Source organism: Trachinotus anak, unplaced genomic scaffold, assembly GCF_046630095.1.
Source record: "Trachinotus anak isolate AG129_WGS33_773 ecotype Australia unplaced genomic scaffold, CSIRO_AGI_Tana_v1 ptg000014l, whole genome shotgun sequence".
NCBI lineage: Eukaryota > Metazoa > Chordata > Actinopteri > Carangiformes > Carangidae > Trachinotus > Trachinotus anak.
In genome coordinates this window covers 15,460,875-15,596,599 of record NW_027273865.1, presented here as the reverse complement: position 1 = coordinate 15,596,599, position 135,725 = coordinate 15,460,875, and the positions used below count along the sequence as shown (strand labels likewise).

Genomic DNA, 135,725 nt, shown 5'->3' with positions numbered 1-135,725 from the left:
CAGTAACGATTTAGTTTTACCTAAAGGGGGCAATTATTAATATTATTTAAGGGCAGTAATGTGGGACTTAATGTGGTTGACACTGTTGCGAAATAAACCTCAACTCCTGCAAATTCACACACGTCCACTTCCATTTTTACTGTTAGAAATGAGAAGAATTTCCACCCTTTGATGAGGGACAATTGTGCTTATTTGTGAGGTATTTGGCTTCGACTACAGCCAGGGTGCTAATACTGCATTCCAGTCGCGTGTGTGTGCGTGTTTATGTGCGTGCATACGGGTGGACTTGCGCAAACTTAGCTTAAACAGGTTTGCATTTGACGGGGGGATTTGTGCCACCCAGATAGAGCTTTTCACCAAAACAGCAATTTTTGCCAGTGATCTGAACAAAAGAGTGTGGCCAACTCTTCTGCATCTCATTGGGTTTGTCATATTTTCAATAAATGCAGTAGCATGGATTAACGGTATATTTCCCAACTGGAACACTTTGTTTTTACAGCAGGGATTGAAAACTCCAGATAGAGAAAGGCAATATTTGCAGTGTGGGTTGATCGCCATCACATGCAGCCACACAGTAATACCCCTAATACTCCCTGAATGGCTGTAATATTTTCTTCCATAATGGTTTGCTTGAACAAAGTATTCAAAGGTAATCAGAAAGCCTCCAAAACCAACAAGCTGATGATGTTTCATCTCTACAGCGCTGCAGAATGGGGACAGCCAGCGGGGGAAGCCGAGCTCTGTGATTGATCTGCAGTTGATCTCTCCTCCAGACAGATGCCAGAAGTGTTTGTGTGTGTGTGTGTGTGTGTGTGTGCGCGCGTGCGCTACTTGAGAATGTGAACGGTGTTATTACAAGGATTGCAGGAGCTGAAATCATGCTGCTTTCCAGTCCTCTGATGGTATTTTCATATCTTTGCACCCCTTCTTTTCTTCCCTCGGTTTAACTGTTTGCTTACAGTGTGTTGGGGGAGCAGCCAGTCGCTCAGTGAGCTCCCTGCTGTAGGCTGACTGAAGATATCCCCTTACACATGTGGGGCTTTGGGGCCACAGTAACCCTTCTGGAACACAGGCACACATGGAGGAGAAGAGAGTCAAGAGAGGAGGGAGACGGAAAGTTGGATGACAGTTGAGAGACAAGAAACTAGAGGCAAGGCGAGAGAAGCTTTCATACCCAAAAAACCCCAAAGTGTTTTAGATGAAGATTAAGAGGAGAAATAACAAGAGGTAGGGAGAAGAAATGATGATAACAACACTGGCAGTAATAGTATTAATAGTACTAAAGATAACAGTCATTCATGATTGATTAAATACTACTTATTGCATTAATTTATCAGTATAAATAATCCAATAATATGCCCATAATATAGTATAATACTACAGCACTCACTCACCAGTTTGCTGCATTATGTGTGCTACTTTAGGTACGATTTCATAATAATGACTTTTACTAACAGTGAGTGTTATTTTCAAAGTACTTTTGTGTATTTTCGCATCAGTACCTTCACTTACAGGATCTGTGCAGGATTTGTACAGATGTTAGATGATTTTACTGTTTGATGATGTTACATAATCTCAAGAACACAAATGTTTGGATAGTGTTTAATGATTCCACATTATTTATTACTCAGAGGCAGGGGCACAGTTCAAAGGAAAAAAACATGGCGTAACAACAGAGGGATCAGTTAACCCCTGCATCACACCCCCACACTGGATTCCCCATCTCACACAATCACTTACACTCTGAAAGAATTCCATGGAAATTCCCATAAAGTTAATGACAGAGAGAAAGGGAGGGAAAGAAAGAGCGGGAGAGAATACAGAAGAAAGGTAGAAAGGTTCCTTTGAATTGTAAAAATAAATAAACATGTTTGGGCTCATGGCTCAGAGCATTAAACCCCACAGTGAGGATCATTCCTGGCAGAGTCCCAGCAGGAGATGAAAGACAATCCCCCTTTAAACACAGTTGTAGGAACATATCATTTATCTTTCCCATTATGGCAGGTCAAAGCTGTTTATGATCTAATAGCTGAGGCGGAGCTACCTATCTCCTTTCTAGAAGATATGTATACTCTGAGCATCTGCTGTATGCAGTCATGATAATTACAGAAAAGAAGGAGTCTATCCCATAGTGCCTGTGCGTACACACCAGGCAAACCTCTGCCAAACCTTTTTACAAACATGAATGCATCTGTCTCCCAGAGCCCTCAACATAAATTAAAACCGTAGCCTGTGTACATATTGAGGTGATAAAATGCGGAGCCTCAAGGTAGATGATGCTTGGCCAAGAATCTCCAGCAACTCCGCTTTGATCAGATGGTGCTGAACTAAGTCTTGGTTCTAAGGAAACACATGACTCAAAAACATCTGTTCAGGATTCAGGGAAGAGCTCCTGGGTATTTAATTAATCAAACTCTTGGCCAGCTGGGGTTAAAGTCAGAATTACTGCTAATTCGCGGTGGGGGGGCTTTTAATAAGGTTGCTGGGAGTCATTCAGAGGTGAATTACTAAACACAGCTTCCCGTGAGTAAAGCTGTGGTTACTACACACATGTTGTGCACTGAGTGTACACCTGTGTTGACTGTTTGTGCTGATCCAATGTTACACTATATAGAACTTACTTAAAAGTCAGTGTGACAACCATTGTGCCCAATACAGCTTGAGCAAAATTCAAAATGGCGCATGATTGTGCACTAATAGGAGAGCTGCTCATCAGCCTTGAGTGATCCCACAGTTTTCCAGCAGTGAAGTGTGACGTCCAACACAATCATCACGCCAAAATCACACAAATACTGAGCCAGTATCAGCCAGTATATAATAATAACATGTTTATGCAAAAAAAAAAATGTTTTGGTCCATACAAAAGGTTAAAGAAAAGAGTGACATGTCATGACACAACATGGAGTTGAAAGTGTCATCAAACATAAACTGAGAGAACAATAATGCCCACTGAAACATGAGCATTTGGCTCCTAGCAGTTCACCTCAACTCTACATAGCATTTCAGTGCATCTTCACTGTTTTGGTTCATTCTTACTGCCCACAATATGGCTTTCAATCGTAGCAAGCAGCTGTGAAGCAGTGAAAAAGCTAACTGCACACTGCCTGCTTAGCACCAAATGCCGGAGAGACAAAGTTAGCAACTAGCTGACGTAGTGGAGCATTTAGTGGCTAATGAGCCAGATATTTCCCTCAGGAGTTGGCAGAGACCAAAACAGAGCTACACGGAGAGTCAGCATTGGAATTCGTCAAGTGGCCAAAAACACAACTCCAAATGAACAATAGTGTTGCTCTATGTGCTTTTCATCCACATCAACCAATACTAGAGGTGATAATGTATCAGTGTTGCTTTGTACAGCTTGTTTCTGCTGCCTCCAAGTAGCCAAAAAAAATTGGTTATTGTAAGCTGAACTAACTTCATCTGTCAGGTTTGTGTTGTTGCACACATTCAAAAATGAAAGACTACCAATACACTCATTTCTGAAATAGGAATTTTACTCTTTTACAGGCATTTCAATAAGCAGAGGATATTCTGCCACAGTTTTCCCCACCATTATAAAAATGGAAAACTCAGAAAATCATTATGTTAATAGTGATTAGCATAAACATTACCCTGTGCACTTTAAACCGATTCTGCTCCTGCCCCATGCTATTACACAGTCTGAGATTACAGAGGGTGGACTTTTGGTACTTTCTGCCCGCTTTTTTTTTTTGCAGCCTTACCCCATATGTCCATCTGTCATTAGGCCTGCTTTACTGCAGTAACAGGCCTGCTATTCATACAGATAAGAGGCCAGTGTAATTGCCGTGTGGCCCCACAGCCACAGCATGGCTGCTGATGTTCTGCCAACACACAATCAAGATGCCTGCTCCAGATTATCACGCTGTAAACAACCCTCTGCGAACTGTCAGGCCTCTTTTTATGCACTGGGATTAGCATTTCCAACTGTCAGCTGCCAGACTGGGCTCACTGCTTCTCTCTTCACATACTGAGTAAATATGTGTGGAACAAAAGATTTAGATAAACAAAAACACATGTCCTGGCCAATCAGTGCTCCATGAGAGAATTAACTGATCAACATTTTGGTGATTATCTATCATAATGTGTATTTTATATTAATGCTGTTGATGCTGTTTTTGAATCCACATCATTCATTTCTGGTTTTCTGGTGTTCTGTTTGACTGGTACCACTATTAGTCTAACTGCCTCTCTCAAGAACACCAGTAAACCAGTAAAATGTCTGTTTTTGGAATGACTGTAAGTTGTAAATGAGGGGAAACATTAAGTCTGTGTTTTATGACTCTTAGCCTTTGTTTTTATGTGTGCAGAGTTTAATTAAAATAAAGAAACATAACACTGTAAATGGTAAATATAAAATAATTGCTTCTGTTTCAACACATACAAGATGTTTAAATATGAAGAAATAACCACAGGGACTCTAACTGCAAGACCTTGCACTGTTTTATTGGGAAAATGGAACAAAATGTGTCCCAGTGTTTCACAACAGCCTTGACACCCTGGAAAGCAAATATTTTTCCATGTCCCAGTTTTCCAATTGTTGTTGTTTGTATGCTCCTAATATTTGCTCTAAATCAGATCTCCAATCTGTCCAAATCTGTCCATATATGTGCTCTAGATAAACTATATATATACGTATGTACTGTAAATATAATTTATCTAGAGCATAAAGTGAAGCTTCTTGAATAATGTTGACCAAAAACAACACAGCACAAAGACAAACGGATCATGCAGGCTTAAGTCAAACAACTTTCTGACGACATGCATCATCAGAAGTAGCTCTGTTCTTGATGTAGGAGTCTAGCCTGCATGAGGCAGCTGAGAAAGTAACAATAAGACAAAAGATGCTGATATATTGAGCTGAGATAGCCTCTATATGCACAACTCTTTGGAATTCAGATCTTTCCATATTTACTTTAAGCCAATGTTGACTTTGATAGTTTAACCGATGTGACGTCTAAGAGAACAAAATAAATGGTTTGACGTTGAGACGTGATAATATAATGGATGATGTCATGACTGAATAAAGTGGCAACGACACTGTCTGGACAAAGATGCAAAATACAGTGTATAAGATGATGCCTCAGTCAAATTGCAGCTACATTGTGGAGGTTTTGACCACTGGTAGCAAAGATAGCTGAGAAACATTTTGATGAACATGAGATTGACATGATACACCCTGAATGAAGACGGCAGAATCACACATCAGCTGTTGGCGGTTGACCTTATGTGCCACCATGAATGCAATATGCCAATGAAAGGATGGAAGAACAGGTCAGGAAGCCACTGTAAAAAAAAAAAAAATGCAAGTTTTAAAACATTAAAAAGCCACTTAAACTTTTTATAAGGTATATAAAATGGGTGTACAAAATGAATGCAGGTGTTAAATGGTGATTGTAATCAATGTTTACTTACAATGAAACCTTTAAAGAATGAGACCAGCTCCAATTATCTTAGAATATTAAAGCATTGCAGTAGTTTTGCTAATTTCTTAAAGAGCAGGAAGGCGTCGATTTTTCACTTAAATGAGTTATTTGCTGATGACAGCACTTCACGCAAACATTGAGTTTAAGACCTGTTTTATCAGGATGTTGTGCAGGTGTCCCAGAGCCTCGTGGCAGAGTGTGTGAGGTCTTCCTGCCTTGTAAAAAAGAGTAGCTGTTGAACAGATTGGTGAGTTTTTGGATCGGGTTATTCCGTTAACTAGACCTAAAACATTAAGAGGTGTGTTTTGAAGGAGGAGAGAGCCAGAAGCTAAACTAAAGATACACTGATTTGCAATTCTCTGAGAGACAGAAAAGAAAAATAATTTTGTTTTGGTGCCCAGATTTACACCATTTGACACTGCTCTTTGTTTCCTCTGCCACAGAGTCTTTAACTGCTGACACAAGAATGCAGGACCAGAACCTGAGGTCTACTCTCACTTCTGACCTTTGACCCCTTGCCATTCTTGTCAGGGATGTAACTGTCTTCAGTAAATCTAGCTTGTGTCCTCACAGCTCAGTGGTGAAACAAGGAACTGGACATTCTTGTGAATGTGGGAGTCAGGGGAACAGGACATCCATGATCATTTAACTGCCTCCTCCCACGAGCATGGCTTTGTTTGTGTCATGTGTTTGCTCACATGAAACAGGTCTGGTCTGTGCAGTCGTCTGGTCAGCACAGAAAAAGCCTGTGCAGCTGACTCATTCCCTTGACTGATGATCTGTGGTCTACATAGACTTGGCAGAGAATCCTACAGCTTACACAGTTCATTCAGATGACTGTAAAAACTGCTGGAAAAGCAAGAAGTACATGAAGAACAGATTAATAGACAGTACGGTAATAAAACAGCCAGGTAGTACTACAGACAGAATTTATTCTGCACCACATGCTTTGTATTTTACTCAGTTTCCCATGAAACTAGGCCATGGATCATCCACGCTTCCTGCTGCAAGACTTCAATTTTGGAAAGCCCGTTGACAGCACACACACACACACACACACACACACACACACACACACACACACACACACACACACACATATACACACACTGGCCTCTTACCTTAACCCATGGAAGAGCACATGCTGGGAGGAATTCTCCACAGTGTGATCAGTAGTGAGGAGAAAAAATGGGAGTACAGTAGGAAAGAGAGAAAGACATATTTCCTAGTTATGACCAATGGTCCTAACTGAACTGCTATATCTTTTAATGAGATTTTTGCAGAACACAGATGAGGGTGGAAAGAGCTTTTCAGAGACAGCTCAAAGATGCCTTTTGAATGATAGATTGAACAAGGGAAAAGCTTTGCATGAAGCTCTGTCCATTTCTGTTCCCATTACTGTAAAATGACAGTTTTCAAGTCAAAACAGGCTCACAGCACTGCACAAACATTTACAGGGCAGTAACATTGCAGACACAACTTTCTCTCTCCTCTGTGCTGCTTTGTAGACTGAATGCTTTATCACGTTTGATCAACATTCCTTCATATGTCTTTTTCACATGCATTTCACCTGATAAGCGGCGATATAAACTAGATAGAAAGACTTAAGTTGCATCAAATTACCTTTTAGTCTCTTGCAGCATTGGGATTTGTTAGATCACTATTGGTGATCCATGATTTAAAAGTTTTAGTCAGGCCTCTATTAAGGGTGCATGGATCAGCAAAGTGTTTAATTGTTAATAATTCATTAAATTTAATGCACATATGGCAATTCTGAGTTCAATCTAAATCAAAGTGTAGAAAGCTAAAAAATTGAGAATAAATAAGGGGACATAAGGAAACATGTCAAATAATGAAAAAGAAAGCAGGTATGTGTAGGATTTGAATATTTCCTGCTTTGTCGCCCCTCTGTGTTAGGTTTCAAAGAAAGACCTGGAGGATCTGACCGGGGGACACTGAGATGAATGACTGGAAAGTAAATTCAGTCAGCAGGACTGGATACATTTTCTACAAACATAATTAAGGTATTGAAATAATTTGAAAAATAGTATAATCACATAACAATCCTGCACATAGAGGCTTCTCAGCCTGTGAAAACAACTGAATAGTTGAATAGAAAGTCAAATTCATAGGATATCTTGGCCTCTGCTTCAATTTGGATCTCTGGAGTACCCCTGTAACCAGGTGATAGCCCAGGAACATCAAAGAACACAGAGTTTCTTTGGGACATGGCTTGTTGTTGTCATTGCACAGCCACTGTTTCTACTATAAGCCAATGGAAATGACAGTACAGTGTCACTATGTGCCACTAGTAACTGGCCTGTCCAAGAACACAATGTGAAGAATAAAATAATATAATAAAATAATGATACTTGTTTAAAAGTCTGAAAGCTCAGAAAATTACCAGAAAACTTAAGTGTTGCCATGTTGTCAAAAAATAAATGATAAAGAACCTTTCCTACTCTCATTGATCATCTAAAATTTCACTATTCTATGTAGGAAACACAATCATAGATAAACATTTCTGAAAATTGATCTTTGCACTCATGTTAATAACTGCTAGTATGTTTACTGTAAATCAGTGTGATTAGATACCAAGGCCCAGATGAAATGTCAGTGCAAAGCTGCCGCACCTTTTGTTATATGCAGAGGTCCGATTTTGTGCAAGCCTATAGTGAATGAAAAATTAAACACTTGTTCGTTTAACCATCAAGGTGCCTTTGTAATAGATACAGTATTCACTACTTTCACATTAACAAACCAGCTCATTGAAGTATTGTGGTAGTTGAACATGATGTGACACCCAGCCTTGAGGCAAAGAGAATGACTAAAGGGTTTTAGAGATCATTTACTTTAATTAAAGTTGGACTCATGAAAACATCTAACAGTATAATGAGTGACAAGTTCGCAGTCTGGGTGGATGCTCAGTTAAATTAATCACTTGATGGTGTAACTGAAATAAGTGTTGGAGGCACTGAAAAGAAAATCTGCACCATGAACCATGTTTTCAGTCGCTTACAGAAAAGATACAAATTAAGAATTTGAACAAACCTGTGGCACTTAATTTCCACAAACAAGCAAAACAGTGAGCGAGAAAATAAAATATAATATGTAGTGCACATTGTCTCAACTTGTCAGTAAGAAACTCCTTTCATTTCTATAGCAGTGCTTTAATCAGTGGCCATACAGCGCAGTGCCTCGCAGTATCCTTTTATGATAAGAGAGCGTGTTGTTTAATCAGAGCATTCCTCTCTGTTAATGTAAACACACTCTGTCACGCCATGTGGGGAAGGTGATGGGTAATTCACTTTCTCTCATCTCAATATCAATGTGAAGATAACATGTGGTCTACTGTTTTCTTTTTTTTATTATTGCTTTAAGACCATCATCTCACAAGTAGGATTGCAGTGGTATGCACACAATTGATCACATTAATCCAAAGGAAGCCCTCAGACCATTGATGCGAATAAATTGTGAGATTTAGTTAGCAAAGCTAAAAACTAGGGGAGTCAAACAGAAGATTATCAATTCCCCTACTTGATTTTTGAACGTGCAGAAAAAAACCTAAACAAAAAGATGCAGTTTAAATAATGCCTTTGGTGATTCATACTGTGCATTATTCTGTTATTAATATGATTTCTTCAGAGCTATGTGGGTGGTATTTGATGAGTGTGAGTTGAGGCCAGCAGGTGAGGCAATAACTGCTTCGGAGTAATTGGCAACTTGTTGCCAAAAAACACAGTAATAAAAACACTGGAGGAAAACCACCTAGATCTGATATGGCTTAAAAGGAAACTGTGGAGAAAGAGAGGGGCGTGGTGCAGGCTGAGATAAGTGGCACCTTTGGGTGGTACATAACTGGATAACCACTCATATTTCAACACATGTTGACTGTATTCTAGCCCTCAAGTCCAAAATGGGGCAATAAAATATATTTCAATTAGGATGATGGGCTAAGAATCCATGCACAACTGGCATATCTGCACAACAATTTTGGGCATGACAATGATGCAGCTATACGCAGGGGGTCAAAAGCATCAGTCTGTTTTCATACAGGAGAAAAGTTTGAATGTCATGTGAAAAAGAAATATGTCAGTTTTTTCAGATATAAAGTTTCAGATATGACGTGATGTTGATGACATCCACTTTACCCATATAAACACATCTTCCATTGACATGAAGCATTAACTTGCTTAAAATTAAGCATTGTTGTTATGTTTTTAACATTCGAATGTTCAGCAGTAGGTGGGCAGATAATTCTGCACTGAGTAAGAGAAGAAGCTGATCTGCTGAGAACAGATGATGCTTGCATTTACATGTTTGACTTCACAGTAGCTGAGAAAATATGTTTTAATGAACTGAATCCAATAATCGTAAGTGAAATGTTTCCACAGTGAACAAAATAAGCTCTTGCTGTGGTGTGTTATGGTGTCTGTGCTTTAGCTTTTTCTGGATATTATTACACAGTCTTCATCATAGTTTCCATTCATTGCTTGTAATGGAGATGGATCTGTTGACAAGCAAGCTCAGTAGCTGTGATGTGCTTTTCAAAATGGATAAAAAATCCTGAAAAGTCCTGTGAATAAAAGCATAACAGCCTATGAGCTTGCATGGAAACAGATCCACCTCCACTGCAACTGAACAAAACTGCTGATGAACGCTGTTTGTTTTGTAAAACTGATGTTTTCCAGTCAGGACAAGTCACATGGAGATATGTTATTGTATTATAATCACTATATTTCAACAGATTTTTTCACTGTTTGTGAGCGTGCTTCACTTTATTTTTAACTTTTCATCATTTCATCATTAGTTTTAAAATCTATTTGTATTACACAAAGTGACTCGACCCACTGTGGATGGATACGTTTCCTCTCTGAGATAGACGACACTCTGACATCTGTGTTGTCTAAACTTTATATATAATGACTCACAGAGTGTGACAGAGGAACAGGCATACAAAGCACAGTTTTACATGTATTGTTAGATTAAAACTTTTTTACAGAATAAATTGTGTAACACCTTGAACAATAAAGGGCCCTATGCGGCTTGTATTTTTATTAAAAAGTGTTGAACTTAAAGATAATAGACCTAAAATTGTGATTAATGAACTGCTCCTTGTGCGTGAACAAAAAAAGTAAAGGTGCAAAGCTGCATTATTCTTTGGAAAACATTGTGTGCACCATGTCAATCAGAAATTTATTGCTACACTGAGGTGAAAACATCCCACTTTGGTGCATTTTATTTTTCTACTGGAAAAAGGTCTCATCATTTATTGTTTGTGGGAAACATTTTCCTGAACCTTTGCTCCATGAGGCCAATTCTGCAGCCATTGTATATTTTTAGAATGCACAGTAATCAATCTCAAAATAAGGTTTTAAGTTTGTTTTTGAAGAAACTGGTCCTACAAACTCTTGAGGTGCTATTACATTAAAAAAGAGAATAGAGAGAACCACATAAACACCATAAACATGCAGAGAGGTCAGCAGGTCCTTCTCTGTTACATCCAGTGCAAAAGTCTAAGTCAAAGTTCAAGATATGCCACCTTGATGCCTAAGTTTAGTTCAGTATGTAGCCAAACAGTCTGTCTCTTTACTCTCTCCCTCCTGCTCCGTCATCTTCAGAGCGCAGCACAGAATGTCTTCACCGAGGCCTCGCTCATGTTTGTTTAAAGTCTTTCCTGAATTTGAGCACAAAAGAAGACCCCTGCAATAAAATAAGAGCTGGAATTAGGCAGATAGACACAGGTGAAGGAGGAAAGTTAAAGCTAGTTTTAAACAAGTCAATGACACAGAGCTGTGCCTAGACCGGCGCAAACCGTCCACCTCAGTTTTCATAGAAAAAAAAAAAAAAACTCTTTCATTGAAGTCGCCATAGAGCTGTGAGTGAGGATTGACCTCCCTCGGTGGAAAGTCAAGACTTACTCTGGCTCTAGTGGTGACTTTGTTTTATTTCTGTGGAAAAGTTCAATATAAAATGACAGAAAGGAGGTTATAGCTTCAATTCATGAGCAGAAAATGTTGTATCTTGTCACTGTAAAAAAAAAAAAAAGGGCAAGATGGTGTTTGAGAGGGAAACAAATGAGCAACATTTTCACCACTTTGTTCTCAGCATCTCAGTGATGGTAACAGCAAAATTAAATTTAGATTAGATAGTCAGTTTTTATAATTGAAAATTGTGCTTACTTAGGTATTTTTTTTAAATTCTTGACTTTTTCATATTAAATTTAACAATTTTCTTGGGATTCCTTTCTTCTTCTCTTCTGACTTTCTTTATTTTTCTTTGCAGGCCATTGATCTTAGGAATTACATGCTTGCAAAGACTTTCAGAACCAATTTAGCTTGAGCCGGTTAAACGGGATCACCCCGTTGGTTTTCCTTTTTGTGAGCTAACTGATGTAAAGAGAATCCAAAGTAATGAAAGTGCTGCACATTCCTAAAGGTCTGGCTTTTGTAGATAGAGTTCAGTATAGAGGAGAGTTGCTGTGGAAAGGCTGGAGAGAGGCAGAGACAGAGAGCACTCGTGACACTAACACTATACAAAAAAAAGCACAACCAAGGAGTCAGTTACTTTTACTTACACAGATACCACTGCACTCACTCACTGCAGAGCTTACTTCTTCTTCCCGCCTAATGACATATTTTCAGTTTTTTTCTTCTGTGCCTCATTGAACAAAAGACACACCTTTATGTTAGCAAGTGGTTTGATGTGTCCACATTTGTGTGTGTGTGTGTGTGTGTGTGTGTGTGTGGGTGTGTGTATGTGTGACCCCACCCATGTGAAACAAATTGCAGAACACTCCAGGTGAAAAGCTTAATGGATTTGTTTACCTTTTTCTCACTGCAGTAAGCATGTATTACTGCCATTGTTACAACTCTTTACGTTCTGATCTCATTTTACTGTAAATGTCCTCACAGGTCAGGCATGTTTGCGACCATAAGGAAGAGTCACTTTTGGCTTTGTTTCTGCATGTGTGTGCAGGCTCAAACGAGTCTCATTCCCAGCCTTGTTCAGCACATCCCCTGAGGTCACAATATGACATTTTCACTCTTTTCACTGTATGACTGTTGACAGAAAAAATATCATAAAAACAATAACATTCTGATATTATAATCATTTTACCACAACCAAGAAATAAGAATTTTGCTTCCTTCATTGTTTATGGTGCTTATGGCATTAAACGTCCAAATTCAAAAGCATGGTCTTTAAGCAAAGTTTTATGGTTTGGGAAATATGCTTTCTGCCAGAGAATTAATAAAAAATGTAATTGTAAAAATGTCAAAGTGAAATTTGCCAGGGGACTATATCTTGGCTGGGACCAGCAACTTCCTGGAGTCTTTCCTGGTTGCTTCAGGCGTCTACGGATAGACAATGAATAAAATTCAATTGACTTGACTTGCCTTCAACTGGCTGAAGCCAAGAAATAGTATAGCATGAATACCCCCCTCCCTAAGACAGCAAACCTTCATTTTTAAACTTCAGTCTTTGTACAGATTAAACAAACAAATCTCTCTTTCCCCCTCTGTCCAGTCTTTATGCTAAGCTAAGATAACTAGTTGCATGTATAGTCATCCCTACCCACTGATAGATAGATAGATAGATAGATAGATAGATAGATAGATAGATAGATAGATAGATAGATAGATAGATAGATAGATAGATAGAATAGGTTCTACCTCTGTCATGGCATCATCAATCTGTTTCAGCTCCTCATAGTGGTCTCGAGAGTCTCTCAAAGGTTGAACCATGATCTCCTCAATCTGAGGGAAAAGCTGTTGGAAAACACCACAGTGTGAACATTATCTGTTAATCAAAGATGGTGCAAACAGAGCCACATGTCAGAAAATAAACAGCTCTACCTTCATGACAGTCTCGAACATTGGGATGAGGACAAACTTGATGAATCCAATTTGAGCAGTGGGTTTAGTGACTTTGTCTCTGTCCATGAAGGGAGCAACTGGGAGACCTTCAGACTTCTCCCTGTCACTCTAGAAAGCACACAAGTGGAAAATTGTCATTTGATCCCATGTGCTGAGCCCTTTCTTTAAGCTGATGACATTAGATTATGGATATACAGGTAAAAGTCAAGGCTTTGTCTGGGGGTCACCTGCATGAAGTACTCCTCCAACAGACAGTCCACCCATGGCTCGGCTACCTCAGTTGGCCTCACCTCGTTGGAAATATCACAGCACTTGATCAAAACCATCTTCAGCTGAAAACACAAACATACACATGTACAAACACATACAATATGCACACACACTGAGGACAAAGAAGCCTATTCATTATTGCAGTGAATAGAGTAGTAGCCTGTTACAGCATCTACTGTATTTCTGTGACTGCTTTCCCAGTTACACTAATACAATCCAGTTGGCTTCTCCTGATTACAGTACACACAGTGAATAAAGGCCAGCTTGTTTTGAGGTCAGATCTTCATCTATGTACAGTACAGTAAACATGTACTGTCAGGTGGAGATGCAGTCTTGTTAAGATATAATGTATACATACACATGTCACATGCTCTTCATTGGTGAAGTCAAAGTTGTCCACTTTTTGCTTGAAGGAGTCTAGTATTTCCCCGTGTCTGGCCATGTCGGTGGCCAGAATGAGGGTGATAATTGCCTGAAAATATAACAACAAAGCTTGTATGAGAAGTTTGAATGACTCATGCCTACATTTTTAGTCATGAAATCAAAATAGTCTTCCGATTCATTGTGATGAAGAGATCCCTAGGAAACCTCTGTTTTTATTTAAGTGCTACGCAGCTCAATAATTAGGGCTTTAACTGTACATTTCACCTGTCGGATCTGTTTGAATGCCTCAGGATCCACATTTGCAAAGATATTGCACTCAGGAAGAGAAAGGATCTGGAAGGCCACAGCACAGTGATGGTTCTCCAGCGGAGATATGTCATTGTAGCGCACTGCCAGCTCTGTGCGGGCATTGATTTGGTACCTGATAGATGGATGACAGATGATGAATGATGGATTGATGGTATTTTCCCATGAAGTTTCCCTTGATAAAAGAGGTCCTTGCCTCGCCTGCCCAAATCTCCAACCAAGAACAACGTGATGATCTGAATCAGGGTGTTTTCATACCAGAACTCTCTCCATGCTGAACTAGTTTCACAGTTCATTGACAACAGTGTTGTGCAGAGGATGTCAAAACATGGTGAGGGTCAATGGGCATCTGCACTGGTCTATCTGTCAACACCCCTACAGACAGGATAGTGAGTCTTACGTGTTGTTGTAGCCGGGGTGGTCCAGGTCATGACACACTGCAGCTGTCATTAAAATGCCCATATCTGTGAGAGTCAATTTCTCCTGGACAACAGTGTAAAGGAATGGTATAATTAGAAAACATCCAGTCTGAAATATTCATTTGTTGGCATTTCAAAGACAGACATGACAGACTAAGAAACGACGTTCAGTCATTCAGAACTTCTGTAACCTGATCTTTCAATTATTTTGTGCCTGGCCTTGACATGCATGAACATATACTGACAAACATGCAGTTTACCTGGAGGTTGCAGAGGTGAATCATGCCATACATCATCTGGCTAACGCAGAAGCAGTGACGAAAGTTGTGGAAGGGGTTGTTACGGTAGTTCTCCTGAATTGCCAACTAGAAGACAGAGATTTATTTATTGAGTGTGCTCGCTGCAGAATCTTCAATCAAAAGCATTTCTAAACATCATAACCTTTGATAATTATTTAAGTAATCTGTGTCAGTGTGACCTTTATTGCTCTAACTTTACCAGCCAGCGTTTGAGTGTGATGGGGTTCATGTTGAATTCCTTCACCAGCCCCAAGTCATGGTACATGTACTCCAGACAACTGAGCATCTGCAACAACAAAGAAAGAAAAAAAGAAAGTCAGATATAAATGACTTGGAAAACATGTAATGGAAAAGGGTGATGGAGTTGAGGGGCAATATCAACAAACCTCATTGTGTTCCCAGTGCCAGACATCAAAGGTTGGCTTCTTCAGCGCCTCAACAGTTTCCTGAGACAATGTGTACTGTATATGCCAAATAAAAAAGGTCATCATAACATCAAAATAAGCTTTAGATAATCAGGACTTAGCTTCGTCTGATAGTGATCTGAAAGGATCTATCAAAGTGGACACACCTTTGGGTAATTGGGGACATCTCGTCTTGGAGTGACCTTCTTCCCGTCGTCTGAGAAGTTGTATTTGCACGGACAGTTTACTCTGAGTTTGGAAAGGTAAAGGTTTGAGGAATTTTATTTGGTTTTAATCGTGTATTTGAAGTTTAGTTTCTATGGATGTGGTATTGACAGGAGTGTAGAGGTCTTATGTTTAACTTTGTTTCACCTGCCACCACCTCTTGAAGTCATCTCGTCGCGTAGCTTCTTCAGATCGTTTTTACACTTCTCAATCTCCACCACTTTCAAGCCCTCCACTGAAACAAAATGACAAGTAATACGTTTCCACTCGAATTATTTCACATCACTGGTTGTAGTGCCTGAGAATAGGATTTCCTGTAAGATCCTTTCAGATATGCTGTATGAAATGTATCACTCACATTCAACTCTCTTCTCCAGCATGGCTAGTCTGTTGGTGACCTCAGTCTTCAACTCATTGATGCGAAAGGCTCTGTGAGAGAAAAGCAAATCATAACAGAATGATATGTAGGCCTACCTCACATGGTTCACTGCTTACAATGACAAAATAAAACTGGAATGGGACCTGGGAAAATAAAGCACAAGAGTGAAAGAACTTGTTGTCGGATTTAACTTGTCTCCATGGGTTGCAGAAGGTATTACCACTGAAATGCACCAGTGCCGGGTATGTGTGTGAGTTATGTGTTAGGGCGGGGAAGGGCAGGCTTCAGCCATAACATAACATAATCAACAGAGCTGTTACCTGCTGAACTGCTCAGCCACCTGGGACAACACGTTCTGAAACATGTCCTCCTTCTCTGCAGACATAAATATAGTCCTGATAAATCATGTGAACAGCACTCCTGTTGTCAGGTTTGGCACATTCAAACTAATCATTACTTTCACAGTGGATGTGCTGTTGATGCATGAATGTAGCCTGTGTGTTAGTGAGCTTGTTGGAGTAAAGGAAAACATAAACAGCTTACCTCCAAGTTGACCAGTAGACAGAGGGACAACTTTGTACAAAGAGCTGTGAGGAAATCAGATGTGCAAGTATTATTCTTAATTACCAACATTGCTGTATAAACGTTGTGATTTTTTGCTAAGATTTACTAAAGGGTCGACCAAACAATCTCATCACACAGTTAACTGAGCAACTGATCTGTAGATATGATTGAAAGCTGCTTGTGGTGAGTCTTTTTTGAGTTTTTTTTAACTTCTTTCATGGTGAAATCTTAATCTTAATCTGCTAAGATTGTTCTATAAAAAAGGCCTCTGGAATGTCCCAGTGATTTGTAAAAAGATGACATTGGATTTCTATACAAATAGAATATGATAGTGCAGGAATGTTACTTGGGAGAGTTGGTGGGCATGGTGGGATCTATGGAGACCAAGGCACCTTCTGGATCCACCATCATGATGGCAGTGTTCCTGCCAATAAAGGTTTTGAAAAGTTATCTTTTCTTCCACGGAGCAAGACATTAGAGTGAAACAGAAATTATCTTGTTTTTATGCTATGAAGGTTATAAATAAAAATGAAAAAAAAAGTTATAGTGTACACATCCTAGTTACTGGGCTAAGTTGTGCATTCACAGTTTCATCTTATTGCTATATCATTTTGTATTTTATATAGACAGTCAGCAGAGATAATTAAATCAAAGTGCCCCAGTGTGTAAAAAGTTTATCTTCCTCAATAATAATAGATGACAACTACGTCTTGCTTCTATCATTAATCATTGTCTGCTAATGGACTGCTAATGACTAATGGAGTTTGCCAGTCTGATAATTACTCACAAGTATTCCTCGTATGGCAGTCTCTGCTTAACCATGTGGAGCTTCTGAACTTGTTTTTGTATCTCTATCCATCATGGTGCATGATAGTCTTGTTGTGTTGTATGATATAATTTTTTGCATCTTTATTTCATAGTCCTTTGTTTTCATGAGAAAACCAATAAAAATGTGGGGTAACAAAACAACAAAACCTAGGAATACCCAAGAAGGGTTAAACAGACGTGGCACTGCCAGCTTCTTCACTTGATGACACAAATCTGTTCAGTTCAGAACTGAAGAAGCCACTTGCATGAGAGGTGAAACATCTTCAAGTGTGTACAGCCGAATCTAGCTGCCCTCGATTCAACCCTTCTTGGACACGCATGACCTGGATGATTAAGAATCTTCACAGACCAACCTGGGAATGTTTGATGAGGAACACAGAAGCTCCTTGATGTCACATGGACTGCAGTGCCGACTGAACACCACCTGTGAGACACAGGCAACTCTTTCAATTCATTGATTCAGGCACAAGCTTGGTTCCCATTTTGTTTTAATTTATATACATATGATGGAAATGATGGTTTTTGGTAATAATATCACATAGTAGTGTTATTAATCACTATCATGTCACATGGATATTCAGGAAACCTCCTTTGTGGCCCACAAATCCAACACAGTACAGTCAGTGTCTATACGGTCTCCAAAAGCACACCTGCAAATGAACAGCTGCTGTGGTTTTGATATAAGGCCCTGGGGTCCTTACAGGGTAGGATGGTTATCAGATTTCATGTGTTTTCTAGACAACCAAGTCACAGGGGAGTGTAAAGCAAGGGTTGGTTTCTTTTATAGCTGAATAAGGTCAAGTCAAGAGAAGGACAGCTGGAGTGTGTGAGTTCATGGAGCTCTTGAAGATAGCAACATTATCCACGCCTGTCATGCGAAAACAAATCAGCCCAGTTTACAAGAGTCATGCACACTACATGATTTGTATGCAGTGCACCAAAAAATGGAGGGTTTGTAGCAAAAGAGTGGGCGAACACACCCTGAACAAAAACTGTGATCTTACATCTAAAAGTGAGCAGGTGTAGCAGACAAACATTCAGTCTCAGGCCGTGGGCTCGGGGCTCTTGAACAGACATGTGTCATTGCCAGCTCTCTACTTGAAGCACTCCACATTCACCAGATCAGCAAGTGTTTCATTTATCTGTATCTCAGTATGTCTGGAATGCTGAAACATAAAACCTGAGCCTGGAACCATTTGTCCCGACTATTTGAATGATCACTAAACCTTTGCTCTGTGTCACTATAATTAAAAAGCTGTAGTGGGTGTTATACTTTCTTTTGCATTTTACATTTCTTCTTTGCTGTATTTCTGACTAGTTGCTTGATTACTGCTTCTGTAAACCAAATTATAAGGAAAGAAAATACATGTAAATCTTTGATTTCACTCATGCCTCAAAGCCGTAAGGCAGCAGAAATGAATTCTGGTCAGTAAGCTACTTACAGGTGTTTGGTTCTGTCAGTAACACCTGTAAAGCAAACTGCTCTGCAACACCGTCTAATTTTAGCCCCTCCTTAAGTGAGTTTAGTCTGCAGGGAATACTTGTTATGAGTTGAGATGGTAAATTAAAAATTGAACTATCTAATTGCCATAGTCAAAGTAGTTCAAATTAAAATCTGAATCATGTATTAAAATAGCAAATATAATTTAGATTAACTAGATGAGTTTCAACAGTGACGATTTTTTTTCAAGAGCTTTAATTGTGATTTTGTCAACAGGTTGACACATAATCTACGTGCAGAGTTCTGATTTATGTAAGAAATAGCCAAAGTGTTTTAAACAAATTTACTGTATATCTGTTTTTACAATAAGTGTTACAGAATACAGTTAATATATTTATAGCCATATCATTGAAACACTGAATTTGTATATGTTACAAGCTGTATATTCAATCTGTTGAATAATTTAATGAACTCATATTTACTAGCACTTTTACTTGAAAAATGCCTTTTTTTCTTTTAAACTTCAAACTTTTTGGTCAAACTAGTTATTTCAGACCTCTTCCATTGAACATAATTTTAACAAAGTAAAAAACAAAAAAAGTGAATTGAAGAGAATTAAAACATTTCTGCTTGAACTGGACCTACCTTTTGCACCTTCCCATCCACATCCAGGTAAATGGTCTTGGGGGCATACGAGGAGGAGCTCGAGCCCATGTTGACCTCTTTCTCCTTTCTTACACACCCGCAGAGATTCTGGCTTGGAGCCCTGACTGACAAACCTGAAGAGCCGACAACCATGTAAACAATGCTAGGTAAACAAATAAGGGGAGAACACATGTTTTTTTTCAGTACATTCATTCAGATACGGTTAGGTGTAATGCTTGAAAATAAAACATGACATAAGAAAATAAGAAAACAGCTGCAAATGAAGCAAAATTAAACTACTTAATTCTCATGATTTTGCTGTCAGCTAAGAAGAAAGAAAAAAAAAGTACACACAGGAGCACAAATGCAAAACATTATCAAGAAAAAGCAAACTCAGGTATAAAACAAGATTAATAAATGAGCCAATTACAAATTTTTAATTTTCCATAATACACAGCTCCATGATGAAATCAAATAGCAAGACATTCACTTTCAATAAAACATAATTATACATATTTATATACATAGTACAGTTAAAAATAACCACAGTCACATTAATATAAGAAAAGCATCAGCACATCTGTTAAACTCACAGTGTCAGCGATGCAGCTTCCCCTGTGGAGACTGGAGGTAAGGTCCCAGGTGCTGAGGATGCAGCTGACTCACATGCAGACAAACTCAGACTCAAACACACATAGTCAAAGGAAAAAAGATGGGGAAGAGAGAGAGGATGTGGGTGATAGAGAAGGTGAGGAAGGGTATGTGTGAGGGAGCCAGAGGGGTATGGAGTACTACAAATATAACTGGCACTCTTACTGGTTGCCAGGGGACTGTTGCTACGGGGAAAAAAGCAACCCTAACATCTTAAGTGGTGCAGAGCTTTTACCTAGAGCTTTGTGCTGGTCAGAGCTGTCTTATCTACATAGACTGATTCATCGTATCTCATAGGGAAAACACATTCAGGTGTTCTGGCTTTGTCACGTATTGAACATAACTTGTTTACTAAACAGCTATCTGATTGAAATCTTGCCATAGACTTATACAATACTTGAGTCCTGTTGAAAACATCAATTATTATTGGCCTGAAAGGCACACAGCGCACAAACAAAACACTGATTAGAGCACTCAACAATACATGGAAAATTATATCTTATCAGGGGGACTCCACTTCTAACCAAGGGGGGCCCTAATTTCAAGAGGTTTTGTTCTTTCTGTCAGCCAGTAATCTGCATGAGTGCTGCATTTGTACATACATGTGTGGAAGTACATTATGTTAATTTGAATGTGTGTTTGTTTTCTATGTGTGTGTGTGTGTGTGTGTGTTTGTGTGTGTGCGTGTGTGAGTGTTTGTCTGTGTATATGTGTGTGTTACCCTCCTCAATGCCCTCATCCACTCCATTATTGTGAACAGGTTTAGCAGATGGTTTGGTCAGATGAGTTCAGCAGAGCTCTTGAGGAGATTTTAGAGTATATTTTATTTTAGCATCAATTTATAATTGCACTAGGACAATAACTAAATATATGTCAAAACACACATTCTAGTAATATGTTGTAATATATTTTAGACATTGTTAAAGACTTAAAGTCTAGATGTATTTCATGCCAAGTTGACTTGGCATATAAAAACATGTAGCCCAAATTTGTAAATTTGTCTCATTGGGCTCATGGCAACCTCAGTCTTTAGACCCTCAATTTGGAGAAGAAAAGCTTCACAAAAATCCTTTAGGGGAAAAAAGGGAGAAACTTTGAGGGGAGTAATGGAAGAGGGATACCTCTTCCACAACTACAGTGGTGGAAGTACCTATTCATATCCTTTATTTAAGTAAGTACCAATACTTTTTACTGTTGGAAGTCCTTCAAAATTCTGCAAAAGTATTAACAGCAAATTACAATCAAAAGAAAAAGTTGGAGAAAGCTGTAACCCGAAAATGGTTGCAGGCCACAACTCCAACAGAGACAGACTGGATTGATATTGTGACTTATATTCAAAATATGGAACGGATGACCTTTCTCGCTAAGTCTACGGATGGATAAGTATTTGCAATACTGGGAAAAATGGATTGTGTTTGTGACCACAAGAGATGCTCACTGAGCCATTACTGTATGAACTGACTTGTAGCACCATCAGTATAATGTCTGTATGAATGTGTAGGTGACCAATTGTTTGTTCTATGTTTTTCTGTATGTTGTTTATGTTCTTTCTATAAAAATAAAGTACAAAAAAAAAGAAAAAAAAAAGAAAAAGTTGGTTATTTATTCTGCAGAAAAATGGTCCCTCTTACTGATGTATTATTATATATTATAATATTCAATCATTAATACTGTGTGTAAGAAGCATTTCACTGCTGCTGCTGGTTGGGGTGGAGCTAGTTTTAATTGCTTTTCATACAGTTAGGTGTTACATTCCAGTGGTTCCTCGCATTTATTTTTGAGTGTTACAAATACTCAAATATTTTATTTATTTATTTATTTTTTGTAAAATATTGTAGTATTTTACCTGTTTGTTTTTAGAGTGGAAATGTCTCTTTGGAACTGCCAGCAACTCATCATCTAAAATATGTTGAAGGGCCCCAAATTAGACAGTGTTTTCTTTTGTATAGTGTCACAAGCCAAAAACATGGGAAACAACTGGTCTAAACTTGAAATAAAATTATTATATGTGTTAATGAAATTTTAATCTAAAAGTAACTTGTAACTACTGCATATCTGTCAAATAAATGCAGATCAGTAAAATGTACAGTGTTTGCCTCTGTAATGTCTTTGAGTAGCATATATACAGTAGCCTACAGTAAAAATACAAGTATCTCAAATTGTACTGAAGTACAGTATTGTGGTATTGACAGGCATGAAACATATGTTCAGACTAGACAGAAGTTGCAGTTGTAGAATTGTAACAAGACTGATTGGAAATGTAAATACAGTAAATATCATATAGGAAATATTAAGTGTTATATGTTTTAAGAATTTCAGGCAAAATTTAACAGGATTTTCAGTAAAGACTGTGGATCAGAGATGGCATCAAGTAACTTCCCTCTGCCACAAAGATCTAGTAGGACATTAGCCACAAAACTCCTCTCTCCCTCTTTTGTTTATCGACCTAAATCAAGACAAAAGCCAGAGCACTACCAGAGAACTACCTGTTATGGTCCTGGCCCAGACACAAAAAAACATAGATGAGAGCTTTCCAATAATAAAGTCACCCTCCTCCAGTGGGAAACTCACATCAACAAGCCGGTGTGAACAAGGGCATTAGTGAGAAGGCTCGACCAGGCAGGAGAAGGAGGTAATTAATTAGACATGGAGAGCATCATGCATCATCTCTATTCAACTCATAGGACACCCACTCCCCACACACTCCCCACACTGTGCAGCTACACATTAACACATACGTATGCACACAGATGTGATGCTGATCCCGGGAGTCTAATTACTGCCTGTGCTTCCAGGCTCCTCTGCCACGCTGGAGGAGAGGTGGAACATGATGAGATAGACTGTAGACTAACAGACGTGAGATCAAAATAGATTAAAAGCAATGTCCAAGCTCAGTAAGAATGACCCACTCTCATTATCTGAGGACATTTCATTTCCCACTTACTGCGAGCCACAAGTGATTATGCACGTTTGTGTGCTTGCTTACTGGAGCTTGTGTGTATCCATAATTTTGTATGTGTATTCATGAGTCTGTGTGCCAAGGAATAAATGATGTTTCAAATAGAACAAAGACCACAAAGCCCAGATCAAAACAGGCGGATCTGATTTGCTTATGCAACCACAAGACTCATAACACCTTCTCTAACGGAAGATACATTTCAGGATAAAAGCAATTAATGAAATCGTGCAGATTTTCATGACAAAAGATGTCCAGCTGGTCATCTGAGGGGAACACATTATCCTGATAATAGTGATAGACCAGGGCAGGTTGTGTGTGCATTTGCGTGCATTACCCTCTTTCACAACCTTGCACCTCACAACTGAATACAGTTCAGGACATCCTTTAATCTTTAATCTTTTTGGTCTTTTTATTCCATGCTGTCTGTCAGTGTTTTTGTGCAGTGAAAAAAAACCCAGCATGCAATATAGGAAGGATAAAACAAGCCCCCCCATGTCAAGTATTGCTCTTATGCAGTTGCCATATTGTTGGGTGTGGTTTGTCAATAAATAATCAAGAGGAATGGAAAATCATATGGAGGCTGCATGATTAAATTGAATTGCTTGCATTAACTCAGAAGTGACTATAAAAATAAACTCTATGAATGCACATAACAGCCTCCTCTTGACATTCATTTGCTCACATTTCCTATGTTTAGAATTCTTTTCAATTGATGATAAGAGTAAAAATGCAGGTTTGAGCTCAGCTTGATCTTCACTGACCTGCTAATGTCAAGTAATTGAAGAGTAAGAGGCACTTCCAAAGCATAGAACATAACATTGGACAATATACTCCAAAATGCTATATATTAACAGCTACACTTTGTGGATACATTGTATAGTAAAGGTAAATATACATTTACAAGTAAATCTAACTCTGACAAGTGTACATTGAAATAGAGCATTTAAATTATGTGGGTGACACCTAATGGACTAGACAGGAATTACACCCAAAGTCAGAAAAAAAGGCAAAAGAAAGTGAAAAGAAGGTTTGTGGCAACATGACTTTGTCGCATGGTGTGCAAAACAATGACAACAACTTAATAATAATGCAGAAACAAAACAGGTTAAAAAAAATGTGTTTGTGATTGTAACAAAATTGAAACAAACTTCAAACTATTTAAATTGTTTTATTACCTTAGGTTACACAATGACCTAATGTAGAATAAGAATAAATTCTGTGGTTTAAATCTTTAAAGAAAAAAAGAAAAGGAAACAAAACAAAACAAAACACCCAACCCCCTGAAACAATTAACTTACATATGTACAGGCACTTATCAAAAGTTTCCAGTAAAATTCATAATGCAACAAGAAGCAAAATATATACCAGAGCTGGAAATTCTTAAGTGTCTCAGCATAATATACATGATATACTACATGTTGGTGAACAGAACATATTTTTTCATGTCACAGGATACCATCAAAAAACTACAGACTTAATGTGCATAGCCATAAATATTGGAACATGAAGACAAAGTTAGCTTAAAGGGAACTGATCTCTTATCCTAGTGCACCCAATCCATTATCCTTGTTATCCTCAGGATGCGACAGAAGACCAACAAACTATACGTGTACTTTACATATCACAGAATGAAACCATACATCCCAGGAATGTTGAGAAATGTGCAGTCGTCACTGTGGGGTTGCACAGCGTGTCTGGTCGCTGGGATCTGGATGCTCTGCCTCTACAGGCAGGTGGCTGGTTGGGATACCCAGTGGAGGACGGACCTTTCTTATTGGGCTGAAACTGCGTGGAGATGTGCCAGGAGAGTGAGCAGGTGAGCGGACAGGGCGTAGTGGAGGACCTAGAGGGGGCTGTGGGAGAGGTTGTGCCAGTGGAGAGGGGCTGCGGGTGTATCTGCGTGGGGTAGTCCAGATGGGCTGCTCAGTTCTGTTAGGGGAGGGGTGAAAGATTGGAGCATAGGTAGCAGGGATATTCATTTCTGATTGGCTGACAGCATTGCCAGAACATTCTTCCAAACGCTCCAGAGTCTCCTGAAACAAGAAGATACACATTACAGTCGTCATCTGTGGTGTTTTATCTATGATTCTCATTTTTATGAAGCCATAATTTGTACCAAAACATCAATGCAGGCATGGTTTTAGCCTGTATGGCTCTATGGATGTCCGTGTTGGTCTGAAGTTGACCTTGGTTTTTTTAGGGAAATGTTTTGACAACTTATGGATGGAATAGCACACAAGTTTATTTTTTCTCCAGACATCCACTGTCCCCCGAGGATGAACCCTAATGACCTTAGTGATCCCCTGACTTCTCCTCTGGCACCACCATAAGGGTCACATTTGCATCTTTTAGTGAAATGTCTCAACAACCATTGGATAGATTGCATGAAATTTGGTAAAGACATTCATGTCACCCTTCTATAGACTTAAAGAACTTTGGTGGTTGCACATCATCATGAGGTCAGAAAGTTTTTTTTTTTTTTTTTTTTTTTTTGCCATACTCTAGTTTACAACTAATTTTACACCATTGCTTTCTCATTAGCCTCAGCTGTACTGTGTGTTTAGTGCTAGTTGTTAGAAATGTTGTTAGATGCTAACATGCAAAACTAAGATGGTAAACATTAACATCAGAATGTTTGCATTCTCAATGTGATCATTTTATGCTGACGTTAGCTTTCAGCACAAAGCTATAAACTGCTAGCATAGCTGTAGATGCTTCATCTTGTTTCATTGTAAAAAAAGAAAAAAGAGTAACTTACATCTTCATTCAAAACATAAAGAGGCATGGGACTCCTTCGACCAAGTGTAGTTGGTTTGGGTACAACATCAACTGCAAATAGATATACATTCTTAATTTTAGAAATGGTTGACATTCTGCTGACTAGCTAACGTAATGTGTAAAATAGTGTTTTGGCTCAATGGTTAACAACAATATAGTAAAAAGTGTAAAAGCATATGAGCATCATCTAGGAACCACTGTAACTGTTGCTCACCATCATGGCCATTTTCACTCTGCTCTACATAGACGGGAGCTCTTTGGGGGACAGGTCGATGCTTCTTTCTACAGCAAAAAAAAAAAAAAAAAAAAAAAAAAAACACAACCTTGGGACACATCCAAACCTTGTTCCAAAACCGTGGGTTATATAAGCTACAGGTTGTTCAATAATTTTCCACTAAATGTCCAGACTAGTAGAGTATGGTGACACTGTTGAGCTACTTGAGATTCTAGTCACATCCTCAAGTGCAATATCAAAGCCAATGAGACACAGAGAGGGAGAGAGAGGCAGGAATAAAGAGAGAGAGAGAGAGAGAGAGAGAGAGAGAGAGAGAGAGAGAGAGAGAGAGAGAGAGAGGGAGAACAGGGAAAAGAAGAAAAAGTAGCTCTCACTTTGAAGGTTTCCAACAGGCACAGACTGTCACCAGGGTGATTAGGAGGAATATGCCCCCGGTGGACAGGATGATGTATAGCGAGCTCCGTCCTGAACCAGAGTGATACAGAGAGGTAGACGTGACACAAAGAAAGAAAGAAAGAAAGAAAGAAAGAGAGGTTTGTGTCAATAACAGCAGGGCAATGCAATTTCCGCAAAGTCTGCAGGATTAGATGAAGCTGTATCTTCAATAAATTTGTTATTTTTCTTTGTTTTGTTTTGTTTTTTTTCCTACAGACTATGAGCTTATAATGAAACATGACCAGGATATGGAGCATGCAGAACATTTGATTTTTTTCCCCAACTGCTTGCCAGGTCTTTTGAGTGTGCTGGCTTGAATAAGGTGCAGTGAAGTAGCACATTAGGGTAGTCACTTTGAGATTTTGTGCCGTGCTGCTACCCATGCCGAGGGAACAGAGAGCAGTTTGAGGGCCTGTAGCTGTCTCTTCATGCAGCACATCAGAGTACAGCAATAATGAAGTCAGGATTACTGAGGTCCACTGAGGCACAGCGTTCCCTCCACCTGCCTTCTTTTTCTGCTCCCTCCTCATAAATAACTGTCCATTCATTGGATTAGACTACCTCTCCCTCTCTCACAGCCTGACATGTGGCTCTATAGTGGCGCCTGGTAACAGCCACTCTGAGCCAACTCTGCTGCACTCACTGCCTGGATTTGCACTTGTTGTAAACAACATTGTGAGAGAGGCACGAGATGATAATTGCTTCTGCTAGCTACTGAAAATGGAGGGTTGTTGAACGAGATAAAACATAAATAGTTTTCATAATCAGATACTTGAAAAAAAAAAAAAATTCTGATTGGTTGCTACTGTTGGAGGAAATAATTAAAACTAGAAACCGTTAGTGGAATGTAACTGAATGCATGTACTCAAGTACTGTACTCAAGTACAATTTTGAGCTACTTGCATGCGAGTATTTATGCTACTTTATACTTTTACTTCACAACATTTCAGAGGAAATAATGTAATGTTCTACTCTGCTGAATACATTTTTACAAATAACACAATGCGACAGTTAATTCACAAAGGTGACAAAGATCATGCTGCCTAATGAGTATTGAAGTACAATTTGAGTATTTTGACACTGTGGTATTACTTTTACTTAAGCATCTGAATACGTCTTCCATCTCGGCTGGTAACCCATCTGTTTGATGTTATTATACCATCATCTCCTCCTCCTTAATGTAAACTTGTATAACTTGAGATCCTACCGGTGTAACATGCCACCTACTGTAGACAGTGAGCCGGACAGGTATGCTCTTCATGCTGCTGATGGGGTTTTCCACTGTGCAGGTGTAAATGTCATCGTCTGACATTAGAACGCGTGAGATGGTCAGGACCTTTTGGTCATGTGAAAGCAGCAGGCGTGAGTCATTGGTCAGCACCTTGCCTCCCTTCAGCCAACTGTAGATGGGCTTTGTGCCGTTATCGTGGGAACAGTGCAGGTTGAAATGCTCATTGTACTCCAGGACAGACGACGCCATCATCTGGATGTAAGGTTTGGACACAGGAACTGAGGATGACAGGGCAGAGGCACAGGGGTCTTGAGATTGAAATTTACAGACATGAGAGGGTGGTTGACCTCTAGTTATATAAGAACAACTGATAAGTGGAATCCTGTTTAGTGTCTTAAGATGAGCACCACCAACACTGTGAATCACTCTACATCGTGCTCTGGAAAAGTAAACTGAAGTACTATAATACTCTTAGACAAGATAACGCATTTTCAACTTGTATTGATTTTGTTTTAGCTTGCAACTCCTCTTCAGTGTCCTGCTCTGACCGCTCATGTATTTTGAAACATGAGAGAAACCTGATCTTGAAAAGGAAGGTAATTCTCCATACCATCCACGGTGAGCTCAATGTAGTGCTCTCCAGTGAAGCTGTCATCTGTGATGGAGATCTCCACTTCGTACGCCCCTTCGTCTGACAGCTTCAGGTTGTGAAGCAGCAGCGACCCATTCTCAAACACAAGGATACGGTTGCGGTACTCTGGCCTCAGGTTCCCTATGATGTCTGTTCCAATGGACTGCACCACGGTGATAGGTTTCTCTTTGTTCTTCTTCAGCTGCCACTTAATCACAGGTTTGTCGGAGCTGCTGCTGGAGTAGGTTACTGACAGCAGGGCCTCTTTGCCCACTGTGCCCCTCACCACCTGGGTTTGGCTGGTCACATTCACCGCTGACACCTCACCTGGATGAAAGACAAAGCGACGGAGCGGTGAAGTCTCAAACTGAGGAGCAGACAGAGAGGAATACAAGGATAGTACGGTGGTTGTTTGGGGACAGTCAGTGTGCTGCCTTTGATGCTCTGCCAGTGAGCAGAGATCAGAGGAATCAACTATTCGCACACAGTGGAACAACAGAGGGGAAAACACACAAATTACAGCTACATTAATTACTCCTACCACTACAAACAGAAGGGAAAAGTCAGAGCATTAAAGAGGAGTTAATGCAATGGCCTGATACAGCAGAGGCAGAAAATAACAAACCACATTTAAGCATGTAGAGTGCAAATGCAGCATCAGTGTCCTGTCATTGTACTGTACAATTATGAGGAATTGTTTTTGAAAATATTTACTTGTTACCATACTTCATTTATTTGATTTTTGAGTCACTTCTACCTGAAAAAAAACAAAACAAAAACTGTATAATGAGCCCCAGATATGTTAGACTTTGATCTCCCCAACATGCTGGTTTAATTGTTTTAAATGATCAAGTGACCAAAACTATTAAAAACACCAACATTGCTATTAATGTAAAAAAAGAACAAAAAAAACTTTAACTAAAATGTATTTTATTGTAATTAGTATTGTAATTAAACACTTAAAACAATTCAGACTCCTTTTACTTAAAAAGATACTCAACTTCATTTTTTATGCCTTGATGCTGTGAGAAAGGGCCTTCAAAATGTTGGCCTTTGTCCATGATTTTTTTTTTTTTTTTTTTGGTTGCAGATTTAATGAACAGAAATTCTTTTTTCTGCATTAGTCAGCTTATATTATGCAGACAAATAAACTTGCATGCACACATGTTGCTTTGCTTTTACCCTGGCCCACGATGCTTGGTCATGTCTTGATCACGAATCTGTTTCTCAGAAACTCCCTCCAGAAATTCCTCACGACCCCTCATGGTGAACAAGTAATGACTAATTTTGATTTGTGCTCCCAATTATCCTCCATCTCCCACAGGGACACAGGGATAAGGTTTTACAATGTGAGCTACATTTCATCCTTTATATAGTAGCCTTGTCTTGGAAACCAAACACAGCAAAGCTATTATGTTCACAGTGGAGGTTCCTATAACTCTGCTGTAGCTGGACACATGGAGGTCTAAACATTGACTGCAGGCCTGTGAGGGGCATCCTACTGTTAGGCCTCAGTGATCGAAAAATTGACCTTGGAGAGAGAGAGAGAGAGAGAGAGAGAGACTCTGCACTGTTCACTATTCTTTGCAGTGAGGCAGTTAGCAGGGCATCGCCTCATTGCCGTGGAAACCATTTGGTCCGCCTGACAGGGGTTGCCAAGGCAATAAGACAAAGGGCATGATTGTTGGAACTAGTTTTCTCCACTGAAAAGAGTGAGAGAGCGTTAGAGAGGGAGAGACAGAGCGAGGGAGAGAGGAACTCTTTGTCACTGGTGAAGTTGGAGATAGACACAGGATCCAGTGATTCGACCAGAACTGGCCTGGTTGGGTAAACTGGACCCTTGGTACGGCCATGAAATCAAATCACATATTTTAAAACCAAAATCACCACATGGTAAACTTTTGACATAACTTTTTTACTTGCATGAAATCGCCTAAAGCCTCCCACACACAAAGAGCCGGCCCTGCCCTCTTCAACAGCTCTCTGAATAACCTGATATCGTCACACTTAACCTACACATCCCCTCCTTACACACCTACAATGGCCACTCCAGGCTCCTTTGAGCATTTGATGTAGAGATCCAATATAGAGAACCACCCATGAGCGAATCCATTGTGCTGGACGAAGGACAAGAAAAAACATCTTCGACTAACTTAACCTGGATTAACTTTACTTCTAAAAGACTAGGGATTTAGATTTAGATCTGTTTTTATGTCACACAAAGAGAGTAAATAAAAGAAGACAGTCCTTTTAAAAGATCTTACTTTTTTTTTCTCTTTGCTTGTTATTGAACTGTCAGAATTTCACAACTGAAGAAAAATCCACTTGTCTGGTCATCAACTGAAACATACAGCAGCAGTCTCCAGGAAATTCTTCATCCTCTAATGTCTGGATAGCCCAACAACTGTTTGGACTTACCTGTGAAGAGAAGGAGGAGGAGGCCACAGAGCGTCAGTAGCACAGGAATGTCAGTGAAACTGTCTCTTGTAGAGGAGGTCTTCCTCTCTACCTTCATCTTGTGTCCTGGGCAGAGTCTTTCTCCCACTTTGTGAGCATGGTTTATCCACCCGGGGCACGTCTCTGTGGCTCAACACTCTCTCTGCTGCCTGTCTGCAACACTGGCCTCTGCCTGGTCACACTGAGCCCCACTCTCCTCACAGCACCCCACTCACAGCCAACAACAGCCAACTGTGTGTGTGTGTGTGTGTGTGTGTGACAGAGACATAGTGTAGATGAGCTTCCCTCTTCCACTCCACACTGCCCTTTCAGGAAGGAAATGAAAGAATATAGTGTTTGCTTTTTTAGCTGGTTATTTATCTAAAAGTGCCTTATTTTTCAAAGCTTCCTGAAAAAGTCTTATTTTTATTTTTCCACTCAGTACTTAGTTGAACTACTTTGCAAGAATTCCTACAGGAACTACTGTACTTCAGCCAAAGCTGTGGCTCTAAGAGGAGCCCACTTAAAGCTCTGAAATGTGAGTTTGAAAAGCAAGTCACTTCCCCCTTCTTTGGCCCACTTTGTGCAAACTTTTCTCTGGACTGGAGCCTCACAATAAACTCACAATTTGTTACTTGGCAACCAGCCCTGCTGCTGACCCACACACAAACGCACACAGCCTCAAAGCATTTTGTTGCTATGGTACCTGTCAGTTGTATGACCCATGGTACTGCATACCTGGCTGAGAGCTACACCATCGCAAATATAAGAAATAAGAGGAAACAAATAAAAAGAATGACTTGTACCTGTTTTGCCCTCTGGGTGGTGTAGAAGCTACACTGAGGCTGCTTGCTCTTTCTGTGTCTATCCAGTGTGCACATGAAAAACAAAAAAAGGAGTGTAACACATGGGTCAAAAGGTGTAAATAAAACTAAAGGAAAATATCAAGTGCTCTTCAGCAAAAAATAAACAACAACAAACAATAGAAGCAAGTTTGAATGAAAGATTTTAGCGCTTTAGATCTTTCTCCTGACTGCCCACCTAACACAGAGCTCTAACTTCCTGTAAGATGTCACTTTTTATGAAGTGTAAAGTTTCCATATGTTACATCAGTGGTTTTTTTCACTGTGTTTTTGGAGATTAAGGCACTACTTTCTATGCACTGATGAGTCATTTGCTTTACATGTCATCTCTCCCAGTTCAGGAAAAAAGTCTTTTGTTGAGTTTTTAGAGCATTTTGTTTTACAACAAAGAGAAGTTTTATGCAGAGGAGGAGGCACGGCTGATAGAAAGCAGCAGGACTGCGGGAACAGCTGCTATTCGCCACCACTCTCCCAGGACTCAAACTCCTGTGTAGTCAGCCATCAAAGCTGAACCTCTTCCCCTCCACCTCTGCCCTCACTAAAAGCCGCACCTCCCTCTTCCTCTCATCTTCTAACACGCTCTAAATCAAGGGAGACACTTTCCAGTCAATAGAGTAGGAGAGACAGGACACAGACGGGGCCTGTGTGCCTCAGTCAGTTTGGGTGCGTGTGTTATGGCAGAAAACATTGTCACATGTAGTTCACAGCGAGATTCATGCCATCCTGTGTGAGTCAGACATACAGATGTGATATCACCATCATCTTTTGAGCTGGACTCCTCTGTGTTACAGTGACAGATGGTGATCTATCAGGTGTTGTTTATGCAGCTGCGGCAGTGAGGCCCACTCATTTATATCCTCCTACTACTGTTAAGCATATAAAAAATTGTCGCCATCTCCTAAGATGGTGAGGCCACAAACACAACTGGAAAGCAGATCATTTCGCCCCCTGCTGTTTGGCCTGGCTTATTCATCTCTAATTATCGCCCAGGAGACCACAGAGATCTTTTCTCACTGACAAGCTGTCTGAGAAAGAGAACGAACCAGCGAAGCAGATCTTTCATATGATCTACTCCTGAAATAGTTCACTTAACAAGTTGTAAAAGGGGAAGGGAGGGACAGAACTGTTATTCTATGGTAGGTTTAAGGATACCATGTGCTTTACAAACTCGCTCACATGACTCACACGAGGATCCAGTAAGCACCTCACTAAAATGATTTTCAGGCTCATTTTTTTTGAAAACATGTCTTTCCCCTCACTCTCAGAATTCAATCTACAGCACCAAGTGGGTGTTGTGCTATGTTTGGAGGTGTGCAGGATATTGATTGTTCACCCACAGTCATTAAAGAGACAGGAGAACATGGCCATGGCACCTCTGGGACTGAGTAGGAGAAAAGAGAGAATAGGTCCATATAAAACCCATAGAGGATGTTTATGAGAGCGTGGTGGAGGAGGAATGTCAGCCTGAGAAGGAAGTGCTCTGCACTCTGGCTTTGCAAAACAACTGAGAGCAAGACTCATGTTGGCTGTCCTACCTCTACAGCTGGTGACACAACCAAGAACTCGTGTGTGTGTGTGTGTGTGTGTGTGTGTGTGTGTGTGCATGATAGTGAGAATGAGTGACTTCAGTGGGATCTGTGTATGGGTTGTGTTTTTCCTGTGTGAGAATGCATGTGCAGTTTGAGTTTGTGCAGTGTGCTGTATGGCTCAGATGTGCGTGGGTGGGCTGAGTGGGAGCATTGGGAGACTGAAGATGCTCTAGCCCTGTTTCTCATAAAGCGAACAAGACTGCCTGGGCAAACGAAGCAAAAAATTGTGTTATTCTTTTGTGACATGAACAGCCTTATTGCAATAACGGTAGGCCATGTATTGCTAAATATTCGACAGGTACATACATGGCTCTGTGGTGTAGGTGTTTATATAATGCACTTGTTGATAGGATGACATTTTATAACTAATATAGAAACTACTAGAGAGGCTTTAACTGTGTAGAATCTAATTATCTAAATTGCCCTATCTAATAGGCATTATTAGTAATTTAAACGCAAATAATATATCCAGTATAATTGGAATTTGTAAATATTAGAAATGCACAATATTATGTTATGAATTAATCATGAGATTTCTCGGGTAAGAAGACCACTAGGGAGACAAAACATTGTTCCAGCTTCATGGAAACCTGCTCTCTCCAATTACCAGCCCTGCTTATGTTGCAGTGACACACACACACACACACAAAGAAAGAGCAGTTTTGGCTGCTGTAGTGTTATACAAAAATCTCAACTTTACCACCAGAGACGGAGGTGCCAGATGACATGAAGGGAACTGTTTGAAACAAACAGAGCCTTAACTTGTATTAATAAAGTTTAAAACAGACAGACATTTCAGCATATATTTAAGGTGGATTTATTAGTGTAATGCCATGACTCTACAGCAAAGTTTAACAAGATACTATTCAATTAGTTTTAAAGCATGAAAACTCTGCAAACTCTGACAACGGATTTTCACACACCTTATTTAACATAAGTCAAACAAGTTAAACCCACCAATACAACAACAGAGCATATTGAACCAGTGTCTCATAAGGTAAAGCTGTAAAATGCATCTGGAAAAAAAAAGAGTAATTACTGCATGCTTACTGTTCTGGAAGATCAGATTTATAGAAAATGCTCGAACAGGTGAAAAGAGAACTTACTTGTGATCAAAAAGATAATCAAGGCAATTGCAATCAGTAACTTAGAATAAATAGAACATACATGGCTACTTTTCTTTTGATATTTTTGATGTTTTAATCATTTTTGTAAGCAAGTCAAGTAGATAAATAATAGTCAAGATAAAAGCACATCAGAAAATAATGCAAAATAAATCATTTAAGCCACCACTTATGCAAAGTCTAATGCTGATGCATACAAGGTTTATACACAGATGGTAAGAACTGATCCATCCAAAATAAGCCCTGTTTAGCATTTAGAGGACATTCATTTTCACATTCACAGATCATCATCTAAAAACTAGCACACTACCAGAAGTTTCACAAGTACATGCAGTGAGTTGCAAATTCTGGGTCAAAGACATCCGTACTGATGAGACTGCTGGAGAAGCAGAGAAGGAGTGTTAAAGTTCACAAAATTCACATAACACACCCTCTAAACTGTTCATTTCCTACTGCTAATTTGTGTTGAAAAAGAAAATGACTCCTGGGGTAAAAAGGTGTGTCTGAAAGCCAGCCCAGCCAGCTTATGCCAGCCATCTCCCGCTACCTTCCTCCCCCTCTGTCTCTTCATCCAGGTCAGGACAGGGGTGTCACTGCTCTGGCACAGATGTGTCGTCTCTCTCTACTGCCCCCGATCCTCCTGCCTCTAAAAACAGAAATAGGCAAGGCATAGTTAAGCACTGCAGAGTCTTTACAAACAGTTTCTGTGCACACTCTTGTGGTCAAGGTTAAAAACTGTGATACATAGTCACAAACTGTAATGTTACTTGTGGGTGGATCTTTCATGAAGGCTAAAAACTTTATATTGAGCTCCTACTTAAGGAGGATACACTTTCAAGGAATCTTTCTATACTGCAAATATACTTAAGTACAATTTACATTTGAAGTTTTAAAGTATTGCACGATGCTGATAACTTTATTTCTGGTGATGCCTGACATATCTGATGAGCTCAAAAACCCACTTCTGTTGTGAAAAGGGGGTCTCCTCCAATGGGAGGTGCTCGGGATGCTCAGTTCCCGTCTGACAGCTACATTAATTCTGCTGTCCCTCTGAAACATATACTGTACCTAAAGCACCTGGAGCTATAAATACATCTCCTACATAAGCATGCAAGGCAGCCAGCAACTGGGTTAGGGAGAATCATTGACATAGATCCCTTGTGCCAGCCACATCCCCAAAGAAAATGCTGCTTTGTCTTAAACGGAAAAGGTGAAATTTCAAGGGCTGGGCACCTAAAGCCTTCTCTTACTTCTAAAAGAACTGCTCTAACTCGCACATTCCTGATGAGTTTTATTTTGTACTATTGTTGTTTGCAGAAATCTTTGGTTTTGGTTTGGATAAGCATAAAAACAAATCTAAATGCAACCTTGGCCTGTGCTGAAATACTAGACATGCTCAGGGGAACACAGAAACTGGACTAATTGAGTTCTGAAACCATTTCCTCCTCCACAGTTGTATAAAATAACAATTGGAAAATAACAATTGTGAAAATGTAACTTGACATTTTCCAGGTGAAACAACCCTTTGTGAACGTGTTTTCTTTCTCATCATTTAATAGCACATCTCGAAGCAGATTCATTAATCGTTTAAAAGCACATCTCGAAGCAGATTCATTAATGACCCTTTAACAGAAGAATTAATTGAAGGATTCGATCATCTGTTGCTGGAGACCTCATGGGATAATTAAATGAGTCACTCGGTTATGTATTGCATTAATTACACTTGGTGTAACCCATAAGGGGTTCTAATATGTGAATTTAATTATGTATAGATGTAAATGGTTTCTTTACCTCGTGTGTAAAATGATAAATCATTTTGTGTTCCTGCATTGTGTTTAAGTGTTAGGCTCTGAGAAAACATTACGGTTTCCTGCTTTCAGTTTAAAAAAGGGGTACCTGTAAAACCAAAGAAGACTAAAGCTCTAGCAACAACATGGAGATCATCCTTAAAATGTCAAACTAAATAGCAATACCCTAAAATACTACATGTATTTGCCTTATGCCAAACATTTACCTGCTTATTGTGTATAGAGTATCGAACTGTTTTATCTCAAAGTATCACAAGACTCCGGTCATGGTCTAATAAGCAACTTATGCTCTCCATGACTTACCTTATGTCACCTGCTGTAGTCACAGCGCGTGATGGGAGCCTCTGTTATCATCCTTATAGTCACTAGCCATAATGCCCTCTTTAATGGCATTATGTGACCTAGTCTTATCCCTTGGTTCTACACCACTGACCTGTGTCCCCCTGGCTGCCGTTGAGCACATCCCCAGTGCTGCTCACCTCCTCCCCTTCTGCTTTGTCCTCCGGCTTCATCTTCTTACGGGTCATGTGGCCACGGAAGCCAGCCTGGATCTTGGCAGCAGCCCTGTTGGCCTCGGGGTCATCCAGGGGGATGTCCATGATGTCCTCCTCCTCTTGGGGCCGGCTGCAGTCCTCCTGCTGTTAGGACCACAAAGTAGTGGTTTTTCACAGTAGGACAGCATATTACGTGAGCATATGAGGATTCACTGGTGGGACGATCTCATCCTTAACAGACTGTGTACGTATTTTGTAAAATGAATTGTATGTGCTACAACACTGTCTTTTTGCCACAAAGGGATGTGTGCTTGTTGCAGAAGAAGTTCACCTTTATTACATGACTTCAGTGGGCCTCTCAAGAGATCATTAACCTACATTAATCTGCCTTATTTGTGCTTTCTTTCTCCTGTTGTCAAATAATGTATAATACACTGCTGGAGAAAACATGTCTGAGTCAGACTATTTTGTGAAAAATTACCATGGTCTGCTGTGTTGTTTTTTGTAATGGATTGATTATGGATTGTTGTTATGGATTCCCAAACTTAGCAACAGACAATGATTATGAGATCACTGATTATTGTTCATTACACAAAATAAATCTGCTTATTCGGATTTCAACTAAACAGGACTTATGGTTAAAAAAGGGTTAGGTATAAAATCCTCTTTCAGGGAAAGAAATAATGGCTGAAAAGGATGACCCAGCGAAAATGCTACTGCAATCAAGACCAGCAGCTCATTCAGTGACTGAAAGTACAGCATCCACTGTCCCATAGGAAACATGGGGTGGGCGGAAGAGAAATTCTGGCTTGTCATAAAGTGTCAGTGGAATAGCGCCAAGGCTTTCGATGGGTTATGTAAACACCAATTCAAATTGTGTGGCGAACACATATCAGCTACACCCCGTGCCTTGCTTATAGAAACAGATTGACATTTCATACAAAGGCAGCCCACAGAACAAGCCCACTGTCATCCCACTACCTTGGTGAAGCAGTGCATCATGTCTCCAGTGAAACCCCTCCAGTGTAGGAGTGTGACCACCCACCTGTTCAGCCAGCATTCATTAGCCTCTGTGTCTGACTGCTCACTGAGCTGCCAGAATCCAGCTTTTTTGCAGAGATACAGGGCTGCTACACTGGATTTTGCTGGCCACACACCTTCTCAGGGGTCTTATTGTTTTTATTGCCTCGGACTGTTTTTATTGCCTTAGACTTAATTCATGACTTAATCCAGATTTAGTATTAAGATCTCAGGTACCATAATATTGTCCACTTATGATGAAAATAGCATAAAAGCTATATTATATATATATGTGTGTATATATATAGCAAATTTATGTAGTCACTTCGCTGTGAGTCATAAATACACAAATGGTTAACATACAATTTACTCTAAGGATAAAGGCACAAAAACATCAACAACACACATGGCAGTATGCAGTTTGAGGACAACTAAGCACTAGTGAACACCGTTCATGACTAATAAATGGTTAAAAATAAAAAATAAAATCTATTAAAAAAGTTTAATCTGAAGCTGTTACTTACATTGTGACAGTCCATGTCTTACTCTCAGAGATGACTTCAGTCTTCAGGTGAGCTGACCTAATATGACTCGTATGCCTCAATTTCTATGTGGACCAAGCAAAGCTCTCTTTAAGCGAGTCTCCGGTATAATACAGATGCCTCACTGGCTCTTACTAACAATCACTGTATGTTCAGTAACACCCGCTCACACAGAGTGAGAGAGAGAGACATACAGTCAGTGAGAGAGGAAGAGAGAAGGAGGGAGGGAGGGAAAGAGAGACCTCCTACAAACATGACAGCATGTGTTCCATCTTTTCAGTCCCATTAAGGTTGCTGACCTACTGTGTTCACATTACTGTTGCAGACCTTTAACAGAAAAGCAACATTAACCAAGCACAACGTACAGACTTAGGAAGACTAACTGAAACAGGCTGAATATGAACACAATTTCAGCAATTTAAAGTTTGACAGTTTTGAAACAAGTTAAAATGATGGAATTATTTAGGGTGGATATTAATTAAGAACACACTGAGTCACTACCACATGGACCATGCATCATAAAAACTTCTCAAGTTGCAATGTTACAATATTAAACTCCACAAATAAAAATAAATGACCAACATAGAAATACTATGTAAAAGCCAGATGGTCATAAAAAATTATTGCTGACTTTCAAATTGTACTAATAGCGTGGAAATAAAAAAGTGTAAGCATCTTGGACTGTTTTTACACTAGGAGGTGTTATAAATTTATTAGAGGCAGAGTGAGCTAACAGCCCTCTCCATCCCTCTGATCCCAGCTGGTATGGCCGCCCACACTCCTCTGCCAGCCTCAGAGACAAGACGGAGAGGGAGAGAAACAGAAAACATCCATTTATCTGAGTTATATCTCTGACTTTAACGCTCTCCTGCTGGTTTGCTAATCATTCAAACAATATGTTAAGTTATCCTCACGCCTAATTTAACTAAGCTGACTCACTTAATCAATTCACTTTGCTAATTTGTAGGAATGATAACCACTGTGTAATTAAATTTACTGTAATCAATCATAATAGTAGTTATTCTGCTCATAGTAGCCTAATCATCAGTGTATTTAACACAGTATTTTTCCACCTAAAATTATTACAGCATAGGAACATCATTGTGGGCACTTGTGAACAGCAAGGTAAAGGCAAAAAAGTTTAAATAAAAATGTGAGACAAGCCATTTAAAATACTGCAGCCAAGACACTGTTAGAATAGATGGCCTATATACTGTGCAGTTTTGTGATAGTTTCATTTCAGCTGCTTGCTCTAAGCAAGAGCATACAAAATAATACTGTACACAGGAATACAAAAAGGGCTATTTTACTGTTTAATCAGTCAGTTAGAAACTGCTATTAAAGGTAGATTACTGATACAGATGGTGCTTAGCAACTCTCAGCATCACCATCTCCTATTAATTCCATGACGACACTAAGAGAGAGCAGGATGGTGAGGGGTTACCATGGTAACAACTTCGTGCCCCTTCCTACACTCCCTCCCTGCATGTTTAGAGCCCTGTTGGTCCAGACAAATCAGACGGGACTAACTGTGACAGCAGTAAAAATGTTAAAGGCCTAATTCACAAGACAAATTGTCCAGTCTGTCTTTTATGATGATAGATTATTGAATCAAGTTTCATTCTGCGGAGGCTGTGGTGGCTCCCAAGAGGAGAACGGATCTGGCACTAACAAAGCAAGTGTATTACAGTTTTATGAGCATGCGGCAGAGTAAAGGCCTCAAACAGCATCTTCGAACACATGTGTATATGAACAAAGACACAGATTATGATGAATTTTGAAACTGAAACTACAATTTCTGTACATTTCAGTTTAGACGATTTTGATTATGACCCTCTCAATGACGTTTAAAGTTTATCAGAGCAACTACCATACGACTCGTCCTTAAAAAGTTCATTTATATAGGCTACGTGAGACAGGAATTGGAGCAGAGCAGAGTGCAACCTAGCTAAAGACACCTGTGTCAGAAAGTGTATGAATTTTTATCCTCAGCCAGCTGATAAAAGTGGAGGAGATGTGGTGAGTTGCAATAGCCTCTATTAAATTCAAACTTATGGCAACAAATGGTAAAAAAAAATCAGGGCTATTTTTATCAGTGCAAAAATGTTCATCTGTAATGTTAAGGTATATAAAAATGTGTGTGTGTGTGTGTGAAACCCTTTACCTCGTCACTACTCTCGCCTCCAGGGTGTGTGGTACCATTTTCAGACCCAAGTGGCCTTTCTTCTTCTTGCTGGTCAGCAGCTGTCTTATCTGCACTATGGGTGCGGCTGATGCTCTCTTTACACATTGCATCACTCTTTTCTTGGACCTCAGAATCAGTCTTTCCTTCTTCTTTGACTTCCTCTGCTTCCTTTAATGTAACCTCTTTTTCTTCCACTATATACTCTGGCTGTGACTCTACAAGTGCTTTCTGACTCTCTTCTGGTAAATGTTGTGAACTTGCCTCTAAAGTTTCACTCTCTGCCTCCATTGCAGTTGCTGGTGTATTTGACTGGGTTACTTGAGATGAAAGTTTTTCTACACCGCCATCATTAATGTCGTCATTCTCCATCTCACTATAATCTTCTGTATGTATGTCCTCTTTGTCTCCGCCAACTGTGTCTGTCCTCTCATCATCTTTAAAGTCAGGGTTGTATGACTTTGTCTGTTTCTCAGAATCCTCATTCTGGTTAAGTACGCCTTCTCTTTTCTTCTCGTTATCTTCATTTGTATGATCAATTTCATCCTCTGGGTTCTCTTTGTCTGCCTCGGTGGTGGGCTGATGTGATGAGCTCACACCTTCTTCCCTCTCATCATCATCATCATCATCATCACTGTCATTAAAATTAGAGTAATTTGTGTCCACCTTCTCCTTCATTATGTCAGATGTCCTGTGCCGACTTTCCACTTCCTCCCCTTCAGAGTTAAATTCTTTTTTAACTCCCTCCATTTCGGGTTCCTTGTGTTGTTGTGGACCAGATATGTTTTGGTCTGTTGCCATTGCAGTAACATAATTAGACTCTCCCTCCTGTTGCATTTCTAATATCTTGGTCTGCAAGACCTCTACTGATCCCTCTTCCTCTGGCTGTTTCTCCCTGACCGCAGTAATCTGCTGAGCCTCTGGAACATCTTCAAAGCTAATTTCAACCAAAGAATCCTCATTTGGTGTAGCATTACTATCTAAACCACCCTCAATATGAGCTAAACTTGCATGTGTTTCCCCATAGGAAGCTTCAGTCTCTGTTCCTTCTTCCTCTTTTGTTTTTTCCGCCTGATCTTCTGTTTCTTGTTGATTGCCCTCGGTGGTTACAAATTGAGACAGTGATGGTGGTACAAGAGTTTCCTCAGATTGGGGTTTCAAGCTTTCCTCTTCGACTACATGTATATCATTTTCAACAGTGGCTTTTTCTGTTGTTCTCTCAGTTCCACCAAGTTCTGTAGCACAAATGTCCACATCAGCCAGCCCAGAATATGGAAAGACCTCCACTGGTTCTTTAACGTCAGTATTTTCCTCTCCTTCTGAGGCTGCAATCTCATTATCTACAACTGCAGAGTCTTGTTTATCACCCTCCTCATCTCCTGCCATTCCTAACTCCTGAGCACATACATCTACGTTAGAAACCCCACTGAACAATAACAAGTTAGTGGACTCTAACTCAGATTGACATATTTCTTGGGCTGGAACAGAGCTGCTACCATTTTCATTAGCTGTCCTATTAACTTTATCAAGTGTATTTATTGTTGGGTCTTCCTCTTCCTCTGTCCCACTCAGTTCATCTGCAGCTGGGTGTCTGCTGACGGATTCCCCTTCTGAAAGTCCCTTTTCCACTGAAATAATGTGTTTCTCTGTAATATCTTCTTCTTTTGTGCTTTGAGTAAAATCAACCTCTTCAGATATGTTAGGTTGTGTGGTGGAAAGATTCGAGGCTTCTGCTGAATGACTTGATTCATCTTCAGTTTGGGAGTCATATGATTTTTCTCTAAAAAGTACCAATCACAATGAAAGACTTAAGGTGAGAAATGTTTAAATTTGATGCTTCTCTAAAACCATGCAATGTCATAATGCCTGTATCACACTCATCTGGATCCTGTCATTGTGTTGCTGCAGCTGGTGGTCTCTTGTCAATCAGTCCTGCTCTCTCTGTTCTCACCTTCAACACTGCAAAACTAGAGCTTTCAAAACTGACATGATGCTCTGTGCTGGTTCTGGGCCTCTACCCACAATGTATTTTTGCTTTACAGGTTTTTTACATGGACCTCTCAGAAAAGTTTATGCGTAAGATTCAGCCATACCATCCATACTAAACAAATTACTAAATAGATAAAATTAAAAAAAATACTATTTACTACTGCATTTGCTTATAAAATCTGAACACACAGTTTTAACAAATGTGCAGTGATTATTTTCTGGCACTTAAAAACTGTACCTTCCATTGTTGGGACAATGCATGTATGTCCAAACCTCAGAGCAGATATAGCTATGGTGTGATTATGCAGTGATAACTTCAGATTTGCAGATGACTTTGTTTGATTTTGGTCCTAATTCTGTTTTCTAATTTCCCTAATCAGGACTACAGAAAACTTCACACCAAGTGACTCCTGATTCAAATCTTTTAGTTGTAACTTTTGCCACTATCCTTTCCCTCATGTTCATCCTCTCCCTCTCCTGTCGATCCTCTTGGCTGTTCATAGCACATAAGGTGAGACTCACTTAGAGATGTCGATCTCTGTTGCAGGCTCTTTTTCAGGACTAGCCTGTTGGGGTGAAAACAAACAAAAACAAAGTTGTAATGGTAAATAGAGACTCACTGAAAAAGAGAGGGAAGATTTATATGTATGCTGAGAATAGTTGGCTTGAGTACTGTAGGTTGATTTAGTAGCCTACCCCAATGGCCTTGAATGCATGGTTGTTGTAAAATCTATCTTCCAGTTTAGCAGCCCACTCTGCAGAGTCCATGCCACTCTCTACAAAAAAAGAAAACAATAATCATTTTTGACAGCCGATGATGGCATTTGTCTCATATTACCACATAGAAGGTTGGCGTTACCTTCTCTTTCTTTGAGAAGAGCATCGAAATACTGTGCAGCATATTTAGGGATGTCTTCAGGCTGGTCTCGTAGGACTTCTCTGGCCAGTCCCTCCAGGATTGTACCAAATCCTCTCGGGATCCGCAGGTGAGTGTTAGAGAAAGGCACTGACATGTCGAGGATAAACTTGGACGGTAACTAGGGATATCTGACCAGGGGAAGTTTTTCCTCAGCAGTTTATTTCCTTTCTTCCCGATGTGTAGCGCGGAAGGGGAGAAGAGCTAACGTTAGCTGTGAACTTTCTGAACAACATAACACTGACTTAACGTTCATAGTTCAGCATATGAGCTACACACCACTTAAACTGCTTATAATATATATATATGTATTCAGTAAAAATTTTGAAAATGTCGAAACACAAGTAATTAGTCACACCTGTTACCTGAAATGCCTTGCAATTCGCATCCACCTTTACTTTTAAATGCTATGGCTAGCAACAGTGGGCTTTTTGTTGATAACTGTTTCTAGGCAACGACTCTGACTACGGAAACTGACAAGGCTCAAACTTCAGTAAACTCACAAGAAGTAATGTTAATGTTCTTTATTGGATATAATTACAAGTTCATGGCACTCTTGAAGCAAACAATGTAACAAAATCACATAAAATAGCATTATTTACACATGACGTTATTGGCACGGTCTGACGTGTGTCCCATGTCTCTCTTCAGGCATATGTGATGACTGCATATTCCGAGTTGGTGCTCATTTTGCGGCTGACCTCTCTGGGCAGGGGGACATGCAGCCTATCAGCTGATCGTGAGGCCTGCAGGTAAGACCTTGATTCATCTCCCCACCACTGGAGGGGAAGCAGAGAAAAACTCATGTAGCATGTTGGGAATAGAAAGACTGGCTCAAGACTTTTTACAAGCCCTCTCCTATTGCTCCTTATAATATTAACAGTTCCACTAAAAGATAAAAGTCTTTGTATTATGTGGTTTGTTCAAAAGTGACAGTAACACGTTTGCGGTTAACCACAATTTGTTTCCTTCTTAACAGACAAAAATAAAATCTATACCGCTGTAGTCAATCCTACCTTCATGAAAGCTATGTTGAGGTTTTATGTAACAGATTTAAAGACATGGTATATTATATTATAACACTGTGAGCTGTTCCTAGAGTTTAGTCCAACCTAGTTGATGTAAATACCTAAAATAAATAAACTTGTAGCTGACAGTATGTCAATTTATAATTATGAAATATGTACACGTTGTATAATCAAGTAAGAATAATATAAGAGGTGTTAACATTATGATATAAAATTAACAGAATCCACATTTCTAGAGTCCTTTGTCTGGCAACCCCAAAGTGACTGACGCTCTCTACATATAGTGGCTCCTTTATTCACTCTAGCCTTGAGCTGGCAATAAAGCATAGCCAAGTAACTGCTCATTTATTTAAGATATAATCTGGGTCTTTGATGTGCCTCCTTGTACACCAACAGCAGTCAAGTGATCATCATAACACAGGCAGTCACCAATTTTAGATTTGTGATTGTGATCTATGGTTGCAGAGGCGTGCTCAGAACAGAGCAGTGGAAGTCTTGTCTCTCACCTCCTTTTGATCTCCAGGTGTCAAGTAGCAAACCTGAGTGAGCTCTGGCGTACTGACACCTCGGGCAGCGATCATTATGTCAGCATATGGAACCTCAGTGTCACTCTCATTATCTAAAAAAAAAATATATATATATATATATATATATGTATATATATCAGTAATTATCAGTCTTTTAATTGTGTTTAATTGTATTATTGTGTGTATTATGTTTGTATTGTACTTTGTATCGTAACCAATGATGCCGTGTCACTTAGAAGAGGTGTGTGGTGTGACTCTTCCAGAGGTTGTCTTACCAGGTGTTGGAATCCTCAAAGTCACTCTTTCACTTTGTGTTGACAGTGATCCTGGTGAATATGACAGGCAAGAATGATAGAACTGCATTTGGAGGCCAGAAGGCCTTGCATTTTATATTTCATATTTTTAACACTACTTAATTTACCCTTCACTGGTGAGAAGACAGCATGGGATGGTTTTGGTGAGCTGAAACAGAAAATAAAGAAATTAACCAATAAAACAATTAGCAAAGTCATGGATTTATTTTAGGTTTATTGAACACACAAGTTGGCTCAAAAATCATTTGTAAATTGCACTCACCTTGACCTGGATAGAACAGGCTCCCCTGGGATGTGAGACATCGTTAATAAAATTGTGTGTAATTTCTCATTCTGAAATTATTACTTTTTACAGAAAATATATGTTCATAATGTAATATTCTGTAATCACCTTTACCATTCCAGCTCTGTCTGTTCCAGTGCAGACACAGATATGCAGCCAATGCTGCAAGCACCATGGCCACAGCAACGGTAACTGTTGCTAAAACCTTAATTCCTGTAAATTCGCCTGTTAACATTGACACAACAGAACAAACTTAGATTGTATTGGATCAAAAGGGCAACTTTTCCTTGTCAGTTCCACATATAGATGCACATAATTATACAAAATTCATATATAGTCATTATATATATTAATAAACTTTATATTCTGCACTGTTTTAAAGTCCCTTCTCACCTCCACTTGAATCTTTGGGCTTAGCAGGAAGAGATGCTGAGAAATGTAGAACAGCCTAAATTAATAAAAGTAATGTGATCATGCAATATTTTACATCAGCTTAAGAAACATAAAAGGTTCTCACCATTTTTAGTTTCAGTCTTTGAGGTAACTGTGCAGTTTGGGGCATTTGTTTGAGCTGAGAACAAACAAGCAGAAAACACTGACATCAGACAAGATATATCTTATAATGATTTTCACATAATAATGTTTATTTACCTTCAAGTTGCAGTAAAACAATACGCTTTGTTTTTTGTGGAAGCTGAGGGTCATCTGTGTGCTCTATGTAGCAGGTGTAGCTCTTTTTAAGATCTTCAGCAGACACATTTGAAAGATGAAGAGATGTTGTGCAAAAGGTGCTCGTGCTGGTTGTCCCCTGACAGCCAGAGTTGCCTGGTGCTTTACTCCAACAGCCCCGAACAAATCCGCTGGAGCAGTTGTAGGTGCAGTTTAACGTTAGAGAGTCCCCTAACACTACAGTCAAGAAATCAGTGGGTATCTTTATATGAACACAGCTCACAAAATCTGTAAAGAGATGAAATTTGGCCTTCTTTAAAAATAAACATTACTTTACATCAAATAATGAGCATGATACTAAATAACAGGCATGACTTGTCTAGTTGAGAGCATTATTGAATGCATGCACATGTATAGAAACACTTATTGCTTAAATCCAGAACAATGATGAAGAGTATACAAATCTTACCTTGCGTCACCCACAAAAAGAGCAATGTGAAGTGGACTGAGATCAGCATTATTGCCCCTGTTTTTCTGATTCCTGCTACCTTGAAAAACCAGCAATCAAATATATCATGCACTTGGAGTTTAGTGATGCTTGCACCTGCAGAAAAATACTGAAATACCCACACATACGTGCCAACTTTTGGGGAGGAGTACAGGAAGTGGTCTACAACAGGATTTAGAGCTATGTAAAAATAATTCATAAGTTTCCATCTCTTGTACTTGACTTCCTGGAAAATGATTTCTTTTGTAAAGGACAAAATCATACACTCAAAAAAAAAAAAAAATACACCAATGACCCACTAACATTTAAATTACCAAAATTTAAGTATACATTAATACGCGGCATGTATTTTGCACCTGTCGTGAAGAAAAGATACGGAACATGACAATGTGGTTTGCACGTATGCCTGCAGATGCATCACTGCAGCTCACTCTCTGCTCGCGCAGAGGATATATCTTACATTCATTTTCCACTGTAATTAAATCATTTATTTTTAAAGCCTCAGCCTCTGAAGACAAAGGGGATCTTTTGTGATGAAGCATTCCTCATTTGCCTAATATATAACCCTGTTCCCAAAAAAGTTGGGACACTGTGTAAAAATGTAAATAAAAACAGAATGTGATGATGTGCAAATTATGTAAACCCATATTTAATTAGAAATAGAACAAAGGCAACATATCAAATATTGATATTTTATTGTTTATGAGAAATATATGTGCAATTTGAATTCGAAGCCAGCAACATGTTTCAAAAAAGTTGGGACAGTGGTTTGTTTACCACTGTGTTGCATCACCTCTTCTTTTAACAGCACTCTGTAAACGTTTGGGAGCTGAAGAGATCAGTTGCTGGACTTTTGAAAGTGAAATGTTGTCCCATTCTTGCCTGATACAGGATTTCAACTGCTCAAAAGTTCGGGTCTCCTTTGTTGTATTTTTCGTTTCATGGTGATGCCAAATGTTTTCAATGGGTGACAGTTGTCCCAACTTTTTTGGAAACAGGTTTGTGTATGATTCCAGAAATCTTTCTGATTTTTTATTATTTTTTTTAATCTTTCCCATATTTTATTTTATATTCATTATAACCTCTAAACTAATTACATAAGTGTTCATAAATAAGTTCATAAATAATTTAACAGATCTACTTACAGAGACAATATCTAGGTTAGCTTTAGCACATACTCATACATTATGAAGGTGGAAGGTACAGTTACAGAACACCATGGCACGCCATTATCAGCTAGAGCAGTCACCTGGGAGTCACGTTTCGTGCTCTTGTTTCACTTTCGCTGACTGCGTGCCTCTCACTTTCAGGCCTTTAAACTATCAGTCATGTTGGCTCAGACTAATCAGCTTTGAATGAAAATATACAAATAACTGAAACAGACTACACTTGATTGGAGATTCAGTGATAATGTGCTCAGGGAAAGTAATGTATGTGTTTTGTTCTTCAGTGTCATGGTTTTTTCTGCTGCTGACTCAATCTGGACTTGCCTCAGGTAAGAACAATGACTGTTAAAGGGTATGTTGTTGGTTTTGGTTGGTTGGTTGATTTTTACAGTTTTTTTTTTTTTTTTTTTCCGTTTTTTTTTTAAAAATTTTATTTTTTAACAAATTAAGCTTATTTAAAAAGAAACAAAACCACCTGAAAGGCTTCTACCCAGAAGAACTTCTGTTCCTTACATGAATTTATTTTTGTTAGAATCATCTGAAGCGAGTACAGACCTCCTCGTCAGCAGAGAGACAGACCTTGATCACTGCCCAGGAGGAACATACTTCTCCCACCGACTTTGTTTAGAGTGTCCCCCTGGCCATTTGTAAGTCATCAAAAATCTATAAATCAGAAATTTCTCTTTAGAAATTACTAAAAAATACATAAATTAGACTTTAGTTTTTGTTCCTTTGAGGAATCACATGTAAGAATTTGAAATGTGACATGAAATGTCACATTTCGTGTCACATTTAACTGTAATATAATATTTTTCTTATAAAATATGTTTCTTTCGTATAGCTGTCCTGGCAATGTATCCGCACCTCATAGATGTCCAGCAGGAACATTCAACCTCTACACAGGAAAAAGCAGGATCAGTGACTGCAAGGTAGTAGACCTGCAAAAAAAAAAAAAAAAAAAAAACACTTCATCATACAGCTCAGTGCCTCCTAAACCTGTTCTGTAATTGCTTCCTTTGAAAACCAAAGAAATTGCATCTTTTTCTTGTCTTCCTAGCAGCTGAATAGACCTTTTTCACAGCAGACATTTTGACGTGTCAGAATGTGGACACCAGTAATTACTGCAAAGCAATGCAGCAGTTAAGAATCAATTGTTTGAGAAGTCAGAATGTCTGCAGTGAAAAAGGTCTGTTCACCTTTAGTTTCTTCTCTCATCATGTGCGTCTGTGCCTGAAATACCTCAAACATTGTGCTTGACGCTGTATGCCAGGTAGTATTGTTGTCATTATTCTGTCTTCACTCATTTCATTTCTCTATGTTGCAGCCTTGTTTTCCAGGTCTGATCAGTTCAGAGGACAGAGTGGACTGTAGGCTGTGTCCTGCAGGTTTTTCATGTGACCCAGCCAATGGGACGCTCTCATTATGCCCACCAGGACAACATTCTCCTGACGGGGTCCTCCAGTGTCTGACTTGCCCTGTAGACTCTATCTGCACCTCTGGATTCCCTCAGAAGGTATCAATGGCAGCAAACTTTGTCAGTTCCAGATCCTCTTTGTTTTGTTCTCTATGTTTTGTACATGAGAAAGAAGAACTTTGACAGTAGTATGGTTGGTGAAATGTGAAATGTGAAATTGGAATTATGAAAAGTCATTGCTCTGTTATTGATTTCTTATTATGTGCCTTATAGTGTGGGCCTGGCAAGGAGCCCAGCCTAGATCACACTGTATGTAATGACTGTGCCCCGGGCTCCTATTCCACTGTGTGCACTATCCAGTGTCTACAGTGTCCAGCAGGTAATGCAGAAAGACCATTTGAATTTGGATTTAATTAACAAATGTGTTAATTTGTGATTATTAAGATCCCCAACAATTACAAAATGTGTCCTCTTTCTGCCATAGGAAGTTACTGTCCAGATAAGGGGATGTCTCAGCCTCTTCCCTGTCCTCCTGGTTGGTCCTCCACACCTGGAGAGACTTACTGCCATAGCTGTAGTGATACATCCCCACTGTGTGGGAGAGCCGTGGCCTACAGTTGGAGCCAGCCACTGCAAAGATCTAGTCAACCCATCACCTGTCGTCCAGGAACATACAAAGACACAAGGGAGGGGTTCATATGTATAGTCTGTCCAGTAGGTTAGTGTTGACACTGCTTACTGTCATTCGTATTACAGTTTTCCTTCTTCCTGAAAGAAGCCTAATGTGTATCTGGGCATGCTTTTCTTCACCCCAGGTCATTACTGTGTAGGAGGTGTAGCTGTACCTTGTCCTGCAGGGACTTATGGCACTAAAGAAGGTCTGCAGAGGCTGAGAGACTGCACAATCTGTCCCGCAGGTAGACGGGCAAACCTTCTATGTTATCGTACTTATAGTTTCACACTCAAAGTTATCATTTATTCATAAAATCATATCACTTTAACCATAGATGTACCCACTCAGTTACGGTGTCTCTAGTCTTCACCATATATGATATCCCGTAAAAAATGTTCTTATGACCTTACCTATAAATACTTTTCCCTAGGGTTTTACTGTCTGGAAGGCAGCTCATGGAGACCCACCTCCCAGTTCCTCTGCCCACAGGGCTATTACTGTGAAGAAGGCACTGCCACCCCTCATGGGTCACCTTGCCCTGCTGGTACAGCGGGGGAACAACTGGGTCAGACAAGTAGGGCAGCCTGTAAGAGATGTGGAGAAGGACGCTTCTGTCCTGCAGGTAAGTCTTAGCACTAATAATGGAGCAACAAATATTGAAATGCTGAAACAAAATTGTGTAACAGTCAGTCACTACGGCTATACTTGAAGAAAGAACATGAAATGAAGATCGAATTTAGAGCTAAAATGTTACTGCAGGATGCACTGTGCCCACTGTCCCATTTAATATGTTAAGCATGTGTCTGTGTGTGTGTGTGTGTGTGTGTGTGTGTGTGTGTGAGACAGGCTCATCGGGTCCTGGCTTGCCCTGTGCTCGAGGGAGATATTGCCCTGCTGGAACCTTGGAAGAAGTGATATGTCCTCGAGGCACCTTCACCCCTCATCAAGGCGCTATAAGTGAGTTTATATACCACTCATCACGTATATTTTCCCTTTGCCAGCAAACAGCTCCCTATTTGGAAACAGCTCCCTCAAAAGCTCAGCTAAACCGATTATGGTGCTATAGCAGTCTATCTTAGCAAAAACTCAGTGATAGTATAAATATGTAAGTGTTGTTTAGTTACCGTGATGAACTGGATTATGTGGATGAGAAACTGCAACAGATGGATGCCGAGAGGGCATAGGGAGATGCGTCAATAAAAAAAACACAACTGCTGATCGCAAGCTGCAGCTGTGAGTCCACTATAGAAGAGATGATGAAGGGAAACCTGACTGTGCTGAGCAGTGAGTAAAGAGCAGGGGTAGATCACAAAAATGATGCTTTTAAATATGATTCTTAACATCCGAATAAAGTAGGCCCACAGTGTATTCTGAACCTGCATTCGTCTCAGCATGACAACAAGATGTTTGTAACTGTTTCCTCCAGGTGTGAAGGATTGTCTCAAATGCCCTGCTGGCTTTTATTGTCCTGAGGGGACAAGCGACCCTGTACCCTGTCCACCAGGCTCCTTCAACCCCCTAGAGGGTCAGGATGAGCTGGCTGATTGCAGAGAATGCTATGCAGGGAAGGCGTGCACACAGGTAGCTCTGAGAGCCCCCGATGTAGACTGCATGCAAGGGTAAGTAAGCTCTTCAGATGGAAGAAAAGGTTTTATATCAAGCACGCTTCAGTGATACTGCAAACTTCTTGCCTAAAATATAACCTATCCTATGATCCTGATCAGTTTGCCTGAATCCTATAGGTTTGTGTGTCCTCCTGGTTCCTCCAAACCCAACGACCCAGCTAATGCTTGCTCACCGGGGACACTGAGCAACCGCACTGACCTCACTGACCGCTCACAGTGCCAGCAGTGCCCAGCGCGATATGCTTGTCTTCGAGGTGCCATTTATCTTTCACACAAATATGTGTTCGGTTGGAATTTAAAAGCACTGTTTGATATTTCATAGCATTACATGAAATGAATGTATTTGCTTTTGCCTAATAAATAATGATTAATGATGAATGTCTCTAGCAATTTGATCACTATATCCACATTAACTGTCACTGAATTTCCAAAGATTTTCTTGTGTTAACATATTTTAAAAGCTATATTAACAATTTCCAAAATATTGTCAGTATATCACCATCAAGGTATTTGGTCAAATATATATTGATACCTATATCATTTATACTTTATCAGGAACTGGTGGTATCCAGAGACCACCACTCTCCTGCTTTGCGGGGCATTATTGTCCCCCTGGAACTATGTTCCCCACCCAGTACAAGTGTCCTGTAGGCACGTGGAATGGTCACAGTGGATTGGAAGCTGAAAGTGAGTGTCGGCCGTGCCCACAGGGATGGTACTGTTTGGCTGGGTCTGGAGCTCCGTCAGGTCGATGCAGTTCTGGACATTACTGTCCTGAAGGTATGCAGGAGCACGACTGGTAATATAGGTAGTATATACAGTATATTAACTTAATACATCTGTTTACTGCTGTAATTCAAAAGTGAAACATGCTAAATGTTTATAGTAATTAAATGTTTTACCTTGTAAACTGGTAAAGACTAAATACAGTTTTACATACATTTATTTTGTTTTCTGTTACAGACCTGTAATCATGACTCATTCATGTGCATATAACTGTGTCGATGTTTCTTCACCAGGGACTGCATATGGCACCCAGTTTCCTTGCCCTGCAGGGACGTACAGCATGCGAATGGGTAACAGGCACAGAGAAGACTGTCTGATTTGTCCTGAAGGCTCCTTCTGTCAGCAGGGCACCTCCAAACCTTCACCGTGCCCACCGTAAGGAGTAATTGTGTGTGTGATGATGAAGAGGGTGATGATATGGAAAGAATTTGCTATAAAACGGATGAAATTAAGGATTAAGCTGGTGTAATGCATATGATTTAGTACATCCGCTCTGTGCTGTCTTTCTCCAGCTCCACATTTCTCCGTCTGAAAGGAGGTCGCAGACTGGAGGACTGCTCTGCTTGTCCTGCTGGCTATTTTTGTCCCCACTCAGCCACTGTCAACCCCAGAGTGTGTGGAGCTGGCAGCTACTCTGTGAGGCCCCATCTTTAACACAGTCCACAGTGACTGGTCAACTGACAGAAGCAGTGGAAACTAGCGCTTGTGGTTTCGTCTTGTCCTTCCATAAGCCATTCTGATTGTCCTATTTTTAGATTAGCATTTTCCACCCACAGCAATATCGTCTTACATTACTCACCATGTATGTACATCTGTAAATGTCAGGGTGGTTAAATTTTATTATAGTTCATTTTTTGCTCTCAGCATTGAAGCAATATCAGTGTTATTCCTGCATCTTCTAAGTCATATCCTTTTCTCCCTTGCGTTTTCACTCTGTGTTTTTCTGTGTCCCTCCCCCAAACAAGTTGATATCTTTAACTTCAACTCTCTGAATCTTCCTTCACATTCTCTTGTGTGTAGGACGAGGCCTCTGTGCAGTGCTCTCCCTGCCTGCAGGGTCACTACTGCAGTAATGAGACCACTAGTGAGGAAGCCATGTTAAGCGTCATGGTGTGCCCCCCAGGCTTTCTCTGCTCTCAGGGTTTGGCCCGAGACCCCCAGCGTTCAGCCACCCTCTGTCCGCAAGGCTTCTACTGCCCTGGAGGAGACATCGTGAGTCAAAGAACGATACATACAGCTATGGAAGAATTTAGTTTAATTGACCTGGTTTGCTTTTTTATATGTTTGAAGCACTTTTGGAGCATTAAACTACCTCCAAATGTGATTTCCCTCATAGGATCCCAACCCCATTCCTTGCCCCAATGGTAGCTACAGTGAATTTCCAGGTCTCCGTGACGTGAGCGAGTGTGCCCAGTGTCCTGAGGGGAAGTACTGTTACACTGAGCAGCCTCAAGAGCAGCCTATTACCAGCCCTGTAAGTTACCAAATAAATGAGATGTACAGTGTTTGAGGAACAAATATCTCTGACCCATTTTCAATCTAGTAATTATAAATGGTTGTATAATCATATGTGTGTATTATGTTTTTTTTTTTTTTTTTAGATTTTTGATAGCATCAGTTCTAAGTGAACAATGTATTCAAAAAATAAATGATACAATTATCTTCTGCTCTGTAATGTTTCAGACAGGGGTGTGTCCTGATGGGCATTATTGCCCCCTAGGGACTGGCTACCCCTATACCTACCCTTGCCAGGCTGGCCAATACAGGAACAACACATTTGGTCACAGTGGAGAGGCGTGTGTTTTATGTCCATCCAGATATTACTGTGGCAGATTGGGAACTCACATGCCCTTAGTCTGCCCTCAGGTAATGTGGGACTCTGTGGCATTTAAAAAAACGTTTGCATGGAGGAGACAGTAACTTCTCCATAGGTGTGCTTTCCACTACATATGTAAGGTCTCAGATAGTAATAATCTGTTTCTTTCTGTCTCTCCTTTTCTGTCTGTCACACTATTTACAGGGCTTTTACTGTCCAGAAGGCACTTCTACTCCAGAACCGTGTCCTGAAGGAACCTACAGCTCACGCTCTGCTCTCAGTGATGAGGCTGAGTGCTCTCCTTGTGGCGGAGGCCAGTATTGCACTGGTGTGGGACTCACAGAGCCCTCTGGAAGCTGCAAAGAGCGCTTCTACTGTAGAGAGGGAGCCAAGTCTGCAGTACGAGAATGCTATTTTAATAATTTATTAAATAAAGGTTGTTAGTCTGTAAATCTTAATCCTTTCTTTATACATTTTGATCTCCTGCAGCTTCCATAAAATGGAAGCTTCCTGGCTTCCTGTGGTCCACAAATAAATTTAGTTAAGTTAATGATAACATCTTCTCTAACTGATTTGTTTTCTCAAGAAGAATTTTAGAGGATCTTTCTATACCAGTGACTCATCACAGGTCACATATGCAAAACCACTCACGTTAAGCCAATTTACAAGCTCTGATATTCAGTGCCATGAAGAAACTCACATTATAACACATTAATTATTATGTATTACTACCCATTACTTGTAATGGGTATTTTAGGAGTGAAATTATTCACTACAGAACATTTTTGCTTCTCTTTACATGCATGCACCGTGAATATGTCCAGACTCCAGTTGATGGTCCAACTGGAGGTTTGTGTCCAGCAGGAAGTTACTGCCCTCCAGCTTCTTCTACCCCTCTCCCCTGTCCCCCCAGCACCTTCAGCAATATCACTGGCCTTGGCAGACCTGAGGAGTGTGTCAGCTGTCCACCAGGGTAATGTAACTCATATTCACTGTCTTCTTTTTTAAAAAAATATGATTATTCTGACATCAGTTGATTTATATAAGAGGGGTATGTGAAACTGAGGCCAATATACTTCTGTCCTTGTCAGGTTCTTTTGCTTAGGTTACAACAACACCACACCTTCAGGTCTTTGTTCTCCTGGTTACTACTGTACGGGTGGCTCAGCTTCGCCAGTTCAGAATGAAGCAGAAAAGGGTCATTTTACCCTGGAGGGGGCATTCAGGGCACAACCATGTCCTCTTGGCACTTTTCAGATGGTAGGAGATCATCCACACAGAATACCAAGTGCTGCTCCTCTGAAATTGTGCTGTTAAAATTGGATAATGACATAATGCCATATTCAAGGTTATTCCCCTGTCTATAAATCCTCCACAGCATCGAGGTGCACAGTCATGTGTAGACTGTAAGGGAGGCAGACTGTGTAACCAGACAGGCTTGTCCCTGGCACCACTGTGTCCCACAGGACACTACTGTCCTCCAGGGTCCTCTGTTGCTCGCCCCTGTCCTCCAGTAAGTGTGTGTGAGAATGTGGGTGTGTCTATTCAACTGCTCATCCCTATTCTTCAGTGTGTTCTTACTCTGTCAAGTTCGCTGAATCTCTTATTCTCTTATTTCATGATGCACTCTAGCATCATGAATTTCGTCTTTCCTCTATTGAACTCACATAGTCAATATTTAAAAATTTAACGATGTGATTATTCAGGGCTCCTACTCTGACCAGCCTGGTGGCGATGCTGTGCAGCACTGTCGGCCATGTGAAGCTGGTTGGTTCTGCAGCAGAGCCAGTCTCTCTAGCCCTCAGGGTCTCTGTGAACCAGGACACTACTGCACCTCTGGAGCCTCCACTGCCTCTCCAGTAAGATGAATAACAGCTATCATAACTTGGCTTATCCAAGAAAGAACTGATGTTTAACTAAAAAGCAGAAAGTATGAAATTGAAAGAGAAACATAATTACACAAAAGCATTTTAAGGTGTGGTCAGTGGCAGTGTCTTTATGTAAGCTCTAGACAGAAAGTGTTTCTGTCCTGGTATCTGAGGTTGTGCACAGATAATGAGATAATTAATTAAATCACTTCATTCTGCAGGCATTTAAAGGAATTTCATTGGCTGCTATGTTTGGATGTCATATTACCAAACTGCTGTTAAAATAAGCTATTTGTTCACTCTATAAACATGTTTCATATGCAGCAATGTAACAAGAAACCAGGCTATAATGGTTTTCAAATTTACCATGCTGGTTTCTGAATGATACACGATGATGATGAAATCTTTGGCTCTTTGTCCGTTTTGTGGTTGTTGATGATTTATGCTTCTAATTTTGTTTTGCTCAAATGAGGTAATGCTGTATTTTGTTAGCATGTACAGCATATAAGCGAGGGAGAAAGAAAAGGAAAAACATGGGGCATTTAAAGAGTTGGAAATATCCTGGTTCTTAAATCAAGAATTTGTGCTTTCTAAGTTGAAGCTGTGTAGTTGATTTGATGGCAGCCGTCAATTTCCCACACACTCAGAAAGTGTTTTTCTCTCATATGATATGAATATGAATTCAGAGGCATGTTTAGTTCAAGTCTGCATTAGTTAAATAAATAAGTGTTTTTCAGAAGAGTGTTTTGGATAAGCTGCAGTGCGTGGGAAATGATTGACAGCTATTAACTCAAACTGCCCACAGCTTAAATGTCTAACTAGAACTGAAAGCCAAAATAATCAAACTTTATCAGTAATATTCAGATGGTTGCTCCAACATTCCCACAGGTAGATGTGACCTCGGGCGGTGTGTGTCCTGCAGGCTACGTTTGCCCACGAGGGACAAAATACCCCCAGCAGCACCCCTGCCCCACAGGGACCTGGAGCAGCATTGTTGGAGCCCATAACCTGTCCTCCTGCTGGCCCTGCCCTCCAAGACTCCACTGCAACAGTACAGGACTAAGCCAGCCTTCAGGAATCTGTGATGCAGGTATGAGAAATAGTTATCTGTTACATTATTGAAAAGCACATTTGATGTTTTAAAACATTAATTTTCATACTTCATTTTATGGAGGGTAAAGATGTCTATCTTTTCTGAAGCCAAAAAGTGAAATGGGAAAAGATTTTGTTCAGAGAGCATCATTACAGTACAGTAGTACAGGTTTAGCAAAGCGGTGAGAGAAGCTAAACGACTGTACTCTGAGAAACTTCAGCTCCAGTTCTCAGCCAATGACTCTGCTTCTGTCTGGAAAGGGCTCAGACAGATCACTAACTACAAACCTAAACCCCCCCACTCCATTAATGACTTCCGTCTGGCCAACGATCTGAATGAGTTCTACTGCCGCTTTGAAAGACAGTGGGACAAGCCTGACACTAACCTCCACATCAGAGCCACATCAGAACCCCCCTCCTCCTCCTCTACCAAAGGAACGTCTCTCTCTATCCTGGAGAGAGATGTCAACAGGCTTTTTAAGAAGCAGAACCCCCGCAAAGCAGCCGGTCCTGACTCTGTCTCTCCATCATCCCTGAAGCACTGTGCTGATCAGCTGTCTCCAGTGTTCACAGACATCTTCAACACCTCACTGGAGACCTGCCACGTGCCAGCCTGCTTCAAATCCTCCACCATCATCCCTGTCCCCAAAAAACCAAGGCCCACAGGACTAAATGACTATAGACCCATTGCCCTGACCTCTGTGGTCATGAAATCATTTGAGCGTCTTGTCCTGTCCCACCTCAAATCCATCACTGACCCACTCCTGGACCCCCTGCAGTTCGCCTACAGAGCCAACAGGTCTGTAGACGACGCCGTCAACATGGCTCTCCACTTCATCCTCCAGCACCTGGACTCCTCAGGGACCTATGCCAGGATCCTGTTTGTGGACTTCAGCTCTGCCTTCAACACCATCATCCCGGCTCTGCTGCAGGACAAGCTCTCCCAGCTGAGCGTGCCTGACTCCACCTGCAGGTGGATCACCGACTTCCTGTCTGACAGGAGGCAGCACGTGAAGCTAGGAAAGCACGTGTCTGACTCCCAGACCATCAGCACTGGATCCCCGCAAGGCTGCGTTCTTTCTCCTCTGCTCTTCTCCCTGTACACCAACACCTGCACCTCCAGCCATCAGTCTGTCAAGCTCCTGAAGTTTGCAGACGACACCACTCTCATTGGACTCATCTCTGATGGCGATGAGTCTGCCTACAGGTGGGAGACTGAGCGTCTGGTGACCTGGTGCAGGCAGAACAACCTAGAGCTAAACGCTCTGAAGACAGTGGAAATGATAGTGGACTTCAGGAAGAGCCCAGCCCCACCCACCCCCATCACCCTGTGTGACTCCCCCGTGGCTACCGTGGAGCATTTTCGCTTCTTGGGAACCACCATCACACAGGATCTCAAATGGGAGCTAAACATCAGCTCCCTCATCAAAAAAGCTCAGCAGAGGATGTATTTCCTGAGGCAATTGAAGAAGTTCAACCTGCCAAGGACTATGATGGTGAACTTCTACACCTCCATCATCGAGTCCATCCTCACCTCCTCCATCACCATCTGGTACGCTGCTGCCACGGAGAGGGACAATAACAGACTGCAGCGTATCATCCACTCTGCTGAGAAGGTGATTGGCTGCAATCTTCCGTCCCTCCAGGACCTGTACGCCTCAAGGACTCTGAGGCGTGCAGGGAAGATTGTAGCTGACTCCTCCCACCCTGGACACAAACTCTTTGAGACACTCCCCTCTGGCAGGAGGCTGCGGTCCTTCAGGACCAAAACCTCTCGCCACAAAAATAGCTTCTTCCCATCTGCTATTAGCCTCATCAACAAGGCTAGAGAGCCCCACTGTTGCTGATCAATTGCACCAATCACCAGAAAAAATTCCTTGTATGTGAAAACATACTTGGCAATAAAACTGATTCTGATTCTGATTCTGATTCTGATTCTGATTACTTCTGTGGCTTACGTCAGTAAATGTTGTATCTACTGATTTATAGGGTATTACTGTTCAGGAGGAGCCGTGTCTCCAATGCCCTCAGGTGGAGTGACAGGGGACATTTGTCCAGTTGGACACTTCTGTCCCATGGGCTCAGCTGCTCCTGTTCTCTGCCCTGATGGAACTTACTCAAACACTACAGGTATAGAAAAAATATTTCATGCACCAGTGTAATAAATGAGGTATGAAATTTTAAAATATAAAAAACAGATGGCTTTTCTTTTATCATTTCTTTCCTTTATTCTGGGATGAAGGGGCCAAAACATGTGATGACTGTCCCTCAGGGACCTACTGTCTATCAGGAGATGGTATTCAGCCCTGTCCAGCTGGACACTACTGTCTTGGTGGTGGTGTTGAAGGCATCCTGCCCTGCCCTCCTGGCACATACAGCCCTCAGTTTGGCCTCAGCCAAGTGGAGCAGTGCCTAATTTGTCCAGCAGGTGAGAGTATTGTCACATATTTGTCTTGAGTGCTCTGTCTGCAAGATACTGGGAAGTCTTCCATAAAATGTTCAGTGAGATTAATCAAATTTGAATGCATTAGATTGTGATTTATTTGCTGGATGTGTTGAAACCAATTGATTTAAACAAAGGCAATAATAGAAGATTATCACATTTAATTAACAAGAGGAGGAATACTTGATGATTAATGATGATTTCCATGCTGTAGTGCCACTGCAATGATGTTCTCCATTTTTGATAACAGGGTTCTACTGTGAGGACTGGGGTCTGTTTGAACCCTCTGGGCCCTGTCAGGCTGGTTATTACTGCATAGCAGGTACACATGTATGATACAAGCCCAGATGTGGACTTTTAACATGTAAACGACATGTCAGCCATGTCAAATAATCCATAAGCAGCTGTACAAATGCCTTTGTATTGCTGAACTGGACTGGACAAGTGAATTTAACTAAAACGTGCAACTTCTCAAGGTGTAAACTTTCAGAACCCAGATGGCAACTTCAGCACAGGAGTAGGAGGAGAATGTCCAAAGGGGAGGTACTGTCCTGAGGGTACCAGTCTCCCTCTGCCCTGTCCCCCAGGGACCTACTCTAACAGGTTGGTAGGCCAAAATATTACACATACATGGTCCTATGCATTTTACCATTTTTGTTTACTATGTAACTGTATATGTTTGTGTGTATGTTTTTGCAGCCTTCATCTAACAGACATCTCTGGCTGTAGTCCATGTCCAGCGGGTCACTTCTGTGGTACTGCAGGTCTCACTCGTCCATCTGGACTGTGTCAGGCAGGATTCTACTGTCCAGGGGGAGACACAAAAGCTACAGGTAGAATTGGAAAAATATTGATATTTATATTTTTCCATAAGAAGTTGATTTAATTTGTGCTTGTTATAATAATAGTAATAATAATAATAATATTAATTCCATTAGTCCTTTCTCCAGGGTAATCTTGGTTTGACCATCTTCAAATATCAACACAATGATTCACCAGTTCATGAATCAGTTATTATTAATGAATGTATTTCTTGCATGAAATGAAATAGTGGAGAGCAGAACTAATACATTATGTGTGAATAAAAAATCTTATGAATAGGCATCAGATAGAAGAGAAACAGATGCTGATAAATGCATGAAATCTGAATGTGTGAGGGTGTTTTGTTGAATGAATGATTACTGAATTAATCAGGGTTTATCACAGGATTCATCACATTAAAGGCTTAGAAATCATAATCTCAGTAATTTACCACATCTAATTGGTTTTTCCTCTCCAGGCTTAGAAAGAGGTCTTTGCCCACCGACTCATTACTGCCCCAAGGGCAGTGCAAGCCCACTTCCCTGCCCAGCTGGAACATATACCAACCTCACAGGCCAGTCACTGTGTTCCCGCTGCCCTGCTGGATACTACTGTCCAGAAAACACTGGCAACTTCACCATGTTCCCCTGTCCCCCCGGATTCTACTGCCCTGATGGTAGACTCACCAAAATCACTGTCAATCATAGTTGTGTTTCTTCATAAATTTACTGAAAACTTTGATCAAAACTTTGATTTGATAAACTATTCCCCTTTTACAATACAGGTAAAACATATATAGCATTTAAAACACCAGCATGGCACATGCCACCTGTTTAAAATCTAATTGTATTATTATATGCTTAGGTACTAGGCATGCCACCCAATTTCCCTGTCCTCGTGGATACTACAACCCAGAACCCATGACTCAGAGTCTGGACAGCTGCCTGCCTTGTCCTCCAGGACACTACTGTGAGAAGGAGAGGCTGACCAAAGTGTCTGGAAAGTGCAAGGCTGGTCAGTAATAGTGTCTTTGTTTATTTCTACCAAAGATACAATCACAGCTATACAGCCTAGTTTCTCAGTGTCAGGACTTTGTCCTCTGTGCGAGCCTATTTGTCTCTAGGGGTCGGCAAGCCAGTCCAAAGCAGTCTGCAAGACTTGGGGGTAGGGGAAAAAAAAGAGTGCACATTAAGCACGAAACATCAGGACTCAACACCAGCTACATCAGTCTTTATTTTACCTTTCCTCTTTATACATGTTTACTGCAATCTTTCAGCAACAACAGCAGCTTTTAAATAATCCCCTCTATAGTATTATTTACGTGCAAAGATACACATAAAAATGCTCCACATATCACATACATAAAATACATTAAAGTCTCCCATAAGCAGATATTTGAGCAGTGGGTACCTGCTTTATTTAGCCTTTTTTTTTCTCATGTATGACTCATCTCCCTCAAATTTGATCTGCACTGCTGTCTGCCTTCTCTGTTGAGCATCTTTCTTTACCCTTTGCTAAGAAAGTTATCATATGATCTCTACAGTGGTGCTACAGACTATTTCAGGAGCAAATGAGTTTGTATATAGAAGAAGTGACAGACACCAGTCAAAACTTCACCTTCAGTGTCTCTTGCTGTGTTTTTTTCCTGTCAGGTTGGTTCTGCGTGTCAGCAGCGTGGAACTCCCAGCCTTTTGACCTAGACAATTACACAAACGCCAACTGTCTATGTCCAGCTACCTCCACAGGGGGGCGCTGCCAGGTGGGTTTTTACTGCCCCTTAGGTAGCTCAGAGCCCCTGCCTTGTCCACCTGGAACCTTCTGCAATATCTCAGGTACTTAGACATTGATAATAAAATACCATACACAGTTGTCACTAGTCCACAGTCAGCATGCCAGTGATCTCTACTGCGGGTTAGCCATGTGCTGTTGGGCCACAAGAGTATTCATGTTTTCATTCAAACCAAAAACGGGCATCTAATGTCACAAATAAGTTCTCGCTTTGAACTTGTAAACAATGAAACAGTTTACACATAGTATTGCCTGTAAAGTAAGGCTTAGAAACAAATGAAGGTATCTGGCACAACTTTACCTTCTTCCAAGGTGCGTGGAGAAAGGAAAAAGTCCATACAGGTTATTTTGTGTTTTGAGTGTTTTTTTTTTTTTTTTTTTTTTTTTTTGAGGTGGATATATACAGTAGGTTTGGATTTCCTTCTGGTCAGTAAAGTTCTTGTTTACTTGTTCTGGCCACTATATATATGCTAGGGTTATGACTTGTACAATGTGTAAAATGTGACTTATGACATGTTATTTTTTTTTAATGAGAGCATGAGGGGTAAATAGATTCCATACACACATACACATTCCATACACACATTCTGATTCCCTTAGGAGTGTATTATTCTGTAGGACCTGGGGTGATCAGGCCTCCCAGTCAACAGCGTTAAGCTCTGGAACAGCCTTCCAGAAATTTTGAGAACCCTGGATTCAGTGGACTCTTTTAAAAAAGCAACTTAAAACCCATCTGTTCGGACAGGCTTTTAGGTAGCATGTGGTATTTTATGTCCTTAACCGGTGTCTTTAATCTCTTTTCCTCTTTTATGTTTGCCTGTATGTCTGTATGTCTAAATCGTTTTTTATTTTTGCTTCTATTTGATGTATTCTGATTTTAATTCTTCCATTTGATTTTATTTTTTGGATTGTGAAGCACTTGTGACTAGTCTCTGTGAAAAGTGCTATATGAATAGGTTTTACAAGATGTCAGTCTCTACTCAACTTATAGGTAATAGTTTTGGGTATATAAAATACAAATAACAAATGTACTTACGTTGCTCAAAAGGTTTGGCTCTTCCAATGGGTCCCTGCTCCCCAGGGTATTACTGTGTAGGAGGAGCCACTGAGGCCAGACCAACAGATGGAGAAACAGGCAGTGTCTGTCCACCTGGGACATACTGTGGTAAGCCCTGCTTTACTGCCTTGGAACGATTGTATCAATAAATTGCCAACACAGTTTTTAAGCCTATTAATATTTGTGTAGTCTGGTCCTTGGTGACATGGACAGTGCATTGGGTCCACAGATGTCTGGTATACTCACTTTAATATTTATAATTGAGTTTAATTGGGGAACAAAATCAAGGGGTGCTGAGAGAAACTGAGACCATCAAATAAGTAAATTATATGAACTGTATATCATAGAGCAACACAACACAGTACAAGAGTCTGATAAGTCCTTTTATATTTTACTTTATATTCAAAGGCAGCTCTTTGGAATTGATTTGAATTGTTTTTTACAGTGAGAGGGGCTCAGCCTTTTCACAGACCAAAGACATGCAAATTAGGTGGGCTGAGACTCTAGAATAGCTATAACTATGACTCAGGTGTATTGGACACCCTAAATTACCCATGGGTATGAATGTGACTCATCCTGTGTCTATTCGTGTTAGTCTGTTGATAAACTGTTCACCTGTGTAGGGTGTCTTAACACTTTCTGTCTAGCATCTCCTGTGTCACCATTCCTGTGTCTGCCCTGTTTATTTTTGAAATTCTGCCTCTGTCTCTTGCCACTCTCCCTCCACCCACAAGATGCTCTCTTGTCTCTCGTTCCCTAATCACCCAGTCATTACTGCCACACCCACCTCACCTGTTTCCCATTCCCTCCTCAGCTCACAGTAAATATACCAGCTGTCTTTCCCCAGTAATTTTCCAGATTGTTGTGTCATTCATGTTCTGCATGTTGTTGTGCTCTTACCTGTTTTGTTCCTGTACCTGCTCTCTGCCTGCCTGGAAGCCTTTACTATCACCATCACCTCTAATAAAATTCCCAGACTGTTCTCGCCTGCCTAGTCTGTGTGTGCCCTTGGGTCCTCCTTGCTGTTGTACACACCGTGACATCCTGGTATAAGCTACAGTGCCTTATAGTCTTGCATAGGCACTGGAGTATGCAAAGGCAATGAATGAACAGATGACTGAATAACAGCCCTCTCCAATTATTTCTCCCTACAGTTGAGAGCTCAGGAGAGCCAGAGTTGTGTCCAGCTGGTACTTTCTCCCCAGTGCCAGGACTAACAAGTGAGGCTGGCTGTCAGCCCTGTACCGCAGGGTTCTACTGTAGTGGAGAAGGTCTCCGGTCACCAACTGGACCCTGCACCCAAGGTCAATCCATACATTGTTTCATAAATCATTAGTGTTAGAAAACTTGTTGTTTCTGCAAGTTGATGAAATAATAATTGATAAAAGTATGGGTCTTTGCTATATTTGTTAAAGCTTCAACCTCCTTTCCATCCTTTTACACTCCACTGTTTTTTGTCTCTTGTCACTTGATAGGCTATTGGTGTCCTCCTGGTCAGGCTGTGGCTACAGCTCTGCCATGTCCTCCTGGCCACTTCTGCCCACAGGGTAGTGCAGCCCCAGAGCGCTGCCCATCAGGAACCTATCAGGACAGAGAGAGACAGGAAGCCTGCACTGTCTGTGGGGCAGGTGGGAGTCATCATCACTCTTTCTTTTACCATCTCAGCAGAAGCATTTAAAAAAGAAAAAAAATTATTTCTAAAGCAATTTATACTTTGCTTGCACAGGCAGTAATGAAAACAGCTCTCAGGCCACCAAGTGCTTTCTGTATTCATGTCCTCAGTACCTTCTCATACTGACATTGGTGATCTAAGAATAAGCATTTATCCTCTTTCAAGGTTCCTACTGTGATTGGAGACTGGGTCCAGCCAATGTCTCCTTGCCGAGGCCATGCCCTAAAGGACATTACTGCCCTGCAGGTACAGCCCTGCCCAACCAACACCCCTGCCCCATAGGCTCCTTCAACCCGAGACAGCGCACAGACAGCCTAGCAGGCTGCATGCCTTGTGCTGCTGGGCAGTACTGTCCCTCTGTGGGACTATCAGAACCAGCAGGTGAGAAAGAGAGATCTCTTCTTTTCCGATGTCTTCCATTTTCCTTTTGTTTTTCACAATTATTTTCAGCAGTTACACTAATTTCAACAAACATGCTACTGCAGTTTTCTGATGTTATTGATTTTTGAGGGTTTATGTAAGTCTCAGAATGAAGTTCCCCTGTGTCCGCTATAAATATTTAAATGTTGCAAATACACATTCTCACTTAATTCTAGTGCAGATAGCTTTGGATTAACTGTATTTGTGAACATTTTGAGATTTATCTCAGAGAAGTACATCTCTAAAGCTAGGCCAAAATATACACAAAACCACTCCAGTTGTTTAAACTCAGAAGTGGTGGTCTGTAGCATGTTGAGCTGCAGATTTATTTACGTTAGCACATACTGATAGTGTATTGTAATATTCTTCTGCCTCTAGGACCATGCCATGCTGGTTATTGGTGCAGAGAGGGAGCATCCTCTCCCAGTCCGCTGGACGGACTCTCAGGTTCCCTGTGTCCACCTGGTCAATACTGCCCCTCAGGTTACTGGCTTGTTCTCCTTTTGATAAGCAATCAGCCACCAGCAGCTGCTTCAGTGCCACAATACTGCTGATGCCTGGAATTTATCAGGCTGCAGAGGGTTACAAAATAATGGTTTTTGTAATCCAGCGCTGATGCAGCTTGTTTTATATAACCAAATTTATACTGCATAATGCTATTAACATTCTACCCAATTATTATTCTAGTGGCTACAATGTTTTATTCATGCTAATTACCATTTGGTGGCCAACAGGAAGTCCTGACAACACTTATCTTGTAACTTTTGAGACTGTTTTCTTCAAATTAATTTGTGCATCTGTTCTGTCTGACTGAGGGCACTGACCCATGCTGTAAAAAAGCTGCTGCAGGGTAAAACCTGCCTTGTTGTGAGCTGCTCAATGCTGCACGCAGCAGTGGTGCTTTATAAGAATGTCTTACTCTTAAATTGCACTTAAATTCTGCTTACAGTGTGTAAAACATTGTCACAGTGTATTGTGTCAGAAAACCCAATAAATGCAACATTCTTGTCATCTTTAGCACATTTCTGCATACTCCTCTGTTTACTGCAGCTGAAATATGAGTTGGTATTTTTTTCATGTTTACAGGCACCACTGCTCCCGTGGCCTGCCCTGAAGGAAGCTGGTCAAACAGCAAAGGCCTGCGCAGCCAGGAGGACTGCAGGCCCTGTCTGGGGGGATTTTACTGTGACTCTTCTGGCCTCACTAAACCTAGTGGACCCTGCAGTGGGGGGTACACCAGACTCTTGAATAAATAAATACTACCTCTATTATTATTTAAGAGAAGAGTAACTCACAAAAAGCCATTTTATCAAGTAGGTTTCAAAACTAGTCATCACTGGTGCATTATATTTTTTGTAGACTTTTCATACTTTGGTGTTTCCTTTGCAGATATTACTGTGTCGAGAAAGCTGTCACACCCACCCCTATGGATGGAATCACAGGGGGACCTTGTCCTGAGGGTTACTTCTGCCCAGAGGGAACCGTTCAGCCTGTTCCCTGTGATCCAGGCACATATGTTGCTGTTACTCATGCTACTCAGTGTGAGCTCTGTGTGCCAGGCTGGTACTGTGTGTCTGGCACTCTGTACCTTTGTTCTGCAGGTTTGTGGTCTACTGTTTTGTAAAATAAATATATAATAAATTATAATTTTATGAGATTGCTGATGCAACACTGATTTAAGCAAAATTTTGGGGTCTTTTATATATATGCTTGTTTTTGTTCTCTGGCCTTCAGGCTTTTACTGTCCTGAAGGGACTGGATTTGACTTGAGAAGCTGTCCAGAGGGAACTTACGGTCCTGACCCAGGATACTGGTCTGTCTCTCAGTGCAGGCAGTGTGACGGCGGCCATTACTGCTCTTCCAGAAATGGCACAGCTGTCACTGGACCATGTCAGGAAGGATATTACTGCTCACATGGAAACATCTCTCCACAACCTCTGTCACAGGCTGCGGGTAAACACACATGCTTACCAGAAATGCACTGCATGTTCAGAAATTTAGGAAATACAGTACAGTATTGTCTGATATAGGCACATTTGCCTGATTGACAGCCTTTGCTCCCTGTGTCTCTCACCAGGAGAAGGAGGGCCATGTCCTGCTGGTTATTATTGCCCCAGGGCCACTGTCCATCCTCTGCCCTGTCCACGTGGAACATTCTCTAACCTCACCAAACTAGTCTCCCGGGTAGCTTTGACTCTATATCACACTCACATATCTCCAATGGGACACTGGGACATTGGGAAAAATGTAATTTTGAAATAAAAACTGGCATAAATGTAAAAATGTTAAAATAACATTTTCATAATAGTGAGTTGGTTAGATATGTTGTCAGCATTTATTATATTAATATTTATTTCATGTCATGTTTGTGTCCATACAGCAAACTAGTTGCTGTATGGACTATGGTCAGTAGCCCTAGTTTCCCTACCCTTTACATTATATACAGTAACTTACATTGTTTTCTTTCTTTCCTTGTGTCAATATCTAATCCCGAATCAATGTTGCAATGAGGTGCATCCTCTTTTTTCATTTTCTAACAGCCTCTCTGTTTTTGTCTCCCCATCTTCTTCTTTGTCTCTTTTGTCTCTCTCATTCACTCTCAGGAGGATTGCCAGCCATGTCTCCCTGGTTATTATTGCGATGCTGTGGGGCTCTCTGTGCCTTCAGGAGAATGCTGGGCAGGTTTCTTCTGCCTGGGGGGTGCAGATCGTCCTGACCCTCTTTTGGGAGACAGCCATGGAGGACCGTGCCCAAAAGGTGATCAGATTGCTCAGAATTTATATATATCTGTAACCCATTTTTCAAAAAATGAGAGAGAGAATTGTCAAGATAGAATGCATAAAGACAGTCAGTAGAAAAAAACAAACAAACCCAGGGATAATGTAATCAGATACCTATTGCTTTGACAGGAAATAGAAACAAAAAGCAATGCTTTGCATGTCATTGTGGGACAACAAAGGAAAATGGAAACTGTAAAAAAAACAAGTAAGTGTAAAATTTACATAAGCCCAGAGCCAACTTAGTGAACAGGTAAACAAAGCCCTCTTTCAAGTTAATAGGACTAAACATAAGCAGCTGCTCTGTTGACACTTGAAATCGAACCCTGTCCCCTGTGGTATGTGCGTTTCTGTGTGTGTTTGTGTGTGTGTGTGTGTGTGCTTGAGTGTGCATCCCTTGCTTGACTCTTGTCTTCACACAACCAGGGTTTTACTGTTCTGAGGGCTCTGTGGCTCCTCAGGAGTGCCCCCTGGGAACCATCAGTACAGAAGATGGCCGAGCCAGCTGCAGCACCTGTCCCCAGGGGTAAACACTTTATCAGCCACACACAGTTGCTCAGCACCAAAAACATATTCACATTTTCTCATATGAAGCTGATGGGAAAGCTCTTAAAAGTACATGTTTTTGAAAGGCATACCTATATATACAGACAGTCACAATTACTGTACATTCAAGCCTTGTTGCCACCCCAGAAGCAACAAACTAAATTCTTACTTTCTTGTCTGTCTGGATAGTTTTTATTGTCCTGGCAGTAGTAATGGCTCTCTGTCGGGCAGTTATGAGTGTCCAAAGGGTCATTACTGTCCGCCCGGGACTTGGTCCAAAAACCAGTACCCATGCCCAGCTGGATTCATCAACCCCTACACTCGGATGGCAAAACCCCAGGACTGCTTGCCTTGCCCTCCAGGTCACACATCATTTACTGCTAATGAATATTAGTTTCCTTAAGCTTAAGTATTTACCCGGGGTTTAGAGTGACCTTGACAGTAAATTGTAATTAATTAATTACACTTCAGAAAACAGCTGTTATTAATAAAAACTGTGATCGAAAGTAGCAAAATTTCAACTGGAATTCAAACAGTGTACTGTGTACTGCTTGCTTTACATTCTCTGTTTTGCGCAGTAATTTGATAAATTTCACTCTTTTCTTCCTCTCAAACCAGGCTCCTTCTGTGTGTCCCCTGGGAAGGGTGTTGCATCAGGCCAGTGTAGCGCTGGGTACTACTGCCTCTCTGGGGCCTGGTCACCCACACCACAGGATGGAGGGACGACAGGTGACAGATGTCCTCTAGGTCATTACTGTCCCCAGGGCTCCTCAGTACCACTGCCCTGTCCAAAAGGACATTATAGCAACAAAACCAGGAACAGTCATCTCTTCCACTGCCTGCCTTGTCCTCCTGGTTGGTACTAATTTATCACATATTGTATGCGTTAGTGTTTGAATATGTGTCTTTTATCATTAGAAGATAAAGATTCCATTACCTAACAAGAGATAATCTTGTCTCACAATGTCTGTGACTGCTTAACAGCGGTGCTTTTGTTTTGTAGGTTTCCTGTGTGTCACCAGAGGGCTCTCTTTCCCTTCTCTTGTCTGTCCAGCTGGCTTCTACTGCCCAGGTAGAGGAAATGCCAGTCAGCAGGCTATACCCTGCTCACCTGGACACATGTGCCCACCTGGATCTGATAAGCAGGTATCCTGCTTGCCAGGGACCTACCAGGCGTTATCAGAGCAGGTGAGGAAGTAGAGTAGTCTACTAATATTCTGATATATCCTGCAGTCCCAAATGCAAGGTGCACCTACCATATAATATATTTATAACTGTCTTATACAGTATTTAGCTTGATAGACTCTCTAAAAAAAATGGAATAAATACTTTAAAAATTATTTACTCTACAACTCTAAAATAGTGCTGCTGATTGTCTGTCTATGACCTATATATGACCTATATGTACACAGTTTATAGTTTAGCCTTTGTCATCTCCAACACAAGCATCTAAAATGGTCTGTTAATATCAGTGAATATCTGTGGTCATAATTTTGTGTTTGTCCTGTGTAGGAAAATGATGTGTGTAATTTGCCCCTCCACAGGCAGAGTGTGTTAAATGTCCAGCAGGATTTTACTGTGCTGGCTCAGTGGATACTGACACTGGGCATGTGTCTGGGACTCACACTCCCATGCTGTGTCCTAAAGGACACTATTGCCCACCAGGTAGGATACAATAGTCCAGCTACTCTAGTACATTAATGGCAAATGTGCAATGTTATCATACCATGTCATCAGATATAAACATATGTAGGACACATTTCATGCTTCGGGCTCAGGAATATTCATTAACTAATAATGTGGTGTATTGCATGCAAAAGGCTGCTGAATATTGCTCTTGTTTTGTGTGTAGTCCCGAATAAGTGGCTATAACAGTAAATGGCTCTCTAATTATGCAAATGGCCATTACAGAGCATAATCAAGATAAGGATGGTCGTCACAAAATGTCCTGTGATGTTTAGTTCAGGACCATCTGTAGATATTATATGCTATTCATCTACAGGAACGCAGTCTGGTGTTGCATTCCCATGCCCAGCTGGTGCCTTCAGCACGCAGATGGGCTTGTCCAATAAGTCGGGCTGTGTGCTCTGTCCTCCGGGGAGATATTGCAGTTCCTCAGGACTGGCTGCCCCCACAGGGGTCTGCTCTCCTGGGTAAACAGAGGCAAAATGAACACATACTTCATCATGTTCACAGACAGACCATGAAAGATATGACATCCTGTTTGTGTTTAATGCTGTATCCCTGTCTATAATTAAACCTCCCTTATGCTCTGTCTCTCTGTCTGTCTTTCTCATCTATCACTTCCTTTATCCCACATCCCCCTCTCAATCACCTCTGTCCTCATCATCTCGCTGCCCCCAGTTACCTCTGTATCCATGGTTCTGTTTCTTCTCAGCCAGAGGAGGGCCCAACAGGAGGCCGCTGCTCTTCAGGGTCCTACTGCCCCCAGGGTACCAGCTATATGGTTCCCTGCCCTGCAGGCACCTTCAGCTCGATAGATGGTGACCTATGACACTTAGTTATTAAACAGACTGTTGTTATTGATGACATTTGAAGTTATTGATGGTGTTAAGTGTACATTTTTGTAATGAAAGAAACCTTCCCATCAAAGAGCCGTTGCTTAAAATAAACCAATTGGATATACTTAACTGTACAGTTATTCATAGCATATTACTTTACAGTTTATCTTCAGATTACATATTTGAGCTGTACTCTTGGTTTATCAGGGGCAGTTTCAATAGAAGCATGTCAGCCCTGTCTGCCTGGTCATTACTGTGCTAAGGTTGGCCTCACCTCCCCATCTGGGCCCTGTGACCCCGGCTTCTACTGCACAGAAGGATCCAGAGTCGGCACACCTTGGGGTAATATCACAGGTAACCGGCTGCTTCTTCTTGCCCTTCATGTAGTATTAATAAATGCATAGCAACCATTTTAGAAATGGTATTTGTACTGAAAAAACCTATGGTAATCTGACACAAGCTTGAAAAATACTGTGCTGTGCACCTTTTTCAATCACTGCACTTCTGTTTTTGTTTAATATCTTTTTGGCCTTTGATACCACAGTGCTGCGGAGGTCTCAACAGAACATTTACCAGTCCCCACCACTTTCTCTTAGTTGTATTTTTCTTCCTCGCATTGCAGAAATTGGCTCTGGCATTTGAGTTCACTCGCTAACTTAATGAGTAATGACATCCAATAAAGGTCTATTGTCTCAGTTGCAGGAGATACCACGTCTCCATCCCCACTTCCTGGCGATTCAAACCTGGGTCAGTTCCATGGTGATGTGTGTCCTGCAGGCCACTATTGTCCTAGGGGGAGTGCAAAGCCAAGCCCCTGTCCTCCAGGTAGAAAAACAACATATCCAGACAGAGCTCTGAAAGAAGTGGAAATTCTGCCTGTTAGTCTGTATCTTGAATGTGTCGTTAAACAGAAGTATATGTACAACTCCCCTGTCATTTCCCTGAAAGAGGTGTGTGTCTGACCTCTCACTTTTTATTACACTTTGTGCAAATGTAGTGTACAATACCATAGAGCCCCCAGAGGTACAGTATAATGACTTAATGTATCCAGAACTTCAGAGGAGGTTGTAAAACCTAATGGTAGTCCAATAAAACTGTCATAATGGTCAGCTAGCCATTTAACCGTGTGAATTATGCCATGCTATCTCTCTCTCTCTCTCTCACTCTCTCTCTCTCACACTCTATCTGTCTGTGTGTGTGTTTCTGTGTGTGTGTGAAGGAGAAAAAGATATGAGTGGTTGACTTTTTTTACTCACATCATAATTTGTCTCCTCCATAAAGGTACTTTCCTGTTGAAGTCTGCAGCTGAGTCTGAGGCTGACTGTGAAGTTTGTTACCCAGGTTTTTACTGCCCCTCATGGGCTCAGATCTCTGTTGACCTCCTCTGCCCCCCAGGGTGGTTCTGTCCACCAGGATCAATGTCTGGACATCAGCCAGGTATAGTACACATCATCAGGGGTTAACCACTGCAGTCTTTGCACTTCTTTTTCTTTTATTACACAGTGTCAGGTCCACATACAATAAGTCTGCTTTCAAATAGTTTTCCAAAATATGCTCACATGATGAAGTCGGTTCAGAAGACCAAACTTTACTTACTCCACCCAATGTAAAAGGTTGTACAGTAAAGCAACTTTTCATGTGAATGATATTGCACATTTTCAGACAAAGAGAACGGACAAAATAGTGTTAAAATGGTTGTTCACTGAAGTAAAGCAAATTGCAGTTGCACATACATTAGCGATTTGGACATGCTCAGTATGACCTTTGTCATTTTCCTGCAAAAACCAAAACGAACAGCACTGTTTTCAAGTTTGGGACAAAGAATTTTCTGATAATTCAATCTAAGAAGTAGAAATTTTTTTCTCAACCCGTAAAAGAACACCTAATCCTTAAATTTGTCTGAATATCTAAAAAAAACAATATTCGAGATACATGGTTTTCATTGGACAGCCTTATCTCTTTTGGTCAGTTTCATCATAACTAAACACATTGGGTAATTTTGCAGTTTAACTACTGGCACGTAAGCCTTTCAGGTTGGAACTGTAATATGCTGCTTTAAGGTCTTTTCCATGAGGTGTTTGGATTATTTTTGTCGTCCCTCTCAATGTGGTTGTTCTGTAACTGGTGTAGTAACTAGTCCTGTGACTGGTGGTGTGAGCGTGAAGCAAAACTCATCCATTACTTGCCTAACCCAACACTGCATGTACCATGGAGGTGATTTTAAGCCTCAGATGAGCTTTCCTCCTCCTCTAACATTACATGCACACCTTGAGTTTCTTTGAAAGGCATCCTCATCCCCTTTTCGCCTTTTATCGAGAAGACATTTTGCTAATTTGAGCATGAAATGACCCAGAACCTATAAATAGTCTCAAGCTCGTTGCTGTCAGAGTCAGGGCACCTGCTGCTGAGCCTGCTTTCTCCTCTCCTTGCCTCCCACAGGATTTCCATACAGGACGAATACCGCTCAGAGTCACTGTCTTCTTCATTGCTTTGTTTCCATGGTACCACACTAGGCATAAACCAGCTATCCATTTCCATGAATAATAGCCACCTTTGGTGCACTTAGGATAAATCATTTTAGTACTTTTTTCTTATAGGTACATTACTTTTGTTTCCATTGTAAACTAGGAGGAACCAGATGAGGGTCTGAACTTTTCTTTGTCTGACTGTGTCACAGGATGTCAGTGCCCACCTGGCCATGCGTGCCCACATGGTAGTGCTCAGCCAGCCATCTGTAGCCCTGGCACTTTTCAGTATTTATCTGGACACTCAACTTGTAACACCTGCCCACCAGGTAATAAAAAAAAACAAAACGCTTGTATCTTCACATTTGTAGACAATAATAAGACAATAATATTTTAATAACGTACGCAAAGAAACAAATGTGACCTGACGGTTCATGTATAATGAGATACAACACCTTGTCCAGGTTTCTACTGTTCAGAGGGTTCATCGGTGCCATCTCCGTGTCCGACGGGCCGTATCAGTCCATCAGCTGGCAGGACGTCCCTCAATGACTGCTCCCCCTGCCCCCCTGGCACCTTCTGTAACAGCAGTGCTCTGATAGAGCCATCTGGACTCTGTATCTCAGGTTTGGACAGTAAAGTAATACACCCTGGGAAACCGTGTCATAATTGAGCTACAGTATAAGGGTTTTCCTCTAAATATTGCAGTGTTCTCAGTGAGATGTCTAACTGTATTCTCTACCATAGGACATTTTTGTTCCCTGGGGTCCACTGAGCCTTCTCCTGTCTCCCAGCTTTATGGAGATGTTTGTCCCATGGGACACTATTGTCCTCAGGGTAGTGGGTCACCAAAACCCTGTCCTGTTGGCAGCTTCCTCTCAGAGCCTGGAGCTTCCTCACCCTCTCACTGTCACCCTTGCCCCTCAGGGAAATACTGCCTCAGTCCTGGAGCCTCACAGCCGACAGGTGAGAGATTTCACCAGGTTTCCATTAGTCAATGAGTCACACTCAATTTGGCAATCTTAAGTATAGGGCCTACTGTGTAAAATCCACAACATTTCATGTTTCAGCTGTAAATGCATGAAAGCACAGATTCAGACCGTTGGATCACTGCCCAAATCTTTGATTTTTGTGTTTATTTATTTCATGGATTCAAATATTAAAGAATATAATGAAACTAAAAGATCTAGATTCATGCTTCCATCGCTTTGATAATCCCTCTCTGTGTTAGGTCTGTGCTTTGCAGGTTTCTTCTGTTCTGGAGGTTCAGATAGCCCCACACCGCGTGCCAACTCTTCTTTGTTCAGCTGTCTTCATGAAATACTGGAGGTTTATGCCATGAAGACAGACACAGCCTTCTGGATGCACAATCTGTCCTGCTTCAGTAACTCCAGTAATTCAGGTAAAACATGGCCTTCTTCAGTTTGTAATAACATAGTAAAAGCTTTCAATGAAAGGGCAGTACATCAGTTTCTTCATACTATTCAACCAGAATACAGTGCCCTATGTGTCATGAGAAGTGTCCTTCAAAGCTGCAGCTTTTCAGTTAGACCGTCCCCCAAAGTATTCTGCAATTAATCATTGCCTTACAGTGTTACATTGTAGAAGGATGTTCCCTTGACATTCAAAACTGTTAAATCAGTATGCTGAAAGAGAAGAGTGGCTCCTCCTTGGTTTCCTGTCTGCCAGACAAAGATATTAACTCAGACATCTTTCATGCTTTTATCTGCCATGTTCTATTATAGGGAGAGATGCTAGGAAGACCGAAGTGGTAACGGCGCCACGGGCTGATTCAGACCATATTGTGACTCACTCACTGCCATGTCTCAAGAGTCCACATTATGCATGTTCCACCTACAGAGGAGATATATGCCCTAGGGGTGGGTAAATCCTCACAGGAAACTTGTGCACTTGATATGATGCTTTGTTTTCCCCCTTAGGCATACACGTGATCTTCCTTGCTCATGACATGGTAGTCCCACTTACTGTAATTGCTGTGACGTATGACTGATTTGATCTGATGTGTGTGTCTCCAGTGTATGTGGCATATTCCAGCTTTGATACCACTTCATCTTGGTTTTGTTAGAAAACACTTTGGTTTGGAGCCTGGTTTCTTTTCTTTCATGGTTATAAACAAGTCAAGCGTTACAGAAAAGGCTTTGTCAATTACACTCCATCATGAAATTATGTTAATGGTTCAGTAACTCAGTGAAGGAAGCAGAAGATAGATGCTAATGGTTATGCAAATGGACTTCCTCTTTGCTGCAGATGGACCTCACCCTTGAATGTTCAAATTCCACTGTTTGAAGACTTGAAAGCCTGAATGCTGGAGTTGGAGATAGTTGTGTGGTGATGTGCATAAAATGGCAACACTGAAATAAAGTTTCTCTCAGACCAGCAGGACAAGGGTTTAAATTCTGTAGAGAAAGTAATTACTGTCCCCTGGAAAAAAAGGAATCTGGTGAGCAAACTTTAAATAGAAGCAGAAAATTATTGTGGGACTGAAAAGTTCTGGGTGCGACAAAATCCTCTATCTCTAGAGGGAGTGTGTGAATAAAATCTATTGGGCTATTGGTTTTTCTGAAGGTGATTTATTTGTGATACTTTTTTTGTGGCTATTTTTCAGGGTTCTATTGTCCCTTGGGCTCTGCCTACCCCCAGCCCTGTGAGGCTGGCTCTTACTGTAACCAGACGGGTTTAGATGCCCCTGGAGGCCCCTGTGCTGCGGGATATTACTGCCCAAAAGGCTCTTTAGACCCCCATGCCACTTCTTGCCCCACAGGACACTACTGCCCTCTTGGAACTCCTCTTCCTCTGCCCTGCCCTCGTGGAACCATAAAAAGTGAGATATTGGTCTTTTGTCATATGGCTATAATTACTAGATTTATCTAATAATCTCATTCACTCTTTGTTTTTTATGAACTTTTTAATCATCTAAGGAAACCATGTAATATATCCTTTGAAAAGTGAGATGGGTCTGTAGTTCCCTGCCTTTTTTCGGTCATGAATTAATGATGAACGTGTAATCAGACACAATGCTAAAATGAGAAATACAACACTTAATCCCCTTTGTTGCACACTTTGTCAGTTTTTCCTGCTAATATCCTGACATGAACTGGTGTCTATCTTTTCAGTTCAGTGATGTGGAGAAACATGAAATTCCATTGAATCCTTTTTCTTTCCCTTTGGGTGCCCATGAATAATTTCAGTGACAAAGTGGTTTAATCGTGTAATTGTATTCTTGTCTCGCGGCGGACAACTAGAATCCTATTAAAATGTGCTGGAGCTCCTTTGTGTGGTTATGAATTAGAAACTGATGGGGGGAATAGGTATATACTTTGCATCAAATTAACATTGTTATCTATTTTAATGCTTCTATTACCTAAACTTACAATGTGTTTTTTTTTCTTATTTGAAAGTCATCAAACACTGTGTGCACATGGATGTGTAGATAAAATGGCAAACAATTCAGAAATTGAATTATGAATTCAGTTCCAACCAATATGCGTACTGTGTGTTACCCATCAGGTTCCCTCTGTGAATCTACAGTTGAGGCTTGCCAGCTGTGTCCTCCAGGTCACTACTGCCACCAGAGAGGCAGAGCTGAGCCGAGTGGCCAGTGCGCAGAAGGCTATTACTGTCCTGGGGGACAGAGCTCTGAGAGACCACAACAACATGTCTGCTCAGTGGGACATTATTGTGAGAAGGTCAGACATCCAGTATTAGTTTTCAAGCTACTGTCAGTCATCGTTGCTGAGTATTATATGTGAAGTCTCTGCATGAGTCCTCCTCCTCAGATGTGTTTTTTTCTGTCATGACAAGTATATTGCTTCATACTACACATCCTAAGTCAATTTATGTTTTCTTCCTATTTTTCTTGACTGTTTCCTCTCCCTATGCTGTGTCTGTCTCCACTGTTGTTGTTGCACCATGATTATTCCTGGTGATGCATATTATTTCTTAGATATAAAGTCTAATACAACTAATTGAATGTTTCCTTCAGGGCAGTGTCAGACAGGAAGCCTGCCTTCCAGGCAGCTACCAGCTCAGACAAGGCCAGGGCAGCTGTGAGACATGCCCTACTGGTTACTATTGTCAAGATCAAGGTAAAGCTAATGGGTGGACAAATTGCTGGATGACTTTAGCAGCATTGAACTTTGCAGCTGGAAATATATATATAATATTTTTAATATTATGTAATATTAAATCATGGTCAGTTTTCTAAGAAATTAAAATTTCTTTTTGAATTCTGTTCCTGCACATCAGGAATGACCCTTCCTCTTCTCTGTGAGAGAGGATTTTATTGTCCCAGTGGATCAGCAAATCACCGTCCCTGTCCAGAGGGGACCTATGGAAACATGTCAGGACTCGCTGAGGAATGGCAGTGCTCACTGTGTGACCCTGGGATGTACTGTAAAGGAACAGGTACAATGCAGACACCTGCAGTTTATTCCAGAAACAAAGTAAATGACTGCACTGTTATAGGGGTAATAAAAAATCTTGCTTGAATGATATATGTTTAAAGGGAGGACTTTCCCCAGTGGGCCTTGTGCCGCAGGGTTCATATGTATTTCGGGAGCCTCTGAACCTTCGCCATCAGATGCTCTGACTGGATTCCCTTGCCCTTCTGGCTTCTACTGCACTGTGGGGACCTCTGTACCAAAGCCATGCCCAAAAGGAACATTCAGGTTCATATCCTGCAATATGTCTATACGCTGTACTATATACACTCACAGAGCACTTTATACTAATACTAGGTAGAGCCTCCCTTTGCTCTCAAAACAGCCTCATAGTTGTCAGTCATGGGTTCAACCAGATATTGGAAACATTTCTCTGAAACTCTGCTTCCTGTTGACATGACTGCATCAATTCATTTCTACAGATCTGTCAGCTGCACATTCATGCAGCCAATCTCCTGTTCTGCCACATCCCAAAGGTGTTCAACTGGATTCAGATCTGGTGACTGAGGAAGTCACTGATGTAGACAGAACTCATTGTTGTGTTAAAATCAGTTTGAGAGACTTGTGCCTTGTGACATGACACATTATCATGCTGGAAGTAGCCATTAGAAGATGGTAAATTGTAAATTGGCTATGAAGGGATGCACATGGTCAGCAACTATACACAGATAGGCTGTGGAATTCAAACCATGGTTGACTGGTATTAGGGGGTCCAAAGTGTGGAAAGAAAACATTCCCTACACCCTTACACCACCGAGACCGGCCTAGCCTGTTGACAGAAGGCAGGCCGAGTCCATGAATTCATATCTCTAAGTACTATGAACCATAATATTTACAGGAGACAGTAGGATTTGAACTCTATGCTGAAAATACAGTACTATAGTGCTTCCTGCCTAAAAATTGTTCTCTATATAACTAGTAGTAATATTTGAAATGTTATGTAATCAAATCCACAGAAATTCTTGAAGGTAAAGATCCGTTTTTAGTTGAATGCTTTGCCAGTGTAAAACATAACAGCTCAATGACACAGCAGATTATGTCCTTTGAAATGATTTAAGGTAGTGGCATGGAGTGCTCTCTGTGATGTAATAATGAGGAATTATTTTCCATATTACATGAAATCACTTGACTACTGCTATGGTTTGCTGTTATTAAAATGTTCACATCTTTTGACAGTGAGCAGAGTGGGCTTGTACATGAGTCTCAGTGTCGTAGCTGCAGTCCCGGCTTTTACTGTTCAGAGACCGGCCTCTCTGTGGTCTCTGGACCCTGCCTGCCAGGTAAGAAATAAAATAATCTAGTTGTGTCAGTATGACACATTATCCTGCTTGATATGATGGAATAGCTTTGCAAGCATTTATCGAAGCGTTTGTCTCCAGGTTTCTACTGTCTAGAGGGATCCCAGACTGCTACTCCAATGTCAAGTGTGTCTGGAAGTGTTTGCCCAGCAGGCCATTACTGTGCAGAGGGCAGCAGTGTACCCACACCCTGCCCAGCTGGCTCTTACCGAAATGAGACCAGAGGAAAAGGCAAAGATGACTGCAAACCATGCCCTCCTGGTAAACAAGAAGTTATACAAAACTGACTTTTCACAACGTCACTGAAGATGTCCTCACTGTTCGAATGTCTTTGCCAGGCTGGTTTCAGGATTTGTCAGGCCAGAAAGAGTGTAATCCCTGTCCTCCTGGGTTCCACTGCCAATTCCTGAGTCCCAGCCCCACCAGGGGGATCTCCACTGGAGTCTCTAGCCCTCTGCCCTGCCCAGCTGGTTACATCTGTCCCAGGGAAAGTCCAGACAGTCAGCCTCTTCCCTGCCCCAAAGGCACCTACAGCCCCAGCGAGGGTCTCACCAACATAGGTAAAAACCCAGAGCCTTTGAGGAAAAAGGAAAAAATGTAATTATCTTGCACTGGACAAGTTCTTGTTTGAAAAAAATACAATTTGAAGGTCAAATAAGAGACTAAATTACTTAAGGCAGATTCTTTGAGTTGTAACTCTTGAGGGCTTCAGTCAACTATTGGTTATTCAAATCTAAGTCGCTCTTACGAAACAAATATTTTCTTTTTTTTTGATATGATCTTCCTTAATTTAGTTTGCTTCAGGACACTGACGTACAGTTGTGTGCCACCGTCTCAGTTGTGTTGATTGATGGCACCTGGCAGGAAGCTGGTTTTGCTTTCAGGACTGAAGTCAAAGCTGTCAGTCTGTGTTTGCAGGGGAGTGCCTAGTGTGTCCAGCCGGTCAGTTCTGTGGGTCTGAAGGTTTGATTGAGCCCTCTGGATCATGTGCCTCTGGGTATCTTTGTCTGAACGGTGCCACGGTGCCAAACCCGACTGACAACAGAACTGGATCTCTTTGTCCACCAGGGATTTTCTGCCAACAGGGGCAGCGAGCAGGTAGATGGAATAAAACACAACAAAAGTCCTCGGATGATGAGATTAATGTTTGTGTGAATGCAATTTCTGCCAATTAGATTAATTGTAAAGATGATGTTTTGCTGTTTCCCTGTTGTGCTCCAGGTGATTGCTGGGCAGGGTTTTATTGCAGCTGGGGCTCTAGCAGAGCAGATCAGATTCTGTGCCCAGCTGGTTTCTTCTGCCCCAGTGGAACACCGGTCCCCATGCCTTGTCCTGCTGGCACATTTAGCTCTGAAACAGGGTGCACACACCAGGACAACTGCACCACCTGTACCGCTGGGTCCTACTGTCAAGGTGGGAAGCATGGATTGTCCTAGAGCAGTGGTCAGAAACTGGCAGCCCGCAGGCAAAAACTGGCCCGCCAGCAATAATATCTAGCCAACCAGATTATTTTGATAATCAGATTTTATTGAGCAAATGCTAAAATATTGAACTGACAGTCTCACATTAATCTATAGCTAAGGTAGAAATAGAGCATCTCCCTCCACCTAAAGATGCTTATTATACTTTTGTCCATGTTAAGAGTGAATGACGGAGGCAAACAGTCACATCAGGCATCTGTGTGCAGTACCTGGTTTGACGATCGATCAACTTCATGCCAGAAACAGTTACCCACTGAATCACTTCCTCTTTAGCAATATTTGTCTTTTCATCTTGTCTACAAAATAAAAGTGCAAGTCCTGCAATTCTTTAGTTCCAACAAGCTTTTAGCTTTTATTGTGAAAGGTTCTGACAGGAAAGTTGTGTCGCTTGCTTGACAGACCTCTGAAATGGCAGACAAGAGATGTGTGATAAGAAAAAATAACACCAGTTCAATAAATCAGTCAAACGTGTAATATGTGACTGTGGGCCACAGAGTCACATGTGAACAGTAATAAAGTAAATTTAAGTTGCATTTTTATCAATGAATTTCTTAAATTAGCCTTTGATTGTTTTCCGGCCTGCCATGTATTGGGTTAGAAGGCATGAAGCCAAACTTACTTGCCAACCCCTGTTCTAGAGTTATCTTCAGCAAGAGTGTTTTTCTACATTCAAGATTCAACATTGATCTGGGAATCCATCACTGGGGACTAGACATTGTAATTCATTAGCAGTTGTCACAATAGATTAGCATGCAGTACAGCCACAGGACATGTTTTTAATGAGTTATTTTCAATAAGGGACACAGTGATCACGGACATGTTGCTAACTAACTACTGAATATTTACAGGCCTTCTCTGTTTAATGAAAGTAGCAAATCCACACCTACTCTGTGGAGATTGTCCAAAGTCAGTCTGGGAAGGTTTTACTAATTGAAGCAGAGCTAATACATCTTGAGGTAAAATGGGGACAGATAGTTGAAGTTCTCTCTTTATCTCTACTAATGTAAGTGAAAACTGATTTTTCAGTGTCAGAGAATCAGTGTCTTTAATCATGCAACTGTATCTTCAAGTCAAAGACACTTGAAAGTTGTAAAAAAAAAAAAAAGCTGTTAATTTTATTGGTTTATCAGATATAACATGTGTTTATTAATTCTTCTTTGTGTGCCTCAGATGAAGGTACTGTACAGCCTGCGTTGTGTCCCTTTGGATACTACTGTCCTCCAGGACTGACTCTAGGACTGGAGTTTCCTTGCCCCCCGGGCACTGTGCAGAGCCAGCTTGGAGCCTCCAGTCCTGAAGCCTGCCTGCCCTGCCCTGCTGGTATGGAAAGAATATGGAAGTGTTTTATTCTACGTCATCATAACCTGAACCCTAATTGAATGCAAAGGAACACTCATGCACAGTCAGGTCAATGTGTTTCAAATATTTATGATGATGGCTTCAATCTGTTGGTGTTTCCTGCAGGGATGTTCTGCTCTCAGTCTGGTCTGTCCCAGCCCACAGGACTCTGTGAAGCAGGATACTACTGTCCTGCTGGATCAACCAGCCCAAACTCTACTGAGTATCAGGTGTTGTTCTCTGTTGCCTCTTAAGCTGCATGACCTGTTCATGTTGGTTAGCTCAACAAGATATCAAAAGTTGGCCACATTTCCAGGATATTTGCTCTGGTTACTGATGGTGCCTTGACGATGAATTGCTTTTCCTCTAGTGCTACCACAAAATTTCCACTTGTAGACAAGAAATATTAGAATATAACTGTCAGTTTACCATTAATTTCTCTTAACACATTTCTGTTCCCCATTTTGTCCTCAATATTCTCTCATGAATATTGCATGAATATTGAAAATGAAAATAAATATTACCAAGTACAAATATCATTCAGTGTCTTTAACATGTCTTTACCTTTTTCCTTGTACTCAGGGCAATTCTAGTGGAAGCCATCTCTGCCCTTCTGGCCATTACTGCCCCTCAGGTACTGGCTATCCACTCCCCTGCCCCAAAGGCTCTCTTTCCATCTCCCTGGGACTGAAGGGAGTTGATGAATGCCCACTCTGCCCCCCTGGACTGTTCTGTGACAAGCCTGCGATAGCAGAGTTCTCAGATGCTCTCCCATGTCATGCTGGGTAAATACTTCTGCTCTTCTGGTTTTGCATTTCAAATCTCCCTATACTCTAAGCATGGATGCGCACACAGTCCTTTGTTTTTTTTGGGGTGGAGTTGGTCCATAATGGGTATCTCTCCTCCTTTCAGTCTCTCCCATATGTCTGATGCAAAGTTTTCTCACCTTTTTCCTCAAAAATATTTTTGGATTTATGCTTGGATTAAAGGGACCTGTCAAATATGTCAGCAAGATGTGTGGCGTGTTCAGAAATCCAACGCAAGGCAGTATGCGTGAAAACTTCAGAATCAGATGGATAACTCACGATAGCAGATGCCTTTTACATGTGTCTGAGTTTCAGCAGGGGAGGGAGCAGGTGTCTTCAGCAGCACAAGATTCACACTTTGCTAAGTGTTGAATTTGGCTGCAAATATTCTCTGCTATAAAACCAATTTTAAAGAGTGCTTCAGTGTGTCTGCCAAAGGACTTTTTTTTCTATTCGGTTTATAAGCTGTAAGTAAGATCTGAGGGGAATTTCACTTGGAGGAAGTAGAATTAAAATTTAGTGCAATTCAAAGACATTTAGCGATAAAACATTAGTTTTATTCTGTCTGACAATTAATTACTGCAAGTTATTAAAACATATTGATCTTTTTTTGGAAACACGATATACTTAGCAGCTGATGGTGATTAATTCTGAATGAGCAGAACTGAATATGTATGATTTATAACCATAAGTGTAAAGCTAACTGCATCAACATTAAATAGTGTGTGGTATTTTTAGCTGAATGGCTAGACTCTCCTGACTTAAACTGTATTACTTTCAGTGTCAGTGTTTTAAATCAGGTTGTGTACATGCAGTCAAATACAGTCCAGTTGTAAACTGGATTGTTACCCACTGAAAATCTGCCTTAAAGTATTTTATGGGGCACATCTGAAGAAGACTGGTTTACTATTGCCTTCACTGGCAACTATTTTCAAGATTTTCACAGCAGTGTTTTTCTGACATGAATTTTCCAAAATGTGGAAATTAAATTCCCTTGCTGAGAGATTGTTGAGACTTGCTAATGAGAGCTTGTGGCAATATTTGTGATGTGAAGTTTGTTTTCCCTGTTTATGCCCACAGGTATGTGTGCTTGGGTGGCAGCTCCAGTCCCACCCCATCAGATGGTTCCCATGGCTACCTCTGCCCCGCTGGCCATAGCTGTCCTGTTGGCTCAGCAAGTGAGGTGCCCTGTGAGCCTGGCACTTACAGTCCTGCCCCTGGAGCAGCCCACTGCATAATATGCCCTAAAGGGACAATGTGTTCCTCCTCAGCCACTCGAGAGCCCTCTATGTGCCCAGCTGGTGAGGATGGTGAAAATAAGCCTTCAGTGTTCAGTATGAATCATATAATTAGCATTTTTACATACAACAGTGCCACAGTCCATTGATGGGATTTGATTTTTGTAGGTCGTTTTTGTCCTGCTGGGACAGCCATGCCTCAACCCTGCCCTTTAGGGACTTTCAACGACCAGAGCGGAGCCCACTCTCTCTCTGCCTGCACCCCCTGTCCCCCTGGAGTGTACTGTAGCTTGTATGGAGCCTCACTGCCACAAGGTGATCAGACACACAGATATGTGGTGACATATTTGTATTCTTTTGGCAAAATGTAGACACCCTTATGCTAGTTTAACAATTTAGTAATAGGTAACCAAACTGATGGTGTTTTGTATTTTTGTTAAGGGTCTTGTTTGCAGGGTTTTTTCTGCCAAGGTGGAGCCATGGGACCAACACCACAGAGCTCTGACAACTTTTCCAGGAATGGCCCTTGCCCTGTGGGCCACTACTGTCCAGCAGGGTGCCTCTCCCCACTTCCGTGCCCTCTTGGCAGTATTCGCAAAACCACTGGTACACCCACTGTTTACACTCATTATGAAATGACATTTTCCTGTGTTAGAGTCACACCATTGTGTGATGAATTTAATGATGTTTTTAATCCACTTCATATCTTTAGTTAGAAGCCTGCATTTGCATTTGAAAGAGGTCCTAATCTGTTGTACCCCTGTTATAGGAGGTGTGTCCATGGAGAGTTGCTCTGCCTGTCCTGCAGGTCACTACTGTTCCACTGAGGGCCTGGCCAACCCCAGTGGCCCCTGTGCTGCTGGTTTCTACTGCCCATTTGACTTCTCTTCAACCACTCCATATGCCTTCCTCTGTCCCAAGGTAAAGGTTTTTCATACACTCTCTTAGTCAGTTTCTCTCTGTATTCCCTCTCTTCCCCTAAATTCCCTTCTCTATCCTTCCCCTAGCCATTGTTCTTATTGTTTTCCTAACACTATCTCCCAGAGAAAAGCTTGTACCACATTGCTTAATATTAATGTCCTGCTGCTTTGGATGCCACCCCTCAGATGGGCTGTTGTCATTTTGATTCTTTTTTTAGGGCCACTACTGTCCAGAAGGCTCTGCCATGGCCTTGCCTTGCCCCACAGGAGAGTACCAGCCGAACCCGGGCTCAGATAGCTGTATCCCCTGCCGACCTGGATTTTTCTGTGAGGAGGCCATAGTGGGGGAGCCACAGCCCTGCCCACCACACTCATTCTGCCCTGCAGGTACACTTAAAGGACATTTTGACTAAAGAGGATGACAACTTTCATTTAAATCTGCCTACCAGCATCTCTACGTCTCAGAAATGAGCTCACTACATCTGTACAAAACAATGTGGTCAGCACAAACGAGATGTGCCGAACTGCTGGCTGTATCTTCATATTTAACGCACTGTACTTTCAGCAAGCAAGTTAATATACTGATTTCCCAAAAGAATTAACTATTCTTTTCATTGGTGTTAAACATGCTGCAGAGATTTAAAATTTAAAGAAAGTAATACTAATATTGTCTCTTGTTCTCAGTTCTACTGCATCATGTTTTTGTTTTTTTTGTTTTTTTCCAGGCACCATGGTGCCTCAGCCCTGCCCCAATGGGACATACACTCATTCAAACCAAGGAGGACTACAGGAAGAGAGAGAGTGCTTACCCTGCCCTTCAGGGAACTTCTGCAGGTACACTGGATGTATCAAACCCCCCCCCCGTGCATGCATGCGGAAGTGCTCAAATGTACCCTTGTCTCACACTCACATGATGTGTACAATAAAGCACATGCACATGCTGTGCTCATGCATACACACACAGACACATGCTCAAAGGCAAACACTCATTTCTAGCGTCATTATGCTCACAATTAGCAGAATGCAGGAGTATATCATGTTCAGGTGTCACGGTTCACTGAGCAGCCAAATTAACACCTTAATATGCATGAATATAATGAATAGAGATATGCGTAAGGGAGGTGACCATGTTAGAAATTATGTAATTATCATTCTGTTTATCTAATGAAGCAGACAGTGAGCTCTAAATGTTCTTGTGTGTCTATGCATTTCTTTGTGTCTGCAGTGAATCTAGTAGTTTTGTGCCTGACCTAACACCCGTGTGTATTTTCTTCAGGGCTGGGAGGATCCAGGGCATGTGTGCTGCAGGATATCTTTGTGTTTCTGGGAGTGCAGATTTCACCCCTCAGGGACCAGTATCTAACTTGACGCAGTGTCAGTGGGGCATGCACTGCGCTGGACCATGTCCACCAGGTGCAATACATGAAAAAAAGCTGATAAGAAAAAAAAATGCTTCTAACAATACTCTGAGTATATGCACATATTTTTATACTTTATTCTGTAATTCTTTGACTTTCTTTGATTGGAAGTATTGGAAGTATTCTTTAAATGCCTCTTTGATCAAGTTTTCACCATCTTATTTGGGTGGTTAATCAGTTTATAGTTTAGCTCTCTTTATTTATGGTCTATGGTTTAGCTATTTTAAAATGAGTTGTTGAGACTGAACACATTATTTCTTCTAGGTTTCTATTGTCCTGAGGGCACAGAGGCAGCTCTGTTGTGTCCTGCAAATACTGTCAGAAGCTCCCCTGGAGGTACCAGCCTGCAGGACTGCTTACCCTGCCCTCCACAGCACTGGTGTAAACCTGGTATGAGCTGATAATGGCCTGTTTTGTTTTTGTAGCTTTTGTTTTGTAATTAAGTTTTCAGGGTAAAATGCAAGATAGAGTTTAAATTATGGAGAAGCCTTTTTTATAATTTGGTTTGAGAAGTTATGAAAAGGAAAAGGTGGGTTTAAAATGTTGAGTCAGACAGTAAAAGCAGGAGGGGTGTTGTAGTGCTGTAGTTTGAGAGCTCTTACAGTAGTAAAATTGACAATTTTTTCTTTGGCCTCTGTGAGCAGTTTTCAGCCCTTACGATTGAGGCACATCATACTGTGTCCTAAACATCAGGACACATTTTTACTTCCCTAAAATTTGACTTTTTTTTTTTGCAGGAGATCCGGTCCTTCACCTGTGTCCTGGTGGTCATTACTGTGATGGTCTGTCTGGCAGTGATTTCAGTAAAGGGGCGGGACCGAGGCCCTGTCCTCTGTACACTTATCAAGCTTCCCCAGGAGCAGGCAGCAAGGGTGACTGCCTGCCCTGCCCTCCTGGTTCGCACTGTAACAGCGCAGGTCTGACACATTGCATCTCACACACCAGACCACAATCTACTAATTACAAAGATTAACTAAAATTATATATACAAATGTAACAAATTCCTTTATTTTCCACTAAAGGTGATTTGATTTTGTGCTTTTTCATTTTGCTATATCCTGTGCCAACTGTATAATGAAATGAATAGGATAGTTGAAAACTAATTGCCTTTCCTTAATTTCAGTATGTACACACTCTATTGTACCTTTGCCTAAGAGTGGAGGTGGTATAATATGACTGAAGGCACTGAATTGAACTGCAGGCTACAGTTATGATTGAATGGTACATGTGTGGTGGGAGTGGAACCTCCATAACAAATGATTAATGTAAATGAAGGCTTTGTATATACTGAGTAATACAGAACTTTACTTGTGTTGGTTTCATTTTGATAAGCTTAATGGTTCTGGTTTTGTTTTTTCTAATTTAAAATCCAACTGAATGTGTGTGTGCAGTGATGCTGCAAATTGCATAGGATTATAGTGTGTGAAGATATGAGTAGGTTTTTCAGCAAACTGTTATTTTCCAGGGCTTACAGACTACTCAAACAGTCCCTGCCCACCTGGTTACTGGTGCAGTGGATCTGGACCCCCCAGCTTCTGCCCTGCAGGCACCAGGAGGCCCCTTCCTGGAGCAGCTACACCCAGACAGTGTGAACCCTGTGCCGGAGGAACCTTCTGCCCAGACCCTCAGGCTACAGGGAAGCCCAATGTGGAGGGGATCCCATGCAGAGCCTCTTATCAATGTCCCATAGGTAGGTTTATCAACACAGTTTATAATGTTAGCATATATTATCTTATGTATATCATGACTTTTAATTTTAATAAATGCCTCTCTCCCTAGAGACAGTAATGAGGTTCTACAGTAATGACTTTTTGGTTGTAATCCAGGTGCAGTCTCAGAGAAGCCGTGCAGAGCTGGCTCATACTGTGGACCACAGACTGCTGAACCTCAAGTCTGTCCTGAAGGTTATTTTTGTCCTGAGGGATCCCATTCCTACAATACTCCCGAACAACTGTGAGTGCATGAAACAGCTAATATCCTAAAACATGGCATGCAAACACATATTTGTAAGCTTGGCATGGAAATGAGGGGCTTTAAATGTTGAAATGATGAAAGCTTAATGGGTTTAAACTGATTGTACTGGGTGTAGGTTAAAGCTTTATAAATAACCCTGTTACCATGCTCCACAGCTGTCTGTTTCCCTACTATTGCCCAGCCAACAGCTCTTCCATGAAGTCCTGCAATGGGGGTTTCATGCCTGTCAATGCCAGTGGGCTCAGGGGATCCAGTCACAGCTGCTGTAGTGTGTGTGATAGGGGCACCTATCGTCCCTATCTCTCCCCCATACTACAATGCCTTCCATGTCCACCAGGATACTTTTGTCCCCCAGGTATTTTACTCACCACCGCACATCATTCCACATCTCAGTTCATTTGTAGAACACATGTTTTCATTGCTTAACTCCAAATAAAGTGTGAATTTATTTTAATTCAACAGGCACTGACGACTACAAGAGTAACCCTTGTCTTCTTGGGTATGTCTGTCCCATGGTATCCACTCAACCAATACCCTGTCCCCCTGGCTCCTTTGGTAACCTCACTCATGCTGAGAAAATGGGGGACTGTCACCCTTGTCCAGCTGGCACCTTCAACCACCTGCCTGCCCAGAAGGCCTGCTTTCCTTGTGGCAGCTCCTCTACCTCACTAGCCGGTTAGACCTTATCAGATGTTCCTAAATAACTCAGGTCATATGAAATTCTCCTATCTGATGCTTTAATGAGTTAAAATATTAAAAACTAATTTGTTTGGTTTTTTTATCAGTCAGGCTCTACATTGTTTGTTTTTTTTTCTTCAGGTTCCTCTTCTTGCACCTGTATTGGCAAGAACCGTGCCTTCCAGCCTTCAGATGGGTCATGTTTGTGTAGAACTGGTTTTATCTTCTACAATGAGCTGGATTTCAAAAGCTCTGCTTCTGACAGTGAATTGGACTGCCAACCTGAAGTTAGTAACAGATTTAAAAGGGATTTTTTTTTAATCTTCTCATCAAATTTCCTCAGTGTTTCCCATATTTGAACAGTTCATACAGACTGACTCTCATCCAAAATTAGTTACTTTTTATGTTTGAATTTGTAATTTCTTCCTTTTAGAAGTTTTCCTGGAAATGCATTCTAAGGTGTGGATTGATTGTCTGCCAGACAGATGTGAAAGCTGTTTTTTAGTCAGCTCAGTTTTCCAGAAGCATAGGAACAACCCCCGCACACCTCAGGGTCAACCACCACAAATAAATTCTTAAAATCTAAGAAACACTGCATTGATTTGACATATTGGCTATGATTTTATGTTGTGATTCCGGAAAACAATATAACAGTGACATGGGGAAATACTTTTGTACTGTAGTTCAGTCATGAGTGATGTAATGGCCAGCAAAGTCGGTGTGTTTGAAGCTCTTTAGATGCCTCTGTGTGTGTGTGTGTGTGTGTGTGTGTGTGTGTGTGTGTGTGTGTGTGTTTCAGGTGAACAGACGGTGTGCCACAGGGCAGGTACGTCTGGCAGCATCCAGAGAGTGTGTGTCACCCTCCCTCCACTCCTGTAATATCACCTGTGGACCGCATGGAGGAACTCTGGATGCAGAGATGGGAATGTGAATCTCTCTTATATATTTTGCAGTTAGTCATTGAACTTTGAAAATGAACCCTGTTTAAACCACTCAAACGAGATGTAGTGAAGAAATGAATAATGATCTCTAAGTGGTAAATAGTCTACTACTCTGTCTTTCTGTCTTTTGTCTCATCTGCCTGATCCTGACACCCCAGCTGCCAGTGTGAGCGATATGTGTCTGCTGAGGAGCTTTGCAATACTTCCTGCCTTTCCCGACTGCCTCAGCTCTCGGCTCAGCTCTCGCCAGATGGACACCTGCTGCTCAGCCTGAAAGAAAGAAACAGCATGGTGTGGGCAAGGGTGAGGGAGAGGAAACACAGCCTTTGAAAAACTGATGGTCAGCTACACCTTGCAAGCACATGCTATTTTTATTTACCCTGTACTTACTGATCAATTACATTAAGTCTATGTATGAGTGAGAGGCAGGATTTTCGGTGGCTGCTACCACCCGATAAGAGAAAGCACAAATACAACATTAGTGTTGTACTGGTGCAACCCAGAGACTTGTCAGACGGTAGGGTTTAGCTAAATTGAATAGTTGGTGGAAAGCTCAGAGTAGCATTTATCAGGGTCTTGTTGGGTCTGAGTTTAAGCAGGACACCTTGAAAAATGTTGCAGCTGCAGATTTTGTGATATCTTTGCATTACCCCCAAGAAAAGGTGACAAATAATGAACTCTTCCCTCCATGCAAGGAAAAAGTGTTCTGTATTTAAAATGATTTTGTATTTGACATTCAGCCATTATCAATCAGTCAAATATGCCACAGTTACTGGTTTTCTAACATTGTGAAAAGTCCTCAACACTAACTATCTCAGACACAAGTTTTAGTGCCATCATACAAACAGATGCCCAGTCAGTTACTTTAGAGAAGGCAACATGCAATTAGTTACTGATGGCTAATTATCAGGAAAAATATAGATTATTTTTATATATGTGTAGGAATTTCTACTTTTAGGATCTTTTGACTTTTACAGATTTACTTTATGGCCCCTGCTGTTAACTGATTATTAATCATATTTGAAATGTAAATATTAAACCTTAGACATAAAAACATATACATCAATAAACACTGCAGCAGAATCAAAAGATCTCCATTCTCTTTTATTCAGTTTTCGTACTATATCAGTGGCAGCAATTTGAGATAACTAAGATGAAAACTCAAAGTATTTCGCCTGAAGTATACACACGCCTCGGCTTCTGTAGCTATCAAAGGCACAACAGAACCTCCCTTTCCCAATGGACATAAACTCAGCACCAGTCTGGATTACACTGAAGTGAGCATTTTCAGCCACCCCAGAACATCTTCCCAAGGGTGTAGCTTCACTGTGGGTCTTATCTGCCCCGTAAACAACCGCGCTTTCTGTGATGCTGAGGTCTGTCTTTTCTCTCAGATTTACTGACTAACCACTGACATAAACATTTAACTTAAATAGTTAAGTTATACATAATCTGCATAAGATTCAAGCGACAATGAGTCCACTCACACTTTAGCTCACTTCTCTCTCTTTTTTCTCACTTAAAACTTAGCAATTTTGATTGAGCATCCACTGGGGGGTTTGTATGGCACATACATCCACAACAACACACCCAGAGGGATTCAGCCAGGAGGTCTGTGTGTTGACACTCCCCACTCACTGAACACTGACTTTTTTTTCCTTTCAGCCTTAGATGTTCACTGCCAGTTTGCAGAAATATATATAGTTTTTTTTTTATTATCCTGTCAAACATAGACATGGCAAGATAAAAGCAAACAAAACTTTAAATTAGCACTTACCAGTCTTGCTGGGATTCTGCCCACATCTCCAATCTGTGATGGAAATTTGGTGAGCTGAAGAAAGAAGCTTTTGGGAGATTTTAAGCACAAGCTTTTATTAAAAATGTATGTGTCAAGCAAAACAAAAGTTAAAAAAGTGTGATGTTAACAAGTTAAAAAGTGTAATGAAGCTCTGCTGGCTGTCCTTGGCAGGGTGTATTTAAACCCAAATATACTCACATGGCAATAGACTAAAGGTCCAAATCAGATTGTAATTTATTGAATCACATTACCCATATATATGTGTGAGGATTGTACAAACACTAAAACATTACCCCACATTTTACATAACTTGCGTTCTATACCTTGGCCATGAGACCTTAAGATGTTATTAAGGCTGTTTATCTTGGCTGTTTACCTCCTCCACCAGACCTGTCTAATCTCTGGGGCCTTTCTCTGGTTGCTATGGTTACTTCTGAGGGAATGAGCAGATGTATCTAAACAGCTGTACTAGAGATACACAATTAACTATGTAGAGTAAATAAATCAATATGACTTGTGTAGAGTTTCATGGCCCAATAATGTAATACTACAAAGAGCCCTAAAGACCCAGTTTCTTCACAATAATTTATACTGTTATAATGCTGCATCAAGTTTGTTTATGTTTACTTCCAGACTGTAATGGATGTTTTAGGACCAGATATACATGCAAAGAATTTTGGGAAAATCCATTTGGTCCAGTTTGACTCTGAAGGAGTGTTTGGTTGGATTCCCACACAGAGAGGGCTTATCAATCAGTTTCTGTCAGGTAACTAGACTTAACTTGTCATGTTAATTGATTTTCTTTTTATTACTCTATTGTCTCTGATTAACTTATTTGATTACTGTACTTAGTATGATTTTATAGGAAAATAATACTATTATAATTTTTGATAACTTTGAGACTAATTTACCTTTACAGAACCAATAGAACTCCTGAATACAAGACCCAGAAAGAGGACAGACACAGAAGAAGAAGATGATGATTATCCTGGCGACCAGGCTGTTCTTCCTCGAATCCCCAACCCCATTGCCTGTCTCTCCTCCGGTGACATGCTCATTTTCCATCTCGCCATCAACCACACTGGTACTGCTTTCTTTTGCTTCACACATGATTATTCGTTGGTTTAATCATGGCATTATTATTTAGCATTTGTTTTAAATGTTGTAATGTTTTTCTAAATGTATTTATACCCCTAAGACCGCCATTTCAGTCACTTCCCAGTGTATCAAAAAGACCACCTGTTTAATAGTAACCCCAGCTGGGACTTTGGAGCCTTTCGACATCTGCAGATACTCATGAAGCAGACAAACTTCAACTCCACAAGGTAGAGTTGAGTCCATACTGCAGGTCGAGCCTCAAGTGATGTTTTCTGACCATGTTGCCTCTTTACAATAAATTCATCTTCCTTTCTCAGGTTTGCCCACGTGTTTTCAGAAACAGGAAAGTATGTATTTGTGGACAGTGTTGTCCCGGAGTGGAGTATGGTGGTGGTGGTCAGCGAGGAGGGGACAGAGTGTGATTCTAGGGCATCTGTGTTCCAGCCCATGACCCCGGCACAGCTGGTAAGATTCGGGATTGTCAAGCAGCACAAACTCAACCTTCTGCCTGACTGGGGGGTGATTGCAGGTGTGTATCCTGTCTGTGCTTGACTAATGTCTACTCATCATTTGGTCATATTGTAGTATGACTTTGATGGATTAGGTCTTGACATTTTGTCATGACAAGATGCTGACTGTGTACAGGGATCCTGAGTCTGCTGCTGGTTGTAGTTGTAGTCCTGACCACCACAGTGCTCGTTCTGCGACCCAGCAAAGCAAAGCTTATCTCCCAGTGGAGGATGAAGCCAAAGTGGCGCAGCCTCGGGGAGCCCTTCTGTCCAGTGGAGTGTGTTTGCAATGGAGAGAGGTCTGTTGGTGTGGCAGCAGGGATAATATTATTTTATCCATGTGTCATCATGCTGATTTAAAATCACATAAAACATAAATATGTGACAATAAATAAAATAAAACCATGAAATGGCTTGTGTTTGTGTTTCAGTATATCTGTCCCAGGCACAAGTGGCGTTTTAGGCAGTAGGGGTGTAGGGGAAGGAGCAGAAGCTGAGGAACCTGCTGTCTCAAAGGGAGGTAAAGTCACTATTTCTTACAATGTGCTATGGCTTTCTTCAAGGAACATGACCCAAACCAGCGTAAACTTTTTGTAAAGGATTTCATAGTGAGTTTGTGGCCAGGCAGAAAGAATAGTCTGTGTATTCAATTACTCTCTGAAAACACAAGAGCCACATTACTGGCTGTCATGATATAGTTGCATACAAACATTTACTAATTGGAACTAAAAACAAAGTACAGTTTTGTTAATTTTACCACCACATGACTAGTACTTATAATGATATTTACAGTCTGGATCAATGTGATAGATCAAATGAACAGCCAACAGCCCAACATTGCTATGCATAGAGCAAAAAATATGGAATATACAGTACATAGATAGATAAATGTTAACCAAATTGTTTGGTTAAATTCTGTTAAACCTATCTTTTTACTTACTGCGCCACTTAAATATTCTAGTAATAAATCAATCGTTCCTAATATTCCTAGAGAAGTTTCACTAAAGAAACACTTTAGCAACACTTTTCCATCTGGCTGGTTTTCAATATTGGACCTCAGTGGTGTGTGATAATGTCTGAAATGACCATAAGGTAGAGTTGGCTTTAGTGTTTCTCACTTAGTGCTTATTGCATTATTCATGCAGCTTGATAAGGCATTTAAATGGCCATTGGTCTAATCATAATGGAAACCATCACGCATGACCAGGTAGCAGTTACCAGCCTATTCCCAGTTTGATTGATGATAAAGAAAATAATGGCCGATATCACACTCTAATGACTTGTGTTGTTATCTCCAGCTCTCTAGTTAGCCTGTGCAATTTTAATTCAAGTACTTATCATCCATTGCATGCTCCATCCTGGGCGGCCTAAAAAGCTAGACTAAGAAGCTCTACTGAATTCTTATGGAGCCCAGTTAAGGAAGCTTTTGAGGTGGTGTTATTCATCAAGAGAGTAACTTCTCAATTCTTTAGGGTGAAAGGACACCCCACCCCCATTATTTCAGCTCATTTCTAATTTACATATATCGACATTTTCTGCTCCCATTTAGGAATTGTGTCAGGGCGCTGTGATTTGGAGGAGTTCAATGTGAAAACTCTTTACGACAAACTAGAGGATCAGAACCTCCACATAGCCTCGCAACTGGCTCGACACCGCAAAGACACACAGGAATTCTACAGAAACATTTGTCAACAGACCGAAACACTCGCAGTGAGTTTTACTATGGTAACAAAATAAGAATGTATAAAATAATTCTTTCAAAGAAAAAACTGGTAATTTGTAAAAAAAAAAAAAAAATGTTTTTTTTTTTTGTTTGTTTGTTTTTTTTTAGAATATCTTTGATAATATGGATCATAAAAAACTGAGTCTTGTCAAAGAGCTGCTAGTCCATAATGCAATGAGGGACAAACCAACTAACAGCAGTGTGGGAGAGAGAGATACACAAGGTAAAACTGAATGATGTCTGATCATAAAACAAAGGTAATTAAAGGAATAGTTTGTCTTTTTGGGAGGTATGCATGTTTACTTTCTTGTTGACAGTTGAAAGAATCATTTCATATTTGTATAACCATATTTCATAAGGTAACTAAAGCCTTCTGTCAGCACCTCTAAAGATCTCAAATTAACACTTTACAATACTTTACAATAGGACTGTCTCCAGCTTTATATTGAATGCATAGACATGAGGGAGGTATCGTCTCACCTGACTCTCAGCAAGAAAGCAAATGCAAATAACTGTACTTTACAAAATGTCATACTATTCCTTAACAGTTTTGTCACATTTTGCTCCTAATCATGGGCTAACACAGAAAATGTACCTCAGACCGAGTGGTCAAGTACTTCCTTTGTATTTAATGGCCTAAAGACTCATATCTGCCCATCTGTTTTTGCGCTTAGAGAGGATGAAAGTTATGTCACATCCTTTATTAAATGTTTTTCTGTCTAATCTGTTGCATGTGTGGAACTGAAAATTCCCATCACCCCAGCTGAGGCTTCTATAGCATTACTGGGAACTGTTCTCAGGTCTGTGGAAGCTCTCTTATGCAGGCTGACTGGAGAAGCCTGGCAGAATCAGGATTTGCCTGGTCTTCCATACTGTCACACTGGTCCTCATGATGCCAGGGACACCAACGTGTGTTATACACAGGTACAGTATTGGCATTTGTTCTGTTTGTAACATATCTTGGAAAAATTAAGTGGAGAATTATTATTTCTTCCCAATTTTTTCCCACAGTTTTCATCAATGAATATGACAAAAGCAGACGCTCTTCCACATGAGCCAGGTATGGCACAAATCTACCAAAACATTTACCAAACCACCTTGATATAATGTCACAGCAGTGAGATGATTGTGTCTTCCTCAGTCCATCTCCAGAGCACAGCCCCTTGTCTAAGTGACCATGACTTGTCCAAGCTGGTCAGCATGTCTCCTCTATTCAAGACCCTGCAGGAGATCCAGCAGTCTTTACAGAGCCTCACCACAGCTGAGCCTCATCAGCATCTCCACAATGGTAAAGACCTATGCTAAAAACACAACAACAAATTGTAAATATCAAGCCTAAAATACAGTTTTTATCACCTGTTTAGCAGCTACAGAGCATTCAGTCCAGGAGAACCAAGATGGGAAACTCATCCCGACTGCGCTGGACAACCTCTCACCTCAACACTCTGCTGTTTTCCTGTTTGGTTGCCAAGTGATGCAGTTGCTTGAAAACTGCCCCCTGTTCCCCTCTGTGCTTCTGCTAGTGGCCAAGTCAATCCCTGTTTCTTCATCCTCCTCCAGTGATGCTATGCTGGCACATTGCTCAGGGGACTTTTATTTTGATGCAACCAATCAAATCCTTTATCTGTCAGAGGCAAAGCTTCAGCACGTGGGACATTTTATCGCCATCATCCTGCAGTCCATGGCTCACATAGCATCAGGTAATCAAAAAGTGGTCATAAGAGTGAGTCCAGAAAACCCAGTCTTGTGTCCTGGTTTTGCAACAATCGTGTGTAGTACAGTATAATAGCCCTGGCAGTCATCTTTGAAAGCACAACTATGTAATCTTCTTTAGAAACAATACATTTTTTTTTATCCAGAATCCAAACCCCAGAGCTTTATGGAAGCTCTCCATGAGGCCATTTCAACTCTAAGCCTTCAGCTGTTCAACTTCTCTTTCAAATGGAGCACAGCAGAGGTGAATAAGTGCTGCATAAGCCTCACACATCATCCTCATACTGCATGAGTGGGTGAAAAATAACTTTTTATTCCTTTTTTAACAGTCAAAATTCAATGCTTCAGAGAGGCAGCATGGCGCATTAGCTAAAGAGTTTCTCAACGTTAGAGTTCCCACTGAAGCGTATTTCACGGAGCACCTATTAGCTAGCAGGTTTGTGAAACACATGAACCATACAGCAGAGTGTAGTGTGCCCTTAAAGCAAAATGATTCCTTTAAATAATTTTATGCCTATCCTCCAATGTAGACTGAAGAAATACACGTATTTCAAGTTAGAGCAGCTCATCTCTGACCTCAAACAGAGTCCAGCTGAAGACACAGATACAGGTAAGAAAATCATACATTTTTAGTAAGATGCATGTATGTTATACAATATGCAAGGATGGACAAAATACCGTAAAACACCACATATCATAATACTTAGGACACTTAGCAGTAAAGCAAAAAAAAAAAAAAAAAAAGAAAACCTGCAAATTAACTATGAAAATGAAATTATGAAAGAATGAAAATCAAAATTATCACCACTGAGAAGCTGGATAGTTGCAAAACTAGTCAATTAAAAATTATGAAAATTATGACATTCATAGTCAATATACAAAGATTTATAACCTGGTGCACTGAGCGTAAACTTTTGACCCTTGAGCTAGGATCATTGTCTTACTTGGAGTCTTGTGCTCTTTTTTCCTATGTGGGGATGGGTTTAATGCTTTCAGTGCACAATTTTCAATTGTGGAGCCACTGAGCCATTATGGTTTCGGCATGCTATTGTGCGAAACCCATAAAGTGCCATTATTTCACAACAATAATACAACCATACAAACTAATGATCAAAGCTGTTTTTCCGTTTCTCCACAGTCACAAGATGTAAACATCATTAAACCATTATAGGAAGTGCTGGAGAGAAAATGTTTGTGTTTACCTGCTTTAGCACCTAAATAGCTTTTTGTTCCTAAATAATGGGCCAATATCCTATTACACACAGTTCATGACTTTAATGACAGCATGCCAATAAGCACTGAAGCTATTACGAAGCCAATAGGTGGTTCTGTTTCTGGTAGATACACAATCTTATTACTCGATGTTTCAGTTGCTGACTTTTCCAATGGTATGGATTCCATTAAAACATTTACTGGAAATCTGTTTTTTTTTTTCATTGTGAAAAATTATAAGTCTAGTTTAATTTCTGCAGGTCTACCACCAAAAGGGACACCGATTCAGGTATGTTTCCCTGTTACAAATCATAAATTATCATTTAAGAGAATAGTCACTGTCATCCAAGCAGCACACGTGACCTGAACATTTCCTCTGTTCCAGATATCCTGTATAGAAGACGAGATTGACCGCTTGAATGAGTCCTTCTTGCAGCTTAGCATGCAGCTACACAAGAGAGTTCAAATGAGCACATGGCACAAGCAGCAAGAGAGCAGTGCTGGAAACCATCCTCTGGTAATTAGCTTAAATATGGCATATTACATATATGATTGCATCATCCTAAGAATACATCTGCACAGTAGTTGTGTAGTGACGGTCTTAGAAACAATCTTTCAGTATTTTATGTATTATACATTTCAACATGCTGAGATTACGTTTGACTCCCTCACTGCTCATTAGCATAGCATTTCATACATAAAAATGATATATTACATTGATACATTTAGTTGATTGGTGATAAATCATTCAAATGTCTATGCTTCAGGCTAGATATTCATTTGCTCCTATTCAGCCTTAACTGAAGAGAAGAATGTGTGAATCAGGATGCATGAACATGATGTGTGCCTGCATTTGCATATTTGCATCATTGCTTGTGACTATGTACATGAATCCATCTATATCTTTTACCACACATCATCTACATGACATACTCTGTAATCTAACCTTTTGCAGAGTGCAACACCAACAAGCATGCCAAGCCTGAGTCGTAATGGAACAATCCTACTGGAACTGAAGAGGCGCTATGTATCACAGCGCCTCAATGAGCTCCAAATCACATTAGGCCAGATCAGACAGTGCCAGCAGCATGACAGCAAGTCAAAACACGGGACAAGAGGCCTTTCACAGACAGACAGCAGCACCACTCAGCAGGAGCAGAGGGAGCATTACCCTGGCGGAGATGGCTGCAGTCCTGCTGACGGCCAGCGGCAGGACAGTATTCCAGCTAGCCAAAGTCACAGCCAACAAACTGTAGAGAGCAGAGTTCTTGGTAACTATAAATTAGAGAGTCATATTTCTTATCAGCAGAGGAGTGGCTCTGTCCAGAGCAACAACCCTGAAACATTACTGGACTGCCAGATGCTAGAGAGTCAAGGTCGACTGCATCTTAATGTCCCAGGAAAACAGGAGCTAAACGCCCAGCTCACAGTAGAAAATACAACTGGACATACAGATATTGAAGACATGTACATGCCTACTGATCAGAAACTGAATCTAAATATGGATAAATGCTAAAAAAAAACAAACATGTTGTTTCTCCATATTACTTCTTAGCCTCCTCCCTTTTTGTGCTGTTTCATGTTCTGCCTAGAATAGCTAGGTTATCTGTGTACACTATAATATTCTGTCTTGTTTGTAGGGGAATGATCTGAGTGCCCTCTGTCTGAATTTGCACAAGCTTTAAAACAATTCAGCTGTGTTCTTATCTGTGATCCCAGACAGAAATAATCTCTGGCAACATGTAGCGGCTTGACACATTCTGTCATCTTGTCCAAATAGTTTCTCAGTCAGGAGTTAATACCAGCCTCAAAGACAGGCTCTGTTCATTACCATATTCTAATTAAGACAATAAACCTCAGCTGAATGAACACAAGGTGACACTTGTGCTTCTGTGTTGCTTCTTGCTCACAACAACCTCTGCCTCTTGTGGAGGTGACGACCCACAGCGTCATGAATATTTAATATTAAACTACAATGATTCTCTCCCCCTTTTCTCTGTCTGGAACACATGTAGGCCCACTAACCTTTCTTCTCTACGCCCTTTTCATTTAGTGAGATTTCGCTACAACCAACAGACTAACCAAGTGAAACGAAAAGTAGCTAGAAACTTGAAAGCCAGTTAGATCTGCTCCTTTAGAGAAGTCTACACTGCACAACTGCTGCCTTCTTCTGGTTCGATGGTTTATCTGATGTACAGGGTTCTGGGTCTTATAATAGAAAGTGAGTATTCCTACAGGGGGCTGCGAGCCAAATCAGAAGGTCAGATGGAACAAGTCTTCACTTACTATCAGTGTTAGCTTAGAGGTCTGTGCCAAGCCCCCCAGGCTGAATCTGGCATTGCCCTGTAGCTGTGTGTGTGTGTGTGTTTGTGTGTGTGTATGAGGGGTGTGGTTCAGTGGCTTCCTGAGATTATATGCCTTATCAATTAGATTAGCTGCAATGTGCCACTGATCTGGCCTATGTGTGGGTCTGTGTGCCTCAGAGTGGGACATGGCATCATGTAACTTCATACTGAGCTGCTGTGAAGTCGAGTGTGTGTGTGAATGTTTGTGTGGTGCAGTTGTACAACATTATGCTTGCTCTAGTTGTTTACGTCGGCACTTGGGTTATTTTTAGGGCTGTTTTTGTGTGATGTTTGTGTGAGTATATATATATATGCACATGTATAGGCAAGCTTTGATTTGAATGTTGTTTTCTAGCATGTTCGTTTTTCCACCATCTTCAAACAACAAAATGGCAATAGGCACACCCTATACTGATTCCACACAACTCACTCTTTCTTTTTTATTAAATATTTCGGAACTGTGACACACCTCTTGTTATGTTTTGTGTCTGTAATTTATGTTTTGTAAAGTAAAGTAAATTTCAGAGTGCATCAGGAGAGATGAGTGTGGGACATACAGATACAGTCATCCTACAAATGGATCAAGAATGAATATAGATGGTAGTTGTAGATAAAGCCCTGCTTACACCGTCCATATGATAGCATTAAGAGGTTGCTCTAGCAAGCAGCACATGAGCTTTACATCTCAATTACCGGCATGTTTCATCCATGGCTGCCTGCTGTAATCATGTTATAATCTTGAAATCCTTCCAAATCCCTAGAAATCTGCTCTCTGCTGTATCATCAAGGGCCCTGCACACACACACATACACACACACACACACACATATATATATATATATATATATATATATACATACACATACATTAACAAACACATGCTGTTCTGGCTCACTTATTTATACACTCCATCATTTAATCTACTCATTTCCTAATGTATACTCCTGGTTAAAGCTACATTTTGATTCAGATTCACCATAGAAAATTGTCCTCATGCTGTTCTGTTTTAGACTTGGCACGGTCTTTCAAAATGTGCTGTGTTTGCTGTGGTGGAAGCCCTTGGACCTTAGAACGCAGAGCAACACTTTCACCTTCTTTCTTTGAAATGCTTTTTGTAGAAAATGCTTGATACCTGCGAAAATAGAGAGGCTGTGCTTGAGGCTTCCTGTTGTCTTCCTGAGTCTGCGGGCTGTCGCTAAGCAGACCTCCTGTAGTCACCATGGTACTGCTTTGCTGTTGCTATGGTTTCCTTATCTCCAGGATGTGGTTCAACCAGGCCTGCCATATTTAGTCTGCTTCCCAGAGTGCCAGCCTATTGCTGATGCTGACAGCAACACAAGAGTGCACTTAGCTGTCTCTTTGCTGGTCTTTCTACATTAAAATGCACCAGTAACTTAAAACTGTACTGCAGACACCTGTTGATTAACTCATGTTTTAGCATTTTACAGCATTTTATAGCTCTAACACCCTAACGGCATACTCGTTTGATGTTGACAGATATATATATATATATATATATATATAGAAATCCACAGTTTTTCATCTTTTCTGACATGCAAATTTAAAAGAAAATAATAACAGTGAAAATATCAAACCCTTGATTCCCTCTGGAGTAATCCTCTTATTACTCCAGATACAACAGCTGCAAGATCAAATGTTGTGATGTCACGACAGATTATTGTGGCTCTTTCAGGCCTGAGGATGTCATATCACAGGTTCATCTTAACCTGTTTTTTCTTTGGTTTTCTCAGAGTTCATATAACATCAAACACCACAGTAATCCTGATAACTGTGAACATTTGGGATGGAGAAAAACACGAGATGAATAAAAATAACTTAGTTTGACATGCAGACCGAAACACAGAAACAGTATCTCTCTTGGTTAATAATTATGATAATACTGACTGAAATATCTTGACTTTATGTTCATAAAGTTATGAAAATCATTCATAAATTTTCTTTCTACAAATCAAACTGATTAACCTGAACTATATTAACATATAATCAATAAAATCCCCCAACCCTTTTCATACACAGGGGAACACACAAAGATTAGAGCAGGTAATAGATTTCCCACAAGAAAGCACATTGTAGACTTGTCAATGTAAGTCTATTAACATTCATACAGGACACATGGCAGATCGAGAGAACAGGAAAAGGGGGGAAAAAAGCAAAATATACCCTATGGATTCAGTCCTCATCACATCTTTCAGCCTCCACAAAAGAGTCAAATCACTGCCCTTTTCAGTGAGAGAAAAAATTGGATATAATTACACTGTTTAGCAGGCACTTCAGTCCTCTTTGATGCAGGTTGTGTCGGTGTGATGGACAGGAATGAGGTTTCAGTTTTTTCCAACCTGAAACGGTGAATCGTTTTAACTGAACTGAAATGTCTTCACCCTTCGTATTTCGCATTATGTTTGAATGAATTAAGAAAGGGGAATAAAAATAGACAAAAAGGGAGGCAGTTGTTGCTGGGGCACAGTCATGCAGCATGGAAGAGTTTGTGCCCAAATATAGACAGAGTATCACAGAAAAGGTCAGGGCCTTTTAAGACTAAACTCCAGAGGATGGATGATCATTAGATTAGTTGCCTGTGTCCCGCACAATATTTTATCAGCTTCATTGTTTTCAGTAAAGCTGCATATATGCTTAACATCCATGAAAATACAAAAATAACCAAAAAAAACAAAAACAAAACAGAATCAGGCTCTGAATTCTTGCATGCACTATTGTACGCTTTTATGTCTGCATACATGTAGATATGCATTAGTATTGTGCACAGTATGTACACTTTGTAAACCTGCATGCCTCTGTCCCTGCAGCCAGACTGGTGACTGCTGAAAGACCTCAGCTGAACCACTCTACTACTCTCAACACTGATCCTATGTTTGTTTTTGGACTAAGAGGACACTGCAAAGACTTTGGAAGTAGGAATAACGCAAGAACTGATGTGTAACAAATGAACTGCCAAGTGAAAGAGCTCTGCTAGCAGCTGCTGAACAAGGTTATGTAACACACGGGGAAGGCAGTTTTGCCTCATTACTCATTTTAATACAATAGGCTTCAATGAAAACTGATTTGCACCAGGTTTCTATATGTACACACGCTAGGTATTAACGGGCTGTTTTGTTTGTTTAGCTCATCAGCCTGCAGTCGGAAGAAAAGCAAACAGTCTTGCATGATGAGTTGGTTAGGCCTACCCGAATAACAGTAATATGGTCATGCACATTGTAGTGTTGGAGGGGAGTGCCCCACGCATGCGTATCAAAGCCTCTGCTTCTGCCAGCGCTAAGTGACTGCTGAAAAACAAAGACAGGGAGCCGCGGCTGGGAAATGTCATCAGTCATCCTTACTGGAAGAAATAGACTTTAGACAATCAGTGGTGTTATTTTCTGAGGGGCGGAACAGAAGAACTGTTATCTTTGTTTTTGCTATTTGTGTGTGAACAAGACTCCAGGTCTCGCAGCAGTAAGTGACCAAATCGGCTTTTGAGAATCCACAGGTTCCTCGCTGTTTTTCTTATTTATTTATTTATTTTTTTTATAGCCCCCCCACCGCCCCCCTCCCCCCCCTCCCCTCTTTCTGCTGTGTTTCTGGATGGATCGGGACTGAATGACAGCATTTGTGGGCGAAGGAGCTGTTGCATCACCACAGTAGCTGTCACACATCACGGACTTGTTTATTTCACCGAGTGGAGGGACTAAAGAAGTTAGTTCTTTCTAGATAGATGAGGATTTGCGAGGCAGGGCTTGGTGGAAGGCTTAGATTCACAGATGAGCACGTAAAGATCTCACAGCATCGTCTCCACAACTCCTTTATAGCTATAGTTTGAAATCGTGCCTTTTTAGCAGACGCTTGGGTTTGGGATATTCACTCGAGAAGGGGGAAGTTACCTGCGCGCCCATCAGCCGAGGAGAGGCGCTGTCCGTGGTTCTGAAGCCATTTCAACTACTCCTGTTATCTCACTTTTGGACCTTTGTGAAGACTTTAGGGCTTCTCCTAAAAGCAGCAGTGACACTGTCCACCAGAGGCTGCAGAAAGGGCTTAATATGGTAACTCAAACCAGAGTTCACCTGCACACTTTGGTACTTTTGATTTCTGCCGGTAAGTATTGCTGTGCAAGATGTTAAAGATCATTTGTGAATGACAGCATGCCTTATTCCTGTGTTACATAGGGACACAGATGAGTTTTTTCATGGGCCTCGTTAACGGATTGTGAATCTTCCAACTGGCTGTGAACTCAAAACCCAGTTTCAGAGAAGTCCCACTGACGTCTGCAGGGCGCCACACTGCTCAGTGGTGTCAGCACTTAGGTGAAATCCATTAAAAGACTAGAGGACACCAGGGTTAAGATTTTTCTCCTTTTCTTTTCCCTTTCTCTGGTTTCCTCCTTGACTTTTTCTCTCTGTCTCCCTCTTCCCCTGCCCTCTTTCCATGTGTTTGTATGAGCCCTCAGTAAAAAAAAGATGAGATGGAATCAATGTTGTCACTGTCTGCCCAGGGCGACTTTGGGTTACATAAGAGCACTGGACCCAACATGGAAACAGTCACACAAAGACATCCATGTGGCAAGCTTACTGAGATTACTGCCCCACTTCACTTCAAAAGAAATCCATCTTTGTGTTTATCACCCCCCTCCTCTGCCTTCCTAATGCATTTACAGTATATATCAATTAGTTCCTCCCCTTCTATCTGCTTACCCACAATACTTTGCTGTCCTCCTAGTACACTAACAACAATTCTTGCATCCAAGACTCACTTTCTCCATTTATTCCTCCCTCTGCCAGCTGATACTAATGGGTAGAGGCCATCATTAGTGCTTACTGGCCTGGATGATCTTGGATTTGCTATCAGTATTGTGACTCAAGTCTCTCCGGTGCTCACACAACTGTATAATTGAATTTGTCTTTTTAACGGTTACTGAGCTTTGCGTCTGGCTCAACGTTGTGTACAATGCACAGAGTGCAAGAGCTGATGACCTCAATAAGAAAGACGTTTATGACTACAGATACAAGCCGTGTTTGTCACAGTAGTGTTTGTGGTTGTATTGTATACAAAGTCACTGAATAAAGACTGAACATGGCGTCAGTGACTGTGTGGTTTGAAGGTTCTACACCAAAAAAGATCTAATGGTTGCTCTCACAATGAAATGCTCTTGATGACAAGTATTAAAGAGCTCTCTAAAAAATTAAAAAATTCCAAAAAAAAAAACCCTCCAACTCTTACAAAAGCCAGTTTTTCAAGATTCCAAATCACACTTGTGTTGTAACTTACTGGACCATGCTTGGCTTCCAAACTCACAAATCTTTATATACTTAAACTGAGACTGAAGGGGAGCACAGGTAAACTTCAGCAGATCGATGTTAAAAGTACGGTGGCCCTGAGAGCTCAACCCTCTGCAACTTAGAAAACACATGCAAATAGAAAAAAACACAGGCTAATTCAGAAAACATTTTCATCAATTTGACAACGCGTGCTGCAATAACACAAGCAAATATGCAAATGTGCTGTGACACAACATTTTCACAACAGGTAACACAAAAAAGTGATGAACCTGGCTGGAAAGCACTTGTTGTTCAATGCTTTGTGACTTTTGAAGTTCAAAGCATTGAACAACAAGTACACATGTATGTATTTAAATAAATGTATTATAATACATCCATGTAAGTGTGTCCCAGCTGGGTTCATCACTTCTTTGTGTCCCAGGAAACATTTCAGTTGTGTTGTGAGAATTTGCAGCATGTTTGCGTATTTGGTTGTGTTGTGAGTATAAGCAGCACATGTGCTGAAATTGATGACATGTTTTTTCCGAATTTGTTTGTGTTTTTTTGATATGCATGCGTTTTCTTAAGTTGCAGTGCATTGAGCTCCCAGGGCCACAGTAGAAAAGAGTCAAAAAGTGTCACATTCTGCGCATACATTGCTCAACACGGTGATGGTCAAACACCCAAAAAGCAAAAAAGCTAAACAAATTTCTGGAGTGGATGTGGACTGAGCATTGGCCAGGTTAGCTGCTGAACTAAATGTGTGTAACATTTCCGTGCTCCTCCAGTCCACCTGAGCCAGCCAGTATGTGTCGATATCCCATCAGCGACAGAGGCAGTCCTGGGGAAACCCATGATGTTGACTTGCATCTCCTGTATGAGGAGGGAGGAGGTCAAAGTCAAGACACGTGTGGATTGGTACTACAAGCCAAAAAATGAAGAAAACATCACAGTAACTCATGTAGGTTGCTATCACATTACTGTATATGATTTAACATGTTTGCATGTTCATACTTGTATATACTGTGTTTATATTTTATGCATGCCTGCTTGCTTTTCCTCTATCCTAGATGTTGAGGTATGAAAATGGCACACCAATGGAATTTGATGGACCATTTAAGGACCGTCTGACCTGGAATGGGAGCCAGGACTTGCAAGATGTCTCCATTCAAATCCTTAACATCACCTATAATGACAGTGGCTTCTATGAGTGCAGCGTTCATCGCGAGTTTGAGTTTAACTCCTTCACTCACTCTGTCACCATCGATAAGAACATCACGCTGAAGGTGAAAGAGAAAGGTGCGGCTGATTGTTTCCCACTGTCCTCCATGTTATTCCACCCTGTTCTGTGCTGAGGTTTAGCCAAATGCTTGGTTTCTATATCAGTAAAGCTCAGTCATCTGTGATGATACAAATCAGTTTAGGAGGGATATCCCAGAGCTGCACACAAGGTTATTCGGTTATACTTGTGTTTGCTGCTAAGGCAAAGGCATAACTCCTTGAGCTAACCAAAAATGGACAGCAAGCCAAGAGATCCACAACTCAAATCTGACACTTAAGCTGTTTTTTGAAAGCTGTTTGGGCAATTGACATAATCTGTAACATAACAAAGTTGTTTCATTTAAACACTGTAAAAGTTAAAAATTTAAGAAATATTTCTACAGCCCCAGAGCACATGTATAATTCATATTTAGCCTTAATATAAAGTCTTTTAAAGCCAGTAGCTGTTGAACTGCAAAGTATTTATCCAGCATTAGTCTGTACAAAAACTTTGTCCTGCTTTACGATATCAGCAGAACTGATTCATGTGATTTAGATCAATGTAATTAATCATCTATATAATCAAGTGCAGCAGCTATCAGCATAACTGTTCATTCCACTGGCCCAGCTATTATATTTAATATGATGATGATGATGATGATGATGATGATGATGATGATACAGCTGCACACAGTATGCTGGAGAGGTTCAGCACAGACGTGTTAATTAAGCATCCCCCCTTGTAGAAACACTAGTCTGTGCGCTGTGTCGACTTCTGTGTACCCGGTGTATCTTTGTGCCGTACATGCCCCTCCTTTGATGTTGCATTAAGTGTTTATCAGAGCGCTTTAAGTGGGTTTTGCATTCTATTATATATTTCCAACTTGCTGTATTCACAGAGTGTGAAGGCAGTCTGCCACTAACAACACCACTTTCCTTCTTTTACCTTTTTTGTGACTGTAATGAAGAGGAATAATTGTGTGTTTTGTTTTGTCTGCCTTTATTGTCCATCAAAGCTTTCTTCTGTTGTCAGTGAAGGGGTTAATTCAAACCAACCACTTTGCTATCTCTTATAAGGGGTAATGTATTCTGCTTCCTGAATGCTTGGCTTGTTGAATGTATCATTTTCCACCTTGATCGAATATACAACACAACATGTATATTTGGAACAACTTAACTCTCCCCATTTCTTTAACTTGACATTTATATCTGTTTGCACGTGGTATATAGTTCACTATCAGAGGCATATTAAGATAGGCTTGTTGTATCCCAGGGTTTGGCTTGTATTTGGAAAGAGAGAAGTGCCAGTTTGGAGGTGATTATCCCCAAAGTATAAAACATACTATTCTGTGATTTTTTTTTATGCATACGTAGCCTCTACTACACATGTCATACAACAGTGGTATCAAATTTCACAGAGCCTACAGCCAGCGCACTGTACATTATAGCTTGGGTATCATGTTACGGTAACGATGTCCATACTAGCAGAATGGATTTGCTCTAGACAAACATATCTGTGCATTCCCATCTAAGAGATTATATTACACTAACAGGCTCTATTTGCAGCGGCTGCAGAATCAAACCAGTGAAAGCTGTCAACTGTCTGGTCAGCAGGCTCTCTGGAATTTGGTACACACTCACTAGCACAGTGGTTCACAGTGGCTCATAATGATCCTGGAATAAGAGGTAGTAAAGGACAGTTCAGATTTTCTCAAGTCTGTTTATAAACAACAGTTCAGTGCTCATGTGAGCATTGAAACAGTTTTTGCAGTCCCTTCCCAATGCTTTTCCAGAAAATGTACAATCCTCTGTCTGTGCAAAAATACATTCCTTTTTTTGTGTGAAATTCCCTGTTTCTGTTACAGTTCTTCCACTGTAGCTCAGCAAGGAAACATGTCTGTGGCAACACAAAGATAAATTCAATATAATATGAAAAACATTTTTGCACAGAACAAGGACTGTTTTTTATACTCCATCACTTCTACAGGAAGCATGTTGGAAAATGATCATTAAATGAAAAGTATGAACAGGAGGAAAGGTTACAGCAAGCAAACACTGCCTCAATGGGCCTACTAGTATTGATTTAAGACAGACTTGAAAAAATTATATAACAATTATATGACTTAATCGAAGTCGTGTGCTGGTGTACATAAAATGACCTACAATATGAGGTCATCATATCTCTAAATTTAAACTGTGTCATGCCCTGAGAACCACTGTGACCTTGCATATCCATCTTATTTCATATTTAAAGATACTTTGTGGAGTTTTTGGCCACTAGTCTCATTACGGAGCTGTGTTTTTATTAGTGGATCACTGTTGTGTTTGTATTGTGCACTGGCACAAGTATGTATGTTTGCAAGCACATGGGTGCTACAGCTCACATCCTGCTATCAGTGTCCTGCTATTCTTCTGATCAGTATGACAAACATACCAATGCGGCAACAAAGGCAGTGAAGAACAAAACTGCTCACAATCAAAGATGGATGTAAAGAAAATATTTTTCGAAGTTGTCTCTGCAAATTTTTTTATTAGATCTGAAGATACATACATACTGACTATAAACATAACTTTTGTTTGTTTACAAGAAAACTCCACAGAGCACCTTTAACTCCCCAGGCTCTACTATTATTGTACCACAGGTATGGTCATAATGTATGCAACAGTGTATCTACGAACAGGATGCTCGCCAGAAATCATGACTTTGCTTCAAGTTTAGCTGCGTAGTAATAACTATTGTATATATTCAGTTGGACTTGTCATGTGCCGTAGAAATGTTGCCTTCTTTATATGATTGAGTTGATTGTGGGTCAGCAATGTTGCACACACACAAACAAGTTTAGCATACTTTCTCAAACCTATGAATAAATAAGTCTCCCCTGCTCTATTCAACATAAAACAAAACAAAAAACAAAACATTCAGAGGAAGGATGCATATTGAATAATACATGTCCCTCACTATTTGTGCTCCACAGCCAGTGATGACCCGGCAGCACTCTACTCTGAGATCACGATGTATGTGCTGCTTGTGTTCTTGACCTTCTGGCTGCTCATAGAGATGGTCTACTGCTACAGGAAGATCTCCAAGTCTGATGAGCAGGCACAGGACACAGCGTGAGTGTCACACAGATACAGATGTACAGATTTGTGTTCTGAAAACACACTAGTTTTCAGCCTGTCCAGATAAAGATCTGTACTAACTTTCTCATTACTAGGACTCAAAAGACAGCAAGACTGTGTGTGCCAGATAATTGATAGTGTTACCTGTGTATGTGAATTTCTGGTTGTTGCATAATAGTAATTTAATATCTCAGAAACATGTCAGCAAAAAAGATTTAGGAGGCAATCAAGGAGAGAAGAGGACAGAGAGGAGGAGAAAGAGTCAGGCAGGCAAACAGTCAGACACACAGACAGAAAGGTAATTGAGTCAGCGCTGCATCAGTTTGTAACCCTTCTGCAACAGTAATCTGTCTTTTCACTTCGACTTCCTGACAGGCCTGAATAATTCTAAGCTCTGCTGACTGCTCTTTTTTCTAAACAAGCTTTTTACATTCGTGGTGGATTTGCAGCTCCATCAGAAACAGACATTTTGCGTCACCTTGTCAGTGCTGACAAAGACCCAAATGCACCTGTATAGTCAGCTCCCTCAGGAGTGTCACAGTGTTGACAAGGCCACTCGATCCAGGTTGACAACTTTTGTACAGGCAATTTATGTCCCAAACAGAACAATCACAGATTAACAGACAGCACATGGGCTGATCGAGTTTTTGTCTTTTTGCAGACAATTAATTCTGGTTCCAAATCTAAGTCCTGCAATGACACATAAAGCCCAAGCACTGCACAAGGCATTTCTAAGACTATGTGTTAGACAGGTGTTTCTGTTTACCATATTGTTCACCAGGGGAGGAAAGGTTTCCTTCCGAGATTCAAACTGTGTAATTTGGTATAAATTCAGAGAAAAGTAGGAATTTCCTTAATTTATTATTTGAAACTTCATTGTCCATGCATACTCTAGGTTACACTAACAACTAATTGGAATTAATGCATTGGAATATATGAATTAAACGTTATTATTACTACTACTATTATTATTAGGAAATTGTGCGAAAGTTGCCGACATGTAAAATAAAGCATAACGAGACAAAATGACAAAAATAAAATGTTGAATATACTGTACATACAGTATATACAAGCCAATACAACTGCAGCACACACAATAAACACTAGAACTGAAATGATTAGTTCATTACTCAATTAGCTGATCAACAGGAAATTAATATGCCATCGTTTTGATAATTGAATAATCATTGTTCAATCAAAAATGCCAAACATTTGCTGGGTCCAGCTGCTCAAATGTGAGGATTCACTGCTTTTCTTTTTCATATGTGATCATTAACTCAATATTTGCTGAATAAGTCCTTGACTTGAGAAACTATGATCAGCATTTTTCACAGTTTTCTGTCATTTTATAGACAAAACAGTCAATCAAGGAAATAGTCAGTAAATTAGTATGATGATAGTAATAATCATTTATTACATACCGAAACAACATCTGAATCAACTAAAACTGAACATTATGAGATTCACAATGGTGAATCTTAGTGTTTATTGCAGAGCTGTTCTTCTAGATCGTATTTTACTGTATTTTACATGGATTGTCTGGTGCGCATATTCCAAACAATATGACAAATATCTGCATTTGGTGGATAAAACATTATTAGAGCTCAGTAAGCAACATAACATAAAATATTCATGCAGTTCCTGCATTTTGTTGAATTCGGAAACTGAAGTCTAATCAGTTGTGTCCTTTTTAGATCAGTTTATGACCATTGAATGTAATGTGCGGTGAGATGCAACATTCAGTGGCACATTTAAGCAATTAGTCTACATTAAGGTAAAGTTTATTGATCCATGCGCAGATCAGGAGGGCACATTAAGTTATGCATCAAGTGATCGAATGTGTATGGCTCTGTGAACTTCATCAGTTCCTGCAGCTGAAAGAGTTAATGGGTTGTGGCCACCTCACAGCCGTTATTGACCTGGGTCACATCACATCCCACAGTGAGAAGCTGCACCCACTCACAGAGGCTGTTTTGTAGTCGGCTTCTCAGCTACCTGGGCTTAATGGATATGTATGGCAGCTTGAACATTTTGAGGTTACATTGTTACATTGTGTGATGCATTAGTGGCTCAGATCATATTAATCGTGTTACCGAGGGAAAAGGTGGAACACAGCAGCAAAAATGATAATCTGTCAAAGTGAACAGAAAAATTTGCTGACAGAGTCCCACGACTCTTTTCACTCTAAAGAATTTTGCTTCGTCTACAGAGTTTCTGTGCAGCTCCAATGAATTGAGTCCATATTTAGTGAAGCTATTGTGGTTTTTAACACTATGAAAGTTTGCTGTTAAATACTGATGTGCAGCCTGTACAGAAGCTCCCTACTGTTCAACTTACAATAATGGTTTTTATACTCAATAATTATTTCCCTCTGAGGGGGCAAAAGCCTCACTGTCTCAAAAAGTATGAAATTCAGTCATGTTGCACTGTAGCAAATTGTGTTTAAACTTTAAACCAGCACTAGACTGTGATGTATGGTGGTAGAGGAGGCCTACTACCAGTTCTTAGACACTCCTCTGTTTTTCTACCAATCTGCCTGCAGGACAAACTACCTAGCCGTTCCCTCTGAGCAGAAAGACAATCCAGCCGCTCCTGTTACGGAATAAAAGTGGTTGTCAATGACACGGTATTTTACATCTCTCAACCTGATCCCAACCAGTGAAATCATTCCCCTCTCTTTCAACTCATTGTTTGTACCTTTAATGGACATAACTGTGCAGCTCTGTAGTGGAGTCCTGTTGCTTCAGCACCTTATGTGTCTCCTCTTGCTCATTCCCTTCAAAGGGGTTTTCATTCCTGCCATTTCTGGTCCTTCATTTGTACTCACTCTCCATTCAATATACAATCTCTCTCAGTATCAATAATTTGCCATGAGAAATGTTTTAGAATGTTTTTGATGCTGGTTAGACAGTGTTAAATTAAGTTTTTAATTATACTCTATGTAAGAAAGGCTTGATGTCTCATGAAAACTGGTCAAATTTGAGAAGTATTAACACAGTAAACACAGGCTCTTCTGGCACTGCTCTGCGTAGTAAAGACAATAAATAATAGCAATCTAAAATGTATGGTATTTGCATGTATATGAAGAAGGGCTCCTGAGTTATTATCATCCTAAAGGGCACAGCTGTTTATGTGAAAGAGATGACGTGGGATTTATATATTGTTTAATATTGCATATATGACACTAGTTATTTAGCCTATAAATAATTCCATGTTGAATAAGAGGGTACATGCTCCCTGCTCTTTTCAGGTATTGACCAATCACAATGGGACTTCAGTGTCATGTGACAGAAACATGCATAGATTCATCAACCTCATCTGTGCCACTATGAGGGTATCATCACTCCCAGGCAGCCATGGAAATCCTGCCAACTGACCTCCCCTGTCTATCGACTGTGTCTTGTGAAGAGCCAGTCAAAAATGTCCAAGTGCTCCGTTTTTCTCTTTCTGTTCCTCTCATGTTTTCTTTTAGCCTTTATGCCAGGCATCTGAATTCAAGTGCTTTCACAAATACAGCAGGTTAAAGAATAAAAATGTCAGTGTCAGATAAATACAGTACCAGCCATGCTTTATTTGGACCTGCCAGTATGTAGAGTTGCTAAACACTTTCTTTGTAGTTAGTGGTGATTTATAGCTGGATCTATATAAACTTATGATCCAAGGAAATAACCTGTCCTACCACTGTCAAGGCTGTTTTACTGACTCTGCAGTGCTTGTTTAGTTCATCTTGTTTTATTACAATTTTATAGGCCAAACTGACATTTTGGGTCACAGTTTTATTTGTACTGGCCAATATCTTTTCAATGTCTTTTTTTAAGGAAATGGATTGCATAGCTTTTATACTGTATGGGTGTGCATTTCTCCCTGTCTTTGCTGTAAGCGTCAGTGTAATGGAAATATATAAAATGTACCAAACCGTATCAAGTCACGCTACTCCTGCCAATATGAATTCTAGAGGTCTCCGCTATACTCTCCTCTGTGTAAATCTTTAATCCACGTTCAGCACTAACATTAAAGTACATGCAGAAGGTTAAGTCTTACTGCCTACAGTTAGTCTAAAATTTATATTTTGGCTTTGACTGTTGCTGATGTTCTACAGTAGCATTGCTATTGAGACTAAATGTGTGCCTATTTCTACAGTACAACATTGTGGAAATTTATATATTTTGTGATTCAATCATACCACGCTGTTCTTTGTCTATTCCAGATATGACATCTCCTGTGTGAGTGATCTGCCTTTGAACTATTAAATATAATGCATTCCAGAGTCCTGTTGAAGCTCTTCTTTTCAATCAAAACTTCTTACTTCAGTGTAATTGTGCAGATGCCTCTGAAATTTCGCAATCAGCCAACTTTTAGACTTTTGCCAGGATGTTGAAGGGAAAGTACAGTATTGACTCTCAGCAGCTTCTGTCTTATGTTCCCCTTATTATCTATGGCTGTGGTAGTGTTGAAGGGAAGGGAGTAGGCTCTAAATCAACTACAATAAGCAGCTCTGCTGTTTCCAGCTCTCATTAACACTGCAGAGTATGGGCTGGCAAAAAGGACTTTCGATTTGTTTCTGCTTGATGTAAACTCTGTGTATTCTGGGTGTATTTTAATTGTCAGTCTTCACAGAGCTGAAACACAGTAATGTAAAGCAGGGAGTTTTATCCAGTGGGAACAGTGAGAGCTGGTCCAGATAAGCAAGGCTAGAAAGGTTGTGGAGCACAAAGACTGACAGCAAAAGGGAAATGTACCGGTAGAGAGGATGTGAAAGAGACTGGCAGTTAGGGAGAGAAGTGATGTATGTTGCTCTTTTAGCTAGCCGTGACCCAAAGCAGTGACAGATATAGCAGCAGCTGTTGTTATAGCAACCCAGGCATGCCTGTGGCAAGGCGGACCGCCTGGCAAAGATATTACCATGCAATAGTTGAGACACATTCATTTATGCACAGCCATAAAGAATATCGAGCGTTTTATTACTTGCTATGCACAAAATATAAATAATATAATATAAAGAAGCCACTAGTCACCCAGCATGCTTTACTCCAAGAAGAGTAGAAGAGGCTGCTGGACAGACCTCCACAAGCCTACCAAGGTCAGGTATACTGTCTGAATGGCAGATGGGTAATGTAACAAGTGCACCCTTTATCCAGCCATCCATCACATTCACATAAATTGGTTATTGATTGTGCAACACATCCCATAAACTCTCCAACAATATGGCATTATGGCTTTGAGATGCATTGTGAAAGAACAATTCTGAACCCTCCCCCTCCTCTCTCTCTCTCTCTCTCCATTGTTACAATGTTCCTCCCTGAGGATACAACCCAGTAATATGGCCCACATTCTACCAAAATACGTTTCAATTAAACCACCAGGCTCCATCTGCCTCCGTGGGTAAGCATTTTACGTCACGTCACACCAAGAACGTGGACTAGCTGTGACTAGAAAAACACTCTTAATTTGGAGTTAATTTTCTTTGCTCTTAATTGCAAATAGCTAATCTCATCAAGTGTCACTAGCGACAGAAAGGGATTTAGTAGCTCAATATCCCAAAAACAAAGCATTCCGCAAATGCAACATTGTTGTTATTCTTCCGTGTTAGCCTATAGGCCGTTCATTTGATTTTCAAAGTGGTTGCTCAAGGATGACCACAGGAGTTGCAGTTGTTTTTCATCATACAGTGACCTCACATCATTACTCATGTAATCTGCAGAATACAAAACGTGTCCATCTATGAAGGGTCTTTGTCTCCCCCTAGTGTGAAGCATATTATGTCATCAAATGTTGACATCACAGATGAGTTATGAGTCTCTCTCTCTCTCTCTCTCTCTCTCTCGCTCTCTCTCTCTCTCTCGCTCTCGCTCTCTCTCTAGAAAAAACACACTGTTGTTCTATTGGTTGATGAGGAGATCCACTTCTGATTTGAAAGTCGCTGATGACTACAATATTCTATAATAATTTTGGATATTAATGTTATTAATTTATTCATCCTGTGGTGTTTGGGGGGGTGGGTTGATCAGTTATGCTTGGCTGTTGCCTGAGCATTGATGCAGCATGCTGTATGCTGCCAGACATTGCAGTCACCCAGAAACACAGGCTATTGATTGTTGATCAATAGTCACTTTGCTCCAGCTGCGTTCTATCTGTTTTAACATTAAAGAGTTATGAACATATTGATAAATAACAAAGTGAGTCATTATTATGCTTTGGTTTCCTGCTCTCTAACTAGGTTTCCATGTAACCTGTTAACCATGAAATCTGTTTTTTTCCGCCCTCTATGTAGTAAAGTCTCTTAAGGGATTTTCAAGGCACTGTACCAGACCAAGCTGGGGCTAAAAAGGTGTTTCCACTGTAATTCTCCTGCCTGTCTATTTCCATTACTTTTAGCAGCTGAAGATGAGTGCACATATTTCAAATGGAGGCACCGAAATTGAATCATTTCTTCCAAGGAAGCCTCTTCTGAGATAACCATGGGCAGCCCACTTGTAATTATAAATCTTCACACATTTCATGCTGTATACTTCTAGACAGGGACCGGCTGTTGACTTTCCCATGCAAAAAAGCCCACACCTTATTAATTCATTCCTGGAATGTGCAAGTTTCAGCTTGATCACAGACTTCCAGCCAAGGAGAGATGAGAGATATTTTTGGATTGCAAACAATCTCTCTTTTAGTCGACATAAATTAAACTGCAATCCAGATTCCCAGACCAAAGATAGAGATAAAAGCAGACTGTTTTCTTCTGATCGGGCTGTGTTGATAATAAATCAGCAATAATTAGACTCACCTTTTGAAAACAAACGATGTGAAAGAGAAAACAATATGGCTTATTCGAAAGGTAAGCCAATTTAGAAACGTAACAGATCGTTGCACAGTGTTGTTGCGTTGATTAAGGACAAATGTCTCTGCAGATCCTCTGCATTAAACATCAATAATGAGACGACAGTCAGGCACAGTCTAAAAAGGGTTTTTTCATCCAAACACCTGCTGTCTTTGGCCTTATATTCACTAAACAGAGACAAGAGAGTGATATCATTCTTTGCATCTAGCTTTTGCAAAGAAAGCAAAAATATCCAAAAATATCAGCTGATATACAACCTACTATTATTGTGTATTATTGTGTATTATTTACATTTTCCCCCTGACTCATGCATACTTCAAAGTCAGTGCTTATCATAGAAACAGAAACCTGCTGGCACAACACATCACTCATCTGTTTACAGTGTCTTTGTTGGTCATTAAATTGCACCTGAACAACTTTGAAGTGCCTCTGGGGAACATCTCCACTTAAGTTTAGCATAATCTGACTTTGGACAATATACACAGCGCTCGTGAATTATTCCTGAGCGTGTGTATAATTATATTAACCTTTCTGTTACACAGTTGATGTCAAGTCCCTGTGGTGTCATTGGCATAAAGGAGAGCAAAGAGGTAAAGGTGTTTGACAAATAGAGAGCTGCTCCTGACTACTGAATGAGAACACCCTCATCTCAGGAATATTCATTTACTACCTTGTAATCCATCAAAGCTCCTTTTTAACAGAAGTGGTCTGTTGGGTATTTCAGCTTCTTCTCCTGTCTCTAGCCATAGAATTTTAATACATATATCTTTAGTCTTCAAGTCACACCACACAGATGTGTGATATTTCTAGAAAAATTTCCTCCAAACCTGCCATGCCTTTTTTTTTTCCTGTAGTATATCTGGTATTTCTTTCTTTTTTTATCATAGCCACAAATATCTCTTCTTTTAATTAGATTTTTCTTTAGATCTGGTGCAAACTTGCAGCAACAGATGAAGCAGACCTTTGAGCACATGTAGAATAAATAGTAAGCTGTTGCTGTCAGCCAGATTGTTATCATATTCTTTTCGCACATGTGGATTAAGCATCGCCAGACCTCTGCTCAGCCGCCGTGCGCACTGGAGAACGCAGGTATCTGTTTGTTTTCTCAGTAGCTTTAGTCTTATGTTGTAGCTGATATCAGAGGTTTCCTTAATCTGTACTGTGTGTTCCTAAATAAATCACTGAACTCAAACCTTTGCATTGTCTTTGCTAGTCGTCACATGATAAGCTTTATCACTGAGGACTGATAATGAAAAAAAAAGGAGATAACATATCCAAAACCCCAGCTATTTAAAACTCCTAATCAACACTGAAAGCATGAATTAAACAGGAACCCTTTCACCGTATACCTTAACCTTTCCTCTCTCCCATCCATCTCTCCTATCCATCATCCCATCCTCCATTTCATTCACTCGCATTTCAAACAAGAGGCATCTTTGATTAGCGAGACAAAGAGGATGCCTTAAATAAAAAGACCATTTACAAGTCAGACTCGGAAGCGAGGCAGTGACTGGGCCATGCTTTCTAATTTGTGATGAGAGGATGGCGCTGGCCCACAGCTCGATGACGTCACAGCTCTATTGTTAGTGAAATGAACACCTGGCTGCCAGAGAAGTGCTAAATCACTGCTGTGTGTTTAGCCACACCTGAGGCCCTGCGCACAAAGTGACACAAAACAGAACATTACATTGCAGGCTGGCTGAATTCAAAGGTAACTGTGCCTGAGATGCAGGTTTTTCATCTAATCAATCAACAACTGGCCTGTCGATTAGATGAAAATTTATAGTGTGTTGCCATATTAATTGCACCATTTTTTTCCTAGAAGGAGGGGCACTGACAATAAAACATCGCCATAGTTAATAAAATAAAAGTGGTGTAGAGGGAAATTAGCCCTGTGGATTTGTGAAGATTTCTAATTATGCTGTGTAGTCAAAAGCTGATAAAAAAAAAGGAAGGTTTTAAAACACTCCTTCTGACGAGCCTGCTGCTTTATTACCTTTGTGCAGCAGCGGTTGGCTGATCTTCTTGACACTAGTAGTTAGCGAGAGCCCCACCATGTCTGATTAATGTAATTTTACCCCTGTGGTTCTAAATGCACACACACTCTTAACCCAAGTATGCTCACATGCATACCTCCATCAAGGCCGATCATTAGAAATGATAAGTCGTGTCTCACAACCAGAGACTTATATCACAACTGCTGTGGATCAAAACCTAATTAATTAAACTCTTCGATATCCTCTCAGGGCAGCAGGTTCAATCCGTGAAGGATAAAGTTATATAGAGGGAGTGAGAAACAACAGCTGCTATCTGGTGGATGGTGGCAAACCCTTATTCCAACAATAAATCCCAAGTCTGTAAAGTCAAAACTCCTCTCCACAAATCCTCTGGGATCAATTAACACAGGGCACACAGGAAACAGGAAGATTTTATCCACAACCTTAATCTTTTAAAAATGCCGATCTTTTTATTTCCTGTGTGAGGTAGTATTATTTACATAATTTGCAGTTTGATCTCTGTACTTTGATTAAGCCTTCGAGCTTACCTGGCAGAGATAAATGCGAGCATCCTCTGTGACTTAACTAATAATTTGGACCAGCAACTAATGAACACACTGGATCAATAGTGAAACCACACAGCATAGCCAGTTACTGGAGTATGCCTTTCACATCCCTGCTGCAGTTGACTACCAGTGGGAACAGCTGACCTAATCTTCCTGCACTTGGGTCAAATGCCTGGAAACAGGAGGAACTGTTAGTGAGACGCAGGAAGTTACATCAGTGGAGAGAATGTAATGTTGAACAAGAAGTCCATCTGAGATATAATAAATCACTTGGAAAGGAGTGGGGCTGCAGAGTAAAGCATAGGAAGTTTTGGTGTTGGACTGGAATTTTGTTATTTACAAAGTTAGGAGGCAAGCTCACCGCTTATTACACTGTGCTGTAGCTTTTCCTCCAGAAACATGACTGACACCCATTAAAAAAATTCTAAAAAACTAATAATGTAAGGAAATCAGAGCGTCACCATTGAGTCTGGTGGCGTGCATGTCTGTACCAAATTTCATTGCAATCCAACCAACATTTGTTGAGACCTTTGACTCAAACCCCCAAATATCAACCTATTGGTGGCACTAGCGGAGAAGTCAGGGGATCTAAACAGTCATTATCAATTTATGTTATTTAACCTTTATTTAACTAGGTGGGTCCCATTGAGATTACAAGATCTCTTTCTGATAGGAGGACTGGCCAAGATAGCAGCAATATGATGAGCCATTTGATGATTCATCATCTTGGAAGCAGTACAATATTTATATCTATCCAATAGCTGTTGCAACATTTTAGCTTGTTTCTTGTCTACGGTGTACTCCTGTCCATTTTGTTTTTGTTTTGTTTTGTTAATTTATGTTGCACTAAAAATGAAGAAGAGAAAAAAAAGAAAAAGGAAAAGACCAATTAGCTCATTTCAGACTAAAGATGGAGAGAAAAAGGCAACGAACAACATCATTACCTTGTTCTCTCCACCCAACCCACTTTATTTTTCCTAACAGCACCTTTCTGCTGCACCTCTCAGCTGTGTAGATCAAATTTACTTCCCCTAGTGAATTTGACGTACACCACACCATAAAAATCACTTAACCAAGTGAATTTGATCTAGGTTGAATTGGATCCAGTTACGTGCTGTGGAACTGTGGAAACCAGCAAAGAAAAGGTGTGATTGAATACTACAACAGACCTTGACTGAGGCGAGGCTTTTCTGATAAGAGTGGACAAATTGCTTCTCAGCAGCTGTCTCAAACCAATTAACCTGTAGACGCTTGCAAATATGAATTTACGCTTTGACTGGAAACTAACATAAAAGCAAAGCCTATGTTTGTAACTAATTACCTATGAGGGTTGATGAGAAGAACTAATGACAAAAATCCATCTTTTGAGAAATGTGAGTACAGAGCATATCTTATTACAGAGCTAACTGTGGATTCTCAGATCAGGGACTTCAAATTACAACTAATGGGACAATTGGCAGCAGTGGTTTCAGGTCCCTGTTACTTGACTTTCAGGGCTATGTTGACAAATAAAATGTAAAGATTAAGACCCATTTAGACTACTATTATATGCATCTAGGTGATGAATATGAAAGGAATTAAAGTGATTATCCAGGCAACCTTGACTGAGGGCAAAAATCATTCCAGAAACCACCTGCATTTTTATTTGAAAAGAACAATTCATTTCCTGAAGGTCTCCTAATGGCGCTGATAAGTCTGTCTCTATTCAGTGACTGTGACTGATCTATATGAGAATAGGAGAACAGGAGCAGAAACTAAATAAACAAGGGATTTAAGACAATTGAGTTCTCCAAGTATGGTATTTCTGGTTTGCTCATAAAAGGCCGCCTTAATTGAACGTGTTGGAAACATGCACACACACAGACATTCACAGACACACACACACACACACACACAGAGTGCATGACACAAATTTCTTCTGCAGTAATTAATTTCCTAGGAAAAACCGAGTTATGCGGGAGCTTTTCTTGTTCCAGTCTTGTCGCAACCGTCAGACTGAATATATTAGTCTCCCTAGTCACATAATGAATTATTCTGTGTACTTTTCCCTCTTCACTGGTTAAGCCAGAGGATAAACTAAAAAAATTCTGAGCAAAAATGAAGAGGCATAGGCCTGTTTGTGTCACTGTACTTATGCCATTCAAAAAACAAACCTTGTGGCAACACCACAATGGTTTGCCAGTGGTTTATTGCTCATCAAGAGTAATGTGGAGAACAGAAAACAATGTCACTTCCTTATAGTACTGTGTGTGTTTCTTTGCTTTTGTGTGCTCATGTACATTAGTACCATCCTTCATTTCATAGTGAAATTACCAGTCAGTCCCTTTGCATTTTACTTCTTTTTATATTCACACAGTTAAGGGATAAAACTATCTTGCTGCTCTTTTAAAACCAAACACAAAGCTGTCAGCCTCTCTGTGACTCCTGACATCTATTTTTTAATGACGCACTTGAAACATTTTCACACGCCCTGAAATCTCCTATTTTTCACATGGTATTTAAAAATCATCAGCATGGAAAATGAACTGCTTCCAAGAATTTATTTTCATTTACTACTTGCTGTGAATAATAATAGACTAATGCAAAACTGAAAAATGAGGAACACTGTGGAAATTGTGGGAAGCTTGAAATCAATAAATGCCAGAAATAGATGAATATAAATTGGATTCAGATCTATAGGCCCAAGGTTTTCAAACACACAAAGAGGAATGGCTGGGATAAAGCAGGTAAGGCTTGATGAGAAAGCACAAGCCTGGTCGAATATCCTCTTAATAGACTGTCTGACTGCTAGCAGCTCTGCAGAATCAAGAGTGGGGGTCAGTGGAAGCCTTAATGTTGGAGAACAAGATTGAGCAGCAGAGAAGCTGTGGATGAGCTCAAAATCCCTGATGCTTGAGAGGAATCAGAGGGGACGGGGGCTAGGTGATGCTTATTATTCTCTGGTCACTAAGCAACAAATGTCCATGTGCCCATGAGCAAAGTATTGAACATCTAACTCCGGCTGCCTAAGCGGAGCCATTCAACAGCTAGCATTATGATGTAAATTTATGAATTTTAAAAAAACGAATGCCAAGCTCCCATCACCATCAACTTGTTTCATCTGTCTGCGTTGACCACGCTTGTTGCAATGAGGGGGGAAAGAGAACAATATGATGTTGATTTTGCAATGTGAGTTTGAAGTAAATATGTTTCTTTGCAGAACTGTTACACTAACTTACCAGTGTATATTTTTCATATTTTCATGTTTTATTGAATGACATATGATAGACATGAGTCATAGCAGCACTCACATTGTGGGAATTTGGACCTATATGTCTGACACTGTCAGTATTTTGACGTAGTCTCTTTGGTCGCAGAAGCTTTGGATCGGCTGTCAGGGGACTTGTCACGCAGTGCAATGTGAGATCATCATTTGTGATTTCACCATGTTTCTCTTTGACTGACGAACCATTGTCTGATACAGGCCAAAATCACATAGCGTGTGGGAGCCTTTACGCTTCACCATCTTTGCTGATGTGCATGGAGGAACATGGTGCCCAGTTCCCTTTTGATTCCCTGTCATGAAACACATCATAGACGCTGTCAAACTGGGCAACAGATGCAGCAAATAAATTTCAGACACACTGGTCTGGGTCAGGATTTTGTGTCCATCAGTGTTGTCTTTTTTCTTACACTATGACAGACTACCCCTGACAAGGTGAGCAATTTTTGCACCTAATGCTCATTTTTTTCCCGATGCCCAACATTTGATATCACCTTGTCTGATCCCAGAATATTGTATTTTATCTCTCCTCATTGTTAATATTAACAACCCAAGCTAAACCAAACTAAACTTAACTAATCAACTTCATGCTGGTGTAACAGAAAAAAACTGACCTTTTCAAATGTGCAATTTGATTATCTAGATTTTATTTTCAAGAGAGCAAAGGACACTTTGCAGACGAATCGTTATTGAATCTACCTCAGTCTTTTATAATCTATTCCATTCACACAGATTTTTCATCATTACTTTGCAGCAGGATTCTATGAAGCCAGAGCTATATCCTTAACATGGAGACATTCAGTCTAATTTAATCTAACTTCAAACTGAGCCGGCACCCCCCACAACACCTGAACTCATTAGTTGGAGAACATATGCAATGTAGTACTTGGTGTTTTGGCATTAGGAGAAAAGGATAGAGTAATAATGAGCAGTGATTATGTAAGGTAGACACCTGCAGTGTAGTGCTGATTTAATATCCTTAAATTATATTGAAGTTTGTTTTTTTTCCCTGTATGAGAGATAGGTCCTTGTTTTTCTCATCTGATGACACATGTTTTGTATATAAAATGGATGTCGAAACTGATTCTTTCTTTTGTACAGGCTGGTTGATTCGTTTGATAATATGATTGCGCAGCAGTTATCTCTCCATCAGTATTTCTAAAGTTCTGGCTGGAGGTTTCTCTTATTTTTGTCATTCACTATCATAAACTGTGTGAGTGGATTCCCTGCTCATATCTATGTTGCCCTTGAAATCAACCCACACAGAGACACTTCTGCTCACTTCTTGGATATATGATAAGACATTAATTGATTGTGATGGTTGTGAAGGTCCAACTGAGTGACAGTCAATAACACATTAACTAGCAAGGACTTCTGTCACCAGTCATTCCACCGGATACAGACCAGTGTGCACACAAGTACAACAGCACACACACACACACATGCCAATCAACTGGCACTATCACAGAGGGACAGAGAGACCAGGCAATGCCACAAACACTTCAAATCCTGTTGTGCCCTGCAGACCTGTGAGGCTGCAGTGCTCTGTACTGTACATCTCCCTTTAAAGACTGCATCACTAAATATTTCAAAAGCACTGCTTACCCAGACCTACTCATTGAACCTGCTGCAAAAATACAAAATACAAAGTTTGTTTATACACATAAGCACATGTGTTTGGGGGCTCATGGTATGAAATCCCTGTGGAGTGTCCCGGTACTTGATAACAACTGAATTAATGCTTGAATAAAAAATGCATGTGTGAAGCCAAAGCATTTTTTTTTAAAACTGTATTCCTTGTAGCTTTTGAGACAGCAGGGTACTTCAGATCTTTCCTTTGTGGTGTCATTTCATATTATTCATGGCCTCCCCCCAGCTTCCATATGTGTCTCTTTTGCATTCCTCCCTTGGCCCTATGCCCATCCCATCTTCTTATCTTGCCTTTTCTCTTCTCCTCCTATCACTTTGAATCCACTTTCTGCATCCTTTCCACATCCTTTCCTGCCTCACGGCATTCATGTGGAAGCAAGCAGAGCTGTGGCTGTTGAACACTACTGCACTCCAGTCGAAAAGGATACTAAAGACTCATTAACATACAAGCTGCGTGCACGCACACATATGCACACACACACACACACACACACACACACACATTTACGGTGAAAAGGAATTTTCTGACAAATGACAAGTAAAATAGCTCTTGATGGGCTCCTACTTTGCGTCAATGGACCTGCTGACTTCAGTGCAACATTAAACTTCTGAAAAAAAATGCTGATGTGTGAGAAGGCATAATGCACTCAATACACTGAGATAGAATAGTGCTGTAGAAATGGCATCAAGAAGGAGGGAAGAGGAGGGAAAGAGAGAGAGAGAGAGAGAGAGGGGAAACAGCAAGACACAAAATGAAGACTTTCCGCATGAGGATGACAGTGACAGTTGAGGTACCGCATGAGGAAGTAAGAGAGAGAAAAGAGATCAAATGAAGGAAAAGAAAGAGATAGAGAGTGAGAAAGAGAGAGACGGCATGACAGTTTTGAAGTTGACAGGCTCCATGGACAAATACAAGCAGTACATAGGTTGCCTGAGGACGCGCATCTAGAGTCAGAGGAGACAGTACTCAGGAACACCAACACACCCTGGGCAAGGAGACCTCTTGCCTGGTCCAGACTCCTTATGTAAATACAGATCACAGTTTCTCAGCGTTTTAGGGTGATGAATAATCCTAAAAATTCAGATGAGGGGAATGTTTGCACAGTAAATTCTTCCTGCTGTGAGGCGACGAATAAGCACAGTTCCCAGCCAAGACATGCAAGGAGTGAGGCTGAAAAGAGCGATGTTGTAATGTAAGCAGGTAAGCCTAAACCGGCGTGTCCAGCCATTACACTGTCATGAAAATCAATGCATGGCCTTTGACTCGGACTGTGCATGCTTCAGTTACACTCCCTGTGATGTAGGTGGAATGTGCCGGGTGAACTGTCTCTGTGGGACCGTGTTTTAGACATGGTTCATTTCTCCATCCTTCATGCATTTGTTGTTTGCTGACACATCTACAGAGGTCTGTGCACCCAGGCCTTTCTCTTCATTATTACTCCTTGAGTAATGCAGAATGAGACCTGTTTTGGTCACAGTGCTTGACTTTGATAATTTCAGGCATAAATTAAAACCTTTTTCTCAAATAACATCATATACAGCTCTGACATGACCTTCACTACCAAATAAAATATTTAGCCGGAGTGATGGATCCTCTTGTAGCTAATTAGAGAAGGGCACTGTGATCAGGTAGAAAGATCTGGCAGTCATTGGCTTGGCCGACCGGTAAAGGGCACAGGCCCTTCATGTGGGAGATAGATGGCAATGAATCAAGTAGGATAAGAATTACTAGAGCTTCTCTTATTATTTTGTGTCCCAGTATCACATGTTAATAGTTACAAAAAAACAAACTCCCAGCAGATCAAGTAGTCTCAGTGTAAAATATACAATAGCTGCTACAGTACCTTTCTCGGCATCCACTGTGAGGCCCACCAGTGTGCTGTCAGGGCCCAGGGCCAACCTATAATATGCACAATTTCAGCCAGTAATCACTCTGTTTCAAATGTCTGCCTGAATGTGCCGAGCTGATGCTGTGCCTCAATTCCCTGATGCTGTGTCTCGATTCCCGAGGAGAAAGAGGCACTTAATGCAACAAGCGATAATGAGACATTTAATGTGACTGGCAGTGGTTTCGGTCTTTTGTTGTTGTGTTAAAGCCGATACCACTCATCCAACAAATGAAGTTGGCACACTGTGAAAGCACATCCCTTTGATCTGCACTCAGGCATCCATCTCTCAAACAGTACCCAGTTTCTGCCTTCACCAAACTGGGTTTAGGTATAGCAACAGACCACCACTGCCCCCACTTCTCATGTTGCCATAAAGTCCAGAATAAACAGCAGCAGATACTCCCCACAGCTCTCTCTCTGACATAGATGAATTGTTGCTCTGTAATGTCAGTGGGGGTCCTGGATGAATCAGATTATTCTTAGGCATTTTCCACTTCTGTCAGATCTGACTGTTACCTTCTCTCCCCCTCTATCTCTCCATCCAGACACTTGTGATTCTGCTCTTTGGTACCTTTAGCTGGTCTAAAAAAAAGCTCTCCCTCTCTGCCTCACTTGTCTCACCACCTCTGCTCATTGTCCTCTCTCCTTCTCTCTCTCCTCTCTCACTCTGGGGGAAACCTCAAAACTTGGGATAATGATCATATCATAGACATCTCACTCACTAGTTCCCAATTAAAGTCAAGAGTTGGCTTCTTTAAAATAAAGATCCTTGTCCTCATGCTACTGAGGGCACTCCAACTCCTGCTGCTTTCATTACCCAAGGTTCTCTGTGTGTCTCTCCATCTGCCGATGTTTCTGATCCATCAGCCTCTCGCCCATCCACACGTCCTTTCTGTCATTGTCATCTTTTCTTCTTTTGCGCCTTTGCTGTTTGTTTATTTCTTCCATTTCTTTAATGGACAAAACCTTTCATGAAAACTAGACATTCTTGATTCAGACTTTGGCCTCTTCATCAAGTGATGTCAAGCATAGGAAGCGACTGGCTTAACTTTTGTTGAGGTAGTCATATGCAAAATTCCACAAGCTGAGCAGAAAAAAATTACTTCTCTTGAATGTAGCTGTGGTTTTTAACAGCAAGAGTGATGTTTCATCAAATGGAACAGGATTTATAGACTTGGTCCGTTGAAGTACTTTGCAATTCGAATGCCAATGAGCATGGCTGGGAGCTGAGAAAAAGAATTAACAAGCACTTTAGTTTGAAGCTTTGTAGTTTAAGCATTGTTGTCAGGGCTGTATTGAAGTGCAATGTATAGCACTGACTGTTGCAAAAGAGTCATAAGCATATTTCCCTCAGCCTTTGCAGCTATAGAAGAAAATGAGGATCTTTTAGGCAGAGGTTGAAAATAATGAGTCAATCTGGGCATTTGAATAGAGATAGATGGCAGTTGCAAGTAGCACAGTACTGCGGCTGAAAACGCTCAGATTAAATATTCAGGATAAATGATGCATGTGTGCACATTTTTCCACAAAATGACAGAACCTACAGAAACAGACAAATGAAGACACATAGATAACTACATTCTGGATGATACTCATTGTAACTCAGACATTTTCCCTTTGTACATTATCCTCTGAGAGTCCTCAGTGAGAGAAAATGGTACATTTGAAATTTTAAATGTGGTGCACATGTCTTCTAAACTAGCTTTCACTTGACTTTTGTAATGGCAAAGCACAATAGCCATGTGTTTGCAACCACAATGATGCAATGAACCTTAGAGAAGAAGATAAACATAAAATTTTAATTTTTTTTTTAATTTAAAAAAAATTCCCCCAACTTTTTGTACGTCTTTTCCTTTCACACTTTCTCTTTATATCCCTGCATCTGGTTTCTCCTTTCTCCCACACACTCTGGTTTGGAGCTTTAGATTGCACGGTAGGTCACAGATGTGTTTGTGTGTGTCTGTGTAGTTAAAGATCAGGGGGCAGTCTCTGTGACTCTGGAAAAACAAAACTGTTGGTTGTTCTCTCATCTCAACAGATGAGGGTCGGTGTTCACAACAAAGTCTCACTGGGTGGGAGGTGCTTTGTGAATGTAGTTCCCTACATGTGTGGGTTGCAACAGAGGCATCACCCTAGTAGTATGAGGGAGTATGTAAACATAAGCCTACACTGACTATCAATGGTCAAAGTAGACAAGCTTATGCAGAGTATTTGTGTTAAAAACCTAGATTTTTTTCCTAATGATTATACTGCATTTTAAGTATGTTAACATATGCCATGTACTAATATGTTTATATAAAAGGAAAGGTTTTACATTTTGGGAAATGTGCTTATTTGTTTACTTGCAGAGAGGTTGATGAGAAAACTGACATCACTTTGTATCTGTATGATGAATATGAGCTGGAGCCAGGAGACATTAGCTTAGTTACCATTAAAAAAAATGTAAAACAGCTAACCTGGTTGTGTCCAAAAATAAAATCTACCAGCACTTCTGCAGCTCACTGTAATTAACAGATTATATCTTGTTTGGGTACAATTAACTAAGCCTTGCTGTCATAGTGAGGTTGCCAGGCAACCAGCAGAGGCTTCAGGAATATCTAAAATCAAAACTTTGTATTGGCTTCTATACAAATAACGTCATAATTAGTGAGCTTTAGAGGTACTAGAAGGCAGATTTTGTTATTTGTTATAGGCCAGCTGTTTACACCAAGTCTTTATACTAAGCTAAGCTAAGGTAACCAGATGCTGGCTGTAGCTTCTTGTTGTACAATCAGCCACAAGTATGGTATTTAACATTTAACTCTCAGCAAGAAAGCGAAAGTACATTTCCCAAAATGTCAAACTGTCCCTTCAAAACTCATATCCACAGAAAATTATCCTGCTGAATTTTAGTTTTTATAACATAGTCTTCCATGGCATGGACCACATTTTAGTGATTTTTTTTTCTTTTCACACCTAAAGGTTGCAAGCAGGCATAGGTATCAATACAATGCTTTTGGTTATTTAGCATATGAAAGGATCCACAATAATCAGGCAAGGCACAGCTCACCCGCTTATAGGGCCAATAATGACAGAGAGAGAGAAAGGGATGATAACTATAAGTCATTTAATATAACATGACATGTGTCCCTCTGTGGCATTGAGCCCACATGGAGCTGATTAAACCACCAGTGAAGCCTCAGACTGGAGTCAACGCTCCAATCTGCAGAACAATATAGTCAATTAAGTCAGTCATATCCCACAGCTCTGCTGCCATTAGCAGCAATACGGTGCACAGGGTTGCAATGTTTATGCTCTGCAGTCTTTTTATGATTTTCTTTTTATCTGCTGTTTACCTGTAGAATAGTATGCTCCATCTTGAGGTTCAGCTGTGATTGAACCTTCCCTTGTGTCAGCCAGGAGGTGGGCATGTGCTGTTTTCGTCACAGTTTGCCTAATTACGTATATTGTACTACTATGGCCATTATAATACACACCTACCTGTCTATCTGTCATGAATTAATAAAAGAAAATAACAGGGTGGAAAACAAAGATCACAGAAATATGCAACACTATATAAGCAAAAATATAATTAAAATCCAACAACAGACTGATGTTGGATTAAATCAAGCTGTAAACGGCTACTTCCATTTGGCCTCTGGATGTGTGTTATCATTCCAAACTCACTAAGAGAAAAGCTTTATCAATTTTAAATCAGTTTGCAATCAGTTCCAAGCAGAGGGAACGGGACACATGAAAGCATCTTGGCAAATCCATTGCATGCAAGCACTCTTTGTACTCAGTCACAGACGACCATAAGGCTAACAAGCAAGGCAACTCCACTGTGCCCTATCATACTGTCTACGTGCTGCTCAGCTTGGCAGCTTCAGCAACGGGTGACCTTGAGCTTCACAATTACCACATTGTTTCCTGTTATCTCTGCCTTAACTCTCCTCAACCATCCTGATCTGACAAATCAGTTTGCATCTGATTCTCTCAATGGACAAAGATTCAGTGTCTGGCCATCATTAAGCGGGGAAACTGGGATTTTAAACATTTCCACCATCAATTATTTATTACAGCTCCCCCTCTTTCAACACTTATATTTCAGCCAGGACATCTCTTCCTCTCCCTTCCTCCTGCTTCCCCCTACGTGCCGCGCCGTAGCATCTGATAAAATGTAACAATGAAACAAGATGGAAAGTTGCCATGAACGCTGCAATAAACTGTAATGAGCAAAGTTAATTTAAATGCAATTAAAAAGACTTATGAAATAAACATAAACCCTGCCTGTCCAAAGCAGCTTCTTCCTTGTGTTCATACATCTTTCCCTCATAATCTCCTCTAAAATGCATAATTACTCTGCCTGAGTGGACAAACTAAATCTAAATCTATTAAAGGAAGAAAAAGTTAAGCAGCTTCAATCAGTCTCTGGGGTGAGCAGTGCGTTGCCTTCTGATTAATTTAGATTTTTTTTTTTTTAATCTAAATTCGCTTTACCATCACAGTTTTACAGTTAAGTCTTTTTTTTCTTTCCTTCTTACACTATACATACTGTATATCTGTTGTTAAGCAGCGTTGCGCTCTTTTTCTGTGGTTTGCACTACTTTTCTCACAATGCTTTTATATTTTATAATTTAAAATCCCTTAAAGTAAGTCTCACCATTTTCTAATTCAGTGGAATTTTATTTTCTGTCATTCTCTCTTCCCTTCCTCTTTGTGATTTTATCTCAAAACCACATATCTGTAGTTTATACTTTTTCAGGCCGAGCAGCCTCTGCTATTCGAAGAAAATACTGGTGTACTGGATTCTTCAGATGTGGCGCAGCACTATACAAAAAAGAAGTAAGTAAAAGCAGTGATTTGAACGTTGGTGGTGGTGCTAGATGAAACAACAGGGAATCATCAAAGTTATTACAATTAATCCTTTGAGGATCATGAACATCTGTACCAAATTGAATGGCAATGTATCCAATACTTGATTATACATTTAACACTGTACAAAACATGTCAACCTGCTGTTGGACATTGGAGGAAAAGTCATTGTCTGGGGAACTCTGACTGCAGCAAATTTTGTCCATTTGATAGATGTCAAGATGCACCAGATAAGCAAAATGTTTTACCTGTTTGTGGCATCAAATGAAAAGTCGGGGAATTAACCTCGTCAGTCAGCTTCATCCTGTGGGAGCCATGAATGTCTATACCAAACTGAAAGACAATCCATTCAATAGTTTTTTAGATACTTAAGTCTGGACTAAAGTCGTGGACTGACTGATCTAAAACCATGCCTAAACCGTTCCACCAGTATGACTTAAAAGGCAAAATAATTTTCTAAAACAGCTGATCACTATAGTCTTTAGAAAATGTTACTCAGACTTGAACAATACTTTTATCATTTGGTTAGAGGAATAATGACTATATGAATAATCAAAATAAACGACACCTCCTGTGTTCATCATTGGGATGTCACCAGGTTTAATGATGTAGTTCACTGATGTGTTTTAATAGCATCTGGACAAGAGGTCCGAGGCACCGAGCTATATCAAGTTTTGGCTGCGCCAGCAATACTTGTCAGTGGGATCAATATGTTGTTGTTACTGGTGTTTTGTGAGATTTGTTAACAATAACAAAAGTATAAAATATTGGCTGCCTTACCCTTCAATAATCCCATTGTCCCTGGTGTAAAAAGAGCCGCAAGTACATCTGTCATATCGAGGTATTTCTTCCTTGCCTTCATCTCTCTCTTCCTCACCTCTCCTTAACTCCTATCTGTGGTGCCTCTGCTGTCACCCTCATCTCCCAAACAGGCAGTCACGCCAAAACTCTCTGCCTCTTTGTCTCATTCAGCACGCAGTGTGTCAGGTTATAGTTCCAGTGCCAGCCAGGGAATGAGCCTCAGTGTCAAGTGTGAGATGTCACACAAGCTTATTTAGTGGTAACTAGTGGTAATATCATAAATGTTTTATTGGATGAGGTGAACTTTAAAGCGATGACTGCTGGTGCATAAAATATTATTCACTGTCAGGCCCTTACTCAATGGCTTCTGCTATATATGTTTATGTGAGTCAGAGAGGGAGTTAGAGCCTTTTATGTCACAGTACTGCCCCCCTTCTTGCCAGGCCTGTGCCTTTCCCCCAGCTCACCTCAATCTGCTCACTGGTGGCAGCTATGTGCTCTGGCCAGGCTGAGAGATGATGAATCTACAATCTATCTTTGCAAAGCTCTGTTCAACAAAAGGCTAAAAATGAATGACACTTTCTTATGTGAACTTACCCCCTGCCCCCTGCCATTAAGATCATACGCCATATAGTGGATCTGTCATCTGGAAGAAATCCTTGGTGGATTATAAAACACTTCATTAGCGTGACATGTAGTTCAAGTCAGTGTGTAAAATAACATGAACTAAGCACCATCATCAAAGTTGCTGTGATTTATTTAGCATTCTGCCACCATCCACTCATCAACACAAGTTAATAGAGGCCATATCAGACAGCACCAGGCTGCAGTTTTGCCTTATGGCAGTCAGCAGTTAGATGTGTTTGTGCCTCCTACAACAAGCCTGGGGACTGGACATATTTGTGTGTGTACTGTACGGGCGTATGCATCTGAGTGTGTGTGTATGTGTGAATGAGTGAGCAAGCCTAAGCTGTGATTTGGCAATCAGCTGGGGTACAGAGCTTCAACGCTTAGGTTGTATCACTAATCTGTGATATTTCATACATTGCAAAGATTTTGCGTGTTGTAATTTAGCTTTATTGCTTCAACCCTGTTCCCCCAGTCTTATTAATGCTTCAATTATTTGTATCCTGCATATCCTCGAATGCCTTTTGCCATCCCCAGAGAAAATCTGCAGACGTGTTGCATCCAGCTGGACCCTACATGAAGGTGAAGACAGCAATAATGACATCAGGTAATATTAGTTTTTGAGACATTGTTTGCCGTAAGGAAAAATTGATACTCAAATGACAATCGACTCAAAAGACAATATATCAGGCAGTTGTGTGACATTAGGGGGGGTTAAGGGTGCAGAAATGTGTAGGCTGTTCTTCTGCTGCAGCAGATTTTTTTCCCAGAATAACTGCTGAATATTTCGCCGGGAAAGTTCATACTACTCACAGGCAAAATTTAGACTACTGAGAAATCAGAGTTGCCTATATCTCTCAGTCACTGATAGGCTGGCTGGCAGAATCTCTTCCTTATGACTCGACAAGCTCAGCTATTTATTCGACGAGCATGGAAACTCACATCAGCAACCCAGGGCATATGTAACTGACTTCACTGGTCATTAGCAATGCTAGGCTAGCCACTAGCATACCTAGGCTAACTCAAGAGCAGACACGATTACATGATTTTCACAGTAAAAGCTCTGTAGTGTCTGGGCTCACTGAACACTGAGCATTAACCCGATAGCTTCCAAGCAGACTATATCCCACTCTGTGTAATTCATTCTTTTATTTTAATTTTAGCCTTCAACTCCCTGGTATTCCTCAAACTACTTGTTTTTCATAATATTCTGGTTGAAATATCAAAAAATGATAAAAAGCATTGTTTTTGTAACGCTTAAAAGAAAAAGAAAAAAAAAAGCAGCTCTCCAAATGAAGACATATCAGAGGCTACTGACAATGAAAAATGCATTTTCTCTGCAGAACATTCAACATATGTCCAAATAGTGGAGAAGCTGTATAGATTCTGAGCCAAATTTCCAATCAGAAGATCTCACAGTTGCCGATGCTCCTGGAAAGCATTGCTGTCAGCTGCTGTGGCCATGGCTGGAGAAAAGAAAAGAGCTGCCATGACTTTGAAAAGCTGATGGACACTAAAAGTCTTTAGTTTGCCCAGAGACACAACTGCCTCATCTGAAAAACTCTTACAAGCTGGAGATGCCATATCTGTCCATCCAAATGTTGTGAGTGGGAGAAAAAGGTCATGACCAGGAGTTCAGATATCTCAGGCAGAAATATTTATTGTAAGCTTGGCGCCAAAGAGAAAATGATGAGCAGAACACCAACAGCATGTGAAGCAGCGTAGTGCCTAGTAATAGTCTGAAAATGTCTTGTCTGACCATGGGTATATACTCCCAGATATCACATGGTTGCAACATTTTTACACAACTTACTCCATGTAAGGCCAAACTTTATCCTAAACATTTATGTGTGAAGACACTACTGGATACCACAATCTGCAATGTCACATGCTAATTGATACTACTACTATCTACTTAGCTCATAACTAGATTAGAACAATATTTTCTAAGCTTATGCTTTACTTCTACCACTGTATCTTGGCTACCCTAGCTATGGAGGATGCTAATGGCTCCATCTACACACAGTCATAACAGAAGCTAAACAGTGAAAAGCTGACTAACTATTTGTAGACCTGAACTCTTGGATTGTTGCTGAGGGTCAGGAAAACAAGAGGGACACTGGAGTGAGAAAACTCTCCTTCACACATCCTTCAGATTAAAAATTACAAGCAATACGATTGAATGTATGGCTTAAACTGTTTTATAAATGCTAGGTCACCATAGTAACCTGAGGTATGTGAGAGTGTTTACAATTCCCTTCATGCATTTAAGGTTTGAATAACGCTTGTCTCATTGATTTCTTGTGCAGTACTGCACCGTACTGCGTTCAATTCATGATTGCGTCATCTTTCCTTCAAAATCCTCTCTGTGTGAAACCATAACCACAGCTCCTGCAGTGTCAGCGTTTTGTGTGTGTGTGAGACAGTCAATAAAGTTGCACATGAAGACAAACTTCTGTCCTTTGTGCTCAGTGAGACCAGAAACAACAGAATTTTTGCTGTGAGGAAGAGTTGAGAGCACAGGTGATATTAAACCACTAGACACTGGAACAAAATTTGAGTCCATGAGTTCATTGAAAATAGTGAAACTCTACAGTAACAATTGCCACATTGTGTATGGCAGCATATATATAAGTCAGTAATCTAACTGCTGTTCTCCTGGTTTATACTTTCCGATTAGGCACAGGCTGAGAAAGGTGATTTGTGTGTAATTTGTGTTGGATGCATCACAGGTACAAATACATCCCATTGATGTGATGGGAAATTCACGGTAGGCTACATTGTTTCTTAAAGCTTGTCCTCAGGGCTCAGGATCCTACTGGTTTTCTATCCTTCCTGCTAGTTAATTGCATTCACAAAGCATCCCATGTGTAAACCGGCTCCTGATTACATGGCAGGAATGAAAGCCAGCAGAGCTCTGAGAACTGAGATGTCACTTATTAAATAAAGAGATGGTTTGTTGATGGAGGAAAAAACATTTATAAAACATAATTAACCTATTGCTTTCCTGACAGAGAGAGAGAGA

At 40.6% G+C, this 135,725-nt stretch overlaps 8 protein-coding genes across 20 annotated transcripts; 3 read left to right on the top strand and 5 right to left on the bottom strand.

The window, feature by feature from the left end:
* Positions 1-10,342: 10,342 nt before the first annotated feature.
* pde9ac (phosphodiesterase 9ac) lies at positions 10,343-20,259 on the bottom strand. 5 transcript variants are annotated; one of them, XM_071497122.1, is made up of 20 exons: positions 20,079-20,259; positions 19,486-19,619; positions 17,753-17,823; positions 16,918-16,995; positions 16,551-16,594; positions 16,328-16,382; positions 15,987-16,057; positions 15,776-15,863; positions 15,571-15,652; positions 15,386-15,460; positions 15,199-15,285; positions 14,961-15,065; positions 14,682-14,764; positions 14,240-14,396; positions 13,950-14,063; positions 13,549-13,653; positions 13,301-13,429; positions 13,118-13,213; positions 12,022-12,104; positions 10,343-11,147 (listed from the first exon to the last, which is right to left on the bottom strand). In XM_071497122.1, the coding sequence occupies exons 2-19, from the start codon at positions 19,552-19,554 to the stop codon at positions 12,054-12,056; spliced, it is 1,560 nt and encodes a 519-aa protein (XP_071353223.1). In that variant the 5' UTR covers positions 19,555-19,619; positions 20,079-20,259; the 3' UTR covers positions 10,343-11,147; positions 12,022-12,053. The 5 variants fall into 5 exon arrangements, with proteins under 5 accessions (XP_071353223.1, XP_071353221.1, XP_071353220.1 ...); XM_071497119.1 differs by having other exon boundaries at positions 11,018-11,147; positions 19,486-19,648; positions 20,079-20,207; XM_071497120.1 differs by lacking the exon at positions 12,022-12,104 and having other exon boundaries at positions 10,952-11,147; positions 19,486-19,648; positions 20,079-20,207.
* Positions 20,260-24,247: 3,988 nt separating this feature from the next.
* On the bottom strand, positions 24,248-31,045 carry hepacama (hepatic and glial cell adhesion molecule a). Its single transcript, XM_071497160.1, has 7 exons — positions 30,824-31,045; positions 28,385-28,732; positions 27,771-28,052; positions 26,483-26,573; positions 26,088-26,155; positions 25,854-25,924; positions 24,248-25,128 (listed from the first exon to the last, which is right to left on the bottom strand). Exons 1-7 carry the CDS (start codon positions 30,918-30,920, stop codon positions 24,766-24,768), a joined length of 1,320 nt encoding a protein of 439 aa, XP_071353261.1. The 5' UTR covers positions 30,921-31,045; the 3' UTR covers positions 24,248-24,765.
* A 3,049-nt stretch (positions 31,046-34,094) lies between these two features.
* Positions 34,095-41,995, bottom strand: LOC139632094 (probable serine/threonine-protein kinase kinX). 2 transcript variants are annotated; one of them, XM_071496847.1, is made up of 3 exons: positions 40,446-41,995; positions 36,659-36,863; positions 34,095-35,063 (listed from the first exon to the last, which is right to left on the bottom strand). In XM_071496847.1, exons 1-3 carry the CDS (start codon positions 41,847-41,849, stop codon positions 35,008-35,010), a joined length of 1,665 nt encoding a protein of 554 aa, XP_071352948.1. In that variant the 5' UTR covers positions 41,850-41,995; the 3' UTR covers positions 34,095-35,007. The 2 variants fall into 2 exon arrangements, with proteins under 2 accessions (XP_071352948.1, XP_071352949.1); XM_071496848.1 differs by having other exon boundaries at positions 36,705-36,863.
* Positions 41,996-42,122: 127 nt separating this feature from the next.
* On the bottom strand, positions 42,123-43,827 carry LOC139632096 (sperm surface protein Sp17-like). 4 transcript variants are annotated; one of them, XM_071496851.1, is made up of 4 exons: positions 43,727-43,827; positions 43,312-43,539; positions 43,149-43,228; positions 42,123-43,018 (listed from the first exon to the last, which is right to left on the bottom strand). In XM_071496851.1, the coding sequence occupies exons 2-4, from the start codon at positions 43,463-43,465 to the stop codon at positions 42,971-42,973; spliced, it is 282 nt and encodes a 93-aa protein (XP_071352952.1). In that variant the 5' UTR covers positions 43,466-43,539; positions 43,727-43,827; the 3' UTR covers positions 42,123-42,970. The 4 variants fall into 4 exon arrangements, with proteins under 4 accessions (XP_071352952.1, XP_071352953.1, XP_071352955.1 ...); XM_071496852.1 differs by having other exon boundaries at positions 43,734-43,827; XM_071496854.1 differs by having other exon boundaries at positions 43,312-43,535; positions 43,734-43,820.
* Positions 43,828-43,877: 50 nt separating this feature from the next.
* Positions 43,878-46,920, bottom strand: LOC139632095 (uncharacterized). The gene is made up of 10 exons (XM_071496849.1): positions 46,659-46,920; positions 46,172-46,477; positions 46,038-46,091; positions 45,914-45,949; positions 45,629-45,745; positions 45,500-45,524; positions 45,345-45,385; positions 45,199-45,249; positions 44,903-45,015; positions 43,878-44,147 (listed from the first exon to the last, which is right to left on the bottom strand). The coding sequence occupies exons 1-10, from the start codon at positions 46,894-46,896 to the stop codon at positions 44,016-44,018; spliced, it is 1,113 nt and encodes a 370-aa protein (XP_071352950.1). The 5' UTR covers positions 46,897-46,920; the 3' UTR covers positions 43,878-44,015.
* LOC139632431 (multiple epidermal growth factor-like domains protein 6) lies at positions 43,994-56,045 on the top strand. Its single transcript, XM_071497350.1, has 23 exons — positions 43,994-44,120; positions 48,148-48,192; positions 48,396-48,510; positions 48,705-48,792; positions 49,188-49,376; positions 49,551-49,656; positions 49,762-49,995; positions 50,093-50,194; positions 50,381-50,572; positions 50,797-50,907; positions 51,377-51,569; positions 51,693-51,829; positions 52,131-52,355; positions 52,595-52,736; positions 52,874-52,997; positions 53,382-53,573; positions 53,698-53,835; positions 54,045-54,227; positions 54,382-54,576; positions 55,002-55,150; positions 55,269-55,437; positions 55,556-55,690; positions 55,884-56,045. The coding sequence occupies exons 7-23, from the start codon at positions 49,785-49,787 to the stop codon at positions 56,043-56,045; spliced, it is 2,760 nt and encodes a 919-aa protein (XP_071353451.1). The 5' UTR covers positions 43,994-44,120; positions 48,148-48,192; positions 48,396-48,510; positions 48,705-48,792; positions 49,188-49,376; positions 49,551-49,656; positions 49,762-49,784.
* Positions 56,046-56,765: 720 nt separating this feature from the next.
* LOC139632260 (zonadhesin) lies at positions 56,766-100,112 on the top strand. 4 transcript variants are annotated; one of them, XM_071497097.1, is made up of 81 exons: positions 56,767-57,135; positions 59,127-59,267; positions 59,380-59,565; positions 59,831-59,902; positions 60,057-60,183; positions 60,280-60,413; positions 60,860-61,057; positions 61,246-61,395; positions 62,034-62,213; positions 63,218-63,334; positions 64,381-64,530; positions 64,702-64,854; positions 65,064-65,279; positions 65,697-65,801; positions 66,405-66,549; positions 66,708-66,919; positions 67,053-67,271; positions 67,396-67,502; positions 67,922-68,075; positions 68,522-68,621; positions 68,831-69,003; positions 69,260-69,496; positions 69,645-69,829; positions 70,186-70,306; positions 70,644-70,794; positions 71,006-71,145; positions 71,371-71,517; positions 71,860-71,988; positions 72,445-72,600; positions 73,841-73,957; positions 74,093-74,254; positions 74,376-74,594; positions 74,860-75,030; positions 75,374-75,508; positions 76,255-76,470; positions 77,157-77,335; positions 77,632-77,734; positions 77,895-78,053; positions 78,154-78,316; positions 79,265-79,368; positions 79,468-79,647; positions 79,725-79,946; positions 80,305-80,484; positions 80,608-80,799; positions 82,038-82,187; positions 82,332-82,435; positions 82,788-82,990; positions 84,092-84,312; positions 84,418-84,564; positions 84,691-84,855; positions 85,019-85,170; positions 85,388-85,556; positions 85,895-86,003; positions 86,446-86,582; positions 86,852-86,977; positions 87,325-87,504; positions 88,053-88,277; positions 88,414-88,540; positions 88,717-88,916; positions 89,024-89,236; positions 89,381-89,526; positions 90,039-90,166; positions 90,339-90,483; positions 92,612-92,744; positions 92,898-93,062; positions 93,177-93,303; positions 93,394-93,605; positions 93,722-93,884; positions 94,017-94,105; positions 95,135-95,295; positions 95,417-95,531; positions 96,072-96,232; positions 96,320-96,368; positions 96,450-96,596; positions 96,673-97,008; positions 97,168-97,265; positions 97,351-97,457; positions 97,552-97,631; positions 98,494-98,522; positions 98,619-98,750; positions 99,189-100,112. In XM_071497097.1, exons 1-81 carry the CDS (start codon positions 56,910-56,912, stop codon positions 99,747-99,749), a joined length of 12,945 nt encoding a protein of 4,314 aa, XP_071353198.1. In that variant the 5' UTR covers positions 56,767-56,909; the 3' UTR covers positions 99,750-100,112. The 4 variants fall into 4 exon arrangements, with proteins under 4 accessions (XP_071353197.1, XP_071353196.1, XP_071353198.1 ...); XM_071497096.1 differs by having other exon boundaries at positions 56,766-57,135; positions 60,057-60,413; positions 90,339-90,471; XM_071497095.1 differs by having other exon boundaries at positions 56,766-57,135; positions 60,057-60,413.
* Positions 100,113-103,856: 3,744 nt separating this feature from the next.
* Positions 103,857-114,492, top strand: scn3b (sodium channel, voltage-gated, type III, beta). 2 transcript variants are annotated; one of them, XM_071496862.1, is made up of 6 exons: positions 103,857-104,685; positions 106,634-106,806; positions 106,916-107,144; positions 110,081-110,219; positions 112,768-112,851; positions 113,476-114,492. In XM_071496862.1, the coding sequence occupies exons 1-5, from the start codon at positions 104,631-104,633 to the stop codon at positions 112,829-112,831; spliced, it is 660 nt and encodes a 219-aa protein (XP_071352963.1). In that variant the 5' UTR covers positions 103,857-104,630; the 3' UTR covers positions 112,832-112,851; positions 113,476-114,492. The 2 variants fall into 2 exon arrangements, with proteins under 2 accessions (XP_071352963.1, XP_071352964.1); XM_071496863.1 differs by lacking the exon at positions 112,768-112,851.
* The last annotated feature ends 21,233 nt before the right edge of the window (positions 114,493-135,725 follow it).

Excerpts from the sequence above, each read along its gene's own strand:
- hepacama (XM_071497160.1), bottom strand. The coding sequence starts at position 30,920 with ATGAAGGTAGAGAGGAAGACCTCCTCTACAAGAGACAGTTTCACTGAC. Across the intron at positions 28,053-28,384 it reads CATTGAGCTCACCGTGGATG|TTCCTGTGTCCAAACCTTAC; the intron begins GTATGGAGAATT and ends TGTCATCCTCAG. Across the intron at positions 26,574-27,770 it reads TGTCCGGCTCACTGTCTACA|GACGGAGCTCGCTATACATC; the intron begins GTAGGTGGCATG and ends ACTCTGGTTCAG.
- LOC139632095 (XM_071496849.1), bottom strand. The coding sequence starts at position 46,896 with ATGAATTATTTTTACATAGCTCTAAATCCTGTTGTAGACCACTTCCTG. Across the intron at positions 45,746-45,913 it reads GCCCAAAGATTCAAGTGGAG|GCGAATTTACAGGAATTAAG; the intron begins GTGAGAAGGGAC and ends CAATGTTAACAG. Across the intron at positions 45,525-45,628 it reads ACAGAGCTGGAATGGTAAAG|GGGAGCCTGTTCTATCCAGG; the intron begins GTGATTACAGAA and ends CTCACATCCCAG.
- scn3b (XM_071496862.1), top strand. The coding sequence starts at position 104,631 with ATGGTAACTCAAACCAGAGTTCACCTGCACACTTTGGTACTTTTGATT. Across the intron at positions 104,686-106,633 it reads GGTACTTTTGATTTCTGCCG|TCCACCTGAGCCAGCCAGTA; the intron begins GTAAGTATTGCT and ends GTGCTCCTCCAG. Across the intron at positions 106,807-106,915 it reads AAAACATCACAGTAACTCAT|ATGTTGAGGTATGAAAATGG; the intron begins GTAGGTTGCTAT and ends CCTCTATCCTAG.
- pde9ac (XM_071497118.1), bottom strand. The coding sequence starts at position 19,638 with ATGGTTGTCGGCTCTTCAGGTTTGTCAGTCAGGGCTCCAAGCCAGAAT. Across the intron at positions 17,824-19,485 it reads TGGATGGGAAGGTGCAAAAG|GTGGTGTTCAGTCGGCACTG; the intron begins GTAGGTCCAGTT and ends TGTGTCTCACAG. Across the intron at positions 15,461-15,570 it reads ATGTCCCCAATTACCCAAAG|TACACATTGTCTCAGGAAAC; the intron begins GTGTGTCCACTT and ends TGGCATATACAG.
- LOC139632260 (XM_071497095.1), top strand. The coding sequence starts at position 56,910 with ATGGTTGCTCCAACATTCCCACAGGTAGATGTGACCTCGGGCGGTGTG. Across the intron at positions 93,063-93,176 it reads TCTCGCCATCAACCACACTG|ACCGCCATTTCAGTCACTTC; the intron begins GTACTGCTTTCT and ends TATACCCCTAAG. Across the intron at positions 96,233-96,319 it reads CCAACGTGTGTTATACACAG|TTTTCATCAATGAATATGAC; the intron begins GTACAGTATTGG and ends TTTTTCCCACAG.
- LOC139632094 (XM_071496847.1), bottom strand. The coding sequence starts at position 41,849 with ATGGCAGGAGATGAGGAGGGTGATAAACAAGACTCTGCAGTTGTAGAT. Across the intron at positions 36,864-40,445 it reads GAGGCGAGAGTAGTGACGAG|CAGGAGGACTGCAGCCGGCC; the intron begins GTAAAGGGTTTC and ends TGGTCCTAACAG. Across the intron at positions 35,064-36,658 it reads CGGCAGCCAGGGGGACACAG|AGGCAGGAGGATCGGGGGCA; the intron begins GTCAGTGGTGTA and ends TTCTGTTTTTAG.
- LOC139632096 (XM_071496851.1), bottom strand. The coding sequence starts at position 43,465 with ATGTCAGTGCCTTTCTCTAACACTCACCTGCGGATCCCGAGAGGATTT. Across the intron at positions 43,229-43,311 it reads TCTTCTCAAAGAAAGAGAAG|AGAGTGGCATGGACTCTGCA; the intron begins GTAACGCCAACC and ends CTTTTTTTGTAG. Across the intron at positions 43,019-43,148 it reads ATGCATTCAAGGCCATTGGG|GCTAGTCCTGAAAAAGAGCC; the intron begins GTAGGCTACTAA and ends TCACCCCAACAG.
- LOC139632431 (XM_071497350.1), top strand. The coding sequence starts at position 49,785 with ATGTCTCAGCCTCTTCCCTGTCCTCCTGGTTGGTCCTCCACACCTGGA. Across the intron at positions 52,356-52,594 it reads TGGACATTACTGTCCTGAAG|GGACTGCATATGGCACCCAG; the intron begins GTATGCAGGAGC and ends TTTCTTCACCAG. Across the intron at positions 55,691-55,883 it reads TTGCTCGCCCCTGTCCTCCA|GGCTCCTACTCTGACCAGCC; the intron begins GTAAGTGTGTGT and ends GTGATTATTCAG.